The 144,179-nt window shown below is 42.4% G+C and overlaps 5 protein-coding genes across 7 annotated transcripts; 3 read left to right on the forward strand and 2 right to left on the reverse strand.

Annotated features, from left to right (window-relative positions):
- Nucleotides 1–2,441: 2,441 nt before the first annotated feature.
- Nucleotides 2,442–9,623, forward strand: lfng (LFNG O-fucosylpeptide 3-beta-N-acetylglucosaminyltransferase). Its single transcript, XM_014193069.3, has 7 exons — nt 2,442–3,006; nt 7,479–7,527; nt 7,828–7,930; nt 8,047–8,197; nt 8,327–8,578; nt 8,693–8,778; nt 8,924–9,623. The coding sequence occupies exons 1-7, from the start codon at nt 2,575–2,577 to the stop codon at nt 8,988–8,990; spliced, it is 1,140 nt and encodes a 379-aa protein (XP_014048544.2). The 5' UTR covers nt 2,442–2,574; the 3' UTR covers nt 8,991–9,623.
- Nucleotides 9,624–20,060: 10,437 nt separating this feature from the next.
- On the reverse strand, nt 20,061–85,699 carry ttyh3a (tweety family member 3a). 2 transcript variants are annotated; one of them, XM_014193068.3, is made up of 15 exons: nt 84,598–85,699; nt 67,654–67,823; nt 50,929–51,040; nt 50,466–50,686; nt 49,304–49,399; nt 45,156–45,228; nt 44,478–44,553; nt 39,368–39,423; nt 38,165–38,257; nt 37,161–37,253; nt 34,098–34,234; nt 31,926–32,102; nt 31,216–31,294; nt 30,634–30,738; nt 23,667–23,778 (listed from the first exon to the last, which is right to left on the reverse strand). In XM_014193068.3, the coding sequence occupies exons 1-14, from the start codon at nt 84,721–84,723 to the stop codon at nt 30,655–30,657; spliced, it is 1,593 nt and encodes a 530-aa protein (XP_014048543.3). In that variant the 5' UTR covers nt 84,724–85,699; the 3' UTR covers nt 23,667–23,778; nt 30,634–30,654. The 2 variants fall into 2 exon arrangements, with proteins under 2 accessions (XP_014048542.3, XP_014048543.3); XM_014193067.3 differs by lacking the exon at nt 30,634–30,738 and having other exon boundaries at nt 20,061–23,778; nt 84,598–85,697.
- A 1,189-nt stretch (nt 85,700–86,888) lies between these two features.
- On the forward strand, nt 86,889–101,996 carry LOC106601123 (sorting nexin-8). Its single transcript, XM_014193065.3, has 13 exons — nt 86,889–87,034; nt 90,843–90,970; nt 91,719–91,848; nt 94,858–95,048; nt 95,568–95,688; nt 97,325–97,461; nt 97,597–97,677; nt 97,882–98,042; nt 98,289–98,418; nt 98,520–98,588; nt 98,930–99,079; nt 99,594–99,743; nt 99,990–101,996. Exons 1-13 carry the CDS (start codon nt 87,013–87,015, stop codon nt 100,077–100,079), a joined length of 1,560 nt encoding a protein of 519 aa, XP_014048540.3. The 5' UTR covers nt 86,889–87,012; the 3' UTR covers nt 100,080–101,996.
- A 241-nt stretch (nt 101,997–102,237) lies between these two features.
- Nucleotides 102,238–104,741, reverse strand: nudt1 (nudix (nucleoside diphosphate linked moiety X)-type motif 1). 2 transcript variants are annotated; one of them, XM_045714266.2, is made up of 5 exons: nt 104,607–104,741; nt 103,885–104,033; nt 103,455–103,611; nt 103,039–103,184; nt 102,238–102,840 (listed from the first exon to the last, which is right to left on the reverse strand). In XM_045714266.2, the coding sequence occupies exons 3-5, from the start codon at nt 103,604–103,606 to the stop codon at nt 102,668–102,670; spliced, it is 471 nt and encodes a 156-aa protein (XP_045570222.1). In that variant the 5' UTR covers nt 103,607–103,611; nt 103,885–104,033; nt 104,607–104,741; the 3' UTR covers nt 102,238–102,667.
- Nucleotides 103,870–110,484, forward strand: LOC106601122 (rRNA methyltransferase 2, mitochondrial). The gene is given in 4 exon segments (XM_014193063.3): nt 103,870–103,875; nt 104,649–104,778; nt 104,781–104,861; nt 109,445–110,484. Coding segments are annotated over 4 exon segments (633 nt in total). The 3' UTR covers nt 109,861–110,484.
- The last annotated feature ends 33,695 nt before the right edge of the window (nt 110,485–144,179 follow it).

The raw sequence follows: 144,179 nt of genomic DNA on the forward strand, positions 1-144,179 counted from the left end.
ACAGAAATGCTTTACCTCCCCGTTGTGCATAGATCCTACAGTGAATGAGGAATATAAATAGCACCCTTCTAATCATAACCACCCCACTCAGCCCCCCCAGGCCCTCTCTATTCAGATCCCCAGAGATGTTCAGAGAGAGATCAAGGGCTATTGTGTTTATTGGTGGGTCTGTGGGCACTCTCTGGTGGAAGTGGAATACTCTTTACAAAGGGGATTTAATTTAATTGAAATTCAGCGGTAACATCGTTAGAAGGGCTCAGGATGGGATGGAATGGGGTACTGTATGGTGTGGTGGGGCCGTTTAAGGGGAAAAGAAGGTTTTATGTTTTTGTTGTTGCTGTTGCTGTCAGTGGAGGGAAGACAGGAGCAAAAAGGGGGATGGCTGGCATGAAGCTGGTATAGAGAAGGACGTTCACTTAGTACATTTCACCCGCCATTTTAACAACTGTCATTGTCCCAGGAGTCCAAGGAGCTGTCTGACCAAAAGCCTTTTTAGAGGTGGGACGAATCTCTTGCAGAACCAGGAGAAAGAGCCTGTTGATCCAAGAAGAATGAGGGCCAGAGAGACAACCCCCTCTCCCTGGTTTCTTATACTTGTTTTTTAGCTTCCTTATTGTGAGCAGTTTTAAAAGATGCACAAAAGGACTTGTCGGCAGGAACAATTTAAAGTGAAAGGATTACTTCTCAGAAACATTTTGTGATTTTTGTTTGATTAAAAGCCCACCTTTCAGTTTGTTTTATAGGGACATTTATGGAGAAAGGCTTACTGGTTCTTCTCCTCCATCTCACAGTGTGTTCTCTAACTGGTTCTTCTCCTCCATCTCACAGTGTGTTCTCTAACTGGTTCTTCTCCTCCATCTCACAGTGTGTTCTCTAACTGGTTCTTCTCCTCCATCTCACAGTGTGTTCTCTTTTAGCTCAACCAGTCCTTGTGATGTTGGGTAAAAAAGAGGACTAGAAGTATAAAGGTTGTATCCATACCAATTTACTCTGGTTTACTTAGCTCAACAATAGAAGTGGTGGGGTAGGGCTTTAGCTAGATGACGGCAAATAAGGATAGTCAGTGTTAGAATATTCTTAATATGGCTTTAAAGCTAACCCCTATAACCAAAAGATGATTTGACATGATTCACATGCTTTTTCACATCAAACAGTGTTTTAAATTTAGAAACATGAGATTATAATTCTCATCCAATAGTTTGCTTGGTCCATTGGCCATTCTCTGGTCTGAGACTGAGACTGGTGGGAATGAGTGTGGGTATTCAGACCTGTCACTGCCAGCTGCACGGCAGTCGGTCTGCTGGAACTCATGTCACGTCTAGGGGTCAGCCACCCCACTGGTTGAGAGACAGAATTTAAATAACAAGGGCTGAGGAATTGCCAACTGTTTAAAGCCCTTACAAGGTCCATGCAGAATAATTGCATTTGCTTGGCTGGTGAACAAGCTGTCCAAACTTGGCAGAATTTGAATAAGTTCACAAAGAATTTCAATGAGGAGTCCAACTTTTTATATCTGAGAGACATTTGTAAGACGTTGAACGTAGCCAAATGTTCCAGAATCCACCGGTTCTAAATGGAAGTTTCCAATGGTAGGCCTAATCAATCATTGTGAACTCATAATCCTGCTCTGTAACCAAACTAAAGAAATGCTTCATTCTCAAGGACGTATGTATAAGTAGCCTAAATATAATCAAGATTTATTCAATTAGGCACCATCTGTTGTAGATTGTGAGGCTCAGATGTTCTTTCCACAAACAGGCCAACTAAAGCCAGATAGGTTTGTTAATTATTCAAGCCTATTTGAAAAATGCTACTTTTCACCACCACCAGCTGCAGACAAGGTGCTAACTGAAAGCATTAACAATGTCCACCTGCTGCTTTCTTAGAGTAAATCTTTCACTCTTATCTGTAACTGCCATGGGACTTCCCTGATAAGGAAAACCATAGGATTTGATGCCATCCTTAATCTCCTCAAGCTAATATTACTTCTTTATTCAAATGTATATGTCGCATGCTCACACAGAAACATATTTGATGTTCTATTTACCAAATGACTATAAAGGCCTACTTATAGTAGATTCAAGAACAAGCAAAGTGCCTATAGAAAATTGCTGTCGGCTAAGCAGAATGTGAAAACTTTGGCGGGCAAGGAATTCAAAAGTAACAAGGGGCTTAAATAATTTATTTCACACACACGCAAACACACACACACACACACACACACACACACACACACACACACACACGCACGCACGCACGCACGCTCGCACGCACGCGCACACGCCTCATGTCGTGGGCGTGTCTACGATTTAGATCTGCCCGGGGGAGAGTCTTTTCTCAGCGTCCCCACAATATAGCACAGTGGCACATTACAGACCGCCCATGAGGCGTGGCTAGCTTGAAGGGCAGGTTATAAAGTTGGGCTAGGACAAAATTGCATTGTATTACAATAATGCAGACGCACGGGACGGCTGTTTAATTTTTTGTTCTATCTGGAGAGAATTACTATATGGACTTTCAATTTAGGTGATTCTCAGTATACAACTACATATTGTAGTTTTGACATATATCAACATGTCGAAAAGTTATGGTAAGAAAACGGTTATCTCTATAACCAGTGCAGGATTCACCTGCCTTATGTTGCTCTTGGTGGTCGCGCAGCATCAAAGAGTTCAGGTAGATGAGGTTCCAAACCAGAGAGAGATGGGGACGCGCTCACTCCAGAGCATGGACACCTTGGCTACGGACGGAGTGAAGGCTGTTCAGCAACCGGTCAACACGGAGGCGCAGGCAAAGAAAGGATTCTCTGCGTATTTTTCCAAGTTGACCCGGGGACGGAGAGAAGCAGACAAGCCTGCAGGGTCCGCTCAGTCAGCGACAGACGCGTCCCCCGCAGAGGACATCAGTGCAGATGACATCTTCATCGCTGTCAAGACCACAAAGAAGTTCCATCAGTCTCGACTAAATCTCCTTCTGGATACCTGGATCTCTAGAAACATGCAGCAGGTAAGCCAACAATACTACATTATTATCAGAAGAATATGGTTAATTTGAAATCGTTCATGGACATAGCCTAGAATAAAACAATCACATATTTCCACTAGGTTTCCTTTAGTAGGCTTAGGCTAGGCAATTTACCATAGGACAAAATGCTTTTACAAAAATAGGCAAAAAAAACTAATATTCTCCCATAAAATATGCTTCACAACAAGCCACCAATGAGAGTTAAGTGTTGCTGCTGACCAGCTCAAACATCTGTTCCACTCATGTCAGGTGAGATGGGTGATAACTGTTTGTTCCTGAACTGTCCATGTTACCCTCTTAATTATGCAGAGTTCTTTAGGCTCTGTCACTTTATTCTTCCTTGAGTGATGCCCCTGAGAACATGGGGAGCAGTTTCAAGCCTCTGCACCCCCCTCGTTTCCCCTCTTTTTCACCCCCTCTTTTGGGAGTCCCTGTGAATGCCCTGGTGCAATGTATGTCTCACAGCAGCAGCTCCAGTGCTGTCCCCTCTCCAGGGCTAACAAAGCGTCTTTCTGAAGGGGGAAGAAAAGCTTTCCCAGCCCCCTTGTCTCAGCCGCTCCATGGGAACGTGGGAGCTGAGTCTGGGTCAAGCAGCCAAGGGGATGCTTGGGACAAAGGGGTGCCTTTATAGGGAAGTTTGTGCTGGGAGCAACACGCTGAGTTTGAAAATGCAGCCCTGAGAACCAAGCTCTTTTAGGCTGGTGCACAAAGGCACTCACAGCCGTAGTCGAGAGGAAACAGAGGCTAGTCATAGTGATTTTATCCACTACCCAGAGTTGTCACGCATATTTCTCAAAAGTCAATTAAATTCTCCTCAGGCACAATCACACATTCTTTATCCACCTTCTTTTGAGAACTCTTCTTTCCATCCCAAGCCAAACCCCACTCTGTTTTGGGTGTTTTGAAGGTTAGTCATGGCAACACTGTCTCTCTTTGTATGCAGAGGAAGTGGGGTGAGAAAATTGAACTTTGAACACATAAGATGCATCACATGATCAAATACAGTAGCCCATTCAAAAAACTCCCTCAAGTCCCTCCATTCTATAATGGTCTGTGGTGCGTTTTCTACACCCAATACAGGGAAAGTCTAGATCTGACATCTGTCCAAGTTCTTAAACTAGCCCCCCCCCCCCCCCCCCCCCCACTCCAGGACAGGTTTATGCTCTGTAAGATGGGCTGTCAATAGAGTTTGGGGAGTAGCAGTTTACATGGCCATTGAGTGTGTTGTGCTTACTGTAGTGGTGGATGATGTAAGTTAACTCTTTCTCTCTCTCTGAGATGGGTTAACAGCAGGGTTTAATCAGGCAGCTGGTGGGAGCCAGTGCAGGCATAAAGAACAGCCTGGGCCCACAATACAAATGGGAGTTCCTGGAGGAAGGCTGACAGGTGGCCAGAAGTTAGAGAACAAAGGATGGTTCTAATGCCAGTCATAGGAATCAGGTCATTCCCAGCACATATGGACATCTGCACCCAGGCTATATGATACTGCTCAATTGATGAACACCTGTGGAGCTCAGCTGACTGAATCCAGTTGGTCATGTTTGTAGCTGGTATCTGAAGCTGGTAGAGATATCATGGCATTCTGCCAGCAGGTGAGGCCTAACTAGAACTGTTCACTGGGCAGATCAGAGCCCTGATTTGTATTTCCAGCACAGGATATACACCTTTTCTGTTTCCTTAAGCCAACGGACGTGCTATCAGATAATGTTTACATGTAAATAGAGGGTAGATCCAATCTGTGATTACCATGATAGAATTGTGGCTTACTGTGCCTGGCAGAATAATTTATCTGATTTAGTATTATGGTCAGAAGTGAGTTTTTTTTCTTACATCAAACGAAAGTAGTTATTGGTGGAAAAAATGATTTGGTTCAGAGAGTAGTTGGTGTAGTGAAAGGCCCAATTGTTTTTTGTGAGTCATAAGTTAGTGAGTAAGCAAAAGTACTGTGACATAATATGATAAATACTATGTTGTTTTTTTACAAGTTGTTATTATGCACGGGTTGTTCAAATAGTAGGCCCTTGTTTCCGGTGTTTCAGCAGATTTCCCCCCTGGAACAATGCAGCTTCCCTAGTGAGTGAGCCTCAAAACAATGAGAGAACAAACTGTGCAGCAACAGCATTCTCTGGCTTGTAGTACTCTGGGCTCTGCAGTACATAACTAGCTACAAAACACAGGTTGAAATCTAGCTCTAAACTACACATCAATGGGCATTATAAGGGTATTGACTTTGGTTGTGTCTGGACAGGACAGCTGGTAGCCTGGCACTGGCAGTGATGTCATAGTGGTTTGATATGCATTCCATTTTTTTATTTAAATTATACTAATTTGCCAGCACTCCCAAAACGAACGTCTGTACGTCTGGCAGTTTGGAAGAAGACTTGGCTCCATTGTTGAGTTAATCAAATAGCCCTTCACAGTATGAAGGAATGAGTCTGAATATCTAGCTGGTCAGAGTGGGAAAGTGTCATTGTGTGTCTGTAGGTGGCCTGTTCTCTGTCCTGTACTGTAGTCCACACTCCCGTGACTTTAGTGCTGTGCCAAAGCTAAAGGGAAGGGAGAACGTGACATGGTTGAGTGAGGGGGGTGGGGGGGTGCGGAGTAGGTGGTTGTTGATGGAGGGAGATGAGTGGAGGGGAGTGCAGTCCGTGCCCTTCCTTCCCGGAGATCTAGAGACAGCCAGCCAGGCACCATGCTCTGCTCAGACTGGGCTTTGCCCGGCCTTTCTTTTGCGGGGAGGAGTGCAGTCACGCCCCACAACACAGCCCTCATATCATTTGTGGTTCAGACAGTCATCATAAAAAAAATGTTTATTCTCCTCACGGGGCAGGACTTAATATTTATGAAACCATGGGTGTAAATGAATTAGTATTCCATTTGAGTGACTTCTTTAATGTTTCAGTTAAGACAAAAGCCATTTAGCCCTTTGGAGACTTTTCTTTAGTTAACTGCTGCAGCTGTATGCAAATACCAGCAAACATAGTTAGAATTTACCCAGTGGAGGCCCTTAACCAGCATGAAAACACCCAGCATTGTTCTATTGAAGAGGGACAGCGTATGGGGTGGTGAGAGAGGGGGGGAACGGGGGATGGGTAGGAGCTTGAAGTGGGGGTGAATGACCACACACAGATTTCGATTTACTAATCAGCAGTGAGACCCCCCCCCCCCCCCATCAGCCCCTCTCGACCCCTTTCTGTCAGTACCCAGGCCGCTCTGGCAGCTGCCTCAGTGATTAGGCTATCCATTCAGCGGGACTTAAAGCAAACAGCGCCAGCCTCTGATCCCTTTACCAGTGAAACCACCACCCTTCCTTAACCAAACACAGGCCCAGGGCCTTGCAGCATCCATCGCACAACATCTGCTCCCTGTTTGTTGGGCAAACCAATCAGATAAAGCTTTGGCACCGATGGCAGATAGTACTGAAGTGTAGAAATGGGAGGGGAGTTATTAGAAAAGTGAATGTCTTTGCCTTATCGCCCTCTGGCAGGAACTCAGCCAGCCCCACTGTTAAGATACAGATCTCAGATGGCTGTTGCTGCTCAACAGTCAGTGGCAGCAATCAATTAGTGGGAATGTGGGGTTGGTTCAGTTATAATAAACTGTTGGGAGGTCGCGAGAAAGGGTAGGAGGGAGTGGGGCTGAGTGGGCGCTGCTACCTGGTGTGTTGGGGCACGCGGCGGAGATAAGGCAGGTGCTGTCTCACAAGGGGGGAAGCGTAAACGGGCAACGGCAGACACACACAAACAGGCAACGGCAGACACAAACAGGCCATGGGGGCTCTTTCATCAGCCCTGTCTGACTGAGGAAGAGCTGCCTAGCACCTGCTAAGCCCTACCCACCATAAAACAACTCCTAATCCCTACCTGCTCTTTTAAGTGTGCCACTGAGGCTGCCTTTTGTTGTTAACTAATCACCAGCCTGCAGTATTCTAACCTTGACAGCTTTATTCTTTGGCTGCTAAGACCTTACTCTGTGTCACACAGGTGGTGCTGAAATTATCATTGGTGATGTCCCCATTGATATCTGTATGATGGCCATCGAATTTATATTTGTATTTCTAGACAACATGTTGGAGCTAGGGAGTGGGTACAGATCCAGAATGGAATTGGGTCTTAATGGTATTGGGGGTTAGGGGGGTGATGGTTGCCTCCCTCTTTGTTCTATGTCTGGGATACTTTTGGGGGGCCTGCACAGTTGCCATGGAGAGAGGGGAACCTTGCATAAGAGGCCTTTATTAGAGTGGGGCTTGTTTAACTCTGTGTTCTCCACATGCATAAACGACTGCTGATAGATGTTCATCACACTGAATTCAATGTGTAGTGAACAAGGACATCAGACACACTGTAGTTTGGACTCCAGTTGATTCTTGTGCCACCACTTGTTCTGTGAGGGGCTTTGATTTCATGGATTTCCACTCCCACAATGTGATCTGATGTATTTTCCCTCCTTTTCAGACATACATCTTCACAGATGGAGAAGATGAGGAGCTGAAGAAGAAAGTTGGTGAGTTTGGGATTTTTGTAGAAACATTTTAGTTCTCATTTTATATTTATCTTAACCTGAACAGTAGCTGGGATTAGTTCATCATTAAACGTCCAGATTTGATAGTGAGAAACCAAGCCCCTTTTTTAATCCCCATGGAATGTGTTGCTTTGAGCTCCTGGGGCATGTAGTCTTAGTGTCAGGTGGTGTTAAACTGTGTGGAAAAGGCTCTAACAGCACTATAGTTACAATTACTGGCATTAACTACCTAGTAAGGTACTAGTTTGTAACTCACAATCTCCTCCCTCATTGTTCCTACAGGGAGTCACGCCATCAACACCAACTGTTCAGCAGCACACAGCCGCCAAGCTCTATCCTGCAAGATGGCTGTGGAGTACGACAAGTTCATTGAGTCTGGGAAAAAGTAAGTGTCTATTTAAAGTGATGAATTTACCCAGGCTGTATATCATTCTAGACTTGATCGTGATTATTGTTCTAATTGAAATATTGTAACGCTTTAACAATGGTTTCCCCTCTTAGGTGGTTTTGTCACGTGGATGATGATAACTACGTTAACATGAGGACTCTAGTGAAGCTGCTGTCCCACTACCCCCACACCCAGGACATGTACATTGGCAAGCCCAGCCTGGACCGGCCCATCGAGGCCACAGAGAGGCTAGGAGACAAGATGGTAGGTGGACTTAGTCCTCCTGGCCTATGACAACTTTTCAATTGGATATTAAAGTTTGAGGTGCTTCAGAAGGGTTGCATAACAACAACCTAACATGCTCGCTGTCTCTTTTTTTAAATTTTCTTCCAGAGACCAGTAAACTTCTGGTTTGCTACTGGGGGAGCCGGCTTCTGTGTGAGTCGAGGCCTGGCTTTGAAGATGAGCCCATGGGCCAGTGGCGGCCATTTTATGAACACGGCAGAGAAGATTCGTCTGCCTGACGACTGCACCATCGGCTACATCATCGAGTCGGTGCTGGGGGTGCCTCTGACCCGCAGTAACTTTTTCCACTCCCATCTGGAGAACCTCCAACAGGTGTCCAGATCTGAACTTCACAAACAGGTGAGATGTGAACGTGTGTCCGTCCGTCGTTTCACTGTGAGAATAGAGTTTCAGCATTTATCAGAACTTATTGGGCAGTGTTGCTTATTTCTTTCCCGTATTTGCTTATTCCAGATCACATTGAGTTATGGAATGTTTGAGAACAAGAGGAACATCATCAATATGAAAGGGGCTTTCCCAGTGGAGGAAGACCCATCAAGGTGAGACATTACCCTCTGCATGACTACTAATACACATGGCGATCCTACTCTACTTGAACTATCTTGACTGTAAAGAGGGTATATCTATTTTTTCTCTGTTAATCTAACCTCCATGTCTCTCTCTCTCTCTCTCCTTGTGTTCCAGGTTTAAGTCTGTGCACTGTTTGCTGTACCCAGACACCCCTTGGTGCCCGCTTCAGGTTGCCTACTAGGTGACCGGCTCCTTTGGTATCCTCGTCCCCGCCGTGCCTCGGTATCTGAAAGGCTGGTGGGGACCCGTGTTTGGTATCGGACTGTGATGTCACTGTATTTTTGTTTCAGTGGCACACGGACTCCGATAGTTTTACTGGGCTGCTGTGCGGCCCGCCTTGGGACGTTTCCTTCCTGTGTGGTGTCTTGGCTTCCTCCCCTGGCATAGGGGCAGAGGAGCCAGGCAGGCACTTAGTGGGAAGGAGCTTTCAGCATTATGGCTTTGCAGGCAATCAGTGCGTTGTGTTTTAAATGTTGCTTGTAAATGTATTTGCAATTCTTATAGAATGTACTACTTATATATCCAAGCCTTTTGCCAGCTTTACATGATTAATTTGTTGAATTTCCGTTGAATTGTTTGCCTTATTGTTCAATTTCTTCTTGTTTCTTCTGGGTTTTGGAAGCCATTCAAGGCGATCCTTTTAGGTTCTATAGAAATAATCAGACGGTCAGAAGTTGTGAGATTGTGGAGGAAATGGTTTTCATTTCGGGATTTTTGGTTGTAGTTTATTTGTTTTGTTCATTTCAGAAGACTCCGGACAAAAACAATAATATGAAGATATTTTGGTGCTTTTTGTTAATGATTTGTCAGTGTTATTACTAATATGATTTGAGCTGGCAGAAGGCAGTTTTCCAAATGTGCCGTCAGGTTATAAAATCTGAGGTATATCAGGAATAAGCACTTTTTCCCTTATTGATAGTTTTAAATGAATGAATTGACAGAACTGACGTCCTTAGATATGTTTCACAGCTGTGTTAAAACCAACGGATGTAATGACATAAACCCCAAAATATCAATATCTCTAGATTTGATTGTATTTAATAACATTCCTTGCATTTGATAAAATCAGGGAAAATAATATATAGCAAAGATATTGATTTTTTTTATTTTTTATGTTACAATCAACTGTTGATTTGTTTGAAGATGTTCTTATTTAAAAAAATTGCACGGCTGGGTTTCAAATGAACTTTTGCTTGCTCTTGTGAAGTAGCTAAATTACCGCCAACTCTTCCACTGAGTTTATATTTACCTTTTAGATTACCATCAACACATGTAATACTCTCTGATACTTTTTTTGCACAAAATGGATCGATGGAGAGCCATGTACACTAGTCTAACTTATTCCTCAGTGAGTATGCGGGTTGGTTTTGTTTTGAGCTTTGCAAGAGCAACACCAGTGTTTACACATACAGAGGTGTTGTTCCTCTGTAAATGACCCATATTGGGTAGGATTGTATATGTTAATTATAAAGCAGTATTTGTGTACTGTGCCTTCTTGTTGAAATGCTAAATGTGTATATTGAGGATTAGAATGTAAATGATTTTGATGACCTGGACATGTTTTTTTATTGCTTGTTGTAACTGCGCTAAATGGCTGTTATTTATCCTCCAGTATCTGGATGGTTCTGTTTGCTTCTCAGGGATTATGATCAAATCCTGTTATTACCATAGGAACCACTGTGGTGCCTGAACATGACGCTTTGAAATAAAGTTGGATAACCGCTGAGAAACAGTCTTTGTTTCGTATTTTGGTTTTCTATTACATTCCATTCATAGCATGAGATTACAGATCTACTTCTACATAAAGGTTAGAATGGAATAAACCATCCTTGTGTTTTACAGATAGTGTGTGTGAACAAAATATCAGCTTATTCAATCACGTCCTTATTATTTAGAAGGGATGAAATAGGGTGTCATAACTTACCATGATTTTATATGTAACTGTCTGTTAGAGGGCACACCCAGGCATGACGATTTAAAAACTAATTGTGAACTCGGTCATCTCTCTCAACCATGCCAAAAAAATGGGCGAAATGGTAATGCCCAAATGCTTATGTACTCTGTCTAAAGCTCTGTGCTTGTCTCACTAAAGCATTTAGGCAAACAACCTCAGTCTGAATGTTGGCCGAGGCCCAGGGTGTAAATTATAATTCTAATTGGATGCACTTAAAAGCCACAACTCAGACTTTTATTTATTAGTCTACAACACTGGGTATGGGAAAGGACATTGTTGCAATCGAAAGGATTGCGAGGAAAATAAACAGAGAACCGCAGTTCTCCATGTGTCACAATCCTAATTCCACTGAAGTGATCAGATGTGACATTTGTGTGTGTCTGACAGATGGAGCCACTGCTTTTCTTCAGACATTAGAATTCTATGCAGAAGATGGAAGTCATTCATCATAGTGTGACACAGAGCCTTGGGAAAACAGTTTGGCAATGATGCATTGTGTATCCCATATTGTACCCCTCTTACTGTACATAAACAGTAGCCCTGCCTGATCTGAAAGATATTCGACCCAACAACGTCCATCACTCAACCAATGCAGTCTCACCTATAACATAGTGCAGAAAAGCTTCTCAGAAGTTTTCCTCCCTCTCGGTTTTGAAATGACTGACCACGGTAATGTTTCTGTAACCCTGTGAGTCAGACCAGACTTTAGAGCCAAAGCTATAGGAGATCACGTTACTCTTCAATTAAGGATTTGTTATTCATATAAAAATGTTGTTTTTCCTAAGTGAAAGATCAAACCGCTCTCGGTGCCGAAGAAGACATGTTATTATGAGGACACATCCGCGACTTACCACTTAATTGTACAAGAGTTTATATACTTTAGCCATTTTGATGCTGTTCACATGGGTCCAGTGCCAGTAAAGAACCCCTTACTTCCTCTGGGTTACAGTCAGGATACAGTTTTACCCAACCAATAGCCACTGGTTAAATGGATATGGTTACTTGAGTGATGGCTTTAACATGCCTGTGTCATATAATACATTTCACCCTCAGTTCAAACCTCCATAAAGATTGGGGGGTCAGTTATCATTTCATGTGTCACGAGAGAGAGAGAGGGAGAGAGAAAAGAGAGAGAGAGAAAAGAGAGAAAAGAGAGAGAGAGAAAAGAGAGAGAGAGAGAGAAAAGAGAGAGAAAAGAGAGAGAGAGAGAGAGAAAAGAGAGAGAGAGAGAGAGAGAGAGAGAGAGAGAGAGAGAGAGAGAGCGCGCGCGCTTGATGACAGATGTCTGTTTGAAACTGAGCTTCAGACACATTAATGGCCTGTAACTTTTCCCACTACATATCACCAAGCCAAGCTATGATTATGGCTTTGTGGTCTGGATGTTTTCTCTGGTAATTTGTCTCAAATGCTCAGCTTCACTGATGGGTCCTTTATCCCTTCACATGAAATGTTTTCTAAATGGACAAATGACTGTAAATGTAAAGTTGGTGTGTCAAAAGATGAAAATATGCTTTGAGAGATAGGACTTCCATTCAGTGGGACTGTAGCCTGAGTGTATGAGACAGACAACCTTAGACGTGTAGTTACAGACACAACAGCAGGTGACAGATGACAAACAGAAAGACATGGAACTGGTGAGAGGGTTATCAGAGAGCAACAACAGGATGCTACAGCCCTGTAACCTCATCTCTTCTGGTGACTAGACACAATGTTGAAACAGAACCGGGGGGTGTTGTGCCTCATCCTGTTATCACTGATAAAGATTTTAGGAACCAAACCAGCCCACTCTCCAAATTCCGTTTTTTAAATGATGAATTGTCTGCATTGTTGATAATGTTTCTCCACACACTGATGCCAGTCGATGCTCGATCTCCAGTCTCCCTTGTGTTAGCTTCTCCAGAATTGTGTCAGTCAAACTGTCTGCCCTCACCGTACTTGTGGCTTTAACCCTGGGCGTCTGATGTATCTAGTCTCTGTCTGTCTGCTCTGCCCCTCTTTTAATGATAGTTAGTTCTGAGAACTCCCATGTGGCAGTTGACATGAAATCATAAGTACTTTAAACACACATGGACTTAAGGTTTTATATTTGTTTTGACTGGTTCCCCTCCACTTCAGAAGCTACAGACTGTCTGAGTTCCGCCTTTTCCCAGACGGTCCATTTAATGGGTGCTTCCTGTCTAACAAAGCTCCCAACCTACTTGAGAATGCGTAGGCCAATAATAGAGCGAGTAGGATTCCAAACATTACAACTATAACTATACTGCTCAAAAAAATAAAGGGAACACTTAAACAACACATCCTAGATCTGAATGAAAGAAATAATCTTATTAAATACTTTTTTCTTTACATAGTTGAATGTGCTGACAACAAAATCACACATAAATAATCAATGGAAATCCAATTTATCAACCCATGGAGGTCTGGATTTTGAGTCACACTCAAAATTAAAGTGGAAAACCACACTACAGGCTGATCCAACTTTGATGTAATGTCTTTAAAACAAGTCAAAATGAGGCTCAGTAGTGTGTGTGGCCTCCACGTGCCTGTATGACCTCCCTACAATGCCTGGGCATGCTCCTGATGAGGTGGCGGATGGTCTCCTGAGGGATCTCCTCCCAGACCTGGACTAAAGCATCCGCCAACTCCTGGACAGTCTGTGGTGCAACGTGGCGTTGGTGGATGGAGCGAGGCATGATGTCCCAGATGTGCTCAATTGGATTCAGGTCTGGGGAACGGGCGGGCCAGTCCATAGCATCAATGCCTTCCTCTTGCAGGAACTACTGACACACTCCAGCCACATGAGGTCTAGCATTGTCTTGCATTAGGAGGAACCCAGGGCCAACCGCACCAGCATATGGTCTCACAAGGGGTCTGAGGATCTCATCTCGGTACCTAATGGCAGTCAGGCTACCTCTGGCGAGCACATGGAGGGCTGTGCGGCCCCCCAAAGAAATGCCACCCCACACCATGACTGACCCACCGCGAAACCGGTCATGCTGGGGATGTTGCAGGCAGCAGAACGTTCTCCACGGCGTCTCCAGACTGTCACGTCTGTCACGTGCTCAGTGTGAACCTGCTTTCATCTGTGAAGAGCACAGAGAACCAGTGGCGAATTTGCCAATCTTGGTGTTCTCTGGCAAATGCCAAACGTCCTGCACGGTGTTGGGCTGTAAGCACAACCCCCACCTGTGGACGTCGGGCCCTCATACCACCCTCATGGAGTCTGTTTCTGACCGTTTGAGCAGACATTTGTGGCCTACTGGAGGTCATTTTGCAGGGCTCTGGCAGTGCTTCTCCTGCTCCTCCTTGCACAAAGGCGGAGGTAGCGGTCCTGCTGCTGGGTTGTTGCCCTCCTACGGCCTCCTCCACGTCTCCTGATGTACTGGCCTGTCTCCTGGTAGCGCCTCCATGCTCTGGACACTACGCTGACAGACACAGCAAACCTTCTTGCCACAGCTCGCATTGATGTGCCATCCTGGATGAGCTGCACTACCTGAGCCACTTGTGTGGGTTGTAGACTCCGTCTCATGCTACCACTAGAGTGAAAGCACCGCCAGCATTCAAAAGTGACCAAAACATCAGCCAGGAAGCATAGGAACTGAGAAGTGGACTGTGGTCCCCACCTGCAGAACCACTCCTTTATTGGGGGTGTCTTGCTAATTGCCTATAATTTCCACCTGTTGTCTATTCCATTTGCACAACAGCATGTGAAATTTATTGTCAATCAGTGTTGCTTCCTAAGTGGACAGTTTGATTTCACAGAAGTGTGATTGACTTGGAGTTACATTGTGTTTAAGTGTTCCCTTTATTTTTTTGAGCAGTGTATATTTAAATCATGAAATCCCCCCCAAAAATGAACAATGTAAACACCAGAACAACTGGTGCATTGATAATGAAACATGAAAGCAAACCTGTTAAACACTCGAGGTAAGATAGATGCATTGTGACTCACTGACTCATTTGGTGGACACATTCAACAGTTAATCCAACTATCATTTTATCTACAGAGAAGTGTCAGAGATGGCTATAGATAGTGATGATCTGGAACTGTTTGTATCCTGCTGATAAGACACTAACACCTCGGAGATGCTATAGCCTCATAGGTGTGACATCTTGCACCTCCCTGCTTGCTGTTGGTTCAGATGTGTCAAAGTACACACAAAAAGTCTGTTTTATTAGGGAGGTCTGCCTTGTTTTCATTCATACCCACTGGGCACACACTGGTTGAGTCAATGCTGTTTCCACATCATTTCAATTATTTTTATTTATTTAATTTAACCTTTTTTTTTTTAACTAGGCAAGTCAGTTAAGAACAAATTTTTATTTATAATGACTGCCTACACTGGCTAAACCCGGACGACGCTGGGCCAATTGTGTGCCGCCCTACGGGACTCCCAATCACGGCCGGTTGTGATACAGCCTCGAAATTACATTGAACCAATGTGGAATAGATGTTGAATTGACGTCTGTACCCAGTGGGTATTATCTCCATTTATGTGTGAATTAATAAATGACTGCCTGACAATGGAATGGCCTTGGGCAGTGGGGCAATGGAGTAGGAAACTCCTACAGTGATGTTCATGGTGAATCCTGGCACAAGGCTAAAATCTGGCGAGGTATGGAAGGCGTCCAATGTTGGAACAACTGCCAGGAGACAAACATTCCACAGTGCGCCGGGGATTGCGGAGACGCTGGTGACTCGCACGCTGTCACCGTGGCTTTCCCCTGCAGATCACCCACCCAGCCAGTCTCCAATTAACAGCCCACGGTGTCTGTAGGATTAGGAGTGGCTGGAGTGGCAGGACGGTTCTGTATAGCCCCACTGGGAGGGAGCACTCACAGCAACTGGCTGAGGGCTTAATCCGCTTTCTCAACATGTACTCAAAAGCTGGGAAGGCTGTCTTTACCATAATCCAGGTATCACATATCTCTAGAAGTGAAGGCTCGCTTGAACTACAGAGTGGCAATTATTTTTGAAGACACTGTCCTTGAACAGACTATAGTGAAGATCCAGCCTTAGAAGAGTGCTGCAGACTCCTCCCAGACCAATCCATCTATATACCGTAGCCTCTTGAAAGGTCCATTGGGTAAGGTAATACATAAGGGACCTTCTGCAGTGTCCCACAGCAGGCGAAACAGTTCCTGTGTGTTCAGCCAATAGCTTGATCTCACCCATCCATTCCACACCGACTCGGAATGGCTGTGCCTGTAACTCATGATTATTGAGTTATTTGATCTGAGTGCTGGGCAATTAATTCCTGTTGGCACAAGCTGTAATTGAATTATCCATCAACAGTCTTATAGTGACAATGATAATGTACTCGAACACTTTCCATGACATTGTCCTAAATTGAATCATGTGAATGATCTGAAAACATCCACTTATTTCATCAAAGACATGAAAGGCTGTCCCGCCTGTTCCGCACTCATATATCATTGCTGCCCTAGGCCCAAAGTACTTTCCTACACTTAAAGAAACATACACTGAGTATATAAAACATTAGAAACATTTCCTCTTTCCATGACATAGACTGACCAGGTGAATCCAGGTGTAAGCTACAATCCCTTATTGATGTCACTTGTTAAATCCACTTCAATCAGTGTAGATGAAGGGGAGAAGACAGGTTAATGAAGGATTACGCCATTCATAGGGTGAATGGGCAAGACAAAAGATTTAAGTGCCTTTGAACAGGGTATGGTAGTAGGTGCCAGGCGCATCAGTTTGTGTCAAGAACTGCAACGCTGCTGGGTTTTTACCACGCTCAACAGTTTCCTGTGTGTATCATGAATAGTCCACCAACCAAAGGACATCCAGCCAACTTGACACAACTGTTGGAAGCATTGGAGTCAACATGGGCCAGCATCCCTGTGGAACGCTTGACACCTTCTAGAGTCCATTCACCGACGAATTGAGGCTGTTCTGAGGGCAAAGGGGAAGGGGTACAACTCAAGGTGTTCCTAATGTTTGGTATACTCTGTGTATAAGAAAGCTCCACTGTGAGGGAGAAACGCTAACTCTATTATACTTGGGGAACAAGGATTAGCTCATGAAGTCAGTACTGTATGCCCTGGGGTTTAATACTCTTCCCACTCCAGTGTTCTACAGTAATAACATTGGCACCTGCAGGGCTGTTGAGTGACGCTTGGGCCCACACCCTCTGCGTTAACATCATAACAGTAACAGCAGATATGCAAATATCCCCGTCAGCTCTTACACAAAGACATGCTGGATGTTGGGGAGATGAAGACTGACCATCTTTACCAGTTGAACACTAGGTTGGCATGCCTATAGTAATTTGAGCCCCATTACCACACATTCTGAAATGTACACAAGGAAGGAGGCCTGTTCTTACTGTATAACACCAAAGGGATCTTCAGCAGAGATATGCAGGAAAGATTGATTTGATAGTGGAGGCAACAAAATAGAAAACTTCCTTTACACATGTAGGGAAACAGTCCTAACTTAGGGACTCAAGCACACATTGAACTGAAGAAATCTGGTTTCTTGTGTAAGTGACTTAGGGGTGTGCGAGACACAAGCTTTTGCATGGAATGCAAATCCAGATGCAAATGAATTCTCTGGACAGATAGCAACTTCTCCAGGCCTCTGCCCCAGCAGACACTCAGAGATATATGACTCCAAGCTACGAGTGTTGACTGTAGCTTGATTACTGCCATGTATGCCTCATAGCCACCTGTCCGGAGATTTTCAGTTAAATACAGTATATTACAGCTATTGCATAATGCTGTTTATTCATAACCTATACCAAATCCAACTAATGCATCTGTGATCTAGGATTACTGTTATAGGTGTGCCACACTTCAAATGGGGCTCAGTTCAATCATTCCATTGCCGTATATATATATTAGGCCTAAGAGCCAACCAGCAAACAACCAGCAACAAGACAATCGTTACCACAGAGGAAGACCCGTTCTTTGTAGCGATATACAAGTCTCCCTGCCTTCTAACACAATAGCTCGTTCTGTAAATGCCATTTCCAGCCATTGTTGCTTCTACAGTAGGAATGTGGCCACATTCACGGCAAGTGTGGCAAACTAATGTGAAAATGTACCTTGTAAACCTGTTAAACCAGAGGTGGTGGAAAAACATTGGTTCAAGACATTAGTTTTGCCCAGGAGGCAAGACGGCCCTCAAAGCCTAGGAACGAAAAGGGATACGGTTTAGATCAATGTAAAAAGTAGGACAGTGAGAGGGAGGAGGGGATTTGCTTGAGAAGTTAACTACCCTGCACCAATACCAATGATTGCTTTTGAAATGACTGGTTTTCCACACAGCCATGGAATAAAAGGTTAGGGAGGGGATAACAGAGTAGCTCCAGCGATCCCTCATTCCCCCTCCTGGTGTGTGTGGGATGTGAGTAACACAGACCCCCCCCCCCAAGGATACAGCTGCCTCTCTCTTTTGAGTCCAGCCACAAAGGAGGGACAAGCAACCCGTCCTGTCTCCTTGACTCCCGGGCCCTCCCATGACTCCAACTACAATGTGCCTGGTAGGACGTCCTTCCAGTCAAAGATGCCCAGAGACCTGCATTCACTGCTCTTTGCCAGGCTCGGTCCCACAGGACAGTACTGTACATTGTGTTAAAAAAAGGGTAGATCAGAATACACAGACATGCTCTAGAATTAGACTTTTCTAATTCTAGAGCATGTCTGTGTAGAGGAAATTGACTTTTAGACTTTTCTAATTCTAGCTAAAATGGATAACAACTTAGAGGCATCTACACTAATAGGCTTCATCCGTCTGGTCTGTCATGCAGCTGCTCTGAGTCCTGGAGAGATAGCTGGGGTTAGAATCCTCCAGAGGAGAGTTAGCTGTGCTAGTGTAGGAGCATCTGGCTACGCGCCCAGGCCCGACTCAGGAAGTGTCTGCTGGGGGTCAGAAGGCCCTGGCACCATCTCGCCCCGCTATTCAGCCCTCCACCTCAATACATTAGCAATGCATTCCTCCAATCCAACAATGGGGAGTAATTCAATTTCCTCAAGAGTAAGACTGTGTGAAATGTCATTAGCGCGCTCCTTCTCGCTGAATACATTTCCGGTGCATTTGTGAAAAACTTGGCTGCCTCTTCAGGAGAAACAAGACTATTTAAACACCGTTCTGCTTTGTTTCTTTACTTCTCAGTCAAACTGAAACTTTGCGAAGCAGGGAAGGAAGGAGGTAGATGTGATTGCTATATATTCAGACAAGAATATTGAATTAGAAAACTTTTTTTTTTTAATTCAGAAAATATCGTAAGCATCATAAACCATTTACATGTAAGACGAAATAATATGATCTGATAGGCATCGTCTCCATGCATACTTAACGTATATCCTAAAGGGTTACCAAAAAGTTCACATCTGGTGTGAGATACTAAATGGACCTTCCAAACTGATGATAGTGCAGTGAGTGGCCAGAAGGAATAGACAGCTGCTGAGTTCATCTACTTCTCCAGCTGTTCACTTATCATCATCCTACGATCCAGGAAGAAGTGTTGACCAGTTTTCTTTGTTCATACTATGTTGGAAGAACACATGACAACCGATTTGATTTAAAAGGATTTGTTGGACATTTCTGTCATGTTTGTGAAATGAATGTATCGTAAAGGCTGAGTTCCTAACATTACATTTGTTGTAAAATGGGATGAACAAAATACTAGGATTAAAGTACTTTGGCTCATGATCTTTCAGGATCGAGGGACCATTCACTCCTCCATCCACGTTCCCATCCCTCCAACCCTCCTAGACTAGACAGGACGCCAGTCTTGGAGAGACAGCAGCTGCCTGACGTTCTGCCCTACAGGAAGGAGACAATGCTGGACGTCTGTCCTGTTTGACACTGGCCTCTCGCCTGCCGTCGGCCCAGTGAGGTTACACAGACAACACAGCCTTTCTCCTCCAGTCAACAGGACATCCAGGCCTATAGCCTTTCAATCTGCACATCACAGAAATACATTTGAGCTATATTACTGCCTGTAACAAAGCCTGATGTGTTGAATATCAAAATACTTGTATCAACAAACCACCATCACCTCAGAGTACTATGCGCAGATTTATTTACTGAGACACTGTGCAGTTCTGCTCTGACTAGTAGCACTAGGTAGCAATGTCAGCCAAGTGGAGCAAGAAATCTGTTATCTTTGTTCTACCATTGATAGCTGCACATAGGCTACATTATTTTACAGTGGAAGCCTAAATTAAAATCAAACTCTCGTATAAATCATGCATTTCTGTCCATTTGAAAACAGTTATGATCAACATTGTCTATTCTTCACTACATGTAAAGACAAGTCAGGGTTCTACAGGTAAGGTTGGTTTAATCTCAAAACACCGAGTTCAAGCTCAATAAAACCACAGGTTTAACATGTACAATATTTTAGTAATTGCTTTAAAATAATATAAAAACAATGAGTAAATCTACAGGGAAATGTTATCAAAACAAAGCAATGAAAGACAAATTATATCGTATTCACATAAAAGAAAAACATTTTCTGCTTGCAACATATCGTAATATATGCAATGAACACTAAAAAGAATCAATGGTAAATTACTTTTTTGTTTTTATGAAGCAAAAAGAGATATCACAATGACAAAGAAAATGTTAGTTTCACCAGCTCATTTAGCAAACATGTTTTAAAGGGATACTTCAGGATTTTGGTAATTAATGCCCTTTATCTACTTCCCCAGAGTCAGATGAACTTGTGGATAGCATTTTTATGTCTCTGCATGCAGTTTGAAGGAAGTTTCTAACTAGTGTTAGCGCATTTGCTAGTAGATACCATACACTTCCACTCATTCAGCTATCGCTAGTTAGCATTGGCTCGCAGATCTACCTCATACTGGATGCAGAGACGGTGGTCTATTAGTGCATCTGACTCTGGGGAAGTAAAGGGCTTAATAGCCAAAATCCTGAAGTATCCCTTTAAAGCCTGTATATTAGTCTAGCATTACAATATTAACAAAGAGAATATGACTACTCTAAAAACAGTAAAAATGCATCATTACTATCATAAATGGTCTTTCACACAGAGAATAAAAGAACAAGACATTTTCAGTTCAAAATGTAGGGCTCATTTTCCTCATTTGGTTGCTCAGGCAACCACAGTGCTATGAACTGTACAAACAGGCCTAAGTGAGACATTTAAAAAGATCATAGTAAAGGTAAGGTGTTGCGTTTGGTTATTGGCACAGTCTGAAGAAAGAACCACACCTCTCATATTGATTACAACGCAGAACGAAGAGGCGCCAAGAGAAGCGTCGGTAGCAACAATGTACAACAATATTTCACTCTACGTTTGAAGGGGCACCATGCTTTAGGAGTCCACAGGAAAGTAGGATGCTCTTGCTGAAAAGGTAAAAATGGTACAAATGAACCTGTGTCACTACAGCATTTCTTCAATTTACCCATTGTGAAACAACTCCTGCAGTTTCATTTTTTCTCTCCAAAATAGTTCTTTACGCCAAAACACATCTTTGTGACAATGAAATGCTGGTGCATTAGGATGTCCATTTTGCAGTTCTCTTGGCTGTTGTAACATGCATAATTGTACACTAGAATACATGTATTCTACCCCTCTTCAGAGGAAATACATACTAATTAATGTACACAGCCTCCAGATACGGGATGTAATGTGATGTTACAGTCTGTGACTATATCCATAGGGTTCAGCAGAGGAGAACATTGCGAGGCGGTCAGAGATCTGTTGGGAGGACAGGAGACTGGCAAGCAAAAACACCGACCACTGTACGCAGAGGAACACCAACACAAGATGCCTGGCTAATAGAAGAGCACTGCAAATTATATTTTAAACGAGTCTTATAATGGTGGAGGAAAACTCCTCTTTTGTTTTGTCTCTCAGCAATCAGGAACCAGTCCTCATATGTCTGTTGGAAAAAAAGCTTGCGCTTCCGTTAGTTTCGAAATGTTTCCTTTCCTCGTCTGAATAGTCTTCCGTTTGAGAAGAAAACCTTACCATAGAAGTGTGAACATTTTGTTAAGCATATTCTCAATTAACCAAACTCTTCAATGTAATGAGAATTACAGTTCTGATAACAGCTGTCTGTGGTATTGATGAGAGGACAGCGGGTCCCACCGTTCACAGCTGCTCTTCTTTAGTGAGCTTTATCCGTCTCTTCAGTTCACAACATCCAAGAGCAGACGCTGGAATCGAAAATAAACTTGTTTTTCACAGCAAAACTCTCCAGTTCAAAATCCATGTAGCTTCAGTCATTTTTCAGGAATAGTGGCATACTGTATCACTCCAATGAAAAATCTCCCTCGGGGGGGGGGGGACAACAGCCACAAACATGCAGGTCAGGACTAATGTAAGAGTTAAGAGGTCCCAGTCTTTTCCAGTCATAGACCTACTACTGTAAGACATTATGAAATAAGATAACTGGTCCCACTCACAGTGTGTTTGTACAGACAAATGCAATAACAAGCTGATGTCTATGTAGATAAGAAATCAGTAGTCTCTCAGGTTGTTAGACAGTAGTAATGATATGTCAATGTGATCTCGTCAGACACATGGATTGAGAGACCGGATAATACAACTGATGTCAATGCCCTTTCCTCGATCAGGCGTTCTACTGGTCGTGTTGCAAGTCCTCCAGGTAACAGGATTACACGAGGAACTGAGATGTTTCACTATTATGAAGAACACTCACACGGAACGCTTGAGAAACACTGGTCTTTGAGACATATCATTGCCATAGTATTGTTGAGGTACATCCAACCGTGGAGGAACTGTGCCTGGATCCCTACTCGCTATGACAGAGGCCTAGTTCTGTAAAAGTGTGTGAGGGAACAGTAGTTTCTAGGCCTTTCCACAGCTCTCTGTGTAAGGCATTATATATATATATATATAAATGAGAGAGAGAGAGAGAGAGAGAGGAGAGAGAGAGAGAGAGAGAGAGAGAGAGAACAGTACATAGCAACATATTGAACAAAATCACTATCAATAGTAATCAGTGCTAGCCTAGATATTCCCATAACGGTCTCAGTCCTCACCAAAGCAATGGCACTTTAGTTTCATTATCTAGTCAGGTGTTCTCTCCTTCACAGCACCATAACTAGTGCTTTCTGCAGTGGTTAACACGGTGACCATTTGATTGTGGATATCTCCTTCATACAATATCAAATACAGGGAGACCCCAAAAGTGGCAGACAAATAAAACCAAAAGATGTTGTTTGAGCAACATATCCTCACATAAGACATTATCACTCCGTTCAAGATGATATTTGGTGGACTGAGCAGACAGAGGAGAGGAAAAGAAGCAGAGATCGTTCATGAAGAGCTGGAGGCCAGTTGCCTCATTAGTCTGTATTGTCCCTGGGCCACGAGGATGGCCCAGCACTGAGGCGAGGCGGTGGTAGGGGGTAGCAGGGGAACAAGGGCCACCACTCAGTCAGTCCACTAGCAGCCCATGAAGCAGATGGCAGTGATCACACGATGCTGGAAATAACCTCCCACTGGCTCTCACCATGCACTGGCTAGCTGCTCTGCTGTGGCCCAGCCCAGACTGGCCATCTGGAAACATCATGAAAGGGCCTACGGAAAACGTTGTAATGACGACAGAACTATTTACATGATGCGTCTGCCTTGCGCGTTCCTTCCTTAGCTCTGCCATCAAGCACACTTCAAAAGACATATTGGGCTCAGATGTTTGAAGTTGCTGGGGGAGAGGGCTAGTAAGAGCGAAGAGGAAAGGAGATTGAGACTGTAGCCTGGATGATGATGGAGAAGACGTCACAGAGATGTTGAGGGGCATTGGAGAAGAGGTTCCAGAGGCTAGGTGGTTCCACACTGGTGTGTCTGTTGGTGGGTCACGCCCCCGGTGTTGTCTAGAGCTGTGCCGCTGGGTGATGTGGTGGGCGGTGTGGAGTGTGCTGTCGTGAGTGGTGTGCAGAGTCGTGTTCTTGGTGCTGTGATGGGTGCTGTGGAGGAACAGGGGTGGAGGTACTGGGACCCGGTCCGCTGTTGGCCAGGTACTTGGCCCTCATGCTGGAGGTGTACTGTTGAGAGAAAGAGACAAGTAGGCGTAACAAAACAGCATGGGATGACCCGTGTATTCACAGATAAAACATTTTTCATCCAATAGAGAACTATAAAAAAATTGAAAAGTCATGAAAGGGCCTCCGGAAAACATTGTAATGTAGACAGAAGTCTTTACATGTTGCCTCTGCCTTAGAAAATATCAAAGATACACCACTATGTTTGAAAGTGCAGGTCTTTGCCCTGACATCAAAAAAGCAATACTAATGTAACAAGCTGAGAACAGTTCACCTTAACAAATCAATAGAGAGGGTTTGGTTTTGAGGGCTGGAGAATGAACAAGCTCCACACATCACAGATGACAACACCAAGAGAGAAAACATTCAGGGTCCCCCATTCTGACGCTGCAAAACAGATGCAGCACTAGTGTCAAAAAAGAAACATGACCATTCATTTTAAATTGAGTAACTGTGCAGAGTCCATGCAGGATACAGCACCGGGGTTTTGCATTGTGGGAATGTCACCCTGGGAGTCATTTGGAGAGCCTATTGTGGACACCTAGGATCAGCAGTATGTTCTCAATATCTCAGGTTCCCCTACCCTCAGATTTGGCTCTGAACGGTCTGTGTGTGAGATCAGAAAAGTAACTGCCTGGTGCATAAAATCAAGCTTCAGTCTGTATTTTGGTTGGAAATGGCAATAATTAACTGCATGCTCAGTCTGTGATGGGAAGTAAACCTGAAATACAGATAATTTTGTCCCTTAACTGCCTTACCTGTATACCATTTGGAATTCTATCACAGAGATACAGCCTGGATTCGAACCAGGGTCTGTAGTGAAGCCTCTATCTATCTACAGTACCTACTTATAGTATCTAAAGTATCTATCTGCAGTATCTCCCTATAGTATCTACAGTATCTACCTATAGTATCTACCAATAGTATCTACCTACAGTATCTACGAGTAGTATCTATCTACCTAAAGTATCTATCTATAGTATCTTCAGTAACTACTTATAGAATATACTTATAGTATCCACAGTATCTACATATAGTATCTACAGTATATATATCTACTTATAGTATCCAAAGTATCTACGTATAGTATCTACATATAGTATCTACAGTATCTACATATAGTATCTACAGTATCTATCTGCAGTATCGACAGTATCTACTTATAGTATCTATCTGCAGTATCTAGAGTATCTATCCGCTGTATCAACAGCATCCATCTACCGTATCTACTTATAGTATCTACCGTATCTACTTATAGTATCTACCGTATCTACTTATAGTATCTACCGTATCTACTTATAGTATCTACCGTATCTACTTATAGTATCTACCGTATCTACTTATAGTATCTACCGTATCTACTTATAGTATCTATCTAAAGCATCTACTTATAGTATTTACAGTATCTACTTATATGTAGTATCTACAGTACTTATAGTAGCTATCTACTTATAGTATCTACAGTATCTACTTATAGTAACTACTTATAGCATCTACAGTATCTACTTATAGCAACTACAGTATCTACTTGCAGTATCTATCTACAGTATCTACTTATATGTAGTATCTACAGTACTTATAGTATCTACAGTATCTACCTACTTATAGTATCTACAGTATCTAATTATAGTAACTACTTATAGTAACTACAGTATCTACTTATAGTAACTACAGTACCCGCTTGCAGTATCCGCTTGCAGTATCTACAGTATCTACCCGCAGCATCTACAGTATCTACCCGCAGCATCTACAGTATCTACCTGCAGCATCTACAGTATCTACCTGCAGCATCTACAGCATCTACCTGCAGCATCTACCTGCAGCATCTACCTGCAGCATCTACAGCATCTACCTGCAGCATCTACCTGCAGCATCTACCTGCAGCATCTACCTACAGCATCTACCTACAGCATCTACCTGCAGCATCTACAGCATCTACCTGCAACATCTACAGCATCTACCTGCAGCATCTACAGCATCTACCTGCAGCATCTACAGCATCTACCTGCAGCATCTACAGCATCTACCTGCAGCATCTACAGCATCTACCTGCAGCATCTACAGCATCTACCTGCAGCATCTACAGTATCTACCTGCAGCATCTACCTGCAGCATCTACCTGCAGCATCTACAGCATCTACCTGCAGTATCTACCTGCAGCATCTACAGTATCTACCTGCAGCATCTACAGTATCTACCTGCAGCATCTACAGTATCTACCTGCAGCATCTACCTGCAGCATCTACAGTATCTACCTGCAGCATCTACCTGCAGCATCTACAGTATCTACCTGCAGCATCTACCTGCAGCATCTACAGTATCTACCTGCAGCATCTACCTGCAGCATCTACAGTATCTACCTGCAGCATCTACCTGCAGCATCTACAGTATCTACCTGCAGCATCTACCTGCAGCATCTACAGTATCTACCTGCAGCATCTACCTGCAGCATCTACAGTATCTACCTGCAGCATCTACAGTATCTACCTGCAGCATCTACCTGCAGCATCTACAGTATCTACCTGCAGCATCTACAGTATCTACCTGCAGCATCTACCTGCAGCATCTACAGTATCTACCTGCAGCATCTACCTGCAGCATCTACAGTATCTACCTGCAGCATCTACAGCATCTACCTGCAGCATCTACAGTATCTACCTGCAGAATCTACCTGCAGAATCTACAGTATTTACCTGCAGCATCTACAGTATCTACCTGCAGAATCTACAGTATCTACCTGCAGCATCTACAGTATCTACCTGCAGCATCTACAGTATCTACCTGCAGCATCTACCTGCAGAATCTACAGTATCTACCTGCAGCATCTACAGTATCTACCTGCAGCATCTACAGTATCTACCTGCAGCATCTACCTGCAGAATCTACAGTATCTACCTGCAGCATCTACAGTATCTACCTGCAGCATCTACAGTATCTACCTGCAGCATCTACCTGCAGCATCTACAGCATCTACCTGCAGCATCTACAGTATCTACCTGCAGCATCTACAGTGTCTACCTGCAGCATCTACAGTGTCTACCTGCAGCATCTACAGTGTCTACCTGCAGCATCTACAGTATCTACCTGCAGCATCTACAGTGTCTACCTGCAGCATCTACAGTATCTACCTGCAGCATCTACAGTGTCTACCTGCAGTATCTATCTAGTGTCCATCTGCAGTATCTACCTATAGTATCTATCTGCAGTATCTATAGTAAGTACAGTATCTACCTATAGTATCTGCAGTATCTATAGTATGTACAGTATCTACCTATAGTATCTACGGTATCTATCTAGAGTATCTACCTGCAGCATCTACCTGCAGTACCTATAGTATCTACAGTATCTACCTATAGTATCTATCTGTAGTATCGACAGTATCTACAGTTGAAGTCGGAAGTTTACATACACTTAGGTTGGAGTCATTAAAACTTGTTTTTCAACCACTCCACACATTTCTTGTTAACAAACTATAGTTTTGGCAAGTCGGTTAGGACATCTACTTTGTGCATGACACAATTCATTTTTCCAACAATTGTTTACAGACAGATTATTTGAAATATAATTCACTGTATCACAATTCCAATGGGTCAGAAGTTTACATACAGTAAGTTGATTGTGCCTTTAAACAGCTTGGAAAATTCCAGAAAATGATGTCATGGGAAAATCAAAATCAGCCAAGACCTCAGAAAAAAAATTGTAGACCTCCACAAGTCTGGTTCATCCTTGGGAGCAATTTCCAAATGCCTGAAGGTACCATGTTCATCTGTACAAACAATAGTACGCAAGTATAAACACCATGGGACCACGCAGCAGTCATACCACTCAGGAAGGAGACGCGTTCTGTCTCCTAGACATGAACGTACTTTGGTGCGAAAAGTGCAAATCAATCCCAGAACAACAGAAAATGACCTTGTGAAGATGCTGGAGGAAACCGGTACAAAAGTATCTATATCCACAGAAAAACGAGTCCTATATCAACATAACCTGAAAGGCCGCTCAGCAAGGAAGAAGCCACTGTTCCAAAACCGCCATAAAAAAGCCAGACTACGGTTTGCAACTGCACATGGGGACAAAGATGGTACTTTTTGGAGAAATGTCCTCTGGTCTGATGAAACAAAAATAGAACTGTTTGGCCATAATGACCATTGTTATGTTTGGAGGAAAAAGGGGGAGTCTTGCAAGCCGAAGAACACCATCCCAACCATGAAGCACGGGGGTGGCGGCATCATGTTGTGGGGGTGCTTTGCAACAGTAGCGTATAGTGCACTTCACAAAATAGATGGCATCATGAGGGAGGAAAATTATGTGGCTATATTGAAGCAACATCTCAAGACATCAGTCAGGAAGTTAAAGCTTTGTTGCAAATGGGTCTTCCAAATGGACAATGACCCCAAGCATACTTCCAAAGTTGTTGCAAAATGGCTTAAGGACAACAAAGTCAAGGTATTGGAGTGGACATCACAAAGCCCTGACCTTAATCTCATAGAACATTTGTTGGCAGAACTGAAAAAGCGTGTGCGAGCAAGGAGGCCTACAAACCTGACTCAGTTACACCAGCTCTGTCAGGAGGAATGGGCCAAAATTCACCCAACTTATTGTGGGAAGCTTGTGGAAGGCTACCCGAAACATTTGACCCAAGTTAAACAATTTAAAGGCAATGCTACCAAATACTAATTGAGTGTATGTAAACTTCTGACCCACTGGGAATGTGATGAAAGGAATAAAAGCTGGAATAAATTATTCTCTCTACTATTATTCTGACATTTCACATTCTTAAAATAAAGTGGTGATCCTAACTGACCTAAGACAGGGAATTTTTACTAGGATTAAATGTCAGGAATTGTGAAAAACTGAGTTTATAATGTATTTGGCTAAGGTGTATGTAAACTTCCGACTTCAACTGTATCTATCTACAATATCGACCGTATTTATCTACCGTATCTATGCATCTACCTACCGTATCTATGTACCTACCTATCTACCGTATGATACGACAGACAGATAGGGTAGGTAGGTAGATACGACAGACAGATAGGGTAGGTAGGTAGATACGACAGACAGATAGGGTAGGTAGGAAGATACGACAGACAGATAGGGTAGGTAGGTAGGTAGATACGACAGACAGATAGGGTAGGTAGGTAGATACGACAGACAGATAGGGTAGGTAGGTAGATACGACAGACAGATAGGGTAGGTAGGTAGATACGACAGACAGATAGGGTAGGTAGGTAGATACGACAGACAGATAGGGTAGGTAGGTAGATACGACAGACAGATAGGGTAGGTAGGTAGATACGACAGACAGATAGGGTAGGTAGGTAGATACGACAGACAGATAGGGTAGGTAGGTAGATACGACAGACAGATAGGGTAGGTAGGTAGATACGACAGACAGATAGGGTAGGTAGGTAGATACGACAGACAGATAGGGTAGGTCGATACGACAGACAGATAGGGTAGGTAGATACGACAGACAGATAGGGTAGGTAGATACGACAGACAGATAGGGTAGGTAGATACGATAGATAGATACGATAGATAGATACGTAGATACGAGGCAGACACGGTAGATTAGATACTGTATCCATCTACCGTATCTATCTACCTTATCCATCTATCGTATCTATCTACCTACCATATCCATTGTATCTACCTAATCAACAATATATATATATATTATATATATATATATATATACACACATCCATCCATCCATTTATCCAGTGTATATATAGTATGTTTCTACATGGGAAAGTAAGGGCTTATCATACTGAGATAATAAACCACACTGGAATTGGGTTGGGATGTCACATCTGTGTACATTACAATGTATTTATTGCAAAGGAAGGAGCAGACACAAAACCAGGTGCACTTGCAGTACATACTCTGTGAAAGGATGTGACAGGTTTACAGAACTAACAGGACTTATTCCACTTGCCTATAGCTCCTATATAATATACATGCCATTTAGCTTTTATCCAAAGTGACTTGCACCCGTGCACCCAGGATCATCAGCGTTGCCAGCGCCATGCTCGGCCAACTGGATATAACCAGACGTTATATCCTGCACACGGTTGTACTGAAAAGTGGCCTTGCCAGATCAACGTGACTTTCAATGGGAGCATCTTAGACTTAGAGGTAAAGTGAAGTGGAGATCATCCCACTCCACACTCAGGAGCCATTCTACCCTTTATAGTGTACATCTATGAGCTCTGAAGGCCAGGAGAGAGACTGAGACAGGTGGAACAACCTGACAATAGCAGAAAGATGTTCTGGCTCACAGAAGAACTCAAGACTTCCAAAATGAACCAGTACAAGTCCTGGACCAGGGGAATCTCCTGGCAACAAACTGGATAAAGTTGTTCTCCTCTACAGTAATTAACTCATTTTTTAACCCAGTCATTTTTCAAAACCGTCAATCCCTAAAGAAGTCCACTCAGATGTCATTCACAGTGTCCACTCCTTTCCAGACCCTCCCTGGTTCAGGTGGAAAGGGGAATGCAACAGTCTGAAGGGCTCGGCAGACTGCAACGCAGTTACGTGGATGTTGGTTTTTGTTGGACGTAGGCTTAAATGTTCATGAAAGAAAGGCCATGGTGGGGCCTGAAGGCAGGACAAGAACGTGACGTGTACCACCTAAAACAGCTGCAGTGCTGGGGGATAGGAAGGCATGCTGCCCAAGGCCACAGTCAGGGGACACGCGTTAGGTGAGGGGTCACACTAGCAAGACACAGGAGGGCAGTGGGGTGGCAGGTAACTCTGGTTACGGCATGGGTGGTTGGGGTGGGTAGACTTGGTTTGGGGGGGGGGGGGGAACACAGGCCAGTAAGTGAAGGTGGGGGGCATTGTCTGTACCTGTTAGCATAGCGGAGGAGGTTACCAAAACGATCTCTCACTCGCCGAGGGCTTTAACTGCCAGCTGTTGCGGCTGTAACTGTCCATGCCGGCAGTCAAATACAACTGTGTGGGTTTGCAGGAAAGAAAACAACAGCGACAAGACAGTATAGAGAAGATACACAGCGCAGAGCCTAGGCCCAAGCAGACACACTGACACCAAGGAGGGGCTCAGCCTCCAGGACAAGAGGGCAACCAGCCAGGGAGGACCAGGGACCACTGACAGAGGGATCCAGGTTGACTTACAACACACAACCTATGGAGACGTAGCTAGGATCGTCATGTTGACTCTCGCTCTTACTGTGAGCCAAACTCACTTGAATATGTCAAAATAAGAGGCAAAAACAATGCACTGACTGCACTGAGACATCATTTCCAAAGCCAGGCCCGGTTGGCAGACTTAACTTTAAAACAAGATCTCATCGGAAAGATCTTTCATTATCATCATCATCATTATCGTGTCCTACACAACGGCTGCCAAATGGCCCAGTCAGTGGAGGTGTTCGGTCCATCAGTGTTTAACGTAGACATTGGGACACTTACCGAGGGAGGAGGGGACTCTCTCTCTATCAGTGGGGTGTTCTCACACCGCGGGTTCTGGAAGGCATTGGCATTCTGGGTCCTGTGTAACAGAACAAACACACACTCCAAGGTTAAACACAGGCGGGGTTTGAACTACAGCTGCAGAACCTGCGCGCGCGCACACACGCACAGAAACAGGTGCACAAACACGTACATGACTTACTGACCCTCAAAATATACTTTCCATGCCACAGAAGCACGTACACCCACATATACAAATAGTTCATGATACCATGTCAACCCCTACAGGCACCACAGGCACAGAACCCCACAGTACATCCCAGGCTGTACTGTGCTGGACAATCCACCAAAACCAGAAGTACCACCAAATCCCCTCCCCCAGCCCCCATCCTAAGAGGTCCATTCATAAGGCTGTTGGCTTTGGGTTTCAAAGGGCCACAGCTGGAGAGCAACAGCTGCATCGCTCGTGGCCGCCAGAATGTGACCCTCTATGGGAGAGCAGAGCACCGCTCCTCTCGTTCTCAGCGGTGCCCTAAACGTTGGAGGCTGTGCTAGCACAGCCCTGGGTCACATGGTATCTCACATTCCTCACCACCACAGCCTGCTTTGAACCTTTCAACAGTGAGAAAGTGGAGGGGAAGTGCACCCACTGTTCCCCAGTGATTGTCTTTGAGACGAGTGTTCCATAGGACTGGTGTTACTGTACTCACATGTACTCCGTGACAGGGGCGTTGCTGACGGTGTGTGCTGCAGCAGGGATGCTGGTCTCGCTGCCGTAGCTGCTGCCACAGCTGTACAGGCTGGGCATGTGGACGCGGTACAGGTTGTCATGGTTCTGCAGTCTGCCTCCGTGGGCCATGGACTCCTCCTCGCTGTCCGCCTCGTTCCTATAGAGACAGACATTGCTGAATCACAATTCAGGAAGAAAACAGAAATTCCAATTCGACTTCCACATTTTCTCATAGAAAATCATTGAGGAAAAGGCAACAGAAAACATGTCATACCCTAAGAAGGATACAGCGCCCCCTGCTTGGACCAATTGAGATATTACATGTGACTAACACATTTCAGTTAATTACTATAGCTCCTGCCTTGGGCATCAGTGTCATTTTGTAAATGTCGGATCTCTATGGAAAGATGCATCATTTACCCAAGTTTAGTCAAAATCGGGCCAGCGCTGTCTGTGATAATGCATATGACGAACGTACAAACAGACAATCCACAGATCCACAGTCCCATTCTCAATTTCATCATGGGGGACAAAAATTGGAATGACAGTTATTTCCAAATTGAAATGGAATTGACTGGAACCCTGCAGAGTGACACATGGCCACAAGAGGGAGCCCCTCTCCCACTGATGGGGAGAGCAGCAGCAGCACACAGGCACAGTCACGTTTTGCATTCATCCACAGCCACGTTTCTATTCAATTTCTTCACTGCCCAAGGGGAGACGAAAGATGTGTTCCCTTTGAAACAGGGAAAGCAGCAAATCCCCACTGAGCTTAAGGAATAAAACCACGCTTCAGTAAGATAAACATATATTCAGTTTCCACACGAATATTACAGATTGATCTGCTACAATACGGATTGGTTCACTTTGCCATTTCTGTTCAAACATGAGCTGTGATCGTGACTACCGCAAGGGCACCCCTGAAAGCCCACATTGTCACACTTTCAAAAAACAAAAGACATTTCCTCCTGTAGCACAATGGTCAAGATATAAAACATGGTCAACAAAAGAAGACAAAAATAGCCCTTGTGGCGCTGCAGTGAATAGCGCTGCTGCTGCTGCTGATGATAATATGGTGGAGGTTGTCTCCCTCTAGTGTTCAACACGCCACCCACAGCTAATTAATGACATCATCCCATTCAGGGCAGCAGCACGCATTCACCCATAGTAACATTACAAAGACAGTATGTAGTGGGGAGACGGGGGATATAACTAATTTACAACATTACCGTGTTCATATATAAAACCTACCAATGGAGTGGCTTATGGCATTAAAAGCAGTAAAGCTTAATGGTGGGTTATTAAGAACTACATGCATCATTACAACAATGAGCTATTACTCAAACAACTGCATGTCACTTAGAAGATGTATTCCTATAAAAAACCCTTTGCTGTATAACAGGAACAGCGAGCTGAGATCAAACTGCAGGAGATAACATATTCACCAGTATCCTCAGATACTCTGCTAATTACAGAGTGGAGTTAAACTGGAGGCGTGGCCTGGGACAGATAACTCCCGTCTCTCTTACGAGGCATTATGATTAATCCTCCCCATCTGCTGCTGATAGGGTCGCCCAGCGGAGGGAAATCAGATGGATTTCATAAAGTACAACGTCAACCTCCAAAATTACACCACTCCACGCAATGGTTGCAATAGATTTAGGCAAAGCTTTGCACGATTAGGGAGAGGGGGATAACAGGAAGTGATATATTTCCTGGCCAGGTCCCATGGAACTCGCTGCCAGTGTTCCACACACTAGCAACAGAAGATTTAAAGCAGCTAACACATTTAGTCAGGGGTTTAGAAACTCATCAGAAAAAAAACCTATTAAATTCTATAATAGTATTGTCTCTGACTGTCTACAGGCAAATCATTATCATGAGTCATTTCAGTGTAATGTAAAAATGGGACTCCGAGGCTACAGTCCGTGGTTCAGGCAGAAGCTCTATTAACTCATGTATGAGTTCTATTGGAAGCAATTCTAAATGGTTTCTCAAACCCTGAAATACCTAAAACATTGTTTCTTTTCTGAACCATTTTCCCCATAGACATGGAGCACTAACATAGAAACAGAAATAGCATTGAGGTCCAATTGGACGGACTGTATGTGGTACTGGAGGATAGTGGTGTGTACGGTGGATGGGTTCTGACCTCTTGTTGTTCCAGGTGTGAGGTAGGCTGCAGACGATGGAGCTGAACATGAGAGCCGTGACGAAGGAGAAGAGCACCAGGTAGATCAGGCCCTCCAGTCCATCATAACACAACCCTGTTATAGCCTGGACATAGTCCTGGAACACAACAAAGCAACACAGTTAATAACACAACCCTGTTATAGCCTGGACATAGTCCTGGAACACAACACAGCAACACAGTTAATAACACAACCCTGTTATACCCTGGACATAGTCCTGGAACACAACACAGCAACACAGTTAATAACACAACCCTGTTATACCCTGGACATAGTCCTGGAACACAACACAGCAACACAGTTAATAACACAACCCTGTTATACCCTGGACATGGTCCTGGAACACAACACAGCAACACAGTTAATAACACAACCCTGTTATACCCTGGACATGGTCCTGGAACACAACACAGCAACACAGTTAATAACACAACCCTGTTATACCCTGGACATAGTCCTGGAACACAACACAGCAACACAGTTAATAACACAACCCTGTCATACCCTGGACATAGTCCTGGAACACAACACAGCAACACAGTTAATAACACAACCCTGTTATACCCTGGACATGGTCCTGGAACACAACACAGCAACACAGTTAATAACACAACCCTGTTATACCCTGGACATAGTCCTGGAACACAACACAGCAACACAGTTAATAACACAACCCTGTTATACCCTGGACATGGTCCTGGAACACAACACAGCAACACAGTTAATAACACAACCCTGTCATACCCTGGACATAGTCCTGGAACACAACACAGCAACACAGTTAATAACACAACCCTGTTATACCCTGGACATGGTCCTGGAACACAACACAGCAACACAGTTAATAACACAACCCTGTCATACCCTGGACATAGTCCTGGAACACAACACAGCAACACAGTTAATAACACAACCCTGTTATACCCTGGACATAGTCCTGGAACACAACACAGCAACACAGTTAATAACACAACCCTGTTATACCCTGGACATGGTCCTGGAACACAACACAGCAACACAGTTAATAACACAACCCTGTCATACCCTGGACATAGTCCTGGAACACAACACAGCAACACAGTTAATAACACAACCCTGTTATACCCTGGACATGGTCCTGGAACACAACACAGCAACAGACAAGTCATTTATAACATCATTTATGAGCACAGTATGCACAGGGTGGTACAGAGCATCAGTCTCTTCAATTATGTGATGGTGCATGATGTTAGATCACCAGTAGATGCCATCCATCCATCCATCCATCCATCCATAGTAGGCCTGTATGACAGGACATTGATGCAATTGTGCATGAGCAAATGTGAAGTTTTGCAATGTCTAGATACAATACCACTAACATGGTAACAGATCTGTCTGCACATAGTGTATTCCACTGTCTAGTAGGGCGATACTTAGGTGCCAATACGATATGTATTACGATTCTCACAATTGTAATATGTACTGCCATTCGATACTGTGACTTTATTGCGAGTCGATCATTCAAAAATACTGCTGCTGCAGAGGGACAAGACAGAGCCATGAGAAAACGAGATTCGATCAGTCGCGGAAATAAAAGTGCTGAAAACAAATGGGCTTCCTATTTAAAGCTATGAAGGACAAATACTGGCGTTTTGGTGCAGGTAAAGCCAAATAGCTCACAGATGATATTGCGATATTGTCAAAACTATGCGATATCTCTTCAAAATAATACCCCAATATGTAACTGCATGGATCTTTCCTCCCATCACTACTGTCTGGTTCGTTGTCATGTCATATACATGCATCTATGACAACTAGTGCACAGGCTAGAGATTCACATCGTCATAGAAACACAACTAACCTACCAAACAGAAGCTACATTTTGCCTGTCTGCTACACAGGGTTACTGTACACAGCGCCCTTATCTGACACACATGCCACACCAGCTGGGGGAGCGAGGTTAGCCATGACTATTTAATGATACAACGCGTGGAGGAGTGAAAGCAGGCCAAGACGGTGCTTTTCCAGCGCCTTGCTTCAGAGCCAAACAAATTACAGTCATTATCGAGAGGAAGTAGCTCGACAACATGTGCAATCCCCGGGAGCGCTATTCAACATGACAAAAGCAGAGGAAGTTGGGAATAATATTGTCCAGCTTTTAAAGAAAACATTTCATGACGGCCGCTTCTGCTTCCTGCATTTGCACTGAGAGACGTCTTGGTTGTTCCCTCTAGGTACAGTATGTTTACATGTGACGTAGTGGCAGGCACGTTACACCATCCTCCTGGGTCACGCTCAGCACAATGTTCAGAAAGAAATATACGATTCAGAACAAAAATCCCTCTCTGTAGAAGAACAAACCACGTCAGCTCTATTCACGTCATGACATTTCTATCTGCTACTGAAAGTGGCCCTGGTTTAGGCTGAATGTGAGCTCCTGGGCTACTGCTTGATTGGCTCAGGTTCTCCTGCCCTCTGCTGTGAGGGCTGTGAGTGGTGGGGATGAGAGTGGGAGTGACAGTAGGAACAGTGAGACCCAGGCAGGGTTCTGACAGTGTGACAGCGGGCACCGGCCACATAGGGGTTAACAGGGGAGGACGTGAAGAGCAGTCAGGTAGGGCTGCTACTACAGATCAGAGAGATATGCAGCCCAGCCCAGGGCGGCGGATGCACTGCAGGCAGAGAGGAGCAGGTCTGAATACAGGGTTGAACCAAGAGCAGTGGAGCAGAGTTGAGCTCAGCTAAGCGGAGCACAGACACACGTGCACAGGAGTGTGAACTGTGAACATGGTCCTCTCCATCACACACTGCGGGTCGCGCAACGACTCACTGGACCGTTTAGACACCGCTTGCGCACACATCTGCAAACATCATCGGACTGGACATGTACCGAATGTACCGTACATGCTAACAACCACATCCCAGAGAGGGATACGTACACATGTAGACCGTGACCACGCAACACAGAGAACATACGACATCCCCTGTGGAGTACGGATGTTAGCCATGGTCCCCCTGGTGTCCCAGGCAGGAAGGCAGCTCACCATGTGAAGGCTTCGGCAGTCCACCAGGGCAGTGAGCTGATGCAGGCCGATCTCTGTGGTGTTCAGCACCCCCTGGATCTGTTCTAGATTCCCCTGCAAGACACACACAAACACTTTAAAAAACAGGGCCAGGTCTACATTTAACACAGCAAATTAGGCCAGACCACTGTCTCAGTCAGCGTGTGTGTGTGTGTGTGTGTGTGTGAGAGATACTGGCAGTACTTAATTGTGGTGTCCTACTTAAACTAGTAAAGAAGGTTGGTATGACGTCAACAAAAGTAGAGAGTCCGCGAAACTTTGAGAAAACTCCCAAACCAGAACAGAGTCAGCAACCCTGACGCCTCGTGCAGACAGACTCCAGGGTTTTAATGGTGCGCACCACATTCCATTGAAATGAAGGTACTTCCTCCGAACCTCAAACTTAGGCTATAACGCAGTCTGTCTGCACGAGGTGTAATAACAAACCACGTCCTGATTCTCCTGTGGGCTGTAACGGCCGGCAGAGAACAGCGTCTGTCCAGAGGTCTATTTGAAATGACTATATGGGACATGAGTGTTGATGGAGTTCTACATCTCTGGAAGCCCAACAGAATGTGAAAGGTTCCCATGAACTCAGCATTTTGTCTCTTCACCGTGCCACTGAAGTATGCTCTGTGCACACAGTGGAAAGATCAGCGCTGGACAATACAACACAGGGCTGTACAGAGGAGGCCAGTGAAAGTAACAGGAGCACAACGCAAAGGTGACGTGTCAGCAGACTTTTGTGGCCTGGTGCACTCGTCTCCTCTCTCTCTCTGCCTCTTGGTCCTTTGGTTCCATTCAGTGGACTGTTCAACCCTTAGAATTGCTACAATAGTACAGCCGGTGTATCCAGACCAGGGGGAAGGCAGGGTGTGTTTGTGTGGCGTGACTGAGCCAGCAGGTATACAGTAGTATCAGTACACCGGCAGGTGGCGTTCGCAGCAGGATGTAAAGTGATGGATCTCAGGAGTCAGGACGCACACCTTGGTTTGGGGGTACTCTCTGGTGGCCGAGCGGAGCAGCTCAGACACGTCGTCCTGCATCTCCACTAAGGCTTTGTGGCTCCCGGACAACTTCTACAACACAAGAGGGAAACACAACCGCCTGCATCAGACATGGCATTGAGTACTGCACTACTTGTTCAATGTCGGCACATTGACACCTTGTACCTGTGAGATAAATTATATATCAACCCTTTTTCTTAGCAGATGTAGCTGTGATAGCTAGCCTGGGCTTGTGCTGCACTGAGAAGAGGGGAAGAAAATACTACCGTCCATTAAAAGCAAGTCACGGATAGGGTCTTACGGTAGGCTCTTCAAATATTTGACACTTGCAGTGGCCTTAGTGGCTGTTTCGCAGTTCTACATTTACACCTCCGGGAAAAGCTGACATTTGGCCTAAAAGATGAAAGGCACAGGGAGTTTGTGCACTCTGTTCTGTCTCTCCCAGCACGACCACTCCTCTCTAGGTGGACTGGTACAGAGTGTACGTCATAATATGCTTTTTGTGACCCAAAAACAGTCTTCTTTGAACAAAAAGCTTTTCTGGGAGATATGTTTGTCAGTAAACATCTACTGTACATCAATGTTTTGCGACACTTTAATTAGTCAATTAAAAGCTACAAAGTCTAAGTGAAAAGACGATATTTTCCCTCTGAAGTAGCTGTTGTTGACTAGTCTTACTCTTATTAAGATGATATGTTTTGGCCAGCAGGCAGAACATGTTCTAATGACGTCATTTCCACCAACTTCACCCGCTGGGTTAAAGCTGCTGCTTTTTAGGCCGAGGAGTTGGTGTGAAATGTTCATCTGAGACGGCAGTCCACAGATGAATCTATAAAGGCTGCACGTGATCATCATCGCCCTTCCTTTTCGTCCAATGGGATCATCTCATTCACACGCAGAGGTCATTCGGAGGTCATAGACGAGTGAGAAGATATGTGCGTACGTTATACTGTGTGCAAGGTAGCGAGACGCATTAGCTAGATGAGTCATCTCAGTAGATGAGATAAATTATAACCCGCATCAAAGTTACATGTTAGCCTGATTCACGCATATACTGTACACTGAAAAAGATATGAATACTAAACATGTTAGAAAACCAACATCCCTGCTGCCTGTGAGGCCTATATCAAAGCGCTTTGCTAAAATATAATGGCCAGTATAAGTCTGTTTGAAGTAGCCTACCTGTTGGAATGGGTTGGTTTGGCCCACTCTGCATGTCATGTAGTACTGCAAAATGTCTGTGGAAAAACACACACAACAGGCCTGGATCAGATGATGTGAGCAGTACCGCAGACAACCTCAGTCTAGTTAGTTTTGGTAGTACAGAGACACTACTATAAGGTGAATTGCATTACCACATTCTCACAGAGGACATCATGTTTTCTCCAACCATTTCCCCTGTGAAAGCAGGTCCTTTAGGAGCTGCAGTATGTGGGAGCTCTCATTCACCACCATGGTGACTTACTGGATACTATTTCAATTCCCTAACCTTGACATCCCATAGCCTTTATATGCCACTGCCTGAAGCAGTGCCCAGCCTACTGAATGTCAGCTGGGGACCCCATAACCTACAGCGATGTGGTATCATCTCAGGTCAGCTTCCCCAGAGAGAGACAGACAGAGATAAGGTTATCTTTGGGGCTGCTTTTCTGAAGAGGGTGAATAATGATCTTTGGGAGGGCCTGCAGAGTAATCAATGGCTACCGATTAGCTGGGGGCTCGTGAGGAGACTGGGGGCTCGTGAGGAGAGGAGACTGGGGGCTCGTGAGGAGAGGAGACTGGGGGCTCGTGAGGAGAGGAGACTGGGGTTGCGTCTCTAATTGGCACCCTACACCCTGGTCAATAGTAGTGCGTTATATAGGGAATAGGGTGCCATTTGGGGCAGAACCTGGGTCGATGGGGACAGTTCAGAGCTCCGTAAACAATGCTAATGGGTTAGCTAGCAGCACGGTCAGGTACACTGTGCCAGTAGGATTAACAGTATCCTGCTTTAGGGAACTCAATCTGGGACGGTGTGAGAAGGAGACATGTATTCTCACTCACACACTCATGCAATTTAATAAATAATGATATTTGGGAGTTCGTGACTCAAACAGAGCACAGGTTTGAATCAGAGTGGCTCTACTTCTGGTCCCCAGTATTACTCAGAGAATATCACCAGCACCACCAACATAACACATGGCATCCTATTTCTGATGTCACACTGGTCTGTGACGTTCACCGATTACCACACAGTCAAATGGGTTCCGGATATACCGCACTGCACCCACGCACGCACGCACCCACACACACAGAGTGGTAGAGAGAAGAGCAAGTCTGCTCTGGTTATGGATGGGCCAGTTCATTCTGCCGTAGCTACTCTAAACTGAGCTCCCTCCCTGTGAGTCTCATAAACAGTGTAATTATGGCACTGACAAGGGAAATGAACTGCTCATTCAATTATATCCTTGGATGGCCATATACAACAGGCTGAATAGAAGACCTCTCATTTACGGCTTGTCATAGCGTTTAAAGCAGCCAGTCAGAGACGACAGACTCATAACTTATCTTTGTGGGAGCTGCAATAATTTGGTTCAGGATTATACTCACACAATGGCGGTGATGTAAAAGAGAAAGAATGGCCGAAACATTAAGCAGAAAGCGGGAGAATAGAACAGTTTCTGTTGGGGCTAGGACAGGGCAGTAAAGATAGACATATTACAGCCAGCGAGGAACAATAACATGAATATTGGAAACAGAGCTGTTGAAATGATTCCCAGAGAGACCTCAATGCTGCAGAGTGAGTTTACCAGGGCAAAATAAACAGGAAATCGTGTGCAGTAATAAAACCAACTGCTTGTCCGGGGCGGCCACTTCCTTCTCCTGACGACAGGTATGAAATAAGGACAGAACGCAATAAAGGTAATGAAAAGGACGACCTTTTCAAAGGCTGCCTTTTGCAGATTGAGAACAACAACCTTAGGGGTGGAAGGCAAGGTCATTCTTAGGGGTCACAATCATGTACTGGACACCATGTTGAAGAGAGAGAGAGAGACTCTGAGTCATATCACCAATAGCGTAACAATTTAAAATCAAGTCTTGCAATGCCACATAAATGTTCAGCTCGCTTCTAAGTCTAAACCACCTTACATTCTTTTGAAATAATTTCCATTGCTGCTTTTAAAAACACACAGGCATGTTAACACGCAGGGAAAACAGAACACAGTAACAACCCTGAATGCCTGAGTCCAGCCTCAAGGCAGTGGGTGAAGATACTGTACTGAACAGAGATGAGATGACGCACATACAGTTGAAGTCGGAAGTTTACATACACCTTAGCCAAATACATTATAAATTCAGTTTTTCACAATTCCTGACATTTAATCCTAGTAAAAATTCCCTGTCTTAGGTCAGTTAGGATCACCACTTTATTTTAAGAATGTGAAATGTCAGAATAATAGTAGCGAGAATGATTTATTTCAGCTTTTATTTCTTTCATCACATTCCCAGTGGGTTAGAAGTTTACATACACTCAATTAGTATTTGGTAGCATTGCCTTTAAATTGTTTAACTTGGGTCAAACGTTTCGGGTAGCCTTCCACAAGCTTCCCACAATAAGTTGGGTGAATTTTGGCCCATTCCTCCTGACAGAGCTGGTGTAACTGAGTCAGGTTTGTATGCCTCCTTGCTCACACACGCTTTTTCAGTTCTGCCCACAAATTTTCTATGAGATTGAGGTCAGGGCTGTGTGATGGCCACTCCAATACCTTGACTTTGTTGTCCTTAAGCCATTTTGCAACAACTTTGGAAGTATGCTTGGGGTCATTGTCCATTTGGAAGACCCATTTGCAACAAAGCTTTAACTTCCTGACTGATGTCTTGAGATGCTGCTTCAATATAGCCACATAATTTTCCTCCCTCATGATGCCATCTATTTTGTGAAGTGCACCAGTCCCTCATGCAGCAAAGCACCCCCACAACATGATGCTGCCACCCCATGTGCTTCACGGTTGGGATGGTGTTCTTCAGCTTGCAAGCATCCTACTTTTTCCTCCAAACATAACGATGGTCATTATGGCCAAACAGTTCTATTTTTGTTTCATCAGACCAGAGGACATTTCTCCAAAAAGTACAATCTTTGTCCCCATGTGCAGTTGCAAACCGTAGTCTGGCTTTTTTCATGGCGGTATTGGAGCAGTGGCTTCTTCCTTGCTGAGCGGCCTTTCAGGTTATGTTGATATAGGACTCGTTTTCCTGTGGATATAGATACTTTTGTACCGGTTTCCTCCAGCATCTTCACAAGGTCCTTTGCTGTTGTTCTGGGATTGATTTGCACTTTTCGCTACAAAGTACGTTCATGTCTAGGAGACAGAACGCGTCTCCTTCCTGAGCGGTATGACGGCTGCGTGGTCCCATGGTGTTTATACTTGCGTACTATTGTTTGTACAGATGAACGTGGTACCTTCAGGCATTTGGAAATTGCTCCCAAGGAGGTCTTGGCTGATTTCTTTGGATTTTCCCATGATGTCAAGCAAAGAGAGGCTGAGTTTGAATTGACTCAAATTATGTCAATTAGCCTATCAGAAGCTTCTAAAGCCATGATACCGTTTTCTGGAATTTTCCAAGCTGTTTAAAAGGCACAGTCAACTTAGTTTATGTAAACTTCTGACCCACTGGAATTGTGATACATTGAATTATAAGTGAAATAATCTGCCTGTAAACAATTGTTGGAAAAATTACTTGTGTCATGCACAAAGTAGATGTCCTAACCGACTTGCCAAAACTATAGTTTGTTAACAAGAAATGTGTGGAGTGGTTGAAAAACAAGTTTTAATGACTCCGAAGTGTATGTAAACTTCCGACTACAACTGTAGGCCTTAACAACAGTTCCACTAGCCAGGATCTACAGTTAATGTCGGCTTTCTTTACTGGAGCTCCTCCTCTAGTGTTCCTATTGGGAGTAGGCAGAGAGGGCTTAACAACGACAGAGTAGAGAGCTCTATTCTCTGCAGCAATGACTTGACAACGGAGAGGGAAAGCTGGAGCGGCGATTTAGAAAGAGGATGACACTAACCGGGCACTCGTGATGGGGGGAAAACATTGTTAGTCGATACAGTTACATATCGTGGTATTTCTGACGATATATCATATAGTTTTGACAATATTGCAATAATAGTATTTTTACTTCATAGCTTATTTTGTGAAATATGGAGCCAATTTGTTTTCAGCACTTTTATTTCCATGACTGATCAAAACTTGTTTTCTCATGGCTCGCTTGTGAGAATCGGAAGGCACCTAAGTATCGTGATTATATCGTCCCTGGCAATTCCCAGCCCTACTGGTGACTGTGTCAAATGATGCAGTACTTTTCCACAGATACCGTCGACTGCAGTAGGAACAAACACACACACACCCACCCACTCTGCCTGCCTTCTTCACCATAACGTGTCTCTCCTCACCCCCCCTCCTCCACTGGTCTTATCTCAGTCACACACACACAGTACTTCACACACCCCTGGCTCCATCTCTCTCCTCATCATGGGACCAGATTGGCCAATTACGCCACAGGCCGCATTAGACACTGAAAATGCAGCGCAGCCCGTCACCCCTGGCTTGTCTGCCCGACCACAGATGCTCTATGGGTAATTTATTGAGTCCTATTACAGGTTTGAGGAGGTAGCTCATGCACCCCAGCCCAGGTCCATAAATCTGAAAGCAATACATTTCACCGCTGGCCAGAGAAAAGAAAAAGGTTTATTTCTCTCTCCCCAGGGTGGGATGGGGAATTGATTGAGCATCAAAGTGATTAGGCTTGTCTGGCACATATTAAAGCGCTTTAGGCATTTGTGTCGTTGCTCTGTCATTATTTCTGCATCATATCCCAGCGTGCATGTTACTGAAGAGAATGAATACAATCATTTGTCAGCTATCAAAAACATCCTCCAGATGAGTACCCGACGACAAAAGAAACACTCATTGTATCAAACAGTGTTAAAGCCACACTTTTCATTGGTGTTATGCATTTCCCCCTACAACGATTTTCTACAACTGGTGTAGTGTTCTGTCAAGTTGAAGAGAGAACGCAATTCATAGTCAGCAGACGGTTCTCCTCCAAAACAAACAGGATATGAAAGCTTACGTGACTGTGAGAAATCTAACAAAAACTTGCCTCTCAGCAATCTTGCACAAAACAACTTAGAAGTACAGTTAGACGTGAATCTCAGACAGCCGTGTCTGAACTTCACTTTATGATTGATCTCACAATAAACATGACAAATCTAAGACACTGACGATCCTCTTAATGAATCTATACCTTTATTGAGCACTCCATACTGTTCGGTCATTTGGGTGACAAACATGTCAGGAGCAACGCAGAAGTCACTGGAGGTCTGCAGAGAGGGAGTAAAACACATTCACACAGTGGGGAAAAACCAAACAGTCAGAAAGCACAACAGGACATTTCCCAACAACACAGTAGTTAGAATAATGAGAATGTTTAGTCTGTAGGATAATCAGTCTCACTGGAAGCTTCCATCAGGAGATAATAAAGATCACATGCACCATCGTATCACGAAAGGAAGACGAGGCGGGGTCATCTCTGATTCATATGCAGGGGAGGGAATTATCCATTTGAAATGGTGTGGGAGGGGGATTTGCATAAAGACAGATCCCACTGGGTCCTAAATATTTGATAAAAGGCATGCTGCGCACAATGAACGGCACACTGTACCAGCTATAAATTGTAGTAGCTAGTCTGCCTCGCAATTGTCCCTAGATAAACTTGGCAAGTGTTAACAAACCTAACTTCATGAATCATACTGATAAAAGTACCTTATGCCAAACATTCTATTTTGTTCAGTGTCAGCTGGCCCACTGCAGTGACTCAGGTAAAAGGTTTTACAGGTTCTAACTCCCACACTACTGGGACTGAGCTCTGGGTTCCAAGCCTCAACATAGAGATATAGAGCCATGTTCCCATGGAGACACTCACGGCAGACACAGCCAACTCCAGACCCAGAGAGGCCCAGCTGATGACCAGAGCCAGGATGCCCAGAAGACACACTCTGGGGAAGGAGAGAGAAAGAGAGAGAGAGGGAGGACAGAGGTTAGAACAGGACTGCCGCCCAGAAGAAATATCAGCCGCACAGAGACGCACGAGACTGAACTTCACTCAACTTTACTACAGATTCACCCCGTTAGTTTACACTATCAACGTTTCCCTCTACTGTGGGAATTGTGATCGAATCAACATAATATTGGTGCCTTTCAATGCAACATACCGGGAAAAAAAACGTCTGAGATTTTGTTATAGGCAGAGCGCATCGGAGGAGGATTCTATTGCATTGACAGGCACGAGTGACCGCGAGTAGATGCACTTGTTTTGCAATCAAAGTGGATAACCGCATGTATCCGCGTGCACATTTTAGGGCTGACCCCATTTAGTAGACTGGTTGATTGTTTGGTCGACCGAGATTTTTGTTTTTTTAATTATCATCATTGTTTACAAGACATCTGTCTAATTGGCACCTGTCTGAGTGGACTAATCCATTGTGGAGGCCGTGGGGATGGCACAGTCCATCAATAAGACGTGCTACTGAAATTGTATATGGTTATATTACATAAGAACAATGCTGCAACACTAATAAACATATTACTTTATAACAAATGAGCATACTCCTGCGTTGGATAGAGGTCGCTGTCCGTGGTTCTGAAATATCAGTACGCTGTTGAATTGGTGCTTTTCCTAAACCATGTTGCTATGTGCATAATAGCAAAGTAAAGCAGCATATGTGGGAGGCAGCAGCAGAGTTCGGAGACGAGAAAACAGCCCTTGCCTTAATTGTCTAAGAAAAGTGAGGAGAGAGGAAACGCCATCTTAATTAGGTCTGTAATCAATAGTCGTAAATGTTAAATGGGATTGGCTTTATAAATCACCGATATACATCTACAGAAATAAGACAGATCCTGCTTCTGTTGCCTGTTTGAGTGTTTGTTTAATAGCCTACTGATTCCGTGAGCACCAAGCCTCACGCAACCACAACAAGTCGGATAAACAATTTCACAAATTGGGCTGTTTTTAAATCTACCCTATGCTGTAATAAAGTCTTTACACATTCTTTTTGTTAGAACAGCCTCTCTGGTATTATTTATTTAGTGTTTACACGGTTCCAAATTGTCCGAAAAATTATATTTATAATAATAATTAAAATGAAAATAATAATAATAGCAACCCTCCTTTTTCTTGATCTCTTTGTTATTATTACTATTATGATCATCATTATAATAATAAGTAATGTCATTGTCATTAGTAGGCTTAGTATAGCAGTCTTGTATAACCACCATCAAGCTGTAGGTCTAAGAGTGCATCCTGTTTAGTCTTAATACAGTAACTCACTGAGGACTAGATTTCAATAGTTATATAGGCTACAGCACTGTATCAATCAATCATTCAGCTGTTCATGTCATCACACGAGTCATTAATGATTTGAAATGCAAATCAAGCATTTTAGTTAAATAAAATAAAGCACTCAGTGCTTGCTCCTTAACTTATTTTTATTGATCTCCAGTATTTTCCACAACTAGTGAAATTTATTCCACACATCTGACTTCCCCTTTACCTCCTGAGCAACCAGTAAACATTCCGGTTTCAAGTTTATTTGTCACGTCCTCTGCATCCCTTTTGCTGCCACATGTTACGGTGTTCAGAGTTTGTTACAACTAATTGATTGATGTAATTATGATATGCTATAGGTCAGGCCTTATTGGTCATGTGCATGCGATGCATACATGTGTCACGTTAAGAGCAAGGGTCAAGGGAATGTTTTTCCTAAACAAATGAGGGATTTAGATAACAGAATTTTTCAGTCAGAAATGGTTATAATTATGTTGCATCTTCAACAACACGGACAGATCGATGAACTCTGTTGATGTTATGTGGTGGTCGCTGCAGCAGGGAGAAGAGAGACAACGAGTGCTAGTCACGCAGTCATTCGCTGTCATTTCTTTAAAAACACAAGAGCAGCAAGTCTGAGCCCGGTCTGGCACAATCAAATCAACTGCGGTCGGACTCCCTCTAGTCATTTGTGTGTCTTAATTATTTCATCAAACAGTGTGCTTAAAGCATCAGACAAGCTCAGTGCATATCGTTGATTTGATTAAAACAAACGATGTGTCTATATATGAAAAATGCACTTTTAAAAATTCGGACCAATAGAGTGGTCGAAAGAACAGATGGCTCTTGGTCGACAAAGTTTATTATAATTTTTTCTCTTTGCTAGTTAGTGCGCTTTTAGCCCAATTATACTGTAGCACATTTTTGGTAAGCAATGGGGGAGTGATTTCTTCCTACAAGAGCACAAAGCTATTGATGAAAAAAAAAAACGATAGTTATATATCTGGATATAATTTTTGGGATATTTTGTATCGTTTTGACAATGTCGCAATATTATTTTTGCGCTAGTTGGCTGTACCTGCACAACTCCAGTACTTGTCCTTCATAGCTGCTTCTCAATCTTCTTTATAAATAGGGAGCCCATTAGTTTTATTTCCATGTCTGTTCAAAACTCATTTTCCATGGCTCTCCCTTGTGAGCAATATGTTCGGAACGCCAAATCGCAATAAAATAACAGTATCGAATCACTAATACATATAGAATCGTGAGAACCGCAATAAATATCATATTGGCAATATTGCATTGTGATGTCCTTGGCAATTCCCAGCCTTCACAAAATGTGTACATTTCTAGCAATCTTTGAAAAGCGAGTCAGGTAAAGATCTTTTTTTTATGGCTTCAAGGGGCAATGTTGTATTTTAAGACAGACTTGAATAAGCTAAGTAGGCAATATGCAGAGGGCAGAATACATTTTTGTCTGATCCTCTGAAATAATAATACCGTTATGGGAATAATAATGCATTTTATTTTGTAAAGTGGCCTCAACACAATACAACAACAGTTCCAGTCACCTCCTTGTCTGAAGAACAAGTGGCTAAACAGGTTAATGTCAAGCCCTGCATGTTTTCAAAAGTGTCATGGAATGTAGGCCTGTATCATAGAACAGTTATTTCAATAGTTATTTCCATGTTAAAATGTTATGGGATGCACTCTGGTAGAACGACATTATGATCAAATGGCCACAGCAGCCCACTTGGCCACAGCAGCCCACTTGGCCACTGTTAAAAAAAATAAAAAAATAAAACTGGGTACAGCCTCAGATCACACAGTAAACACACACTGGAAGTTGCACAGAATTTTCATAACGTTCAAGTTTGCTCCCAGCAGACAAATGTTCTCAACGCCGCAAAACAATTGAGGGAACATTGCCTTGGACTGGGAGTTGCTTAGCCTTAACACCAAACGATGGCTATTACACATTATGCCTGATCTAAATAAAATGCTGGAGGGTTTAATGTTGAGCTATGAAAAAGGAAACCTTGATTTCAACCCTAAACACCCACAGGGACTTGGGATAATGTTTCCCTCATCTCACAAGGAGAGTTGGGGTTAATTATGTTAGAGGAAGTACCCCTTCATTGGTCTCTGGGCAGGGCTTGAGGATGACCTGGGTCTGATTCACTGAGGATGCGTGAGATAAAAGGACATAGGAGGGATAGGAGAGGGGGACCTGGGGGAACCATAAAGCCCGACACTCTGGAACTGACTCACATGATAATGAGCCACCCAAACTGACCCCACTGTATCCACAGACACAGATCATTAAATGAAATAGAAGGGGGGGGACTGAAGAGGAGGACAGGCCATGCTGAGTCTGTGTCCTTGATGCCTTTTAAAAAGGATCTAACATACTTTCCAGCAGAGTTGTCAAGAGTTGAGACAGAGGAATCTTCTGAGAGATTAGTTTTAATGCACGTGCCAAATGGACTGTGACTGGCTGACACTTAATGAAGCGTGAATTCGTCTCACATCATCGCAATGACAAGGTTGTTCAGCGTACAGTCAAAAGTCATTTGCAACGGGCGAACAAAGTGATAATTGAGATAAAACTTGACAGGTTTGAGGCTTTCATTTTGTTTAAATAATTCATAATTAGCATGACAATTGCTATAAATATATGGCCTAGCAGAATATGGACCCCCTCCCCACAGTTCTTTTGGTTCACTCCCTCACATGGTAGGACTCACCCAATAAGTGTTCCCTTGGAGTTGCGAATGAGGCCAAACAGCACCAGCAGGCAGATGAGGATGTTGAAAAGCAGCAGTCCTAAGTATCCCAGCCACCTGAGGTGGAAAACAACAATAACAACAGTCACGAAACCAACACCCAACCACAAACACAACAGAACTATAGACCGACTGACTGAAGAAACCCCAACACAGTACAGCAAGAAGAAGAAGTTGTTATCTTTGAACACATCACATTAGTACTGCTAAAGAAATCAAAAGGATACAAACATGGGGATTGCTTGAAACATACATGAAACAAAAAGGAGATGCGATTTTGAAGTCCACGTCTCCTGCGAGATGCTGAGTGAGGAAGTGTTTGAGATGTCAAGAGGAAGTAGCAGGGAGGGTCGGCTGCAGAATCGGACTGATTTAAATGTAAAGGCCTTTCTACTGTTGACTGCAGTCATCTCTGTTAACTACTTTCACATTCATACAGATCCAACTGAACATCACTGACTGGCTGGCTGGACGGTCTCACCAGGAGACCAACTATCCAACTGTCAAATGTACTGAGGATATATGAACTATCTTACACTGCAGGGTCGTTAACACCAGTTACAGGAGGGAGGGAGGACTGTGCTGTGGGTTTTATCCAGTGTCTCCTCCCACTAAATGGTTCATTTGAAGGGTTTTCCCAGACAACTGAGGTCTGTTGTGGTTCATATTAGCCTTTTCTGAGTATCAACTGAGATGATTCTCTCTCCAAAAGGCCTAGCGGTAGAATTATGCAGCATGGCACCAGCATAAACATAAATCTATGAGGGATGATGTACTGATCACGTAAACTGCTAATCCTGTAGTGCAGGATTCCTCTGAGTGGAAGCTGTACATGTAGTTCTGTTCACACTCCATTAAACCCATGTTGCTGTGAGCTCCTGTATGTAAATGAGGCAGCAGCAAAAGTAGCTAATAATAAAAACTCCCTAATACCCAACTTGAAATACAAGCAATGTGTCATACACCATGACAGGAAAACAAACTCCAACTACATTCACCTACAATAGACAAACGATGCAGTAAAACAAACAAGCCTCAGTTCTGGTGATGGTTTTGGTGAACAATAGAAATTGTATGTCCTGAGATGTCATGTATTGAGTCTACCAGTCTGTCCATCTCTCACCTGTACCAGTCGTAGAGCTCGATGTTGACAGCCAGCTCCTCCAGGGAGATGTCTCTGTTTCCCCAGAAGGGGATCTCCACCATCTGCCTCACCAGCTCATCCAGCTGGCCCTGCACCTTCTGGATGATAGACAGATAGTCTGTGTGCTTGGCGTACTGGCCCTCCAGCTGCCCCAGACTGCCATCCACCGTCTGCTTCAGGGAGCCCGTGCTGTCTGATACCTAGGTAGTAGGCACAGGGAGGGACACCCAAGGTCACAAACAACCCACTCCTTATGGGGATAGACAAAATCAATAGTGTTTATTATATTATATCGTATCTATTTGGGGCTAGCAGGGGAATCGTTGCTCCTTATAGGTGATCAACAGTATGATAACTGTGAATGGTGGGCCCAGCCAATGTTATGGCTGTGACAGAGATTTTGCTGAGGTGTCATTGTTTCATTGGGAGTTCTGAGTATTACCAGTTTCTGCACTCCTGCCACCGTGCGGTTGGCGTGGCGCAGGGAGTACGTCAGCCTGTTCACTCCGTCACAGGTCTCGCCGTTCCCATAGAAACCAACAGCAATGCCGGCGCTGAAGGGGAGACAAAGGGGAGGAGAGGAAGTGGTTAGGAGGAGGAAGAGGGGTCGGCAGACAGACAGACGTAGGGGGTAGGCGGGTGAACCCTGCATCAACCCTGCCAGGGATAGATGCTCCTAAACAGGCAGCATTGAGCTCCAGCAGAAAGCCTATGCAGAGTCCATAGCAACCAAGAGGAATGGGTCAGCAATGCCCAGAGCACCACGCCAAAGCTGACAAAGGCTGCATTGACACAGGACATCAACCCTTGCCCATTCATGGAGGCCGGAGATTATAGGGGGAGCCGTCCTGGCTATGACAAAGACCTACTGCCTGCCAGCTAGTGCTAGACCAGTGGTTCCCAACCAGGAGTACCAGGAGCCCTAAGGGTACTTGGCCTATCCACAGGGGTACTTGAGAAGACTCATGAGACCATAGGCCTACTGGTAAAATGCACATGAGGGGGTACTTCAGGGGTACTCCAGGCAGAGCAAAATTCAGATGGTGGTACAGTAACCAAAAAAGGATATTGCCAACTCTAATGCATTTGATTCCACTTGGGAACCATTGCGCTAGAGTGGTTCCCAAGTGGAATCAAATGCATTAGGAGGTGGCAATATCCAACGCACGTATCATCTAATTATTTACACAAACATTCTGATTATTAGCTACCAATTAAAAGCTGATACCAGTAGGCCTTTAGAAGTCTGTGTTGTACTTTAGATTAGAATGCAATTGAATTTTGTTCAACAGTGAAACCCAAGAAACTCAGTAGGAACTGAAGACCTGGTGAGAGTGGGACTGTTGCTCAATACATGTGGGGGGTAATCAATTGAATCAACAACGAGAACGATATCAGGGGGTAGCTTTGTCTAAGGAGGAGTTGTCACTACTTTTAACCTCTTTCCCCTTTGGGAAACAAATACCTCACCACCAGGTGTCACTACAGCATCTCTCTCTCTCAATTCAATTTGCTTTAAATCGGCATGACGTAAAAATGTACATATTGCCAAAGCTTACTTTGGAGATTTACAATATTAACATAATTAAAATAATAAATATTCTCTCCTATTGTGAGCAGTTCAATAGGCTTCACAATCACTGCCTCCCTGTTGACAGAGAGACTGCCGAGCCAGACCAAACAATAGCCTATTGACCATATGGTCACTCTCAGCTGAACACATGCAAACTGGAGGAGCGTTCCATGTGTACAGCAGCTTGTTGAAGGACAGTCCATTTACAGTTCACACACACGTGACATCAGATGGAGGACAGGCTCCATACAGAGAGTCCTTCAGCGCTATAAACTAAAGCAAATAGGCCGATATCATGATGACATCATTATAAGGCAGTTGGAGAGACTGTACAAGCAAGATGGAAGGAGGTCCGAGGGCAGTGTATCAAAAGAGACATGCTGGTCAAACAGACTGGCTTATAACAGGATATTGCAGGATTGTATTGCAGGATTTCAAAGCTTCACTGCCATTATCCTACAGTATGTTTAAAGCAGTTACGTTCAGTTGAGGTTCTCAGACAGACGTCATCTTCCTAAGGCTATGGTTACATGGTTTCCTGCAGCCGTAGCAGAGTTCCCATCATTCCTGCAAGGCAGTACATCTGCCAGGATGATCTGTATAGGGTGTGGGTCTGGGGTAAAGGCCAAACAAATGGCTCCTCTGGCATTGATAATCATCTAGCTTGTTCAGCACCAATGGAGCCAAGACTAGGCCATTGCAGTAGTAGTAACCAAAACTTTGAACATTTCAAAAGAGATGTTTGAGTGTCATGTATTTAAGGCTGCAGCAATAACTAGGCTATATCAACAGAAACTAGGCTTACTCAACACAATGTCTCAGTTGAAGTAGAGAATCTTCAAGGACAGATGAGGAGAATATCTCTGAACAAAGAGTCAAACTGAATTCTACGATGCCGCCACAGCAACAGTGATATCACATTTTGATGTACCATCAATGACTTATGAAATTGCCATGGCAACCACTTTTCAGCAAAGTTAAAGCTGTACAATACGACAATTACCTCAGGGAGGGGAGAAAGAAGCAGAGTCAATCATTATAGACATAAGACAAGGTAAACTACTTCAGAACAAACCTGGAGTAAGACATTCAATCATCCCCTGCATTTGATCATATTACTCCAGTGCTAGCCTCCCTACACTGGCTTCCTGTTAAGGCAAGGGCTGATTTCAAGGTTTTACTGCTAACCTACAAAGCATTACATGGGCTTGCTCCTACCTATCTTTCCGATTTGGTCCTGCCGTACATACCTACACGTACGCTACGGTTACAAGACGCAGGCCTCCTTATTGTCCCTAGAATTTCTAAGCAAACGGCTGGAGGTAGGGCTTTCTCCTATAGAGCTCCATTTTTATGGAATGGTCTGCCTACCAATGTGAGAGACGCAGACTCGGTCTCAACCTTTAAGTCTTTACTGAAGACTTATCTCTTCAGTAGGTCCTATGATTAAGTATAGTCTGGCCCAGGAGTGTGAAGGTGAACGGAAAGGCTGGAGCAACGAACCGCCCTTGCTGTCTCTGCCTTGCCGGTTCCCCTCTTTCCACTGGGATTCTCTGCCTCTAACCCTTTTACAGGGGCTGAGTCACTGGCTTACTGGTGTTCTTCCATGCCGTCCATGGGAGGGGTGCGTCACTTGAGTGGGTTGAGTCACTGACGTGGTCTTCCTGTCTGGGTTGGCGCCCCCCCTTGGGTTGTGCCATGGCGGAGATCGTTGTGGGCTATACTCGGCCTTGTCTTAGGACGGTAAGTTGGTGGTTTGAGACATCCCTCTAGTGGTGTGGGGGCTGTGCTTTGGCAAAGTGGGTGGGGTTATATCCTGCCTGTTTGGCCCTGTCCGGGGGTATCATCGGATGGGGCCACAGTGTCTTCTGATCCCTCCTGTCTCAGCCTCCAGTATTTATGCTGCAGTAGTTTATGTGTCGGGGGGCTAGGGTCAGTCTGTTACATCTGGAGTATTTCTCTTGTCCTATCCGGTGTCCTGTGTGAATTTAAATATGCTCTTTCTAATTCTCTCTTTCTGTCTTTCTCTCGGAGGACCTGAGCCCTAGGACCATGCCTCAGGACTACCTGGTATGATGACTCCTTGCTGTCCCCAGTCCACCTGGCCGTGCTGCTGCTCCAGTTTCAACTGTTCTGCCTGCGGCTATGGAACCCTGACCTGTTCACCGGACGTGCTTGTTGCACCCTCGACAACTACTATGATTATTATTATTTGACCATGCTGGTCATTTATGAACATTTTAACATCTTGACCATGTTCTGTTATAATATCCACCCTGCACAGCCAGAAGAGGACTGGCCACCCCTCATAGCCTGGTTCCTCTCTAGGTTTCTTCCTAGGTTTTTGGCCTTTCTAGGGAGTTTTTCCTAGGGAGTTTTTCCTAGCCACCGTGCTTCTTTCACATGCTTTGCTTGCTGTTTGGGGTTTTAGGCTGGGTTTCTGTACAGCACTTTGAGATATCAGCTGATGTACGAAGGGCTATATAAAAATAAATTTGATTTGATAAAATCTATAGACAAAGTGTCAAAAGCGTTCCACAGGGATGCTGGCCCATGTTGATTCCAATGCTTCCCACAGTTGTGTCAAGTTGGCTGGACACAAACCGTTCTTGACACAAACCGGTGCGCCTGGCACCAAGTACCATAACTCGTTCAAAGGCACTTAAATCTTTTGTCTTGCCCATTCACCTTCAATGGCACACATACACAATCCACATCTCAATTGTCTCCAGGCTTAAAAATCCTTCTTTAACCTGTCTTCTCCCCTTCGTCTACACTGATTGAAGTGGATTTAATAAGTGACATCAATAAGGCATCATAGCTTTCACCTGGATAGTCTATGCTATGGAAAGTGCATGGGGTTCTTAATGTTTTGTACACTCAGTGTATACTGTGAAGACTAAGCTGATCTAGCCCTCCAACGCTGTCTAGACAACGTGTGAAAAAAAACAGACTTCAACGAACCACCCTACCAATAAGATTAATATAATATCAAATGTTCACCACCCCCCCATAAAACCAAGCAGTGAATTTGAAGCTCAGATCTTTCCATTTTTAAAAGCAGGTCTGTATAGGCTTAACCTGTTGGGTCTAGGGGGCAGCATTTGCACGTCTGGATAAAAAAAATGTACCCGATTTAATCTGGTTACTAATCCTACCCAGTAACTAGAATATGCATATACTTATTATATATGGATAGAAAACACTCTAAAGTTTCCAAAACTGTTTGAATGGTGTCTGTGAGTATAACAGAACTCATTTGGCAGGCAAAACCCTGAGACATTTTCTGACAGGAAGTGGATACCTGATGTGTTGTATTGACTTTAAACCTCTCCCATTGAAAAACACAGGGGTTTAGGAATATTTTGGCACTTCCTATTGCTTCCACTAGATGTCACCAGCCTTTACAAAGTGTTTTGAGTCTTCTGGAGGGAGATCTGACCGAACAAGAGCCATGGAACGGTGATGTCCCATTAGACACCTGGCGCGCTACTTCATGTTGGGTACCCTCGTTCCAATACGTTATAAAAGGCTATGCATTCGTCCACCTTGAATATTATTCATGTTCTGGTTAAAAAAGGCCCTAATGATTTATGCTATACAACGTTTGACATGTTTGAACGAACGGAAATATATTTTTTCCCCTCGTTCATGACGAGAAGTCCGGCTGGCTTACATCATGTGCTAACGAGACGGAGATTTTTGGACATAAATGATGAGCTTTTTTGAACAAAACTACATTCGTTATGGACCTGTGATACCTGGAAGTGACATCTGATGAAGAGAATCAAAGGTAATGGATTATTTACATAGTATTTTCGATTTTAGATCTCCCCAACATGACGTCTAGTCTGTATCGCAACGCGTATTTTTCTGGGCACAGTGCTCAGATTATTGCAAAGTGTGATTTCCCAGTAAGGTTATTTTTAAATCTGGCAAGTTGATTGCGTTCAAAAGATGTAAATCTATAATTCTTTAAATGACAATATAATATTTTACCAATGTTTTCTAATTTTAATTATTTAATTTGTGACGCTGACTTGACTGCCGGTTATTGGAGGGAAACGATTTCCTCAACATCAATGCCATAGTAAAACGCTGTTTTTGTATATAAATATGAACTTGATAGAACTAAAAATGCATGCATTGTCTAACATAATGTCCTAGGAGTGTCATCTGATGGAGATTGTAAAAGGTTAGTGTATCATTTTAGCTGGTTTTATGGTTTTGGTGACCCTGTCTTTGACTTGACAAAACATTACACACAACTCTTGTAAATGTACTGTCCTAACATACTCTAAATTTATGCTTTCGCCGTAAAACCTTTTTGAAATCGTAAAACGTGGTTAGATTAAGGAGATGTTTATCTTTCAAATGGTGTAACATAGTTGTATTTTTGAAAAATTTGAATTTTGACATTTATTTGGATTCAAATTTGCCGCTCTTGAAATGCACCTGCTGTTGATGGAGTGCACCACAGGTGGCACGCTAGCGTCCCACCTAGCCCCAAGAGGTTAACTCTTTGTGCCTGTGACATAACATCCCCAGTCCCTCGCCCCAGTCCTCTTTACACAAGAGCATCTGACGTCAGACGGGATTAAATCAAATGTCATGTTGACATGGGAAACAACTCCTGTTAAAATGGGAGCCAGTCCACTCCTCTTCACTTTGCATCCAATGAGTGGATGGGATTGGCCATTTCCTGAACTGCTGCTAGCTAGGGCAATCTCTTCCTCTCATACTCTGAAGGATGGAAAGGTGAGCTGGAGCTATGGGTTTGTGTTCAGGGCAAACAAAGCAAACTGTGGTGGAAACGTAGAACAGGAAACACAGCCAGAGTTTTAATACAACAACCACCACACAAGTTTGTTGGTTTAGTGTTCTCCTCGACCACCCTGATAGCTTAGGAGTTTGTAATGTTTCCTAGACACATCCGGTTTGTGTCGTTCATATTACACCCCCGTGCTGTTTCACAGAAATGTACAGAGCGTTGTTGTTTCTCTCACTGTAAGGTCAGTGATTCAGGACTGCCAAAGCAGCCAGACAACATGACTTAAGTGCTTCATGTTTAGGTGTTCAAAAAGAAAACGCCAGAAATGACATATGAGTTCCATCTCCCTGTCATCGACCAGCACAGTGAGTTAACAGCAGGCTGAAGACAAACCAGAGAGATGTTATCGCACACTCTATGTCAAGCCTAAAACCGGATTTACATGAAAGGCAGTTCTGCTTCCTGGGCTCTTCCTGGGATTTTAATTATGCAAGCAGCAACAACTCCTTTGATCTCGACAACCTCAAGTTTCGCAGCCAAAATGTAACAGAGTGACAGAGGATGGGCATGTGACTGCGAGGACTCCCTCAAATCATGAGCTTGTGCAAGACTTCAGTAACCAAAAAAATGCATCGAGATTCTCTCAAGTTTCATGACAGTTGGACCATAAACTTACACTGCCTGTCATTCACGTGGCATTAAACTGAATTGACATACCTGATGCGGCATTTTTACTCATTGCTCTAATCCCACTTTCCCCACGCTCTCACCACACACACACACACAACGACACAGACGATGACGACGACACACTGGGAGAGAGTAATTGTCATGCAGCCCACATGCTCATCAAGTCTCCATGCTTTTGTGAGCCGCTCTGCAGTGATTTCAGCTGAATCCAACAAGATGGCTCTGAACTGATCCAACTCAGGGGGAGTGAAAACATGACTCAGAGAAGCCCAGTGTTAAAATGGATGTGACAAAAACAGAAAGATTCCACAATTGAGTCAGCAAGAAGCTCATGCTTGGCTTTCACAAGCTCTCCCAAATAATTTAACTCTTTATTGGGGATATGGAAGCTTTTAATGTGTCTCTCTCTTGGGCGTCCTCCATTTGTAAGACATTTCTCAGTTTTCTGCATGCGTGGGAGTTCTTCGCTCTGCTCTCATGTTGTTCTTCCCTTTCTCACGACTCCTCTGAGACTGTATGCTTATACAAGTATCTGGCCTAACAGTCAAATCCCAGAGGATTACTTACATAGTATTATTCTATATATTTATTTATTTAACCTTTATTTAACTAGGCAAGTCAGTTAAGAACAAATTATTATTTACAATGATGGCCTCTCATCTATACATGAGACAACAGGCTTTGTTTCCAGGCAGATACGGAGTGGAATTTTGTTTTAGGCTGTGTTTTCACACCTCCACAATGCTGAACATAAACTGCACAAAGCAGATGGTTGGATTCTTAAAAAGGTGTCCTTGAACGCAGCGCAATACAGAAAACTGTCTTATTGCATTTATTAGGGTGGACCCATGAAGAGCCGATGCCTCTTTTTCCATGTGGTCAACAGGTGAACAGGGAAACATTGAAAAAGATCACGAGCAGAAGATATCGGCCCTTTTTAATGTCTGTCTGTCTGTCCTTCCTTCTCCTGTCACTTGCCATGAGGCCATTTTGCTCTGCGTTTGTGGCTGCTTTCCTATTTCCGCTTTGATCATCTATGTACGAGCTACAGACAGTGACTGTCCACAGTTTGCCGTCTGTGTGTCCATCTGTCCGTCCCTAAATGAGTAGAACGACTTCCATTTCAGCGCCTTGAGACTCCTGGCTGGGCCTCTGTGTAGACAACGATGCCATAATCTGAGAAGTGCTAAACAAATAGAGGAAACAGACTAAACTGTTTACTTGTTTGGGTGGCCTGGGGGCTGAACCCACAACACAAAGCTCATGTTTTCTAAATTACAGCTGAAGGAGCTGTTTCCTCATCCTCCCATATCTTTATTGGCAGATTATTAAACACACAATACAAAGTGCATGACAGTTAAGATTCTCTGTTACAAAACCACCCACTACTTTGGTTACTGTTTATCATTAATGGCAGACCGGATTTGTTTTCTCCCCCTCCAAAAGGGCTTCCATGCACACAGACTAGGGATGGGCATTTGAAATATTTTCCCTATTCGAATAATATATGAATATATATAGTATTTTTTTTAATCGTATATACGGATAGTCGAAATACATGTGTTTTTGTGTGAAACTTTTGTAAAACTCTGTTTGCTGCTGTAGCAGGGGGATGGGCAGGGGTCAGTGTGGGTGAGACCGCGCTGCCCTTCCTTGTCTACAAGTACAACAACTCCTAGCCCAGAGTGGAACCCAGGTCTAAGCTTATAACGTATACCCACCTTGAGAGTTATGTCCCACCCCGCTGTTGGCTTTTCATTTGAAGGGGTGGTGGTGGCATCAAACTATTTGATTGAACACTTTCTTGGGCACTGCTCGGCCATGCACACTGCAACCTTTCCATCAGAACCATCTACCGATTACGGATACAGTCCAACGCGGGACACGTGCTGCTATAACAGGTACAGTCATTGTACTAATCTCTCACGCTTCTCCTATGTAATGCCCTACAATGGAACATTAACTGTATACGTGACGGCGAGCTTCAGATTAAACAACAGTCTAACTTCCGTCATTTCTATTCCTTTATGCATTGATTAGAAATGTCCCCACTCACCTGCTAGGGTACATATCTAGCCTCTGACTGTAGTGCCGCTTTGATTGCCTCACAATAAACCAAATCAAACTTTGTCACATGCGCCGAATACAACAAGTGTAGACTTGACCGTGAATTGCTTACTTACAAGCCCTTAACCAACAGTGCAGTTTAAGACAAAGAAAATATTTACCAAGTAGACTAAAATAAAAAGTAACACAATAAGAATAACAAGGCTGTATACACCGGTACCGAGTCAGTGTGCAGGGGTACAGGCTAGTTGAGGTAATCTGTACATGTAGGTGGGGGCAAAGTGACTATGCATAGGTAACAAACAAACAGCGAGTAGCAGCAGTGTACATGGTGGGGGGGGGGGGGGGGGGGGGTCAATGTAAATAGTCCGGTGGCGATTTTATGAATTGTTCAGCAGTCTTATGGCTTGGGGGTAGAAGCTGTTGAGGAGCCTTTTGGTCCTAGACTTGGCGCTCCGGCACCGCTTGCCGTGCGGTAGCACAGAAAACAGTCTATAACTTGGGTGACTGGAGTCTGACAATTTTATGGGCTTTCCTCTGACACCGCCTATTATATAGGTCCTGGATGGCAGGAACCTTGGCCCCAGTGTTGTACTGGGCCGTTCGCTCTACCCTCTGTAGTGCCATACGGTCAGATGCCGAGCAGTTGCCATACCAGGCGGTGATGCAACCGGTCAGGATGCTCTCAATGGTGCAGCTGTAGAACCATTTGAGGATCTGGGGACCCATGCCAAATCTTTTCAGTCTCTTGAGGGGGAAAAGGTATTGTCGTGCCCTCTTCACAACTGTCTTGGTATGTTTGGACCATGATAGTTCGTTGGTGATGTGGACACCAAGCAAACTTAATGATGGTGTTGGAGTCGTGTTTGGCCACGCAGTCGTGGGTGAACAGGGAATACAGGAGGGGACTAAGTACACACTCCTGAGGGGCCCCAGTGTTAAGGATCAGCGTGGCAGACGTGTTGTGGCCTACTCTTACCACCTGGGGGGCGGCCCGTTAGGAAGTCCAGGATCCAGTTGCAGAGGGAGGTGTTTAGTTCCAGAGTCCTTAGCTTAGTGATGAGCTTTGTGGGCACTATGCTGTTGAACGCTGAGCTGTAGTCAATGAACAGCATTCTGACAAAGGTGTTCCTTTTGTCCAGGTGAAAGGGCAGTGTGGAGTGCGATTGAGATTTTGTCATGTGTGGATCTGTTGGTGCGGTAGGCAAATTGGAGTGGGTCTAGTGTGTCCGGGAGGATGTTGTTGATGTGAGCCATGACCAGCCTTTCAAAGCACTTTATGGCTACAGACGTGAGTCCCACGGGGCGGTAGTCATTTAGGCAGGTTACCTTCGCTTCCTTGCACACAGGGACTATGGTGGTTTGTTTGAAACATGTAGGTGTTACAGACTCAGTCAGGGAGAGGTTGAAAATGTCAGTGACACTTGACCCGCGCATGCTTTGAGTACATGTCCTGGTAATCCGTCTGGCCCAGCGGCTTTGTGAATGTTGACCTGTTTAAAGGTTTTGTTCACATCGCCTACCGATTTACACGCGTGAAATGTGTGAAGGCTACCAGTGTCTCTCTTTTTATGGGGCGCACATCATAAAAACTATATTAAAAAGTTTGTTGTTTTATTAAATGAAGAATGTCAAGGTATTTACTTGTATATAGTAATGTCACATTATGGATCATTTTAGTTCATTCAGACAAAGGCTTTTCAATGTTAAAATAGGCCTACACATTTTTGCAACAAAAAATGTACACTCACAAATAACCAAATACTAACGTCCGTTCGATTAACCGGGCCCCTCCCTTGCACAGACCACATGAATTACACAATAGCATTAAGCACAGAGAGTAGTCTTGCTCAATTCATGATACCTCCGCTGCTTATTATGGGTTGTGCTCCTTCCCAATGGGGAGAGACCCTCTCATAGCCTGTGAAAGGAGGGTAGGGCGAAGAGAGTTTGATGAATCTCTCCCCCTACAAGCATAGATGGGAGTCGATAAGACTCCCACAGCCGGGAAGAAATATTTTCAGCTGCCTGGGCTAGCAGAGACTTGCATCATGTGGATGGATTCGTTCTCACAGGAGGGCCAGGGCCAGAGAGGTGGGCAGAGAGACTCCAGAAGCTCCCTGTTAAGGCAGCAGCAGGTACAGACGGTCATTACTCACTGGGGGTTCAGGGAGGACAGATATCCATCATTCAGATTCAGCCAGAGATGCAATTACAGTTCAGGGAGAGGTACCATTCTCCATCTGGGTCACAGCGCCTTGAAACAGTTGGCTGGGAAGAGCCTATCCCACAGACGGATGGAGGGAGACTGAGAAGACTCCCTTTAAGGCTCCTCCGCTCTCTCCACTGGCTTCCAGTTGAAGCTCGCATCCGCTACAAGACCATGGTGATTGCCTACGGAGCTGTGAAGGGAACGGCACCTCCATACCTTCAGGCTCTGATCAGGCCCTACACCCAAACAAGGGCACTGCGTTCATCCACCTCTGGCCTGCTGGCCCCCCTACCTCTGAGGAAGCACAGTTCCCGCTCAGCCCAGTCAAAACTGTTCGCTGCTCTGGCACCCCAATGGTGGAACAAGCTCCCTCACGACGCCAGGACAGCGGAGTCAATCACCACCTTCCGGAGACACCTGAAACCCCACCTCTTTAAGGAATACCTAGGATAGGATAAAGTAATCCTTCTAACCCCCCCCCCCCCCTTAAAATATTTAGATGCACTATTGTAAAGTGGTTGTTCCACTGGATATCATAAGGTGAATGCACCATTTTGTAAGTCGCTCTGGATAAGAGCGTCTGCTAAATGACTTAAATGTAAATGTAAATGTAAGACCAACAACCTTTCATCAGTCAGAAATACTGGGCTGTGCCCCAGACACTACAGAGTGGCCATTCTGGCCAATAGTTTGTCTTAAGAGATCACTCACAAAGGGGCTGCATAATCGTAAAGGAAGGTTTTTCTAAGAATTCTAGGTCCATTATTTTGACAGACAGCACTGTTCATTCACTTATCTGTCACTGCCACTCAGAACATGACCCTTTGTGAGACATAGGGATTCCAAAGCTTGTCTGTGTGACTGTGGTGGACTCGCCTGTGGTTATTCCAGACAGCCGTGTAAATCATTGGTTGGGAGGGACTCCGGAAGGAAGGACTCAGAAACAGACAACAGTTTGGTCTGGTTTCCCACTATACTAGACACAGAGCTACTCTTTGATAGTGAAAGGGTATATCGTCCTTAGCATTTACCCCAATGTGATACTTTGCCATCCCACTGAAGTATACTGTACAAAAATATAAAAACAGGCAACATTTCAAAGATTTTACTTACTTACAGTTCATAGTCGGAAAACAGTCAATTGAAATAAATAACAAAGATTTCACATGACTGGGCAGGGGCGCAGTCGTGGGAGCCATGCTCAGCCAATCAGAATGAGTTTTTCCCCACAAAAGGGCTTTATTACAGACATAAATACTCCTCAGCACGGTACTGACAAATTCTATAAAACGTTGTTGGAGGCGGCTTATGGTAGAGAAATTAACATTCAATTCTCTGGCAACAGCACCGTTGGACATTCCTGCCAATTGCATGCTCCCTCAAAACTTGAGACTTCTGTGGCATTGTGTTGTGTGACAAAACTGCACACTTTAGAGTGGTCTTTTATTGTCCCCAGCACAAGGTGCACCTGTATAATGATCATGCTATTTAAATCAGCTTCTTGATATGGCAGAAGAAATGCTTACCAACAGGGATGCACACAAATTTGTGCACAATATTTGAGAGAAATAAGATTTTTGTGTGTATGGAAAATGTCTGGGATCTTGTATTTCAGCTCATGAAACATGGGACCAACATTTTACATGTTGTGTTTACATTTTGTCCAGTATAGCAGGCCATCTAGTGTGATTAGCTCTGCAATTTTTACACTTCTGCTGAACTTTTGGGGTAGCCTACTTCTAGAAAATACACCACCATTTTATTGTCATTCAAAGGGTTCTAACTCTAAACCACCAGAGTCCCGGAGCCAGCCCTCTGCCTGCCCGGAGCCAGCCCTCTGCCTGCCCGGAGCCAGCCCTCTGCCTGCCCGGAGCCAGCCCTCTGCCTGCCCGGAGCCAGCCCTCTGCCTGCCCGGAGCCAGCCCTCTGCCTGCCCGGAGCCAGCCCTCTGCCTGCCCGGAGCCAGCCCTCTGCCTGCCCGGAGCCAGCCCTCTGCCTGCCCGGAGCCAGCCCTCTGGGTCTTCTCCTGTGTCCCGAGTTGGCTTCTGAGAGAATGTTGCCATGGAAACTACGGTGGGCGCTCATTTGTCGCATGATTTCAGTTTGAATGTGGGAAATCCTTTGTTTTCCTAACCTTCTCATTACTTTCCAGTACATTGCTTGAGGACTACCTGCAGAGACGAGGCCTCACAAGCTCACGGCCATCATGTCTACCTCAGAGCATAGGGACGTTGGCATGGTGTTTGGTAAGGAACCAACATTTCACACAGAGACGCTGAAAACTGGCAAGATTCTATGGCAATTTTGACTGCAGTGCAGCGCAGCAACTTGCAAACACCAATGATGCAAACTAAAGCCTAAATATGGATGGCCATTAAAACAAGTTGTGGTTCAGTCTAGAGCCGTTCAACAGCTGACCTACCTAGTTAAATAAGGGGTTTAATAAAATAAATAACCGTTCAACAGCTGAGACCCATCACCTGACCACAAAAAATGCATTCTGTGTAACACTCTTCACTGTTCATAATCACACAGAAGATTACATGGCACAACAATGCCTCTCCAACGTCCTCATTCCACTTTTGCAGTGTTCTGTGGCATCAACTTACTCTCTAAATATAATCCATATGGCCTCATCTTCATAATAGCATCTCTCAGTCAGACAACAACCACTTCAACAGCTTTAAACAAATCAATACCACTCCCACTAGAATTAATCCACATACAGGTGAAGTCGGAAGTTTACATACACCTTAGCCAATACATTTAAACTCAGTTTTTCACAATTCCTGACATTTAATCCTAGTAATAATTCCCTGTCTTAGGTCAGTTAAGATCACCACTTTATTTTAAGTTTGTGAAATGTCAAAATAATAGTAGAAAGAATTATTTATTTCAGCTTTTACATTCCCAGTGGATCAGAAGTTTACATACACTCAATTAGTACTTGGTACCATTGCCTTTAAATTGTTTAACTTGGGACAAATGTTTCAAGTAGCCTTCCACAAGCTGACAAAGCTGGTGTAACAGTCAGGTTTGTAGGCGATCTTTGTCCCCATGTGCAGTTGCAAACCGTAGTCTGGCTTTTTTATGGAGGTTTTGGAACAGTGGCTTCTTCCTTGCTGAGCGGCCTTTCAGATTATGTCGATATATGACTCGTTTTACTGTGGATATAGATACTTTTGTACCCGTTTCCTCCAGCATCTTCACAAGGTCCTTTGCTGTTGTTCTGGGATTGATTTGCACTTTTCGCACCAAAGTACGTTCATCTCTAGGAGACAGAACACGTCTCCTTCCTGAGCGGTATGATGGCTGCATGGTCCCATGGTGTTTATACTTGCGTACTATTGTTTGTACAGATGAACGTGGTACCTTCAGGCGTTTGGAAATTGCTCCCAAGGATGAACCAGACTTGTGGAGATCTACAAATTTTTTTCTGAGGTCTTGGCTGATTTCTTTTGATTTTCCCATGATGTCAAGCAAAGAGGCACTGAGTTTGAAGGTGGGCCTTGAAATACATCCACAGGTACACCTCCAATTGACTCAAATGATGTCAATTAGCATATCAGAAGCTTCTAAAGCCATGACATCATTTTCTGGAATTTTCCAAGATGTTTAAAGGCACAGTCAACTTAGTGTATGTAAACTTCTGACCCACTGGAATTGTGATAGTGAATTATAAGTGAAATAATCTGTCTGTAAACAATTGTTGGAAAAATGACTTGTGTCATGCACAAAGTAGATGTCCTAACCGGCTTGCCAAAACTATAGTTTGTTAACAAGAAATTTGTGAAGTGGTTGAAAAATAAGTTAATGACCCCAACCTAAGTGTATGTAAACTTCCAACTTCAACTGTAAGTAGTTAGATAACCTAGACTAAGAAAGGAAAGCTAATAGCCTAGATACAAAAAAGTAGCAGTGACTGAGGACGATTTAAATTGAGGCAGACTGCAGAAAGTATCTAGTAGAGGGATTTGTGGTGTCAAGCCTTTTAACCCTGTGCACCTCACATTCTCTGCTTGAGCAGACGCTAGATTGTTTAAAAAATGCGAACACCAGACGAGGAAGGGGTTAACACCAAGCAGCAAGCGCCCAAGTAGCCTACCTTCCAATTGAGAGCTCCAATGAAGTAAGCGGAAGATTAGTTCTAAAAATACAACCATCTCACCACAGTAGTTAGACACTAAACCAGCAGCTTTCAGATGCTACACTCTACCAAACTTAAACACTACATCCCTTCCACTGCAGAGAAATTGTTTGCCTACACAAAAACAGAATCATTTCTCAACGGGATTAAGTTTACGGGTCAAAGTTTAGAAGAATTGTGGGGGTCCTGTCGGTCATCCCCAGACTACAGCATGCAACTCATGGTTTGTGAAGTCCAATGTCAAATGAAGGTCTGCTCTTGTATCAGTTCAGAAGGGGAGAGGTGTAAACAACAATAAAAGCGGCATCAGACAGTGTGTGTCAAATACCTCCTGTGTCCATTATGAGTTAGGAGACAGGTCACAGCTCTGCTCTCCTTAGAGCTCAGCCTCCGGCAGAGTAAACTATCCATAAATTCTAGGGGTGTAACGGTTCACCAAACCCACGGTTCGGTACGCATTTCGGTTTTGGAGTCACGTTTCAGTTTGGTTTCGGTACAGCGGGAAAATTAAATGCTATTCACAATGTTCAGCATTCACAATGTTCCTAGCATTGTCTGTTGTGACAGAATTGTTATGTTGGGCCTCTCAAGTTTCCACTATGATGCTGCGTTTCGAACTATGTGAGAGGTGGGAATTTGCCTGTTGGAGGGCCATTCAAGTGGATTTTTCCCAGTCGTATATATAAAATGTACCCTTCCCTCTTGCTTATGAACGCACCATGATAGTTGCTCGAGCACTTTTACGAGGGGCTGAAACCCCCCCATTCTCAACCACCGTGAATGGTCGCGGCTATAAACCGAAGACAGTAAAAAATAAAAAAAGTCTCCCAATCGCTCTTGGAATTTCTTTGGCCAGGTCAGAATCAGCTGCCAAAGAATGCATGAATGCAGAGGGGAGACGATGTTGTTGTTGCATAGGCTATTCTCCTAGAGCGGAACGACATACTGTTAAGCATTTATCCACAACTCTCTGTCCATCGGCGTTGTAATCTACTGGGAAGCCAAAATGTTCCCAAACTGGAGATTTAAACGATGAATGAAGATCCTCCAATTCTGGTTAAATCAATCCCACCACTCGCCATCATACAAAATTAACTTCTGAGCCTCACAAAAGTACAGTTTGATATTAAAATGTTGATAAAAATGTACGCAAAGGCTCTAGCTGTTTTAACAGAATAGCCTGAAATGTACTCAAGAGACATAGGTCTCGTGTTTTTATTTTGGGCTGTAAATATCTTTTATGTATTCATTCGGGTTCACAGTATGGACCGAACCGAGGTCCCTGTACCGAATGGTTCGGTACGAATACACGTACCGTTAAACCCCTAACAAATTCCCTCCGGCAGACTAGGCATGAGGTCTTAAAGCCAGACATGTATGACACCATGGGAGGTGATCACTCACCTCAGAGGAAGACTGTTGGCAATGTGTTAGATAACAAAGGCATCAAAGAGGAGATTAAAAAGGCACAAACTGCTCCATCATGCATGGAACACGCGTATTTATGTCTGTGCACTACAGGGCCAATCGAGGAGGTTAAGGGGTGATGGCGAACATTGCTTATCCTTGCATTGTCGTCTGCAGTCCCAGGCTTTACATGTTAAAATTAGAGATGGCCCACCTCATTACAGCTAGGCCTGTATTTTGGGCAGTGAACCAATGGTCTGTTGAGTGATCAGAGCCTTACGTCTTTCCACGTGGGACTCACCTGCAGACGAGCGTGGCGATGATGACACACCAGGCGGTGCAGCAGCAGTCGGCGTTGGGCTGCTCCTCGCTCTTCTTCCGCCGGCAGCACAGCCAGAAGGAGTAGAAGAGCAGGAAGAGGAGGTCCAGGGCCAGGCAGGCTAGAGCCACGCCTCCCAGCAGCAGGATGGACTGAGGGGGGAACAAGAGGACGATGAGACGTCATCTCACACACATAATGAATAATAGCAACGGAAAGCTTTGTGGTTATTACACACACACACACACACACACACACACACACACACACACACACACACACACACACACACACACACACACACACACACACACACACACGCTGGGGAAAGCTTTCAGAGAGATTTTGTAGAGATACAGGATCCATTTTGTGGTCCTAGAACAATATTGTCTAATTTAGACAAATGCATTTTTTTTTACTGCTGCCCGTTGGAATGATATTGGGGGAAAGGGGATAGTTGCACAACAATGCATTCAACCGAAATGTTTCTTCCGCATTTAACGCAACCCCTCTGAATCAGAGAGGTGTGCGGGGGCTGCCTTAATCGGCGTCCATGTCATCAGCCACCGGGGAGCAGTTGTTGTTGGGGGTTAACTGCCTTGCTCAAGGGCAGAAGGGCGGATTTTTCCACAACGCCGGCTCGGGGCTTCAAACCAGCAACCTTTTGGTTACTGGCCCAACGCTCTAACCGCTAGGCTATCTTGCACATCCAGTCTGCAAGGAATGAGAAGCTACTAAAGGAGATATACACTCTGACCACCCAGAGGAATCACATGGTAATGAGATGGTCTCTCTGATTATTAGCTATGCCCTTTGGCTCGTCATAGCTCATTTACACCAGATCACATGTAATTAAGGCTTATCTTCATAACTTTGAGAATAACGTAGAAGGCAAAGGAGAAAAACCTCAAGCCTCATTAAAACCCCCCATCATGAACAAGCACAAACACACCACCATAAAAGACGCATACTCTGATAAAGCCTACTGAAACACATAGAAACCTTAGAATCTTAGTCTCTAACGTCATAACATATGAATAATCTGTGTGTTTCCCTGGCCTCATTTTGAAGTTTCACTTAAAGCCAGTTCTCATAATACAGGGGAAGGCCACAATTATTTCAAATCAAGCCCAAATTTCATAGAGGATATATCCATTACGATGAATCATAAAAACAGAAGCTACTGTAAAGCATATTATGCTCCCAATCTGTCTGCTGTACAGTACCTTCAGTCTTATGATTCATCGTAATGGATATATCCTGTATGAAATTTGGGCTTGATATCAAATAACTTGATTTTTGTGGACCCAGTGAACTCCTGTTTCCATGTGAGCACTTCAAAATGACTGGAATCTTTGGACGCTCACAAGCTGCCATCTTTCCCTTTCAATGCGTGCAAAGTATGTCTCACCTACTCTGTGTGGGCATACAGAACGGGGTGCTGGAGAGAGCATTGTGTTGGCTCAGGCCAGACCAGAGAGCTTGTGACTTTATAGGAAGTGGGGAAAAGAGAGTCAGGGTTCGTGTGAGGCGACTTCTCCAGCAGAGGGAAAATAGAAGAATGACTGTCACTCCACTCCAGACAAAGTCTTGAGTGACCAGGGCCCTGGGGTGACTGAGGGGAAGGCCACTGTTTGGGTTTCGCACCGCTCAATCGCTCTTTACTGCTGTCAGATGTACATTTGCAGTGATTTGCCCATTGCAATACTGTATATGATTAAAATGCCCAGATAGCAGTGGTAATTATTTGGCTTCACTACCTCATGGATATCAAGTTGAGAACAAATGTGCATAGGAAATGGTCTTTTAGGTGATTGTTCTTCTCCACCTTTTCCTGTTGTTGTAACGCCTTAAATGAGAATGAATCCAGTATTACCGCACGTTCCCTCAACAACAGCTGCTCTGAGCTCCTTTGAGATAGGAAATGATTTCCAAAATGCAAGACAGCCCAGCTCCTTTGAGCAAATGCTAAATAAGGATCTAATTTTAGGCGCTGCCTGGGCTTCAGTCTTCTGCTCATGCGTGCGGACAGTGAAAAGCGAACAAAAAAACAAAGCATTCTCCCTAAAATGGAACAGTAGATAAAGGGAAATGAAGGCTCCGAAGTAAATCCATTAAGACTTCTTGACTTCAATGATATTTAGATGCATTTACTTATCGAGCCCATCTCAGGCAATAAGGGATTAATTCTTGCACAGGAAAAACAAAATAGACTTTATACTGCGAACTGTTTGCCAAGTAAAGATTGTAATTATTTGTTTTCTAAACAATCTTTAAATGAAAAAGGATATATGCAGAAGTTGGTAACTATCTGTTTTTATAAACTGGGTGGTTTGAGCCCTGAATGCTGATTGGCTGATAGCTGATTGACAGGCACTCCACGTTGTGTCGTGCCAAGAACTGGCATTAGCCGTGGTATATTGGCCATATACCACCCCCTGTGCCTTGTTGCTTAAATGAACAAATTCTTTTGGATGGTGTTAAATGAGTGTCGGGTTACTGTTTATTATCTATCCGGAAGCCTAGTCACTTTACCCATACGTATATGTACATATCTACCTCAATTGCATCGTACCCCTACACATTCATCCCGTGTATACGGCCAAGTTTTTCTATAAATCTCTTTTTTTCTTTCTCTGCATTGTTGGCAAGGACCTGTATGTAAGCATTTCACTGTTGTTTCCGAAGCATGTGACAAATAAAGTTAGATTTGATCAGTGTAATCAACTGGGCAGAGCTAGTTATGAGCTTTATAAAGCATGAATCAATCATTAAGACATGATTTGGAGTGTGCTATAGTGGCAAATGAATCTCTCTCACATAGCCTCATTTCAGAATAGGGAAAAGAGAACAAGGGACTATGTGGAAACTGCCAACTGGTTTAAAAGGCAAAAGTGAACGGGAAACAGAAAGCTGCAACTGAGCAGGAATGCAGCTAAAACAAGCCAAGCTGGGAGCATGGCCCGTATCAATTAAGATATGACTGCTCCCCTGGTTTAGCCTAATGTTGAAAGAATAGCAAGAGTTTGTCTTCTCTATTGGCAGTGTAGCCTTCTCAACTTGGAGTGTAAAATCATATCAGCAAGACAATGTATGTAGGAGTAGGACACTTTATTCACCTACAGGTAATGTGGATGAAAATGATAAGAAAGTGGGTTCAATACTGATGTAAAGTCCTGGCTGGGCTGCAAGGTAGATGTGATATGGTCTGGGATCAGATCTTACGATATAGAGCTTTGATGTGAAAAGGCACCCATCTGCTGAACCTTGGAAGTCTTAGGGTGAATGTGAGTGAGTGAGTGATTTATTTTCCCTTTTGTACTTTTACCATTTGTACATCATTACAACACTGTATATATAAATAGTATGACATTTGTAATGTCTTTATTCTTTTGGAACTTCGGTGAGTGTAATGTTTACTGTTCATTTTAATTGTTTATTTCACTTTTGTATATTATCTACTTCACTTGCTATGGCAATGTTAACATATGTTTCCTATGCCAATGAAACCCCTTGAACTGAATTGAGAGAGAAAAAGAAAGAAAAGAGAAAGAAAGAGGTGAAGAGTAATGAAAAGGCATGTCAGTGAGTGAACTAACAAACTGAATAGCTTAAGTGAACCAGTTTAGGCTAAATATGATCAAACAGAACCAGCATAACACCTATTATCAAATGCATCTCACGGCCTGATGACATGTTAAGTACTGTGCTAGAGAAACGGGTCTATTGCTGAGTACTCTAGGTCCAGCACCAGTCCCATACTTCAGCCTGCAGCACACAGGGAGAGGGCAGGCACTTCATATGTAGTTCACACAGGCCTCTCGCTCGTGTTTGTATTCCTGTGGGGGAATACAGGTTGGGAGTTCATTGAATTTACACAGATTACGATCCAGACAGTTTCTCTTCCCCTAGTAGTCGGATATATTAAACAGGAAGATACCAGCACTGGTTCTTTAAACAGATGCATTTTTCAGTAAGATCAGCCTAATGGGCTGCCCCTGGGCTCTTGGTGAATAGAGGCCTCTCCATTGAAGCGCTTTATTGAGACGGTTTCCACACCCGGAAGAAACAAAATCTGAAGTCAAATTACAGTATCTCACTGAGCGCCATCTCCTGGGCAGCCATCTTGTTACCTAGTGATATTATACCACTACTTCATGGATACACTGCGCAAACATTTTCAAATACTACATATGCTGAAATGCAAGTACAGAAAATTCATACAGTGAGTGGTTAAATAAATGGAAAATAGTCAATGTCACTGTCTGACTAAGTGAAGTTCAAAGGGGCTGGAGAGGAGCCGTACCATCCTGTGAACAGGATGCTGGCATTGTTTCAACCCCTTCTCATCTTCCCAGCTTCTGATCCAAGACGATGGGAATTCAATGCTGACTAATAATGACCTTCAATTTAAGTGTCATTCTATACCTTTTAGTCATGATTTCTTTCATTTTCACTCCCCATTGTCAAGAAAAGGAAATAGTCCTTGTTTTATGTTGCGATTCAAATTTCAGGAATGGGAGTTCCGTTTTACACATACCGGTAGTCAAAAGAGCAAATCGTGGTCCATATGTGTTCAATTAAAGGGCACTTAAGCATGGCTTTGAATTAGACACATTGCCATGAAAGAATAGTAGACCCAAATCACAAGACAAGAAGGGAAGAGAGAAAGTAACATGTGCAGACTTAACTGTCCACTTTGTCCTTTACAATCAGGTTTCACTTCCAGGTCAAATTCCCCACATCCAAAATGAACTGCTTGATGAACATATGCAGATGGATGCAGTGACAAACAGCCCGTTTCCTGTAACAGCTAGGAGTCTTGTGTCACACCAGGTGAACAAGCTGACATAACAGATTATCATCCTGTTGCCCTTTTCCACTTCCTGTACATCAAGGCACATCATTAGATGACATTATGTAAAGACAAAGTAAATGGATAAATACAATTTCATTTTTGGCTAATGTGCAAACACTCCACCACACCAGGTACATAAAAATCGGTTCTCTCGTACATCTATCTCACTGTGCTATTGGCAGTGTGGATGTCAACATACTTGCCCTAACCAAAGAAACCTACTTTAAAAAAAAAAGGCATTTCTGGCCAAATATGGCCTAAATCTATATATTTTCCCACTCCTCAGGCTAGCCTGGCCTCTCTCCTGGTTCTCTGACCCAGGTAGGAGTCTGAAACCATGCTGGCCCTGTCTACTCTCCTCACCCCAGTCTGCCCACACCCAAACAAACCCAGCTCCAGTCCCATCCATCACAATGGCAATAGACTTGCCTCTCTTCTTCCACCTCGCAAAACCTTGGCTCTGGTCCACAACTTACAAAAGCTGCCTCTTGACAACCCACCACTATGCTGGCCTTCTAACGTGAAGGAATTTGTCAGACAGCCATCTTCATTCGTTTCTCACTATTGCCAAAACGTTTCTATCTATAAAGCACCAATTAAGAAAAGTGGATGACTGTCTGTCATCATTAAGACATTGGATATCAGAATAAAAGGTGTGATTACTGACAACATGCTCTTGAATACAAGGTGGGTGTCATTTCAATCGTAGAAATATAATTAATAGAATGGCCCTATCCCTTCAGACCACTGCAACACCTTTGACATTTTAAGTGAATTGTAATTTTAACTTCTAATTAGTGCCACAAAGATGGCCGTCGGTCCACCCAATGTGCAATGTCAACTTAAATGATCATGCCAATTGTAGTATTTATATTATTTCCTACGGAGGGAGGGTGTGTGTGTGTGTATATATATACACACATATACATACACTTAGGTCGGAGTCATTAAAACTCGTTTTTCAACCACTCCACACATTTCTTATTAACAAACTATAGTTTTGGCAAGTCGGTTAGGACATCTACTTTGTGCATGACACAAGTCATTTTTCCAACAATTGTTTACAGACAGATTATTTCACTTATAATTCACTGTATCACCATTTCAGTGGGTCAGAAGTTTACATACACTAAGTTGACTGTGCCTTTAAACAGCTTGGAAAATTCCAGAAAAGGATGTCATTGCTTTAGAAGTTTCTGATAGGCTAATTGACATCATTTGAGTCAATTGGAGGTGTACCTGTGGATGTATTTCAAGGCCTACCTTCAAACTCAATGCCTTGTTGCTTGACATCATGGGAAAATCAAAAGAAATCAGCCAAGATCTTAGAAAAGAAATTGTAGACCTCCACAAGTCTGGTTCATCCTTGGGAGCAATTTCCAAATGCCTGAAGGTACTACGTTCATCTGTACAAACAATAGTACGCAAGTATGAACACCATAGGACCACGCAGCTGTCATACCACTCAGGAAGAAGATGCCTTCTGTCTCCTAGAGATGAACATACCTTGGTGCGAAAAGTGCAACTCAATCCCAGAACAACAGCAAAGGACCTTGTGAAGATGCTGGAGGAAACAGGTAAAAAAAAGTATCTATATCCACAGTAAAACAAGTCCTATATTGACATAACCTGAAAGGCCGCTCTGCAAGGAAGAAGCCACTGCTCTAAAACCACCATAAAAAAGCCAGACTACGGTTTGCAACTGCACATGGGGACAAAGATTGTACTTTTTGGAGAAATGTCCTCTGGTCTGATGAAACAAAAATAGAACTGTTTGGCCATAATGACCATTGTTATGTTTGGAGGAGAAAGGGGGATGCTTGCAAGCCGAAGAACACCATCCCAACCGTGAAGCACGGGGGTGGCAGCATCATGTTGTGGGGGTGCTTTGCTGCAGGAGGGACTGGTGCACTTCACTAAATAGATGGCATCATGAGGGAGGAAAACTATGTGGATATATTGAAGCAACATCTCAAGACATCAGTCAGGAAGTTAAAGCTTGGTCGCAAATGGGTCTTCCAAATGGACAATGACCCCAAGCATACTTCCAAAGTTGTGGAAAAATGGCTTAAGGACAACAAAGTCAAGGTATTGGAGTGGCCATCACAAAGCCCTGACCTCAATCCTATAGAGAATGTGTGGGCAGAACTGAAAAAGCGTGTGCGAGCAAGGAGGCCTACAAACCTGACTCAGTTACACCAGCTCTGTCAGGAGGAATGGGCCAAAATTCACCCAACTTATTGTGGGAAGCTTGTGTAAGGCTACCCGAAACATTTGACACAAGTTAAACAATTTAAAGGTAATGGTACCAAATACTAATTGAGTGTATGTAAACTTCTGACCCACTGGGAATGTGATGAAAGAAATAAAAGCTGAAATAAATAATTCTCTACTATTATTCTGACATTTCACATTCTTAAAATAAAGTGGTGATCCTAACTGACCTAAGACAGGGAATCTTTACTAGGATTAAATGCCAGGAATTGTATTTGGCTAAGATGTATGTAAACTTCCGACTTCAACCGTATATATATATATATATCAGAGAATGTTTACTTGAATGGATATATATATATATATATATATCAGAGAATGTTTACTTGAATGGATATATATATATATCTCCATTCAAGTAAACATTCTCTGATGTGTGGACCTCCAGTGAGCTTTGTGGTAACATTTGAAAGTCAAAAATGTAAATTATATTCCTATTAGTACATTTATCAACCAAAACATTACACCCACGCTGTATTCAACAAAGATAGGAGATTTTGTAGATAATTGACTTCAGGTAAAAAAAAAAAAAAGACAGAATTGTAAAAAAAAGAAGAAAAGAGGAAAAATTATACAGTTTAACAATACAGTTTGTAAAACTTTTAAATTCTATCTCAAACATTTATCTTTCCTAGTGATGAAGACATGTCTCATGGTATGGTGGGGTATGCAAAATAAGTCAACGTTGAGCACCTTAATCTCTTGAAGGTTTTGGCATTCAGGTCCAAAAAGTCACTTTCTGAGCACTTCTACAATGGGCAAATGTGTATGGTAGGTTGCGTTCAAATCAAAAGGGGTGTTGTCAGAAAGTGATTGAATTCAAATGGATTTACCCGTTACAGTTGTATGCCTTGTTGCTATTACCTTGCTGCTTGAACCAGAAAGAGCTCTACAGGTGCAGAAATTAGGTAAGGATACTGATGGTCATATACTGTATGTTTCAATCGTGTTTACAGTAGTCAGGTGTGAGGTATGGCATATGTAGGTATAGATAAGAGTTGGGTTGGAGAGTAGAAGATGGGTAGAATATTTTTAGGAATCGTCAAGACTGTCGAGAGAGGGAGAGGGATGTTGGAGGGGATAAGCCCTTAGTCACCAGGGACGGCAAGAACGTCAGCATCAATAATCTGTCCGACTGTCTAATTATTTCCTGACATACTTGGCCCAAGACAAAAGCTGTCCCATAACCCTGAAAGACCTTTGAAGACTGAAAGCACATTATAGCCTAGTGAAGAGTGTGCTGGACAGCACAGTTACTGTCTGTAACATCCAGTGGTGTAAAGCACATAAATAAAAATACTTTAAAAGCACTACTTAAGTCGTTTCTGGGGATATCTGTACTTTACATGTAAAGCTAATTTCTAAAAAATGTAGTGCACATCCCTGTTAGTGAGCATTTCTCCTTTGCCAAGATACCCCCCTCTGACACCCAGGTGGCAACACGCGACTTGGATGTCGGCGCACCACCTCAAGCTCAACCTTGACAAGACAGAGGTGCTGTTCCACCCGGGGAAGGCCTGCCTGCTTCAAGACCTCTCCATTAGAGGTCGACCGATTATGGTTTTTCAACTCCAATACCGATGCCGATTATTGGAGGCCCAAAAAAGCCGATACCGATTAGTCGGTCGATTATTATTATGACTTACATACATACATACATACATACATACATACATACATACATACATACATACATACATACATACATACATACATACATACATACATACATACATACATACATACAGCTCTGAAGTGACAACAATACTGATGAGTCTGCTTAGGAGACAAATACTCTCAACTGTTTGAATAAAAAAATTGAGTTTAAGTTACCTGTGATGAATGCTGAAAACTGTAATTTCTATATGCAGGAAATCCTATTTTAATAATGGGCATGGTAAGAATTGACTACCAAAGTGCGAGTCATAATTCCCATGACACCTAGCAAAATCTGAAAAGCGGTTCCTTCATTTATTCCATAGGATATTTTTAGATTACCTTAACCTGTTGGGGATAGGGGGCAGTATTTGCACGGCCGGATAAAAATTTGGTAAGTGGTTGATCTGAGAACAATGAGACTGGCGCGCATGTGCACGTGAAGAGTCCATTTTACTTTTTCAGTCTTTGAACGGAAACAACGACTCCCGGTCGGAATATTAGCGCTATTTTACAAGAGAAAAATCGCATAAAAATGGATTTTAAACAGCGTTTGACATGCTTCGAAGTACGGTAATAGAATATTTTGAATTTTTTTGTCACGATATGCGCCGGCGCGTCACCCTTCGGATAGTGTCTTGAACGCACGAACAAAACGCCGCTATTTGGATATAACTATGGATTATTTGGAACCAAACCAACATTTGTGGTTGAAGTAGAAGTCCTGGGAGTGCATTCTGACGAAGAACAGCAATGGCAATCCAATTTTTCTTATAGTAAATCTGAGTTTGGTGAGTACCAAACTTGGTGGGTGTCAAAATAGCTAGCCTGTGATGGCCGGGCTATCTACTCAGAATATTGCAAAATGTGCTTTCACCGAAAAGCTATTTTAAAATCTGACACCGCGATTGCATAAAGGAGTTCTGTATCTATAATTCTTAAAATAATAGTTTTTTTGTGAACGTTAATCGTGAGTAATTTAGTAAATTCACCGGAAGTTTTCTGTGGGTATGCTAGTTCTGAACAAAACATGCTAATGTAAAAAGCTGGTTTTTGATATAAATATGAACTTGATTGAACAAAACATGCATGTATTGTATAACATAATGTCCTATGAGTGTCATCTGATGAAGATCATCAAAGGTTAGTGCTGCATTTAGCTGTGGTTTTGGTGACATATATGCTAGCTTGAAAAATTGGTGTGTGATTATTTCTGGCTGGGTACTCTCCTGACATAATCTAATGTTTTGCTTTCGTTGTAAAGAGTCTTGTCTTTAAAATGGTGTAAAATAGTCATATGTTTGAAGTTTTTGCATTTTTGAGGTATTTGTAATTCGCACCACTCTATACCATTGGATATTGGTGAGGCGTTCCGCTAGCAGCACATCTGTCCCTAACAGGTTTAACTAGGAAAATTGTGTCACTTCTCTTGCAACAGAGTCAGGGTATATGGAGCAGTTTGGGCCGCCTGGCTCGTTGTGAACTGAGGGGAAGACTATTTCTTCCTAACAAAGACAGCCAACTTCGCCAAACGGGGGATGATTTAACATTTACATTTTACATTTTAGTCATTTTAGCAGACGCTCTTATCCAGAGCGACTTACAGTAGTGAATGCATACATTTCATACATTTTTTTCTCCGTACTGGTCCCCCGTGGGAATCGAACCCACAACCCTGGCGTTGCAAACACCATGCTCTACTAACTGAGCCACACGGCACATTTGCGAAAAAAGCACAATCGTTGCACGACTGTACCTAATCATAAACATCAATGCCTTTCTTAAAATCAATACACAGAAGTATATATTTTTTAACCTGCATATTTAGCTAAAAGAAATCCAGGTTAGCAGGCAATATTAACCAGGTGAAATTGTGTCACTTCTCTTGCGTTCATTGCACGCAGAGTCAGGGTATATGCAACAGTTTGGGCCGCCAGGCTCGTTGCGAACTAATTTGCCAGAATTTTACGTAATTATGACATAACATTGAAGGTTGTGCAATATAACAGGAATATTTAGACTTATGGATGCTAGATAATATATGGAACGGTTCCGTATTTCACTGAAAGAATAAACGTTTTGTTTTCGAGATGATAGGTCATTAATATGGTCGAATCCGGAAACTAAGACTCGTATTTCTGTGTGTTTATTATATTATCATTAAGTCTATGATTTGATAGAGCAGTCTGACTGAGCGGTGGTAGGCACCAGCAGGCTCATAAGCATTCATTCAAACAGCACTTCCGTGCGTTTTGCCAGCAGCTCTTCGCAATGCTTCAAGCATTGCGCTGTTCATGACTTCAAGCCTATCAACTCCCGAGATTTGACTGGTGTAACCGATGTGAAATGGATAGCTAGTTAGCGGGGTGCGCGCTAATAGCGTTTCAAACGTCACTCGCTCTGAGACTTGGAGTAGTTGTTCCCCTTGCTCTGCATGGGTAACGCTGCTTCGAGGGTGGCTGTTGTCGATGTGTTCCTGGTTCGAGCCCAGGTAAGAGCGAGGAGAGGGACGGAAGCTATACTGTTACACTGGCAATACTAAAGTGCCTATAAGAACATCCAATAGTCAAAGGTATATGAAATACAAATCGTAGAGAGAGAAATAGTCCTATAATTCCTATAATAACTACAACCTAAAACTTCTTACCTGGGAATATTGAAGACGCATGTTAAAAGGAACCACCAGCTTTCATATGTTCTCATGTTCTGAGCAAGGAACTTAAACGTTAGCTTTCTTACATGGCACATATTGCACTTTTACTTTCTTCTCCAAAACTTTGTTTTTGCATTATTTAAACATGTTTCATTATTTATTTGAGGCTAAATTGATTTTATTGATGTATTATATTAAGTTAAAATAAGTGTTCATTCAGTATTGTTGTAATTGTCATTATTACAAAGAAATAAATCAAATAAATGTATAATATATATAATAAAAATAGGCCGATTAAATCGGTACCGGCTTTTTCGGGTCCTCCAATAATCGGTATCGGCGTTGAAAAATCATAAAATCGGTCGACCTCTAACTGTGAGGAACTGCTATAAATTTGAATGGACATAAAAAATGTATTAAAAGAAATGCACTTCGTTGAGGTGAAGAAAAACTGAGAAGCCCAGCTGGGCACTTTCCTACATTTTACATTTGCGAGAAGCAAGCCAGGTACTTCTATGCGTGCTCCGTCAAAATTAACAGGACAGAGAAACCAGATGCTCATTGCTCATATGGAGCATGTCAATTATGTTATGAAATAAACCAAAAGTTGTTTCTCACAAGCGTACGAGATTTTGAACTGTGCAAACAACTTTTCCACTCCGAGAATGAGAGCGGTAAATTAATTATTACGGTAAATTGCCTGTTTTACAAACGGTAGGTTACACAGACATTCATAAAAGTGTATTGCAGGCCGACACAGTATAGCCTAGGCTACTATTCTACTTTGCGGGGATAGGAGAGTGGCATTTTTTTTGGTTCCGCCTAGGGCGGCATATCGGCCAGGACTGGGGCTGACCACCGTTGATTAGTCTATAAAATAAGAAAATATTCCATATCAAACTATACCATGCCAAATTGGAGGATTGGTGCATTCATTGTCCATTTGACACAACATTAGGCACATGTCGTAGGGACCAGATGTTGGAGCAGCCTTAAGGGCAGTCAGTAGCAGGCAGCAGGATCAAGTGCAAAATAGTGTCCAGTGAAACAGTGAAAGGTAATTCCCGGTGAATGACAAAACCCAATTAAAATGTACATAACCTACTAAAAGGTATTTACAAAATGAACAGACTCAAAATACAGGGTTGAATATGAATCAAAAACCTAAACCTCCCTACCCTGCCAAACCAACTATATCAGGTTGGGGTATACAAGACTATGGACAGCCTCCCCATACAGCTCACATAGCAGAGCTACAACATAACTGAAGCTCACAGGTGAAACAGGTACCTTTATACCTATGGCCCCTCCCTATGAACCGTACCATTAACCCAAATATGGCATATTAAATCATGTAACACACACTTCTTTAAACCTACATTAACATATTCTGTCTAAATAATATGCGGGAATAATTTCCATTAATGAATACACAATTCCTAACAATAGTTCTGCAGGCCAACAGGAGGCAAAACATATTACTTATGGAACCGCGCTCCCATTATGCACGGAGAAAACCGAGACGCGCATAACTTCAAAACACAGGACACATTACAATATGGAAATAAACAAACATTGCATCCACTGGGAGGATTGCAAAATGGTAAATTACTGCAGTTAAATATGAAACTGAAATGAGACAATGCAACTCGACCAAACATTTCCTCGACACATTAACCTCACAGTAAATACCATGACACTGGCAAAAGAGGAAGCAACAGTATATACATTTAGAAGAAATTAATTACTAGATATATGTGGAAACATGAACACCCTAAACAATTTATAAGGGGAAATAAATGATGCTCGTTGGTGACGAGAGCTACTAAATCAGCTTCCTCCGAGACAGAACAACCTGTCAAATGAGGAAGGAATAGTCAGACACATCCAAACTTTTTTTTAAAGATCGATTTATATAATTACTAGCAAGCAATGAAAACATGTATTGTGTAAAAGACATGATCAAACATGATTTTTACTAGTGCCATAGCCTATAGTGAACTACACCCCCGAAGCATCTAGCAATTAGCTTCTCCAGCACATAAGGACATTTAGACAAACATGTATACTGAACACAAATATAAATGCAACAATTTAAGATTTTACTGAATTACAGGACATATAAAGAAATCAGTCAATTGAAATAAATTCATTATTCATTAGGCGCTAATCTATGGATTTCACATGACTGGGAATACAGTTCTCCATTGGTCAGATACCCTTTATAAAAAAGCTAGGGGTGTGGATCAGAAAACCAGTCAGTACCTGGTGTGACCACCATTTACCTCATGCAGCGGGACACATCTCCTTTCGCACAGAGTTGATCAGGCTGTTGATTGTGACCTGTGGAATGCTGTCCCACTCCTCTTCAACGACTGTTGCCATTGAAGTTTCTGGATATTGGCGGGAACTGGAACACGATGTCGTACACGTCGATCCAGAGCATAGCAATGGGTGACATGTCTGGTGAGTATGCAGGCCATAGAAGAACTGGGGACATTTTCAGCTTTCAGGAATTGCGTATAGATCCTTTCGATATGGGGCTGTGCATTATCATGCTGAAACATGAGGTGATGGCAGCAGATGAATGGCACGACAACGGGCCTCAGGATCCCGTCAAGGTGCACCTGTGTAATGATCATGCTGTTTAATCAGCTTCTTGATATGCCACACCTGTCAGGTCGATGGATGATCTTGGCAAAGGAGAAATGCTCACTAACAGGGATGTAAACCAAATTTGTGGACAGAATGAGAGAAATAAGCTTTTGTGCATATGAAAAATTTAACAGGTTCCCCTTGTGGTTGGGAAAATAAAAGGCCACTAAAATGTGCAGTTTTGTCACACAACACAATGCCACACGTCTCAAGTTTTGAGAGAGGGTGCAATTGGCATGCTGACTACAGTAATGTCCACCACAGCTGTTGACAGAGAATTTAATGTTTATTTCTCTACCATAAGCTACTTCCAACATTGTTTTAGAGAATTTGGAAGGTACATGCAACCGGCTTCACAACCGCACGTCCACCGGCCTCACAACCGCAGACCACGTGTAACCACGCCAGCCCAGGACCTCCACATCCAGCTTCTTCACCTGCGGGATCATCTGAGACCAGCCACCCAGACAGCTGATGAAACTGAGGAGTGTTTCTGTCTTTAATAAAAAAGTCCCTTTGTGGGGAAAAACTCATTCTGATTGATTGGCCACCCACAGCTGTGCCGCTGCCTAGTCATGTGAAATCCATAGATTAGGGCCAAATTAACATATTTCAATTGACTGATTTTCTTATATGAACTGTAACTCAGTAAAAATTGACATTTGCGTTTATATTGTTGTTCAGTATAGATTTTCCAAATCTGGTATAAGCAGGTCCAACTCCGTGCAAGCAAAGGCACTTGCCGTCAGAGGTATACCACCAGTTCCCAGAGGTCCTGAGTCCCATCTCAGCTGCTGGTTGAATATCTGCCTGAGCCCCTGCCTGCTCCGTCTCACCCTCTCCTTTCTCTGTCATCCTCAATCTGTTGAAGATCTTCGTCTGTGTATGCCGGCTCAAATAAATAAGGCTTGCCTGCAAATTCGAACATTTCCTCCTCATATTCTCTAGTCAGACATGTTGGTAGCATAGTAAAAAACATTAGCGAGCAGCAGCTAGCTAGCAGCCCTGCGTTTACAGTGGACACGTTGTTGTGGACTGGCTAGTGTGTTTATTAAACACGTCCCCCCTAACTTATAGGCAGAAGCGAGAGGAACAAGGAAGTAAACGCATGCACACCAATATGTGCACGCTAGAAATTATCGCTTGAGTTAAAAAATACATTATAAAGTTGTGGATAAAGTTCAGTATGACAAAATGTAATGTGTACAACATCTAAAGACCTGCATCAGGATACTGAGAGCTTTGCCGTTTGTAAAAGGACGTATTTGGAGCATCAGTTCATGTTTTCTGGATGCCTTGTAACTCCAGAATAAGGCTCAGGAAGTCAATTGTTGGTGGGATAAGTTTCTCAAAATCAAGTGAAATTGCAAATAAAACTGTCTGGAACCTTCTATAACATGCCATTTACATCAAAAATACAGATTATGGTCCTAAATAGTGAAATTCTTCTTTAAGATGAATGTTTTAACTTTAAGTCACTCTGGATAAGAGCATCTGCTAAGTGACTAAAACGTAAAATCGGGCAGCCAGATGACCTTGGGGGGTCACAACCTCAGGTCAAAGGTCATACATCAAGGCTCTGTCTCCTGAGGAACAGAGTTACAGTATGACAAGAATGCAGAAAAGAATGCAAATAATGCCTAACAGACTAATCATCAGCTAACACATGGCACATTACAGACATGACTGAGTCTCATTCACACTGACATGGCCCACAGCCTGCTTTGGTTAGGACAGAGTTATCTCAAGAAATTTGAGAAATAACTTTGTAGGTTGAGGATAGTACATTCAATTCCTTCAGCATGACTTAATCTGGGGTTATCTTGAGATGTGTAGGCTGGATGAAGTGTTCGGTCAGCAGGCCCATGGCCCAGTATTACGTCTGATAACTGACAGGTTATCTTGGTCCTAGAAGCTGTGAATGAGCAGCTCTGGCAATCTCCCTTTCCCTTCTCCCTGAGCACTCAACTGACAGTCACACTCAGTGCCAGAAAATACAGCCCTCTTTTTAGAGCCTGTTGTGACAACTGTCGTTGTGATACCCACAGCAGCTGACAGGGAAGGGGAAGCCATCTGTTAATCTCATCCTCCTCCATACACTTTGGAAGCAGACAAGCTCATTTTGGAAATCCCCATCTCCTGTGATTAGCTAATTTAAAATGTCCAAAGTTTCTGTTTGCAGTTGCACAGGCCAAAGCCATAACGGCCACACCGTAAATGGGCATTATGCTCCCCCTCACACACACTTAATTAGGAGAACGGGAAAACATGCCTAGATGAATAGCTATGATTATGCTGCAATTTATGAAATATGGGATCCCTGTTATGACTCGGTTTAAAGACCACTGTCTTTAATCCATCTCCACCCATCCCTGGAATCCATACATGTCATGTCTTGTCAGAAGGTAACAGTGGCTGTTTCTGCAATGGGAAGTCAACATGACAACAGTTTGAGAAATATAGCCTGCAAGAGTAGTTGTTAGTCACCCCTCCAGTCTCAGTAGGGACTGGGTCTATGTGCTGTACCATGCCTAGGGAACCACGGTTAATAAGGAGTCTTGAATACTCTTGCAAAGGCTCTGCGCCAAACAAGTTTAATAGGCATTGTCAGTGCACCGGGGTATAACACTGCATTGGTCTGTGCTGATGCCTGCCCCATTTGTTCAACTCCCCAAAATCCTCTATCAATTGCATCATCCCAGAATATTATCATACATCAAACAGCAACCCACTGGCAACTGCTTTGTTTACAAACGTATAACGTTTGACAGACATTTATTGCTTCTGATTCACAAGACACAGTTCGAGTAAGTGCATGTCATAAAGTTACCTGTTGATATGACGAGTCCTCCGGGCGAAAATCACTGCTTGTCTGTTCGAATTGAAGGTTGAAATGAGGGAGTCGGTGTAGCAGGTTGACCCACCACGGCGGTGAGTAGTTGACAACCGCTGCCATGGTATGAGAGCTGTGGACTCTTTAGGGAAACTGATCTGCGTGGTCAGTCAAAAATGAAATAATGGACTGAGCCCGCGTCATAAAGTTATTGTTAGCAAGCGGTCCAGTAAAACCAGAGATCCCTATGTCCGAATGCAGCACGTCAGACCTAATGCATTGTGGTCCAACGCTTAAACTGTACCTGAGATATCGGTTGTCACTTCTTCCCAACGGTACTAACAAACGGGTAGCTAACTATATCCATTGTCCTATAACACTCCCATGTTCACTTCTGTCATGTGTAATACTAAACTGTGCCAAACAAGCTGAAGGAGGAATAATAGGCTACCCAGTCAACTAACGTTAACGTCACGAACACCCCCACGAAGTTGACAGTTCATCCACCTTGTTGTAGTTGCCTGTCTGTCTGGTTAACTACTGTACAGATGACGTAACGTTATTTGGCTAAATGGATAGCTTCCCAACTCAACATGCAAGTAACCTTAGCTAGCTAGCCGGCTAACTATTGTTGTTGAGCAATTGTACAGAACGCATCCATTTCATTCAAATACTTTCGTAAGTTAAAAAGCGTAGCTAAAACATTTGATTGATTCTCAATAATTCCTTCTGGGTTATAATTTGACTGTCCTTTCCTCATTATCAGTCATAGCCAGTTGATTGTTCCTCGTGTTCCAATTTGTAAAGCTAGCAGCAGGCTAGTTGGCTTGCTAACTAGCTTAACGGATATATCCGTGCTCCGTCCGTGGTTGCTCCAGTTCCATTTGCGCCCTTTGTCTTTTCTTCAATTTTCCTAAATGCTTTGATGGCGACCAAGTCTTTTACTGTATTGCAAAGTAGTTTAAAGTCGACAATTCCTGTTCATTCGCTAAAGATAAACAACAATCCGGTGAACTGTTCGGGAGACTACGACACTGCAACCTCCACACCATCCGATGCAGATTGCAGTCCCGCTCGCACCCACAACCGCACTCCTCACGCAGCGCCGCTGTCTCGTGCAAATGATTTGTGTGTAGTGGCCTCTGGTGGCGAGATGGTGGAGCTGCACACACCCAGGCATATTTTCAGTAAGAGCGAGTTGTCGAGTCGACCTGCTGAGTGAAGGGATAAATGAACAAACTATTGGGCTCTATCCAGGAAATCATTGACACACACACACTGTACAATAACAACATTTTTGTCATTATGAATTTAGGGTCCTGCTAATTACTTGACTGTTTTTTTTCTCTCCTTCGGGCTCTATTGGAGGAGACAAATCACCCTTCAAACTTTTAGACCGTCTGAACCCATTGAACGACCAACAAGTAAAAATAGCTTACAATGTAATCATATACACATTTGTATATCAATATACAATACATAGATTTGGTGCACTGGTCCTCAAAGAGATGTTCTTTGATTTATTTGGCTAGATTTGTTTTCAAATCAAGTTATGGTTAGGCAGAGGTGGAAAAAGTACTTGATTGTCATACTTGAGTAAAAGTAAAGCTACCTTAATAACCCAGTAAAATACTACTTGAGTAAAAGTACAAAGTAAAAGTAAATGCTATCTATAGATCAAATTCCTTTTATTTAGCAAACCAGAGGCACAATATCCTTTTTTTATTCGTTTTTTTGACAGCCAGCGGCACACTCCAACACTTAGACATAATTTACAAGGGAAGCATTTATGTTTAGTGAGTCCACCAGATCAGAGGCAGTAGGGATGACCAGGGACTTTCTCTTGATAAGTGTGTGAATTTGACCTTTTTCCTGTACTGCTAAGCATTCAAATTTTAACTACTACTTTTGGATGTCAGGGAAAATGTATTGAGTAAAAAGTACACTATTCTCTTTAGGAATATAGTGAAGTAAAAGTAGTCAACAATATAAATAGTACAGTAAAGTACAGATACCCCAAAAAACTACTTAAGTAGTACTTTAAAGTATTTTTACTTAATTAAGTACTTTACACCACTGCGGTTAGGCTATGTCGGTTTCCAAAGTTGGACTGAGAGTGGGAATGCAATTATATTCGAGGGCTGAGGCATATTTGAGGTTTTTCAAGCCTTTGTGGGGGAGGGCCCATATACCATAACACTTGTTCACCTATGCTCCTATGTTCTGGATTCCTAATATCCAGTTTGCAGTAATCCAGGTCTTGTCTAGTGCCTACAATAATGCTGCATAAAGTCTGAAATCTGGCAAAAATCCAAAGTTCACTACAACTTTAAGAAATAGGAAATTCTTCGGGGGGGTTTTCTTCAGGAAATCACATGGAGGTGCTGTCGTGCTCACATGACAATCTGAACTATGGCAGGCGAGCTCAATGAAGGTAATTTGCTAAATACATGTTATGTTCCACATCTTTATGTTGGATTTAAGAATGTGTTTTCGACTTTTTGTAAACGTTCTACGTGGCGACAGGCGAAATAATGTTTTTTTTTTGGGGGGGGGAGGTTATGTTTGTTCATTGAATTCAGACTAAAAGAGAACGCGGTGTGAAGTGTTCAGAGCTAAATAGTGCAGCCTACGATTCGTGATGTAACTATAAAACCTGTCAACTTAAGATAAACAGTAATATAGTAGGTTTACTGCGAATTGTAAAATGCAGGCTACTCATCTGAGCATTAGATTACAAGTTTAGCAAGGGTGTTTAGTTTATTAGGATCCCCATTAACTACTGCACATGCAGCAACTACTCTTCCTGGGGTCCACATAAAACTTTCAAATACATACAAGTACAGAACAGTAATAGACAAGAACATAAGATAGGTGTAATTAAGGGTGATTTGACAGATAACTAGTTTTTTTATACAGGCTGCTGTACTGTTGCATTGGACTGCTCGTTGTCATGTTCTCACCTGTTATGGATGTTACATGTCCCATAGAATTACAATCTAGATTATATTTCTATGACCTGTCCAACTCACGTATTCAACGTTCCATAGCATAGGACTAGCCTGGTTGTCTTCTGTTTAGCTATTATAGTCCACTACTTGCCTCTCCTGTCATTTGCCTGAGACTTTAAGCACTCTTCATATGAACATTCTATCATTCAGATTTTATCCTGATTCGATAACCCTCACAGCTATCACCCAATCACAATATTTATGCAAGTTAGACTGAAAGAAAAACATGAATTTAATTCATACATTTGATTAGAAACATTCTAACATTGGGTATTCTGACGTAATACATGCCATTGTAAACATAACGTTGGGTGTGGGGAGAGCAGAGGATTCCCGTTTTGGATTTTGTTTTTACCAGCCTCTTGGCAAATGACAGGAGTGGAAAGTTAGTTGGTACCCAGACTACCATAGGAAAGTTGTCGATAGTTTATTTGACATTTTTTTTCATTATGAAAATTACATATAATGGAAATGAGGGATACAAAGTTGAAAGCAGGTGGTTCCTGAGTTAATTAAGCAATTAACATCCTATCATGCTTAGGGTCGTATAAAAATGCTGGGCAGGCCATTATTTTGGCTACCATGACTATGCTATCGATTACAAAGCCCCGATCCCACAGGGCACGATTGGCCACTGAATGGTTGATGAGCATGAAAACGATGTAAACCGTATGCCATGGTTGTCTCAGTCACCAGATCTCATCCCAATTGAACACTTATGGGAGATTCTGGAGTGGTGCCTTAGACAGTGTTTTGTATTCAGGACATAAAATTTGTTTCTTTGCCACATTTTTTGCAGTTGTACTTTAGTGCGTTATTGCAAACAGGATGGATGTTTTTGAATATTTTATTCTGTACAGGCTTCCTTCTTTTAACTCTCATTTAGGTTAGTGTTGTGGAGTAACTACATTGTTGTTGATCCATCCTCAGTTTTGTCCTATCACAGACATTAAACTCAGAAACTGTTTTAAAATCACCATTGGCCTCATTGTGAAATCCCTGAGCAGTTTCCTTCCTCCCTGGCAACTGAGTTAGGAAGGACGCCTGTATCTTTGTAGTGACTGGGTGTATTGACACCATCCAAAGTGTAATTAATAACTTCACCATGCTCAAAGGGATATTCAATGTCTGCTTTTTTTTTTACTCATCTACCAATAGGTGCCCTTCTTTGAGAAACATTGGAAAATCTCCCTGGTCTTTGTGGTGGAATCTGTGTTTGAAATTAAGTGCTCGACTGAGGGACCTTACAGAGTGTGTGGGGTACAGAGATGAGGTAGTTATTCAAAACTCATGTTAAACACTATTATTGCACACAGAATAAGTCCATGCAACATATTATGTGACTTGATAAGCAACTCTTTACTCCTGAACCTATTTAGGCTTGCAGTAACAGGGGTTGAATGCTTATTCACTCAAGACATTTCAGCTTTTCATTTTTAATTAGTAAACATTTCTAAAAACAAAATTACAATTTGACGTTATGGGGTAGTGTGTGTGTGTGTGGACCAGTAACACAAAATCTCAATTGAATACATTTTAAATTAAGGCTGTAACACAACAAAATGCACTGTAGATCCAAGTTGGCTAGACTTTAAATATAAAGATTATCTGGCTACTCACTAGCAGGTGGGCTTGTGCTTGAGATTGTTTATGAGATCTGTGTTAAAGATGCACTATGCAGAAATCACTCAGCCATTTCCTGGTTACTAAAATTTGACTAGTTTGCCTAATTTCAGTTTGTGACAAAACAAGCAAATACAGTGTAGAGCATCATTGTACCATCTAAACCACTGTGAAATATATTTTCCATAAGAAAAATATTGTATTTTCAGCTGTTTGAAGCTGATGTACAGAACCCGAAAGTAAAAGACGCAAAAACAAAACTTAAGTACAGGAAGCATAGAAATGGCGCAAATAAAACAGATCTACCGCTTCTTAGACTTGCTTTCAATGAATGACAGATCTATAACTCACATTTCTATGTGAATATGCTGGGTCCCCAAAAAGTTGCATTTTACACCTTTATTTTTCTATAATGCCTGTTACCAGAAGTTGGTCATTATTAGTGGATGTGCATGGCTCTGGTAAAAATTATAACAAAAAGGGCATTTTCGTAGACTGATTTGAAAGCCAGATCAGTGATTTTGCAAAAATGCAGGTTAATCTATTATTTGATCAAATAATTATATTATTAGTGGCTCCTATGTTGAAGGCTTATTTTTTTAGCTGAGGTTTAATTTTATAAGCCCTGAATTCAGCCCTACCTGCACCTTAGAGACTGCTGCCCTGTGTATAGTCATTGAACGCTGGCCACTTTAATTATGTTTACATACTGTTTTACCCACTTCATATGTATATACTGTATTCTAGTCAAGGCTCATCTTATTTAACTACTGCTGTACTCACCTTTTCTATTCATATACTGTCCATATCTTCACACCATTATATGCATATACACTGAGTATAATAAACATTAGGAATACCTTCTGGCCCATGTTGATGCTGGCCCATTTTGACTCCAATGCTTCCCACAGTTGTGTCAAGTTGACTGGATGTCCTTTGGGTGGTGGACCATTCTTGATACACATGGAAACTGTTGAGCGTGAAAAACCCAGCAGCGTTGCAGTTCTTGACACAAACCGGTGTGCCTGACACCTACTACCATACCCTGTTCAAAGGCACTTAAATATTTTGTCTTGCCCATTCACCCTCTGAATGGCACACATTCACAATCCATGTCTGAAGGCTTAAAAATCCTTCTTTAACTTGTCTCCTCTCCTTCATCTACACTGGTTGAAGTGGATTTACCACGTGACATCAATAAGGGATCATAGCTTTCACATGGATTCACCTGTTCTTAATGTTTTGTACACTGTGTAAAATGTATGTATATATATATATATATATATATATATATATATATATATATATATATATATATATATATATCCAGACTCTGACATTGCTCATTCTGATATTTCTTTATTTCTTTTGGAGTGTGTGTGTTTCTGTATTGTTATATATTACTGCACTATTGGAGCTATAAACAAGCATTTCGTTGCACCTGCGATAACATTTGCAAAATATGTGCACGTGACCAATACATTTGATTTTGTTTAGGTTAAATGAAATCGATTTTGCCATGATGTTTATCCACAAATCATGCAATTAATAGAAATGTCTTCATCCACATAAATCCATGCCTAATGGTTTGTGCACCTCCTCTGTCAGGATCAGTCCCTCCATACTACAGGGAGGTGTATGAGGCCATCCGGAGTAAGATAGATGAACGAGTGCAGGTGGAGGTCTTCCAGAGGTTGCTCAGCAGAACAGATCTTCCCAGTGCTGTGCAGGGCCAGGTGAACACAACTTTTTCTTTAGTTGTTGTCACATCTATGATTTAGAATGCCCGCCAAATGTGGAAAGGGAGTTCTGGCTGTTTGTGTTTTTTTTTAAAATGTTGTTATGAAACAGAAGCACAGACTGGTTTGTAATGTATTAGACCTATGGGTTTTCTATCCTCTTCCCTTCTTGGAACTCCAAGAAAAGTGAACAAGAAATTCTGCAGAATAGGAAGTAGACACTAAACAGAAAATACTTGAAAAACATCTAGCGCTCTTTGATACAAACCATTCAACTCTATTCAAAGACCCTCTCAAGCCTATATTTGTTTTACCACTAAGTACTAAGGGGGTAATTACAATACTAGTTCCAACACCAGTTATTAGAAAGGGAGGTTTCTGCTAACTATCTCCTTGCTGCCATTTAATTAGTGGTATTTGCTTCAGTAAAGCTTACTGAAAAGTGATGGTATTTGCTTCAGTAAAGCTTACTGAAAAGTGATGGTATTTGAGGGGATGGCGTTTAAAAGTTGTGTTATTCAAGAGCACATGGGACGTGAAAAATACAACGTGTTAACCATTATCCATGGAAACGCTTCATAGATGTATTTCAGCTGAGACCACATGGTTCAGTTTGATGTTTCTTACTGTATGAAATCATTACTAAAGTGTTTTCTGCATTTTCTTGTCAACCACTGCTGAATTTAGACCTTGGATTGAGCAATGACCTGTTAAGAGAGTCCTGTAATGTCCTTGTCTTTTTCAGATTGCTGAGCATGTTGACTACACTGATGGATTCTTAAGCAAGTTGTCCCTATATAAAGCACTGGCGTTGATTGCGCTTGCTCAGCAAGGAAAGCAACCAAGCCCGAAACTTTTAGAGAACTGCATACAAGGTAAGCCTTTGAACTAGTTGTTTTCAAGGGAGGACACAGCAGTAAATGTGTAGCTTAATGAGTAGCTTGACTGTTTAGTATCTAAGGTCAAAAACCTTTGTGACCCCTATGAACAGCTTGTGAGAGAAAGTTCAGTTCACTATATGTTTCTTGTGTGAAGTTGAATATGCATGTGACAAGCTAAAGTACACATTGCATTTGCACACAAAACAAGCAAGTGTGCTGTGCTAAAAAGCTGGTCCTAGTTTTATCATAGTGTGTCGTATTTGTTGGCCGGTTTCCTCTAACCTCTGGGCATTGCGTCCGGGAATACACCAGCTCCCTTCCCATGTCTCTGTAAAAGACCTTTCCCTGCCCTTTTTTATTCCTCTGGAACAGCTCTGTGAAAATCATAATGAAAGTTACAGGAAGACCTCTTCCCTCTCTCTTAAGTACACTTGTATTTCTTGATTGTATGAATCAATTTACTTTCACATTCTGCGGCTAGGTTTTTGTGAAGAAAAGCATGACTGTTACAGTGTACAGTACCATTAAGTTGGAGAGGAGTCATCGTCTTTGGTTTTTCAGAGGTAGCCATTACTCCGAACACAGCCCTGAGTTAGAGCTCTGTTCCAAAGCTCATACGATTATTTAGGGCCCTCTTGTGTTATTTCAAGTCCTGCCAATATGGCAGCTGACTACTTTCTGTGAAACTGATGTCACGTTTTCTCTGCTGAGCTATGGTAGAGCTGGTTTCCAGGTTGTTGTAGGAGGACTATTAACTCTGCTCATATCTCTGTGGAATGTCAAGGAGGGTTAAATTCAGGATCGCATGAATCACACCATCATAATTGTTTGAAAGACCTAAGAGACATTTGAGTTTAGGGAGAGTCATGTGTGCTTTCTAATGGTGTCAAGTCTAGTTTCCTCAATATTACCTAAGGTGTACCGCAGGCGTTGGTATTGGGACCTGTGCTCTTTACTATTTATATATAGTGCCGTGAAAAAGTATTTTCCCCCTTTCTAATTGTCTCTACTTTTGCATATTTCTGATACTGAATGTTATCAGATCTTCAACCAAAACCTAATATTAGATAAAGGGAACCTGAGTGAACAAATAACACAATTACATACTTATTCCATTTATTTAATAAATAAAGTTATGCAACACCCAATGCATCTGTGTGAAAAAGTAGTTGCCCCCTTACACTCAATAACTGGTTGTGCCACCTTTAGCTGCATGGCTCCAACCAAACACTTCCTGTAGTTGTTTATCAGTCTCACGTCAATGTGGAGGAATTTTGGACCACTCTTTCATGAAGAACTGTTGTAACTCAGCGACATTTGTGGGTTTTCAAGCATGAACTGCTTGTTTCAAGTCCTGCCACAACATCTCAATTGGGATGAGGTCTGGACTTTGACTAGGCCATTCCAAAACTTCAAATGTATTGCTTTTTAGCCATGTAGACTTGATTGTGTATTTTGGATCATTGTCTTGACGCATTACCCAACTGCGCTTCAGCTCCAGCTCACAGACGGATGGCCTAACATTCTCCTGTAGAATTATCTGATACAGAGCAGAATTCATGGTTCCTTCTAATGAGGTGATGTCGTACAGGTCCTGATGCAGCAAAGCATCCCCAAACCATCACACTACCACCACCATGCTTGACTCTTGGTATGAGGTTCCTACTGTGGAATGCAGTGTTTAGTTTTCGTCAGGCATAATGGGACCCATGTGTCCAAAAAGTTATACTTTTGAATCAATCATAGAACATTCTTCCAAGAGTCTTGATGATTATCCAGGTGTTTCCAGGTGCTTTTTGGCAAACTTGGATGACATAGGGTCGCATTATGCCTGACGAAAACCAAACACTGCATTCCACAGTAAGAACCTCATGACAACGGTCAAGCATGGTGGTGGTAGTGTGATGGTTTGGGGATGCTTTGCTGCCTCAGGCGATGTGAGATACTGATCAACAACAACAGGAAGCATTTGGTTGCAGTCATTGCAGCTAAAGGTGGCACAACTAGTTATTGAATGTAAGGGGCAATTCATTTTTCACACAGGGGAATTGGGTGTTGCATAACTGTGTGAATTAAATAAATAAAATAAGTATAACTTTTTTTGTTATTTCTAAACTCGGGTTCCCTTTATCTAATATTAGGTTTTGGTTGAAGATCTGATAACATTCAGTATCAAAAATATGCCCAAAATTTCGAAAATCTGAAAGGGGGCAAATACTTTTACCAGACTGCAGCAAGCCACTACTCTTAAACCGTTGGATGCCGTCTACCGTAGCGCGCTTCACTGACAGTTTTAATACTCATCGCTGCATCATGTATCAGAAGGTTGGCTGGACCTCACTACAATCCTGTAGATCAATTTATTACTCCTTTCTTGTTTACAAAGCTCTGCTCCACAAGATTCCAACATACCTCACTTCCCTGTTGAAATATTTCAATATGAGATACCAATCCCGTTCGGAGGTTTTCTTAACTCTTGAGGTACCGGTTGTCTCCACAAAGTTTGGTAAATTCGCCTTTACTTTTAACGCACCAGTTATGGAATACCTTACAAACAATTTCCACCTGGATTCCCTGGTGCCGATAGGGCAGTTTAAAACTGTTGCTAAATGAGTTCACGGAAGTGTGTCCTCAGGGCACCATTGCAAATGAGACACTGGTCTCAATTGGGCTCCCTTGATTAAATAAAAGTAATCAAAAAAATGTGAATGGGAGAATTCAAGTGTCTGAAGGATCAGAGGGCAACTAAGGGAGGTGAAATGTCAAATGTACACTGGAACATGCTTGCTTTTCCCACACAACATGGATGTGTGTAGGAACATTGGTCTCAATTACTCATGTTTGATTTGACAGATTTTTTTATATTCAAACTTGCACTACAGGAAATCATAAATGATGTCTATTAGTTCAATAGAGCTGGATGTGTACACGCATAGATGTTCTGATTGCCTTCTAGAGAAATGAGTAGATGAGAGCATTGTTTACTCATGCTTGATTTGACAGAGTTCCCTAAGCCCCAACTTGGTGAGTTCAAGGACCTCCAGACTCTGAGGATGCAGCCAACTCAGGAGAGCCCCCTCACGGTGTCCCAGACCCTGGGCAAGCTGCTTGCCAGGGATACAGTCCAGGTGGAGCTAATTCCTGAAAAGAAGGGTCTGTTCCTCAAACATGTGGAGTACCAGATCACCAGCCAGGTGAAGGCTGCATTTAATTACGTATGAGTGTAACATAAATGGGCTTTGTTAGAAGAACAGTCAAGGAAATTATTCATAGAAAAGGTCAAGCACATACTTTACCATGTATTTACCTTTTTACTTCAAATAGGTCACAATTGTGCATTATGAGCAACATATTTTTTTTTAGGAATTTTGAACTCAAAAAAGCCTGTAATTCCATCTGGCTATGTTCCTGGCTCCTCAATTATTTCTTCATTATTGGCTTGGTGAAACGAATGGCTTTAATGCTTGTTGGTAATGGTCCATCTAAAAATGAATGTATACATACAGTACATTGCATTGTTTACACTGGATGCCTAAGCTGAACAGAGATGGTGTTGTTTCTGTGCAGTGAACATTCACAAACAGTATGAACTAAAGCCAACCCTTGACAAACACATCCATTGTCAATATATTTGTTGAATTCACAACCCAAAGCATTATGTTATTTTGCACATCTCGGTTATTCACAGATAATATTTGTTTTAACTTTTTCAGCATTTTAAGATATCTGTTTACCGGCGGTACAGTGATTTTGACGTCTTCCACGAGCTCTTGCTGCAGAGGTTTGCCTACAGAATGGTGCCTGCGCTGCCGCCTAAGAGAATGCTGAAAGGAGGTATATAGAGGATGTCAGTCAGATCGTTTGATTATTAGGAGGAGAGTGAGGCTTTGATCTGTAAATAATAGTGTTCCACTCTGCATCGGAGCTGGGGTCCCGCTGCTCCAAAGGAACTCCAATTCTATTAATCCAACTTCACCCGTGTTCCCACAGCAGACATGAACTCTGTCTTTATATTACCATTATTAGATACAAATGTTATTACTTTATTCAGGGTTGGGCAGATAACTTGAAAAATATAATCCGTTACTGATTACATTTACATGATAAATAATCCTTTGGATTGCTCCAAATAAGTAACCTAATCCGATTACATTTGGATTACTTTTGCATTACTTTCACTTCTAACATATTTGAAAACGTTTAAAACTGTTAATTTAATATAGTATTTTTTTCATTTAGTAACATTATTATTTCCAAATGGGGTGAGAGCCTAAAGGTCCTATAATTCATGTTATATTCTATGTGTAAGAGCAAAGTCACAGGGCTCCATACTAACATTTTCACTTGTTGGCACCAGCCCATGATTTGGTTGCACCACAATTGCTGTGGGGTCACGCAATAGAAAAAAATGGTTGCCTTATTGTCTTATAAAGTAATTCAGGTTTTTTTTTATTCAGTGGTGTACTAGACTACTAACACGGTATGACTCAAGAAATGCATGGTTTATTCTAACATGTTCAAGTACAACTGCATGATTCCAGCTGTTTTGATTTGCAACCTAAACCGGTGATTGTCATGGATTTGGGGTTTGGCAACTAGGCAGTTGTTGTTATTTTACTATGAAAATAGGGTTACAGAATTTTTATATTGTTTTGTTCAATAGATATTCATTTGTCTACATCTTTTTGGGCACTAATTTATATTTTGAGGCTAATTTATTTGGGACTAATTCACCAGCTGAGGAAGTGGTTAGCTAAATCGCTAACTCAAAATATAGCATATTACTGATAGTTAGCCGTGAAATGTATATCTAACAGTACATTTAATATATATGCCTATACACCCACCTTGAATGCCCGACGTGAGTGCCCTTTGTTGAATATTAAATACAATTCAGACCAGAAAGCTTAGACCCTTTTCTCTTAAACAGTAACAACATTGGTTGCATTCAATAGTTTTTTTCCCATGATTAGGCCTACATTTTGAAATATTGTGCAATCAGAAAGCATTTCACAAAGGAAAGAGAGTTTGAAACTGCACTGCTTCAAAGCAGCAAGCAGGAACTCTGTAGTCCAGATGATTTGCATTGACCAGTGAGCCAGGTGTAAATGTTTTGGAAGCCTTACCAATTCATTCAACCACATAAGAAGCCATCCACCCTTGATGGGCGATCAGCAGAATAGAATCTCTGAGAGCATGTGAGAAGTGCTGATGGTGCGCTAAATGACAGCAATGATGAAAAAGTTTTATCAAGATGAAGTATAGATAGATGAAGTAATCCCGAAAGTAATTAGCTGTTTTTAAGAATGTAAGTAATCCGATTACACTTTTTTTAAAGTAATCCAGGTTGATTAGTTACTTCAAGAGCCAACCCTGACTGTATTACATAAAACGGTATGATCTCTTCTGTTTTACGGAAGCAGAACAACTGAATATGCTGGCTCTTTAACTGACCTCTGTCTGTCTACAGTCCTGGCCTCCATGTCTGAGAGGGACTTTATAGAGGGAAGGCGGCGTGCTCTGGGCCGGTTCATCAACCTAGTGGCACGACACCCCTTCTTCTCCGAGGACGAACTGGTCAAGACCTTTCTCACCTTCAACGGCTCGGTACGTCTCTGCTACTGAAAAGACCACCTCGCTTCATCTCTGCTAGTTGTCTATGCCAAGATCGCCTTGTTCTTTGGCTTGCCATGGATAATGACCGTACTGCTCACACAACTTTACTCTCTCTCTTACTCTCAGGACGTTCAAGTGAAAATGCGTGACGCTTGCAAGAAAATGGGAGATGAATTCATGACTAATACAATGGCAAGTCTGGCAAAGGTTTGTATTGTTTATATTATGAAATAGTGCATGAAATGACTGTTTGATATCCTACAGCACAGGAAAAAAAATGTATGAAATATATGCATTCACTACTGTAAGTCGCTCTGGATAAGAGCGTCTGCTAAATGACTAAAATGTAAATGTAAATGTAAATGTCTACTGAGATGCAGCAGTGTGAGTCTTGGTACATCTGTGCTGTAGGAATATCTCCCAGCTGATATCCAGGCCCAGTTTTCATCAAGCAGAGAACTGATCAGGAATATCCACAACAGCTTTCACAAGCTGCGGGACCGGGCAGAAAAGATGGCTGAGCGCTCCAAGGAAAATGCCACTGATTTGCTAATGTTTGGAAGGGAGCTCAGGTACAGAACTCAGCATTTAAGGGCATAAAGTTCTCTTTCTCTATCGCCCCTCTCTACAGAAGTGTTTTGGCCCAAGGAAACGTATTATGCTAGCTGCTCCACCCATACAACAGTTTTGGGGAAGAATATGTTGGCAATTGTAAAGGATTTGTTTTCTTTTCCTTTTCAGGGTTTTCACTTCAAATCGTTTTTGTCAGCCAAGACACCGTACTGGTCCAGCTTCTCTAGTTATGCTTTCTGTTGCAGTACACTGGGCTCCGATGGTTCACCCATTCCCTCTCTGGCCTCATCCCAAAGCACCTGGGGCATTCTCCGTCAGTCTCTGAAAGGCCTTTCCGTGGAGTTTGCTCTGCTAGCCGACAAAGGTGCTCAGCAGGTACAATCCAGCTCACTGTATACGTACCACCTGCTCTACTGTGCTATTGCCAAACTCTACCTGCGTGCAAAACATAATCATTTATTCATTGATATCTTAAGGGGAGGAGAGAAGAGGACGATGTTGTGGAAAAACTGAATCTATTCTTGGATTTGCTGCAATCATACAGAGTGAGTTTGAGAAATGTAAAAAATGCAGTTACTGAAGAACTATGTGTCATGTTAACGCATGTTACCAGTGTTATTACAAATGTACTACACAGGTATAGCAGCAACTTCATTTAAGAGCGTTAACAATACATCTCTGACCTGTGGGGCTCAGTTGGTAGAGCATGGTGCTTGCAACGCCAGGGTTGTGGGTTCGATTCCCACGGGGGACCAGTACGAAGAAGTATGCACTCACTACTTACTGTAAGCTGGACAAGAGTGTCTGCTAAATGACTATATAATGTAAAAAGAAATTGTAGTTATTTCTTACCCAGTGTGTGTGTGTGTGTTGTTGTGTCCCATAGGATCTGTGTGAGCGGCATGAGAAGGGAGTATTGCACGAGCACCAGAGAGCGCTGCAGAAGTACGGTATGATGAAGAGGCAGATGATGAGTGCCACAGTGCAGCCCAAAGAGCAGGTGTCAGTGGAGCAACTGGAGTCTCGCATTGTGCAGGTTCTCTTTCTCATTCATTCTACCTCCTTCTCTTCCCCGCTCTCTCTCACTCACTCACCCAGTGTGCTTGAAAGCGCTCTTCCTTCCTCATTTACTCAGTGTTGTCACATGTCAAATCAACACTGTTGACATTATTTAATCTTCATTATCCTGACATCACAGGCCAACCCACCCTCCCTCGGAGAGACTGTGTCCTCTCTGACATTGAGAGGAAGGAGGGAATAGCATTTTCCTATATGCCATCATTGTGGAGTTGATTGATACCCTGGTATAAGGATTGATGTCCTTGTATATCCTACCACATTTCTCATACTAAACCATTTTAGGACGATATTGCATTTGACATTTGGGCATTTCAGCCTTTAGAATGGATCTCATATGTCATGTTTTTCAACACTGACTTCTACAGACAAGGCCATGACAGCATAGTCTTATGATCAATGAGGTTGTTCCTCTTGATAACCATCATATGGTTGTGGTTTGTGAAGTAATGGTTTGTATCCTCCCCCAACAGCAGGAGAACGCCATTCAGACCATGGAACTGCGGAACTACTTCTCCCTGTTCTGCCTTCACCAGGAGACTCAGCTCATCTTCACATACCTGCCCATCACCTCTCACATCCTGGGAGCCTTCGTCAACTCACAGGTCCAAGGTCACCAAGAGGTGAGACTCACCTGGAAATATACAGTGTTAGGCATGGATTTCTAAGGATTGAGTTGAAGTAGTGGAGCACACAGTTCATAGGTTTGTGTGTGTGTGTGTGTGTGTGTGTGTGTGTGTGTGTGTGTGTGTGTGTGTGTGTGTTGATTCTAATCTTTAACAGATACACAATTATAAGATGATCGTCTTGGAATTTTGGTCAGAGGATGCTTTCACTATAACAGACTACTTTGTTTGTTCGATAACTAGATGGGTGCAGTGTGGAATGATCTCCAGCAGAAGCTTGGGTGTCTCTTCGGTGTCGATGAAATGCAATCCCCTCCTCTTACAACCAAGTAGACGCCCATGTCCCCTTCTCTCTCAACAAGCAATGAATATGCTGCTTTGCAAGCCAAGATACAGTCAGTCTCAGAAGGGACTGATGGTGAACTGTTTTCATAAAACCTTGAAAAACACTACAAACTGTGCCTTAAGTATCAATCAGTGGCGAGTAAATGTAGTTTGTGGGACAGTTTATCCACCTTTTGCGGAAAAATGCATTGAAGTATAGGGAGCGCTACTTTTTTCTCTGCTACCTGGCGATCAGTTTACCCACTTTTTTTTTTTTACCACTACATCACTGATTTCAATGAATGGATGTGGTCTGCAGCTCAAGATATATTATACTGTACGTGCATCCTCACTAGGGATGTCACAGAGGTTGATCAGTCAAAGGAGCTCATTGGGAAGTGGAAGAGTGCTTTGAAGAATGTGTACTGCTGCCTTGCTGTATGAGAAGAGGAAAATATTGATTTCATAATTGATGTATAGGGAACATTTTGTTGAAAAGCTGGACCTTTCTGTTATTTTGTAGCTCACTGCCTTTACCATATGAGGGACTTCTTACCTACACTTCTTGGAGGATCATTCGCCTGCGTTGAGGTATAATGTAGTGTCTTATTGCAGGCAGACAAATGTAAGAATACACTAATTAAGCTGATTGAAGATGTTGCCACACAGGGAAGATACGTTTCCTTACCGCAGCCAGGTGGTGGCAATATAACCTTTGTGTTAAAAATGACTAGCGTAAATATTTAAGATGTTTTAGAAAGATTCTAATCAGGGCACAGCCTCATTTCTGATAATGACAGGCAAACCAATATATATTAAAGTAAATGTAGTAGCAGCATGCTATTCAATGGTTTGTTGTGAAGTACAACATAAGTATTAATCATCCGACTGACCACACTTGTACAACTGGGCTTGCTAGCTTGTTGTTGTCTTGATATTCATGCAAAGGACTTCAGATTCCTTGCTTCAATTGAATCTTAGTTGCAATACTGTGAAAAGCTACTTCAGTTTCTACGCCTGAGCTGAGCAAGCTATCAAGAGGAAGAAGTTTGATCAAATGTAAATAATTTATGATTTATGGCTGATATAACACTCCACCTGACCAATGGTGAACATACCAAAGAAACATGCTACAATGCCACACAGTCATTAGTGCAATTATGAAGTAATTATCCTGTAATATTTTATTTCAGGTAGAAATTAAATGTGCTCTGTGTTAATGCTTCTGACATGTTTGTAATGTTTCAGTTTCAATTAAGCTGCAGTGGTGGTTCAGTGTTTACTTAATGTAGATTTGAAGAAAACTAGATTTAATATTTTTCTGTGTATGTAATATTCAAGAATATTCTCTGATTTATATTTTTCAAGAATATACCCAATGATTTATTGTCCTCTTATTCAACAGTATACATTGATTCCATGTCTAAAGCATAAGATTATGTTGGTAAAGTTTCTCATTATTTGATCTGATGAAGAATTCCATTTTTCACTCACAATTTTGAAAGTTTACGTAACCTGTTCTTGCAAAATTCACCCTCTTCTTGCAGGATGTGCAAATTGCATGTGTTTTACATGTAATTAAAGTACATAAATGAGGCTGTGTAACAAAATGTTGTCTCCCAATTAGAACTGAGTAATATTAGAGAGCTCCGGGGCAATACCTTTTGTTATGCAATGCATTCTTTTTTGTCTTCTCTGTGGAACTGTTAATTGGTTCCTCACAAGTTCTTATTATTGTGTCAACATAAGATATTGTCATAACCTTATTTTTTTTGGCAAGTCTTAAATAATAAGAGGAACAAATGCTTTATATGATCTTTGAGAAAGAAAATTGGAACTAGGTGAAGGATGTAGATACAGGACCGTTTAACTATTGTACAGTTTTATGTTGAATCTCACTTAATGTTCAATAAAAAGTATCAGATACCCGTCTCATTATTATTTGGCTCCTGAGTGGCGCAGCGGTCTAAGGCACTGCATCTCAGTGCACGAGGCGTCACTATAGTACCTGGTTCGAATCCCGGCTGTATTACATCCGGCCATGATTGGGAGTCCCATAGGGCGACGCACATTTGGCCCAGCGTTGTCCGGGTCTAGCTGGAGTAGGCCGTCATTGTAAATAAGAATTTATTCTTAACTGACTTGCCTAGTTAAATAAAAAAATTACCCTGATACAACATTTTATTAAACAGGATGTTGAACAATCAAAATCATTGTCATTCCAGTTTACCATACCACCTGTTTGATAAAGTAACAGAAAAGTTGCATTCTTTACTAAAGAGCACACTGCATTCACACATACTTTAAAAATGTAATATAAACACAATAGTGGAATGGGATACGTATGTCAGCAACATTTACACATCCAGTATTCAGTTTTGGCTCAGTGGGAAGTATTACTGATTCACAGGCATATGGTCACTGGCAACAAAGTGTTTGTAAATTTACAAAGACCTGGTGATTTCTTGGCACTGAATATGAACAATGGTAGCTGGAATCAGTAGGAATTCTGCAGTATTTCTCCAGGGATGTTTCAGGTAGACATGTGAGAATGCTCTTTGATACAGTATGAATGAGTCAGAGACAAGTAGTCTGTCTTAAAGCTTTTCGACCTCCTCCAACTTGTGATCGATGATCAAGTCATGACCCTGAAATTTGAAGTAGCCCAAGAACTTCTTCTTTTGAAGCATCAGTGGAAACCACAGAATATCGTCAACCCACATTTGACTGAAGGGTATCTTGTCCGAGTCGAACCACTGCGGCCGCATCTCTATAAGAGAAAAGGTATAAGTTTGTGAACTTCGTCAGACATCAGTCTAAAATGTCCATAAAAAGGCACGTAGTATAGGGTCAACAGTTTTTTTACCAGGAAAACTATGGGGTCTATGATTATAGCCTATTGGGCTATGAGTTTATCCTGGTCACAAACCTGGCCCTAAATAGAATGCATGAGATTGAGAATGAATACCATCTGACTCTGTTGGCTCCCCGTTGTAGTTGTCAGCTCGGAAAACATGGACATCAAGCAGCTCTGTTTCTCCGATGAATTCAAATTTGATATTTCCAATCTTATCAAGTGCATCCACTGTGAGGCCACTTTCTTCCTGCAGTTCTCTGGAAAAAAAAAAAAAAAAAAAAAGTAGAGAGAAAGTAGCAGGAAAGTGTGTCGCTTTCAGACCAGAGTAGGAACAAACTAGATAGTAGGCCTCAGGCAATAATCAGACCATGCCTACTGTAACATCGCAATATCACATTTATGGGGGTATGTAGTATCAGATGCTGCCCAGTGCTGGAATCTGTTAACATGATTTTACATGCAAATTGTTAAACCAAACAGTAGGGAAACCTTTCAAGACATCTACCGAGGACTGCAACCAATCTCACCGCCTGGCAGCCTCTTCAATAGTCTCCCCAGGTTGGACTTTGCCACCAAACCCATTCCACTTCCCTGCGCCGAACCCTCTCTTCTTCATGCCCAGCAGCACCCGTCCAGGCTGTACCACCAGCACCAGGGTCAGCAGCTTGTTGGTAAACATTGTACCTGTAATATACATAATCAATGTGTAATAATCAGTAGACCACAATCCATGGATGACCTCACTCTCTTGGTTGCATCGAAGCTACAGTATCTCTAGAGATGATACATTGTAGATTATTGAGAAACATTCTGTAAAGTTATTTTCTGCCAAAACACTATTGTAAGAGTTCTGGTATAAAAGACATCACAGCGGTGCACAGCAGCAAACTTAAACAAGTAGCCTTTTATTGCATTCTTCAAGTAGACTAGAAGTAAAACTCCATGCAAGTAACTTGCCTTAATAGCAACTTTTAGGTTGTCAATCTAGTCCTTTAAATGGTTTTCGTAGATTAGAGTTATCCAGAATAAATAACGAATTTCTCCAATCCCGCGTTGACAGTGGCAAGGCCTGCCATGTGATCGTATTCAATGTGTCGGGCACTGACCTGTAGCATTCGACATGGATAAAAACAATATAGGATAAAGTTAGTAATTTTAGTTAAAGATCTGTGAAAATGTGTTACTCTCAAATACTGTCGACTGGAAACAGAAGTATAATGCCACATCATATCAAAACAATTCCATAGCTGGTGATATCAGTTGCTGTAGTATTACGGTAACATCTTTAATTACGCATCCTCATATAATTTAACACGTTTGAAAACAAAATAATTGCCACCCGTTATAACTTCTCCAAAATATGTAGATCTGCGCAGATTATGTGCATCATTGACGTTCTCGGACACATTAAATAGCTGCGTTCAATTTAGCTCGCGCGGCGCGCCGGGTTGGCGGATCACGCATGATTTTAATGTCGCCCTGCGGGGCTACCGGGAGCGCTAAATCGCGGAGTCGGCTGTCTTTGACTAAATCGAGCGTGTCCAACAATCTCATGTGATCAGGAAGTGCAACTACAAAATCGAACGAAATGCTGTTTGCCAGCAGCATTAGCACATCGTTGCCATTACATTTAGCTAAATAATGTGGTACTCAGTGTTACAAAAATCACATCTACATACTTCTGTACATCTCCTAAAAAAAGTCTGCGCATAATCTGAAAGGAAAGAGTACTGCCGATCAGCGTTCGGCAGTTTAATGACCCCTTTGTGAAGTCTGCCCATGTGCACAACTACCGGTGTAGAAGCGCCTTCAAACTGCTGGAGATTGATGACAAATACAAACTTTTAAAACCCGATTCAACGTAATAGATTGTGGTGCTGCACCGGGTGCTTGGAGCCAGATAGCTGTTCACAGGGTCAACTCAACTGGGGCTAGTGAGTCTATAATTTACCCAACTGGCAGATTAACACATGACATGCTGTTATAATTAACCTACCAGCCAGGCCAAATATATATTTTCCTGCGTCTGATATTGTTCTGACTGCCATGTTTATTTGTATTTATTTATCTAACCTTAATTTTATCAGGGAGTCATACTGAGACCAAGGTCTCTTTTACAGATGAGCCCTGAATTACATAAACTACAGAAAATACGCACAATAGAAATACAAAAAATACAAGCAGAAAGAACACATTCATCAGTAATACGGTCCTCAATCAGCCTTCTGAATTGCCCTAGAGGCACCAAAACATCACATTTAAGATCATTTTGAAGATTGTTCCACGAATAAGGTACAAGAAGGGTAAATCAGCTTTTAGTTAACTTTGAGTTAATTTCCAGAGTTAACCATCCCTGAGACCGGGTGTGGTAACTCCTATGTCTAAAGTTTAGTTAAGATGTTAGGTACAGTGGGACTTTTTGTAAAAGGGCTTTATAAATGAAAACATAGCAATGTGACATCAAAGAGGGCCAACCAACTTTTTGGTAGAGAATGCAGTGATGAGTACTACAATTGTCGCCCGTTATAAAGCGTAGTACGCTATGTTAAACGGTATCTAATGGCTTTAATGAAGTGGGAGCTGCGTTCATGTAGATGATGTCGCCATAGTCTAGGAACAATTGGAACGTCAACTGAAGAATCTGCTTTCTACTATTTAGCGAGAGGCAGGTCCTATTTCTATAGAAGAAGCCCATTATATTTCTATAGAAGAAGCCCATTATATTTCTATATAGAAGAAGCCCATTATATTTCTATAGAAGAAACCCATTATATTTCTATAGAAGAAGCCCATTATATTTCTATAGAAGAAGCCCATTATATTTCTATAGAAGAAGTCCATTATATTTCTATAGATGAAGCCCATTATATTTCTATAGAAGAAGCCCATTATATTTCTATAGAAAACGCTTCTTACTAACTCATCAACATGCTTTTTAAAGACAGTTTTCATCTATCCCTGTAAGCAGGGACACGATCAATATGAACACCATCCAAAGGACGTATGCTTAAATCATCAGTTATTTTTATGCGCTCTAGAGAACAACATGTACTTAGTTTTACCTGCATTCAGTAGGCTACTAATTTCAGGTCAAGGTTTTTCTGCAATACAATGAAGGCAGACTGTAGTTCAGATAGATAGAGCCTGGTCATCTGTGGGGGCAATAGGATACACAACAGTATCATCGGTGTACAAGTGCAGGTAAAATATTTTTTTACAGACAAGTCGATATTGTTAATGTAAACAGTAAAAAGTACATGACCCAGAATCGACCCCTATGGTACACCTTTCGTAATATCCAGGAAACCTGATTTAACACCATCAGTAGATACACATTGAGTTCTATCTGTCAAGTCATTTTTAAACCAGTTACATTCAACCTGGTCTAGACCAATTGAGGAAAGCCTCTGAATTTCCAGTGAATTATCAACACTATTCGAAGGTCATTGAAGAGGGCTGCTCAATTTTGCCTTTTATCCATAAAGATAACCACATCATTTACAACTACGGATGCAGCAGAGATAGTGCTACGACCTGGTCTAAAACCCAACTGATGTACATTTCAAAGATAAGAAAGTTCTTTGCTGAGAATTAATCAAGGATTCTAATATTTTAGCGAGGCAAGAAAGTTTAGAAATAGGCTGATAATTATTTAGCTCACAAGGGTCAACACCTTGGTGAAGGGGGAGTACATGTGCTGCCTTCCAAACCTTGGGGATAGTACCAGATATAATCGTCAGGTTAAACATATGGGTTAATGATTCAGCTTTCAGGGGGGCAGAGAGCTGCAGCAAAAATGGATCAAGCATATCAGCCCAATCTTAAGCAAGGCATCTAGCACATCACAGATAGTACATTTTTAAAATGAAAACAAAGATTCACTAGGGGTGCGTTTGTAAATTCACTCTGGATTGGTAGGTAAATGCCAGCAACAAATAAGTGTGTATTCTGGTTTATGGGCACATCTACAACCAGGAGCTAACATTTATGGGGAATATAAATATTTAAAGATTGGGACACCATGAAATTAGATTTGACATATATGACCACTCCTCCCCCTTTCTGTCGAATCTAAATACATTATAATATTTTACTTCAATGTCTTTATCAGATACAGAACCATTTAACCATGTTTCCTAGAGAACCAGAACGTCAGGACACGAGTCCTGCACCCAAATGTCAATTGTGTCCATTTTTTAAATCATACTTTGCACATTTAGGTGCGTCAGCCCAAGACCCTTGGGATTTAAAGTCAGAGGGCGTATTCTGCTCAGTCACATAAGAGCTAACAGGAATAGGGTCATCTGCAGCTATTTGCTGAGTGAGCTGAGACTTTGCCAAGGTTTCTGGCCAACCCACGTGAGAGCAGAGTAGACAGTATTTGACAGACCTCCCCCAAGTCGTTGGATACAGTGGCTGGGGCGGGAACTGGGAGAGCAGTGTTGGCAGAGCTCAGTCCACCCTGATGAAGCTCCTGCCAAAGGAGGTGGCTGCCAATGCTCTATTCTGGGTGTGCACAGGAGGCCTTGGTGTGGCTCCTGTTGCAGGGCTGGAGCTGCTATGGGGGGCAGGAGTGTCCCAGGCCTGTCCTGGGGATGGAAGTAGGGAGTGTAACCAAAACTAGCCCGGGAGGGAGGTTGTGGGGGAATTGAGGAGGGTGGTATGGAGGACAGTATGGCTGATTATGTGAATGATACATGGTGTGGACTGCATCATGTGGTGCACTACCTTCAACAGTGTTTTGCTAGACTGTAGGGCAGTGGTCGGTGCAGTGTAGAGCTGAGTTACATTTTTACATTTACATTTTAGTCATTTAGCAGACGCTCTTATCCAGAGCGACTTACAGTAGTGAATGCATACATTTCATACATTTTTTTTCTCCGTACTGGTCCCCCGTCGTAATCGAACCCACAACCCTGGCGTTGCAAACACCATGCTCCACCAACTGAGCCACACGGGACCAGTTGAGGTGGGCCTGGTCTGGTACCATGGGAGGGTGATGGTGGTGTGGAGGGCAGTGTGGCCGGCGACGCTCCAAACTCTGCATGGGGCCTCTGACTGTGTACGGCTTGGGCATAGCTCAGTGTATCTGTATGCAGTTCCTTGGAGAGAAGTGGTAGAGGGTGGTGTGTGGGGGGGGGGAGTGTTGCTGACTGTTCTCCGATCTCTGTGTGGCGCCACCAGATGCAGGCCTAAAGGAGCGTCTGATTTGTCTCAGGTAGTTGCTGCCTGTTCTGTTGCTCATGTTAGGTGGACTGGCCACCCAGAGCAACATCCTTTAATGTCCTGGCAAGAGAGGCTGGCATTTACCCTCTGGATGGTGGCAGGGTGGAAATCTCTCCTCTGGAGCAGGGCAGATATTACTATGTTTGCGAAGGGGAAGATGGTGGATGTCCTTTCTATCACTCCCCTTAGTGATGTGGCCACTCGCTCCTATTGGACACACAGGTCATTGGTCCCTGTGTGAATGATGATATGACTGGGGGAGACAAGCTGGGCCACAGTCAAGATCTCGAAAGCTCTCTCTGTTGTGGGGCACCATAACTTTGACACATTTTTATTTTGGAAGAGTTTATTCTCTAATATAAACTTTCCATTTGAGTCCATCATTAATATAATGTCTGGTTTTTCGTCAGGTCTATGGAGGATGGCAGGAGTGATTGGAGAATTACAGGCTGTGAGTTGGGGATGGAGTGGTCAGTTGGGTCAGTGCATTGGTTGGTTGGTTGGGTTGGTTGGTGGGTTCTGATTCAGCTGTTCTGGTTTTTGTGGGACTCTTTGTAGAGTGGATGGTTGTGGCTGAGAAATGTCTGCCTTAGCTCATGTAGCTCCTTCTGCAGATCGTGCATGTGGCTAGTGTTGACTGTGCTGGACAGTTCCTCTCCAAGTCTACACACTTCCATCCTGAGAGCCTGGTTTTCCTCCTCAACATTATTCATTGCACACTGTGGCTCCCAAACTTCATCCCTATGCTGAAGCACCAGGCTGATCTCCTCCTCTAGAAGATGCTGTGGTACAGCAGGTGTCACATGTGAGAGAGGCATGCTCAGGGCTGTGTCTGCTGCAGGCGAGGGAGGAAGAGCGACACTGGGGACTACATACTAGGGCACAGAGGGAGTGGAGGCTGTTGTAGGTAGTGACAGTGGAGAGGTTTTAAGTTCAGGTACAAGAGGTTTTATTTGGTCGAAGTAGTGGACAAATTGATCCAAACTGGCCTCTGAACTTTGAACCGTCTCAGTGCCGTTATAATAAATATGAATGTTACTTTTGGGGGTGGAATCAATATACAGTTGCCTCATTGTTCTGTTTTTTGACATTTTAAGTTCATTGTTGGTCTTGTGGAGAGCTCTGTGCCAAGCATTATGATAATCTGTAGAACATCAGTGTGCCATCAGTGAAATTAATTGTCAAGGCTTGACAGTGTTATCCAATGTCCTTTTACCACAAGAAGCTGTGAAAATGAGTTATGACCGCAGTTCTACACTTCATGACCTCTTGCATGTTTTGTTACTTCCAGATGGAGAATCCCCCCGTGGCACTGTGGTTGGAATTGACCTTCTGCATATAGCACCTCTAGATGGAGCTCACTTCCTGTCCAATCATGACATCACTGACCCAGTCACACTTGCCAAGCTGCTTGAACTTCTCCCTGGTGCCCAGCCTCATGTCATCATGAGTGATATGGCACCCAATGCCAGTGGTTTCAAGGAGATGGACCATGAAAAACTCATCACAATGTCATTGATTGACTTGGCTGAGAAGGTGTTGCAGACTGGTGGCTCTCTGATTTGTAAGTATTGGGACGGGGCATTGGCGCACCAGCTTCAGCAGAAGCTTTCAGCTGTGTTCCGTGACGTCAGGACAGTCAACCCAAAAGCCAGCCGAAAGGAGACGTCAGTTGTTTTTCCTTGCCCGGTCGTACAGAAAAAATAAAATAGTCTGGCTGTATATTTTCATGCGTGTTGTAAGCTTTGTTCACTTGCAATGTAAGGCTTTAGGTGCTCCAGCACTTGAGTAGCCCCTCTATTTTTCCTTCCTGAATGTACTTTTTGTAAAAATCTATAGTGTTTTATGATATCTTTACCCAACTCGTTAAAATCGATGGATATTCTACAATGATTTACATTATTCAACATCTACAATTCTTGAAACCTTCCCTAAAATATTTTTAACAGACTTTGTAAGTACAAGTCACATCCATACCACATCTGTAAATCCAACAAGAAATTTGGATCAAGCATGCATTATTCATTTCTCAATTGAGCTGAAATATTTAGCCTACCAGAAGATGGCGCCGTTGAGGTATCAATCTGTGCATTTGAAGGCCAATAATTTCTCCGTATGGGCTGTTTTCATCTTTACCTACAGACAAGGTGGTATCAACATCTATGGGCCAGAATGTATTGTATGTATCAAGCCCTTATCATCAGAGCCACCGTGTTCCTCAAGTAAATTTCTGTGCACGTCAGAACTATTATTTTTTCCTTTGTCAGGCATGTTTGAAGTATTACAAAGTACATTTGGTATTTGTTTGATAATAAATATTCCAGTTTGCCATTTGTAATGCTTATAATCTGTTTTGCCAGCCATGTAGTAACATGTAATCATTCTCTCATTTAGGGCTTATAAAGGGAAAACGGGCTGGATGAAAGAGCCATGGACAGCATGACTAATGAAAAGGCTGATGCCACTGAAGCCGTGTATTATAAATAGTGTTGGTCTTCGCTCTCAGAGAGCGGGGATGTGCTCTTCAATACAGCATCAGGCTGGCATTTGAATGCTCTGCTTGAAATGATGTGATTTAGAATAATTTTTGCCAAGTGGACTGCCACTGATTGAGATTTCCATCAGGGGGCGGCAGGTAGCCTAGCGGTTAGAGCGTTGGACTAGTAACTGAAAGGTTGCAAGGTCGAATCCCCAAGCTGACAAGGTACAAATCTGTCATTCTGAACAAGGCAGTTAACCCACTGTTCCTAGGCCGTCATTGAAAATAAGAATTTGTTCTTAACTGGCTTGCCTAGTTAAATAAATAAAATATACAGAGCTAAATACCCTGGGATGAAGGCCCACGGTAGTGTTGATTTGGCACTTTTTACTTTGCCTGTTTTTCTCTCTTGTCACTGACTACTTCCTGTAATTATATGGCTCTCAGGGTTTGAAAGTACCCTGCTGATTTTACTAGGAACAAAGAAACAAATGTATCAGAACTGTGCAATGGACTGAGAATACAATTACATGTGATGGGGACAGGAGAAACAGATACAAATGTCCCTTAAAATAGAGAATATGATGAAAAGAACCTCACCATAAAGATGCACATGGAAGGTTTCATATATTTGATACCATACATTGGTGGAGGGGCCCTGTCTCCATGATGCTATTATAAACCTTCATACAATTAGCCAGTGAGCTGTGACTTTCAAGCCATGAATACCTCCCTGTTATCTCCTCAGTTATATGTGATCAGCAGCTAGATTGTAAAGGGTTCATTGTTGGCGCATTGGGTTCCACATGACTTGTGTTACACAGCACATAGAATGAATAGTAATGTAGACATCAGAGCCTGCACAAAATGATTAGGTACGTGCACGACAAATCAACTTCGTTTTAAACATTGTCTTCATGGTATCGACCACTGAACTCAACCTTGAACTATGTTTTTCAAATGCCTTGACTTTTCACAAATCATTGATGACCAAAGACACAAATGTCCAGTTAAATGCCTTAGAACAGACTGAATGAGCAAGGCATTTCTATTCAACCTCACTGCCATAAATGAGACTAGCACTGACTATACAAGTTCCACCATAGATTAGTTTGGAGCCAGTCACCTTTACCATCAAGCATTGTGTGTAGGTAGGAGGGGACATAATAGATTACGTAGTACACTGTGTGAGCTGATATGCTGTCCAGATTTCTTTCCACCTCCGTTGTAACCTCAAGTTCGATTTGTTATTGCTGCTGACACAGAGGTCATTGTAGTACGATTAACCACAACACGTGTGAAGGTTTCACCTGCTCCAGCAGGAAAGTGTGCAAGGAACTTCTGAAGTAAACTAGACATGTTTAGAGGCGAAAGGTTAAAGGCCTAACACAATCATAAATAAATACATTGTTTTGGCATTCCATGTTCCAATATTGGTGCATTGCCTTGGTAAGAAGATCCAGATCTTCCTCATAGTCTCCGTGTAGTTTAGGCTACCTTGTGTAGTCATTTGCTTTTCCATTCTTGTCTTTGAAAAGTCCTCAATTTCCAGCTTCAGGGACATGTTGTGTTTCACCAGTTTCTGTAATGTAGTGTAAATCCACAATACAGGTGGTTGTGAAGTGCCTGGAGTTTTACCAGAGCCCTGATAGACCGCTTTACCTGCTGCTCATAGCGATGGGTTTAGTATACCAACTATAAGGCATTAATGGGGAATGATTTAAAAATCATAAATAAGGCATGAGGGGGTGTGGTATATGGCCAGTATACCATGGCTAAGAGCTGTTCTTGATAAAAGCTGGACAGTTTTATCTCAATCTCTTCATTCAAAGACTCAATCATGGACACTCTTCCTGACAGTTGTGGCTGCTTTGTGTGATGTAATGTTGTCTCTACCTTCTTGCCCTTTGTGCTGTTGTCTGTGCCCAATAATGTTGGTACAATGTTTTGTGCTGCTACCATGTTGTGTTGCTACCACGTTGTTATGTTGTGTTGCTACCATGCTGTGTTGTCATGTTGTTGCTGCCTTGCTATGTTGTTGTCTTAGGTCTCTATGTAGTGTTGTGGTGTCTCTTGTCGTGATGTTTTGTCCTATATTTTTTATTTTTAATCCCAGCCCCTGTCCCCGCAGGAGGCCTTTTGATAGGCCGTCATTGTAAATAAGAATTTGTTCTTAACTGAATTGCCTAGTTAAATAAAAACATTTATAAAATTATGCACGATGCATCGCGGTGTGTCTGGACACAACCCTTAGCCGTGGTATATTGGCCATATACCACAAACCCCCGAGGTGCCTTATTGCTATTATGAACTGGTTACCAATGTAATTAGAGCAGTAAAAATACATGTTTTGTCATACCCGGGGTATACGGTCTGATATACAGTTGAAGTCGGAGGTTTACATACGCTTATGTCGGACTCATTAAAACTCGTTTTTCAACCACTCCACAAATTTCTTGTTAACAAACTATAGTTTTGGCAAGTCTGTTAGGACATCTACTTTGTGCATGACACAAGTAATTTTTCCAACAATTGTTTACAGACAGATGATTTCACTTATAATTCACTGTATCACAATTCCAGTGGGTCAGAAGTTTACATACACTAAGTTGACTGTGCCTTTAAACAGCTTGGAAAATTCCAGGAAATGATGTCATGGCTTTAGAAGCTTCTGATAGGCTAATTGACATCATTTGAGCCAAGTGGAGGTGTACCTGTGGATGTATTTCAAGGCCTACCTTCAAACTCAGTGCCTCTTTGCTTGACATCATGGGAAAATCAAAAGAAATCAGCCAAGACCTCAGAAAACAAATTGTATACCTCCACAAGTCTGGTTCATCCTTGGGAGCAATTTCCAAATGCCTGAAGGTACCACGTTCATCTGTAGAAACAATAGTACGCAAGTATAAACACCATGGGACCATGCAGCCATCACACCGCTCAGGAAGGAGACACGTTCTGTCTTGCTGCTGGAGGGACTGGTGCACTTCACAAAATAGATGGCATCATGAGGGAGGAAAATGATGTGGATATATTGAAGCAACATCTCAAGATGTCATTCAGGAAGTTAAAGCTTGGTTGCAAATGGGTCTTTCAAATGGACATTGACCCCAAGCATACTTCCAAAGTTGTGGCAAAATGGCTTAAGGACAACAAAGTCAAGGTATTGGAGTGGCCATCACACAGCCCTGATCTCAATCCTATAGAAAATGTGTGGGCAGAACTGAAAAAGTATGTGCGAGCAAAGAGGCCTACAAACCTGACTCAGTTACACCAGCTTTGTCAGGAGGAATGGGCGAAAATTCACCCATCTTGTTATGGGAAGCTTGTGGAAGGCTATCCGTAACGTTTGACCCAAGTTAAACAATTTAAAGGCAATGCTACCAAATACTAATTGAGTGTATGTAAACTTCTGACCCACTGGGAATGTGATAAAATAAATAAAAGCTGAAATAAATCATTCTCTCTACTATTATTCTGACATTTCACATTCTTAAAATAAAGTGGTGATCCTAACTGACCTAAGACAGGGGATTTTTACGAGGATTAAATGTCAGGAATTGCGAAAAACTGAGTTGAAGTGTATTTGGCTAAGGTGTATGTAAACATCCGACTTCAACTGTACCACAGCTGTCAGCCAATCAGCATTCAGAGCTCAAAGCTCCCAGTTTATAAATGGGCATTTTGCTATCTTTACAAACCCTGATGTGAAGATAGTCCTACTATTCAACAGATACACGACACGACTTCTGATGCCAGCATTTGTGTTCAGCCATCCCCAAGTATAATATCTACCAACTGCTTTTCAGAATTATACAGCCTTTACAAGTTACAAAAGCATGAGACATGTATTGTATGGGTCACAACAAAAGATAACCTCTTAAAGTCATTATTTTCAAATTGATTTTTCAAGTAGACATTTGACCGTACCTTTCAATTGGGGTTTTTCATACTAAATTGTTGAAACAAAACATCATTCTTTTAGCATAGTGCCTAACAGTGTTTTAACATTTATACTGAATAAAAACTCTCAACCGTTTCATTTTATTTAATTAATCAACTGCTCTCAGGCTTAGGCTGAATATACTCTACATGAATAAATGCCCTTCAAATTACCACTGAGTTAATATCCTTGTTGAAATCTGATTAAAATCTAAAATTGAGTTTTTAGAAGTCTGATTATCCCATGAAATCGAATTTTTAAACCTAATTATGACTTGATTTGCATGTATTTATGGCACCAATGAAATAGATAGTTCATGTTAATGTATTAATTAAATCTGCTTATTTGGTATCCTTTAGGCAACCTGTCATTTTCTTTAGGAAAGATGACTGAGTATACTTTGTTGAACACATTTCTGGCCATGCTGAAATTACGTTAATAAAGAAGAAACCTTCTTTAATCCCAATTGTTTGTCCGTTGATGGAGAAAAATGTGAAAAGCTGGCCCATTTTGTTTTCTGCTCATTACTTGTTGATCGTCCACTTCGTTTGGAATTCAGACCACATTTTAATATTATTCCCTAAACACTGTGCTGCTGACACATATTTAGATGCAATCCTACAATCCCTTTGCACTTGTTACTGCTGTTGCTGAAAGGGCCAGGCATAATGCCTTGCGGGTTAATTTACCTTTGTGGAGACAGCTGGTGGCTTGTATGTAAATAGTAGCCAATTAAGCTAAAAAAATAAAAAGAATCATTTTAGAGGGACTATAAATTCCTTCAAATTCAATTATGGAAATGAGATCACCTCTTTAATCATCTGGTTTGCGAACAAACTTCTACTGCTTTAGAGGAACTGTTTGAAGTTAACTTTCTAATGTGTTTCCTTTCTTTCAGGCAGCACTAGGGATTTCAATACACTTTATCATGGATTGTGGTGGAAATGTATTCCCACAGGAATTGTTTATAGATGTAGCTACCTGGCTCCATCAGCAATGAGTTAATTTGCTTTTATGCTAAAAGCCTGTATCCTGGAGATTAAGGAGCCTCTCTTTTACTGGTTAAATTCAGGAAGTGGCTTGGGCCTGAATGTAAAGTGATGTTGTATGAAGTCATTTGAGTTCAGAGTTGGATGACACATGAGAAATTGATGCTTGTCAAGTTAGGATTCGGTCTTCAGAGAAGGACTAACAAAGTTTCCAACCGAGCATTTTATGCAGATCCTGACACTTGGCAATTATTTATTAATGGATTACCTTTGCTTAACAAAATGTGAAACTTGTGATGTGAAAACAGTAAAAACAAAAGTACATTTCCAGGAAACAGTATGTATTTTCTAGTCACCTCATCTTACTTTGACACTGCAGAAAAACACTAACTTTGGAGCATTGATTCACAGTGCTCACATCTGTATGACATGAAATAAAGCGTAAGATCACGTGACTGCATTAGAACAACACAGTTGTCTCAATAATCAGTTCACTGCATCAGGATGCTGCATTCACTTCTTGGAAGAAGAAATGGATGAAGTTAAACTATATCTACCAACACACACCCCCTAGCTTGTTGAATAGACTTTTAGGCCATTATCCACTTATCCAATTTTATAAGCAAACACAAATTATGGTTGACTGGCCAAGCATTCATAACTACACTGACAGTTAAATTAACTTGAAATTGACATTTTACACATTTAGCAGATCCTCTTATCAGATGCTCTTATCCAGAAATCTCTTGATGTATGTTTGTCTTTCGTTGTGTTATCAATAACACTTACAGTTCATAGTTTTGATGGTTCAGCTACACCAATTGGCACAGAGACACTGAGAGACTTGTCTGCAAACATATAGGTGCAGGCCCTCCTGAAGGATGTGGGAGGGTACAATGAGGCATGCAATTGAATAATGATGCCGGTTCAGGCATTAGGTTGCCAATATACAACAGTATGTGCTTAAGTAGCTCTCTCTACACTATGAAGTCTTGAAATCAGGCAAAAGGCTTCAGACGGGTGTCCAAACTTCACTTTTCAATTCAACATTTCTCTTTCTAGCATAAATGTTCACAATTATACCCGTCCGGGAGTACTCAAGGGTTGGCTCTCCTCATCAGCAGATCAATTGAATTCCATCTTGGAGAGAGGGAGGAGATAGACGGAGGGCAGTTTCTCCATTAATTCAGGTAGTATCTGAAACCCCATATATGTTCTTACTGTATAAAGTACCTATACGCCACATGGACTTCCATACAGTCTCCATTAGAAGTTTCTCTTTTAATTGCATGACAGTTTGACAGAGCTATTAGGATCCTTTGCCATGGACCAATTATTCCTTTCATTTAATTAACTTGTCAAGGGACAGGTGTGTAACTGGTTTCTGGGGTTGCAGGGCTGGATCGCAGGCTGGTGGACAGTGTAAATGAGAAGTTACTGCCGGAATGGAGCGTGTGGTGAGACAGATGGTGCAAGGGTTGGTTCTGGGGCATCTTGCTTCGTTACCTGTCAGACAGGGGAAATTATTTGGATCCCACTACAAGGAAAACATGGGAGGTGTTGATGATTTATTCACAAAAACAGACCAAGTACATTTATTATCTGCACTTTCTAACTACAAATTAGCCCATGACGTCATTTGAACATGATATAGAATGGACCTCTCAGGGCAAGCACTAAAATATTGGAACAAATATATTTATTCTAACCCTGACTGATTTGTAAGTGTACAGTTGAAAATATTCCTGTTTAAAATTCACTGATGATGGTTAACCTCTCTGGTATCATTGGGACGCTAGCGTCCCACCTCAACAACAGCCAGTGAAATTGCAGGGCGCCAAATTCAAATAACAGAAATCCCATAATTCCTCAAACATACAAGTATTATACACCATTTTAAAGATACACTTCTTGTTAATCCAACCACAGTGTCCGATTTCAAAAAGGCTTTACGGCGAAAGCACACCATGCGATTATGTTAGGACAGCGCCTAGCCACAAGAAACCATACAGACATTTTCCAGCCAAGGAGAGGACTCACAAAAGTCAGAAATAGCAATTAAATGAATCACTAACCTTTGATGATCTTCATCTGGTGGCACTCCCAGGACTCCATGTTACACAATAAATGTTAATTTTGTTCAATAAAGTCCCTCTTTATGTCCAAAAACCTCAGTTTAAATTGGCGCGTTATGTTCATTTACATTTACATTTAAGTCATTTAGCAGACGCTCTTATCCAGAGCAACTTACAAATTGGTGCATTCACCTTATGATATCCAGTGGAACAACCACTTTACAATAGTGCATCTAAATCTTTTAAGGGGGGGGGGGGGTTAGAAGGATTACTTTATCCTATCCTAGGTATTCCTTAAAGAGGTGGGGTTTCAGGTGTCTCCGGAAGGTGGTGATTGACTCCGCTGTCCTGGCGTCGTGAGGGAGCTTGTTCCACCATTGGGGTGCCAGAGCAGCGAACAGTTTTGACTGGGCTGAGCGGGAACTGTGCTTCCTCAGAGGTAGGGGGGCCAGCAGGCCAGAGGTGGATGAACGCAGTGCCCTTGTTTGGGTGTAGGGCCTGATCAGAGCCTGAAGGTATGGAGGTGCCGTTCCCTTCACAGCTCCGTAGGCAATCACCATGGTCTTGTAGCGGATGCGAGCTTCAACTGGAAGCCAGTGGAGAGAGCGGAGGAGCGGGGTGATGTGAGAGAATTTGGGAAGGTTGAACACCAGACGGGCTGCGGCGTTCTGGATGAGTTGTGGGGGTTTAATGGCACAGGCAGGGAGCACAGCCAACAGCGAGTTGCAGTAATCCAGACGGGAGATGACAAGTGCCTGGATTAGGACCTGCGCCGCTTCCTGAGTGAGGCAGGGTCGTACTCTGCGAATGTTGTAGAGCATGAACCTACAGGATCGGGTCACCGCCTTGATGTTAGTGGAGAACGACAGGGTGTTGTCCAGGATCACGCCAAGGTTCTTAGCACTCTGGGAGGAGGACACAAGGGAGTTGTCAACCGTGATGGCGAGATCATGGAACGGGCAGTCCTTCCCCGGGAGGAAGAGCAGCTCCGTCTTGCCGAGGTTCAGCTTGAGCTGGTGATCCGTCATCCACACTGATATGTCTGACAGACATGCAGAGATGCGATTCGCCGCCTGGTTATCAGAAGGGGGAAAGGAGAAGATTAATTGTGTGTCGTCTGCATAGCAATGATAGTAGAGACCATGTGAGGATATGACAGAGCCAAGTGACTTGGTGTATAGCGAGAATAGGAGAGGGCCTAGAACAGAGCCCTGGGGGACACCAGTGGTGAGAGCGCATGGTGCGGAGACAGATTCTCGCCACGCCACCTGGTAGGAGCGACCTGTCAGGTAGGACGCAATCCAAGCGTGGGCCGCGCCGGAGATGCCCAACTCGGAGAGGGTGGAGAGGAGGATCTGATGGTTCACAGTATCAAAGGCAGCAGATAGGTCTAGAAGGATGAGAGCAGAGGAGAGAGAGTTAGCTTTAGCAGTGCGGAGAGCCTCCGTGACACAGAGAAGAGCAGTCTCAGTTGAATGCCCAGTCTTGAAACCTGACTGATTAGGATCAAGAAGGTCATTCTGAGAGAGATAGCAGGAGAGCTGGCCAAGGACGGCACGCTCAAGAGTTTTGGAGAGAAAAGAAAGAAGGGATACTGGTCTGTAGTTGTTGACATCGGAGGGATCGAGTGTAGGTTTTTTCAGAAGGGGTGCAACTCTCGCTCTCTTGAAGACGGAAGGGACGTAGCCAGCGGTCAAGGATGAGTTGATGAGCGAGGTGAGGAAGGGGAGAAGGTCTCCGGAAATGGTCTGGAGAAGAGAGGAGGGGATAGGGTCAAGTGGGCAGGTTGTTGGGCGGCCGGCCGTCACAAGACGCGAGATTTCATCTGGAGAGAGAGGGGAGAAAGAGGTCAAAGCACAGGGTAGGGCAGTATGAGCAGGACCAGCGGTGTCGTTTGACTTAGCAAACGAGGATCGGATATCGTCAACCTTCTTTTCAAAATGGTTGACGAAGTCATCCGCAGAGAGGGAGGAGGGGGGGGGAGGGGGAGGAGGATTCAGGAGGGAGGAGAAGGTAGCAAAGAGCTTCCTAGGGTTAGAGGCAGATGCTTGGAATTTAGAGTGGTAGAAAGTGGCTTTAGCAGCAGAGACAGAAGAGGAGAATGTAGAGAGGAGGGAGTGAAAGGATGCCAGGTCCGCAGGGAGGCAAGTTTTCCTCCATTTCCGCTCGGCTGCCCGGAGCCCTGTTCTGTGAGCTCGTAGTGAGTCGTCGAGCCACGGAGCAGGAGGGGAGGACCGAGCCGGCCTGGAGGTTAGGGGACAGAGAAAATCAAAGGATGCAGAAAGGGAGGAGAGGAGGATTGAGGAGGCAGAATCAGGAGATAGGTTGGAGAAGGTTTGAGCAGAGGGAAGAGATGATAGGATGGAAGAGGAGAGAGTAGCGGGAGAGAGAGAGCGACGGTTGGGACGGCGCAATACCATCCGAGTAGGGGCAGAGTGAGAAGTGTTGGATGAGAGCAAGAGGGAAAAGGATACAAGGTAGTGGTCGGAGATTTGGAGGGGAGTTGCAATGAGATTAGTGGAAGAACAGCATCTAGTAAAGATGAGGTCAAGCGTATTGCCTGCCTTGTGAGTAGGGGGGAAGGTGAGAGGGTGAGGTCAAAAGAGGAGAGGAGTGGAAAGAAGGAGGCAGAGAGGAATGAGTCAAAGGTAGACGTGGGGAGGTTAAAGTCACCCAGAACTGTGAGAGGTGAGCCATCCTCAGGAAAGGAACTTATCAAGGCGTCAAGCTCATTGATGAACTCTCCAAGGGAACCTGGAGGGCGATAAATGATAAGGATGTTAAGCTTGAAAGGGCTGGTAACTGTGACAGCATGGAATTCAAATGAGGAGATAGACAGATGGGTCAGGGGAGAAAGAGAGAATGTCCACTTGGGAGAGATGAGGATTCCAGTGCCACCACCCCGCTGGCTCGATGCTCTAGGGGTATGCGAGAACACGTGGGCAGACGAAGAGAGAGCAGTAGGAGTAGCAGTGTTATCTGTGGTAATCCATGTTTCCGTCAGCGCCAGGAAGTCTAGGGACTGGAGGGTAGCATAGGCTGAGATGAACTCAGCCTTGTTGGCTGCAGACCGGCAGTTCCAGAGGCTGCCGGAGACCTGGAACTCCACGTTCAGTAATGCATTGTTTCAAATAACATCCGGTGATATTGCAGAGAGCCAAATCAAATTACAGAAATACTCATCATAAACATTGATGAAAGATACAAGTGTTATACATAAGATTAAAGATAAACTTCTTGTTAATCCAGCCGCTGTGTTAGATTTCAAAAAGGCTTTACGGCGAAAGCACACCAATGCGATTATGTTAGGACAGCGCCTAGCCACAAAACACCATACAGACATTTTCCAGCCAAGGAGAGGACTCACAAAAGTCAGAAATAGTGATTAAATTAATCACTTACCTTTGATGATCTTCATCTGGTGGCACTCCCAGGACTCCATGATCACCAATAAATGTTCGTTTTGTTCGATAATGTCCCTCTTTACGTCCAAAAACCTCCGTTTTGTTGGTGCGTTTAGTTCAGTAATCCAAAGGCACAAAGCGCGTTCTCAACATCCAGACGAAAAGTCACAAAAGTACAATAAAAGTTCGTAGAAACATGTCAAACGATGTTTAAAATCAATCCTCAGGTTGTTTTTGTCATAAATAATCAATAATATTTCAACCGGACAAAAGCTTCGTCAATAGAAAAGGAGAAACAAGAAACATGTAGAAGAAACATGTAGAAGAAGCCATAGAGATCGTGAACTGGGTCCTAAGTCTTTGTATGGTGGATAGGCTTTCAATGGAAAAACAGCCTTTCAAAATAATAGTACTTCCTGGATGGATTTTCCTCAGGTTTTCACCTGCCATATCAGTTCTGTTATACTCACAGACATTATTTTAACAGTTTTGAAAGCTTTAGAGTGTTTTCTACCAATTATATGCATATCCTAGCTTCTGGGCCTGAGTAGCAGGCAGTTTAATTTGGGCACGCTTTTCATCCAAAATTCCGAATGCTGCCCCCTACTCTAGTGAAGTTAAGGGAACTTGTTTTTTCCCCAAAGAATATTATTGACAAATCACTGAAGCGTACAAATGTTCATCCCCTTCATACCTTCATGCCAAGTCTTAATTGCTATAAATGATCCCTGCATATCAAATCCAAACCTTTGAAGACAAATTCCCTCACTTTGCATCTCTGGTTATAGCTGGATGCCCTCCTGGATTACTTTGGAACTCACAGTGTAAACTAGGGAATATTTTGGACTACATGTAGTCATTCATCTCTCTAAGGATGCTGAAGGCAGAGTTTGACACAACAGTACAGTAAGTTCCACTATATAGCCCGAATCAGTATAGAGAGGTGTATGTTGTAACAGCCTCCCTTGTGTTTATGGAGGGGTGTTGGTTGCTAAACTGTTCTGACTGGCTGTCTGGAGAACCATAGAGCTCCCACGGTGCTCTGCTGGTCATTCCTGTTGACTCACCATTGGTGATATTTCTCAGGCTAGCAGCAGGAGACAAGACTTTTTGGAAAGACATCTAACATTTCTCTCAGAATGGAAAGCAGCAGGAGGTCTACAAATGAAGGGGGAAAACGACTCTTCTTGCTGTTACACAAGAGCTTTGAATTATACATGTGACCTGTTTTAAATGACACTTTGGTCTTGTTTAGCTGTGATTTTTTAAAGATTTGCATTTCTGAGGTACAGCACTTCACTTGAATCAAATTTGAATTTAAACATGGAATGACCGATTGTTCTTCAGAATCAGAATGTGTCAGAATGTGCCAACACCATAAGATATGCAGTACCAGTTTGTCATCACAAACTGCATATGGCTCAATATGAATAAGTAAAAAAACAAGTTGCACATCGCTACTTTATTCACCCGATGTTTAACCAAATGGAGCATTTAATTAAGCTTAATCTGTCTTTTGCATTGCCTCTGCCAAGGATATTTTGATACCCCCTTTTCATCTTTGCAAATGTAACTGCAAATGACTTCATAATCTTGATGTATATTTGCCGTTAAAAAAAATAAAACATGCAGAGAAATTCAATTTCAAACCCGTTTTATCCTCGGGAAAATAATCAACTGGTGTTTAATAAGATATTCTGAAAGTGTTTATATACAGAGTGGCATAAACATGATTTGCTCAGGGATGTTTCTTGTTTTGTCTAATTGCCACAGGAACTTACAAAAAAAGGCATTCGGTTTGGCTTTGAAGTTCACTTGCTAACAATCTAATGCATGATCTTACTGTTTATGAAATCTTTGAAAACTTTTTCATCCCATAAAATACATATATCTGCTCCACAGCATCCAGCACCATACTGCAGCATCCAGCACCATATATTTTCAAATGAATTTGTTTATCGCTGCCAATCATATAGTGAGAAGAGGGGGTTTAAAATGACAGGATAAACAGAATTTACACTGACTGTCTTTTCATCTTTTCAATGGAAGTTGGCTAATTAGCTAGGCCTTTCCATTCCAGCCATGCAGAGTTCATAGCTTTGAAGATAGTTGACATCGAATTGTTACCTCGTGGCACTAGGAGTATAGAAATCTAGAGGCCACTGTAGGTGTATCATGTAATTGATGCCCTCAAAGCAACTCTTTCATTTAGACAGCTCTGATGAGTGTTCAATACAACATCTATTTGACGAGGGACTATCTGGATAGGGTGGTTTGGGGGAATCGAACATAAAAAAAAGTGTTTGACTTTTTTTTAGCAAAACAAGTTGAGTAGACAAATGACTGTTTCCTTTTATCCTACATTAGAGAGAATGCTGCATGCATTCACTCAGGAAAGGTTGTCTGAGATGGCACATTCTTCCATTAGGATTAAGATGAACTATTATTCTCAGCTCAAACGTTAAGAATAATTACTAATTACATTGAACTTTGAAGTTTAAGAGGTAATCGATTGTCAAGAGAAATGAAGGGGCTGCCAAACACTCAGAAATGCCAGGAATGAGCTGGATGAGAATCAAACCAGAGTCTCTCACTCAAGGGAATCACCCTGAAGCCTTTACTGAGGAATCCAGATATCCCTCCTAAAGGCACAATCTGTTATTTCAACAGGTTGGTCCTGCTGGTATATATATCATTAAGTTGCCATTGAACAGTGGGGAATCTTACAGATTGTGCCTTTAAATCACAGCTTAACAGAACACCGTTGGTGATAGTCAATGACAACTGGTAAGTCAAATGAGCTTGCCTTTGTGTCGCACATGAGAGTTATAAAGTTGTGAACATTATTTACATTCAGGGCATTAACCATATTGCTGCATTATTTATAAGGCAAGTCATTCATTAATGCGTATGGATATGAACCTATGGATGATATAGAGTGATGTAAATCTGAGGTATAACGAACAAAAGGACAATATAGGAATACGGTGAAATCATATTACACAGGCTCCGATGCCTGCCGCATGTGGCAGGGGCTAAAGCTAATACTGGTTACAAACGAAGACCCTACTGTGATCTGCCCAACGATGCCTCTCTACCAGACGAACACGGTGCATGTTATGCATGCTTTGACAACGACAACATCGTGCTGGGTGTGAGGGCCGTCACCGACCCAGAGGATTGGGTGATCTCGCTCTCAGAGGCCGATGTGTGAAAGGTTTTTAATCAGGTCAACAGCCGCAAGGCCGAGGGGCCGACGATACTCCAGGGTGTGATCTCAGAGCATGCGCAGAACAGCTGGCGGGAATATTCACGGTCATTTTCAACCTCTCCTTGTCCCAGACTGTAATCCCCACATGTTTAAAGATGATCGCCATCATTCCCGTGCCCAAGAACTCTAAGGCTTCATGCTACAATGACTACTGCCCTGTAGCACTCACTTCTGTAATCATGAAGTGCTTTGAGAGGCTGGTTATGGCACACATTAACTCCACCATCACAAACACACTAGACCCACTCCAATTTGCATCCTGCCCCAACAGATCCATAGATGACGCAATCTCAATTGCTCTCCACACTGCCCTCACCCACCTGGATAAGAGGAATACCTATGTGAGAATGCTGTTCATTGACTACAGCTCAGCGTTCAACACCATTGTCCACTCCAAGCTCATTACCAAGCTTAGGATTTAGGGTCTGAACACCTCCCTCTGCAACTGGATCCTAGACTTCCTGACGGGCCTACCCCAGATGGTGAGGGTAGGCAACATCACCTCCACCACACTGACTCGCAACTCAGGGGCCCTACAGGGCTGTGTGCTTAGTCAGTCCCCCCTGTGCTGCCTGTTCACCTAGGACTGATTGGCCACGCAAGACTCCAACACCATCATCAAGTTTGCAGATGACACAACGGTGGTAGGCCTGATCACTGGAGATGATGAGTCAGCCTATAGGGAGGAGGTCAGTGACCTGGCAGTGTGGTGCCAGAACAACAACCTCTCCCTCAATGTCAGTAAGACCAATTAGCTGATCGTGGACTACATCGTGGAGCAGGTTGAGAGCTTCAATTCCTCGGTGTCCAAATCACTAGACTTAAAATGGTCCAAACGTGCCCGCAGTCATGAAGAAGGTGCAACAGCGCCTGTTCCTCCTCAGGAGGTTGGAAAAGTTTGGCTTAGGCCCTCAAATTCTCAATAAGTTCTACAGCTGTACCTTTGATAGTATTTGTCTGCAACACTGCCTGATATGGCAATAGCACCGCCCTCGATTGCACGGCACTACAGAGGGTGGTGCAGACAGCCCAGTACATCACGGGGGCCGTGCTCCCTGCCATCCAGGACAATTATTTCATATTCCACATTTAGGGGGGCCACAAGTCTTTAACGATTTCCTTAAAGACTCTAACCACCAAGCCATAGACTATTCTCTATGCTTCCGCACGGCAAGCGGTACCGGTGCATCAAGTCTGACACCAACAGGCTCCTGAACAGCTTCTATCCCCAAGCAGTAAGACTGATAAATAGCTAACAAAATAGCTACACAGACTATCTGAGTTAACCTTGTATCCTTATTGACCTTTTACTTTTGCACTGTCTCTATTTTGCTATCGGTCTTTTTTTACATCCGTTATTAGACAGAAAATGCAAATAAATTGTTGAATGATTATGAACATGGTCTTTTGCCTGCTAATGCCTGCACTGCAGTGAAGAAAACGATATGACAACAATAACGTCTAATGTAACTGGCCCCTCTAACAGTACAACTGGCCCCAGCTTGGCCCCCCCAGTTGAAATGGTCTAGAACCGCCACTGATTGGAACTGACCCTGTATGCTTATTTACTTACTTATTGTGTTCTTCACATTTCTTCTTATTTCTCGTGTTTTTTTTTCTAGTATTACATTGTTATTGATTATTGCGTTTTGGGGTTCGCAAGAAAGGCATTTCACTGTACTTGTCCATGTGACATTAAAACTTGAAAGTAATGTTCTTAGTTATGTCACTATTTGTCTGAGTCAAGGGAGCACAATTGGTATGTATGTTCTTATGCCAGAAAGCCATCGCTTTGTTTTCCTCCATTGTGAGAAGTGTCATTAGGTAGACTTTTTGATTAGACAAAGGTTTTGGCTCCAGCGACTGACATTGAGATCGCTCCGTACTTCACTCCATCTGGAAGGATGATCAAAGACAATCTGTTGTTCGGACTTCAATTAGACCCCACAGACTTGTTACACTCTATGCTGTGCAATGCACACTGCTAACTGGTGGCGAGACTAAAAAGCTAAACTGTAATTCTACTGCTGTGAAACAACAAGTGTAAGCCTCTACAGGCAATGAGTACCGCTGGGAATGGTGTTTGATATTTCCCCTTCATTAAAGAGAAGTTTGTTGAGTCCTCGAGGGGGGAAAAAGCTGCCAATACTTTCCACACAATAAATGGTTTCCACAAGCTGCCTCAAACTCTGGTGAAAAGCTCCCTAACTCTTTGGAACCAGCACCATGTCTATCAAAGACACATGTGATGATGAAAGTGGGCTTGGAGAATCTCTCGTTTCAGCAGTATTCTCAAAGACTTTGGGTTCTGAGATAGCTCAGTTTTTTTTGTGTGTGTTTTTTTTATGTTGTCCTCATGTCCCAAAAGCCTTTGTGATTGATTCTAAGCTTTTACAGCTGAATTGAATGGTATTCCCTTAATGAATCTTAGCTAAAGGAAAAACATTTATCAAAAATACTTGACAGAAATAAATAATTGTTAATGCATTATTTTTAATGAAATAAGCCAGTTATTATTTTGGTCTATTCTTTTTAAGTTCCATTTACTTTAATGTGCAAGGTATCTCTACGATAGCTTGTTTCAATTCATATCCTGCCCTTCTCGGAACTTAATTATCTACTATATACTCTCTATCTTGACACAATTATCCAAATGATGTGGCAAAGTTAGATAACAAAAACTGTGTAATGTACATAATTTGAACAGTTCTGGCTCAAAGATATGGCATGTCAATGTATTTCAAATTCACCTATTGAGGTGAATTCACTTAACTGGACTTTGCATATTGTACTCTTGAGAGTCTTCACAAAATGGTCTCCAAATTATGCAAAGAACACAACCATTCTTCTCTATTCTTATTCTATTCTTGCATTTGCTGGCTGCAGCAGTTTGTGGTTCCTCCTTTACCAGCCAGGGGTGCCATGGTAACAACAGCTGAGCTGACAGTCAGATGACTTGGGAAAAGCTTGCACCTTCTAATGTAAAAGACCCAGGCTCTACTGGCCAAGTCGTCATAATACATTCAGTTCCACAGAATATATGCCTGTTAATTATACAAGACCATCTTCATTGAATAAAAAATGATTTGCATGGTTAAGATGGCAAACACACAACGTTAGGAGCAAAGCAACATTAAACACATAAGAACGTTATGTGAGCATCAATGTCTAGAGGCCTCAACACATCTCCAATGAAACAACAGCAAGAGAGAGGGGGCCGGGAAACAGTTTTTGATACAAGCAAAGTATGTCGAATTTATAATTTAAGTGTTGTGTTTTTAAGATGAATGCTGAATAGATATAGACTTATAGTGTCGTTATGTAGATGGGTTTACAGTGGCTTTTTCTCACCCAGCCACACACTATACCCCATAATGAAAAAGTGAAAAACAAAATGTTTTAAAGAATTTTCAAATCTACCGTTCAAAAGTTTGAGGTCACTTAGAAATGTCCTTGTTTTTGAAAGAAAAACACATTTTGTGTCCATTAAAATAACATCAAATTGATCAGAAATACAGTGTAGACATAGTTAATGTTGTAAATGACTATTGTAGCTGGAAACGGCTGGTTTTTAATGGGATATCTACATAGGCGTACAGAGGCCCATTGTCAGCAACCATCACTCCTGTATTCCAATGGCACGTTGTGTTAGCTAATCCAAGTTTATAATTTTAAAAGGCTAACTGATCATTAGAAAACCCTTTTGCAATTATGTTAGCTGAAAACTGTTGTTCTGATTAAAGAAGCAATAAAACTGTCCTTCTGGAGCATCAGCATTTGTGGGTTCGATTACAGGCTCAAAATGGCTAGAAACAAAGACCTTTCTTCTGAAACTTGTCAGTTTATTCTTGTTCTGAGAAATGAAGGCTATTCTATGCGAGAAATTGCCAAGAAACTGAAGATCTCGTACAACGCTGTGTACTACTCCCTTCACAGAACAGCACAAACTGGCTCTAAACAGAATAGAAAGAGGAGTGGAAGGCCCACACTCTTAATGTACTTGTCCTCTTGCACAACTGAGCAAGAGGACAAGTACATTAAGAGTGTCTAGTTTGAGAAACAGACGCCTCACAAGTCCTCAACTGGCAGCTTCATTAAATAGTACCCACAAAACACCAGTTTCAACGTCAACAGTGAAGCGGCGACTCCGGGATGCTGGCCTTCTATGCAGAGCTGCAAAGAAAAAGCCATATCTCAGACTGGCCAATAAAAACAAAAGATTAAGATGGGCAAAAGAACACAGACACTGGACAGAGGAACTTAGGTTAACAGCATCCCGGAGTCGCCTCTTCACTGTTGACGTTGAGACTGGTGTTTGCGGGTACAATTTAATGAAGCTTCCAGTTGAGGACTTGTGAGACGTCTGTTTCTCAAACTAGACTACTTGTCCTTATTGCAAACATGATGAATATTTTTAATCTGCACAGGCTTCCTTCTTTTCACTCTGTAATTTAGGTTAGTATTGTCTAAGTCCAAAGGGCTCCTTAACAGCTTCTACCCCCAAGCCATAAGACTGTGAACAATAAATAAAATGGCCACCCGGACTATTTACATTGATCCCCCCCAGTGACTATCTATGCATAGTCATTTTACCCCAACCTACATATACAAACTACCTTGACTAACCTGTACCCCTGCACATTGACTCGGTACCGGTACCCCTGAATATACAGTTGAAGTCGTAAGTTTACATACACCTTAGCCAAATACATTTAAACTCAGTTTTTCACATTTCCTGAAATTTAATCCTAGTATAAATTCCCTGTTTTAGGTCAGTTAAGATCACCACTTTATTTTAAGAATGTGAAATGTCAGAATAATAGTAGAGAGAATGATTTATTTCAGCTTTTATTTCTTTCATCACATTCCCAGTGGGTCAGAAGTTTACATACACTCAATTAGTATTTGGTAGCATTGCCTTTAAATGGTTAAACTTGGGTCAAACGTTTCAGGTAGCCTTCCACAAGCGTCCAACAATAAGTTGGGTGAATTTTGGCCCGTTCCTCCTGACAGAGCTGGTGTAACTGAGTCAAGTTAGTAGGCCTCCTTGCTCACACACACTGTTTCAGTTCTGCCCACAAATTTTCTATAGGATTGAGGTCAGGGCTTTGTGATGGCCACTCCAATACCTTGACTTTGTTGTCCTTAAGCCATTTTGCCACAACTTTGTAAGTATGCTTGGTGTCATTGTCCATTTGGAAGACTAATTTGCGACCAAGCTTTAACTTCCTGACTGATGTCTTGGGCTGTTGCTTCAATATATCCACATCATTTTTCTTCCTCATGATGCCATCTATATTGTGAAGTGCACCAGTCCCTCCTGCAGCAAAGCACCCCCACAACATGATGCTGCCACCCCCGTGCTTCACGGTTGGGATGGTGTTCTTCAGCTTGCAAGCGTCCCCCTTTTTCCTCCAAACATAATGATGGTCATTATGGCCAAACAGTTATATTTTTGTTTCAACAGACCAGAGGACATTTTTCTAAAAAGTACAATCTTTGTCCCCATGTGCAGCTGCAAACCGTAGTCTAGCTTTTTTATGGTGGTTTTGGAGCAGTGGCTTCTTCCTTGCTGAGCTGCCTTTCAGGTTATGTCGATATAGGACTTGTTTTACTGTGGCTATAGATACTTTTGTACCAGTTTCCTCCAGCATCTTCACAAGGTCCTTTGCTGTTGTTCTGGGATTGGTTTACAGTTTTCGCACCAAAGTACGTTCATCTCTAGGAGACAGAACGCGTCTCCTTCCTGAGCGGTATGACGGCTGCGTGGTCCCATTATACTTGTGTACTATTGTTTGTACAGATGAACATGGTACCTTCAAGGGTTTGGAAATTGCTCCCAAGGATGAACCAGAGTTGTGATGGTCTACAATTCTTTTTCTGAGGTCTTGGCTGATTTCTTTTGATTTTCCCATGATGTCAAGCAAAGAGACACTGAGTTTGAATTGACTCAAATGATGTAAATTAGCCTATCAGAAACTTCTAAAGCCATGACATCATTTTCCGGAATTTCCCAAGCTGTTTAAAGGCACAGTCAACTTAGTGTATGTAAACTTCTCACCCACTGGAATTGTGATACAGTGAATTATAAGTTAAATAACCTGTCTGTAAACAATTGTTGGAAAAATTACTTGTGTCATGCACAAAGTAGATGTCCTAACCGACTTGCCAAAACTATAGTTTGTTAACAAGAAATGTGTGGAGTGGTTGAAAAACTAGTTTTAATGACACCAACCTAAGTTTATGTAAACTTCCGACTTCAACTGTAGCCTCGTTATTGTTATCTTACTGTGTTACTTTTTATTTCATATTTTACTTTAGTTTATTTAGTAAATATTTTCTTAACTCTATTTCTTGAACTGCATTGTTGGTCAAGGGCTTGTAAGTAAGCACTTCACGGTAAGGTCTACAGCTGTTTTATTTGGCACATGTGTGTGTAACTGTTTTAAAGTCACCATTGGCCTCATCATGAAATCCCTGAGCGGTTTCCTTCCTCTGCGGCAACTGTGTTAGGAACGACACCTGTATCTTTGTAGTGACTGGGTGGATTAATACACACCATCCAAAGTGTAATTAATAACTTCACCATGCTCAAAGGCATATTCAATGTCTGCTTTTTTTAAGCCGTCTACTAATATGTCCACTTTGAGAGGCATTGGAAAACCTCCCTGGTCTTTGTGGTTGAATCTGTGTTTGAAATTCACTGCTTGACTGAGGGACCTTACAGATAATTGTATGTGTGGGGTACAGAGATGAGGTAGTCATTAAACAATCATGTTAAACAGTTATTGCACAAACAGTGAGTCCATGCAACTTATTGTGTGACTTATTTAGACTTGCCATAACAAAGGGGTTGAATATTTATTGACTCAAGACATTTTCAGCTTTTCATTTTAAATTAATTTGTAAAAATGTGTACAAACATAATTCCACTTTGAGATTATGGGGTATTGTGTGTAGGCCAGTGACACAAAATCCCAATTTAATCAATTTTAAATTCAGGCAGTAACACAACAAAATGTGGAAAAAGTAAATGGGTATGAATACTTTCTGAAGGCACTGTAGCTATCAGAGGACTAGTCATGGCATTTGATGTAGTTTCTGACACGGCACAGGGAGTTTTGTAGAGATGAATAATGCATGCTGTTGTCTCTTGATAGGCCGAGCTTGACAAGAGTTGAGCAAGTAATTCAAAGGCTCTCTCCCTGTCGATGCAGGAAAGTTAAAGATAATTAGTCTGGCATAAACGTGATAAAGTTTAACAAGGAGACAGGAATTCTCATTGAAAAATCAAAAATATTCCATAAGAGACAATATTGACACATCTTGCTTTTTCACCAGGCCTAGACTTTGAAGTGGTTCAGTCTGCAAGGCCAGGGGATCAATAAAGTGGGTACCCATGTCAAAGGTAGCTATTTTAAGGATGAGAATGTCTCAAAGTAATTACTCTATTTTGCTCCAGAGGATCCTCCCTTGTATCGACAATGAGTCATTAGGTTTGCCGCTGTAAAGAGAAGATTGAAGGTCTATTAGGTTCTCTACTTTGGAATCTGCTGCATTTTTCTGTTACACGTTCTGAGTAAGGATACATTTTGCTTCATACTTTCATTGGCTCTATTATTGTAGTTACCCTTGAAACTGCCATTGTAATGCAGTTGTCGTGAATCGTCTGGCCCAACAACATCAGGCATTATGAGTTCAAGAAGAATAACAAATGCTTAAAACTTTTTGCATTTAATTGTTTCATATTTTTATGAGATTTGTTTCTTGAAAATGCCTACAATACATTTCTGATGGGCATTATGTAGCTATAACTGATGCCATTGCAAAAGTGATACTGTAAAAAGGAAGCTTTTTAGTACACAACTGGCAAAGCCACAAAGAGCCAGCCTGCAGTGCAGTCTGAATCTGGGGTCGAGGGCAAGCCGCAGAGAGATGATCCAAATGAAGTGAGTTAATCAAAGTGCCAAGTTGCAGACATAATGTCCATATTATCGATGTTCCATAAATAAGCAGCATATATTTCACATTTTGACAGGGCACCCCTGTTGTCACAGGGTAGTTTCCACTATTAGGCTATGGTGTTATTGTTTAAGGAGTAGTTCACTATTTTACACCTTGATGTTAGATGGTTCCTCACCCTGAAAGTAGTCTATGTATAAAGTATGCACCAGGAAGCAAGTGAGTTTAATAATGAAAGGATACACAAGAACAAACATAAGAAGTGTTCTGAACTTGAGAGAGAACAATACCAACTAATGACAACTGAGGGCTTAATAATGGGGGAGTAATCAAGGAGAAAATTATTAGGTGTGCATAGTGATGGGTGCATAGTGAGTTGCCAGGACCGGTGGTTAGTAGACCGGAGGGAGGGAGCAGGAGTAACTGTAATCCATGGTTCAGTTTTCTTTATACAGCCATTACAAACTTGAGCTAACTTTAGCCAGCATTAACTAATAATCAGTGGAAGTGATGGGAGGCTTGTGAGCATGTTGTTGTTTGTTTATGGCCAAATCAACTTTAATTAAGTAACATCAAACCAAATATGGAGTTGATTTCAGGTGATTTGAGCATTATTTTTCTAAACATGCTCATATACCCCCATCACTTCCATAGATTTTTAGCGGTGGCTAAAGTGAACTGAAATTTGTAATGGCTGTTTAAAGATAACTGAACCATGGATGACAGTTTCTCCTGGTCCATAGACTACTTTCAGGGTAAGGAACCATCTAACATAAAATTGTAAAAGAGTGAACTAGTCCTTTAACAGGCGCTGGTAATTGGTTGTTAATTTTTTCTCTCTTAGTAGAAAATTATTGTAGCTAAAGCTCAAGATCGAATGGGCAACGAGACTAAGACAAATTAAGAACTGTATATGTCCTTCAGTAACATCTTGATTAGCTATATTGGCTCTACACTGTACAGAACTGGACTCTGTTTGTTTGAGCTGAATTATGTAGCTGGACTCAAGGGTCTGTTTTACATGACAACATGGAGGCAATTATATTCCTTTTGCTTTAGGTTATTGGTTTGACTTTAAACCGCCTATTATTGATATCTAAGGGATCAGGAGAGAGCCAAAGCAATTTATCGTGATCTATTAATACATTGTGGAGGGGAGAAAAGTAGGTTTCCTCAAATGATAACCGCTGGGCCTTTGTCCATATTAGACTTCAGTTATGAATATACATTTTATACAATCAAAAATAAAAAGCCAAAATTGTGAGTTATTGACTAATATTTAATTTTCTTATCAGGCACAACACCTGCTCTGTTAGGTAGATATACATAGGGAATAATTGATGGTGTTGCTTATTTACCATGACATACATCTGTGTCAGTTGGTATGTGCTTCCATATACAGTAGAGTATGTGCTTGTCGTACTGTACATTATTAATTATGTCAATAGGCTGAGTTTCTGTCATGCCTACTCCCGTTCCATCTTTCTGGCGCTCGACGTCGCCGGTCTACTAACCACTGGTCCTGGCAACCCACATTACGCACACCTGGCAACCATCATTATGCACACCTGTTCCCCATCGTTATGCACACCTGGACTTCATCATTACCTTGATGACTTCCCCTTTATTTAGCCCTCAGTTTTCCATCAGTATTGCTTTTGTTCACGTTCAGTACGCGTCTCCTGGTTTGTTTATCTGCTTATACTCATGATTAAACTCACCTGACTCCTCGCATATACGTTACAGTTTCCTTATTATCTAGTTTTAGCAACAAGCCAGGCATTGGGCATTTCTCTGTGTGTGTCTTCTAAGACAGTGTACTGCTCTTCCTTCTTGTCAGGGTGTCGGCATTATTCCAAGTCATTCAAGATTTATTCCAGGCAAAGATCTTAGTTCAGACTTATTGATTTATGCTTACACAGAGGCCTTGGCTTTCTCAGACAAGAAGCACAGCAAATCTGTCTGCAAGGCATGGCTGCATCAGTGTTTATTGAAACCATGATTCTACATATTCATCCAAACATGGCCCATCCGGCTGAGGGTGGTTTCTCATTCTGGTCTCTAGAACCAGATAGTTGCAAAATCTATTCCAAATTCCCGCTTGCTGTATCAAAAATGCACCAATGGTACTCGGTTGTCAGCTAGTGACACACACACACACACACACACACACACACACACATGCACACAGACCCAAGATATGGATTTTTGTGACACAATGATCCTCTTTGTGCTCTTTATTGTACTGTGCACATTTGTTTAGTTACACAGAAACATTGCAATTGCAAGTCATCTACAGAACCGAAATGAAATGTCAGTGTTAATCAGTATAATCTTGGGTAATGATGGAGATACATTTGTAGAATAGCTGGTGCTGAATGTGAATTTAACATCCAATAACTGACACCGAGATTGAGTCAAATGCACTTCCAAAGCATTGAGAGTTATCCTGTGTTTTCTGCATTTGTTTTTAAATGCCCTGTCAGGGATGATATTATGAGGGTAGTTTGATGGATGTTTTGTTGTGATTCCGTGGCAGAAAATGAAGTGGCATTATCCATGACAAAATTGAAATGAGCTCAAGTCTATATTGTCGCACAGGATGTGCAATCACAGTGGAAATTGATGATTAACGAATCATCAGGATGCTGGTTGAAAATAGACAGCCAAACAAACAAATCCCTTCTGGTTGGATGACTTGCATATAGCTGGATATAGCTACTTTTCTATACTCTGTGAAATGGCTGAAAACCATATTGTGGCTGATATCCTGATTTGCATTTAAACATGCATAAAGGATATTTCACTTTGCGAATTGTAAGCTGTACTTCTCCATTGTTGTTTCTGAGAACTGGGGAAAAGAAGAGTATGCAGTAAATGTGAGAAGTGTTTGCTAGCCTTCACATTGAATTTGGTCAGATGCAGCATGTGGCATGGGGGTTCATTTTCACTTCCTTCACTCAATCTGGACACATTTCCCTTCAGTCAATATGTATCCATCTGATTTTCCTGAGGATGAAGTGATGTTTGACTGTGTGAATTGCATGCGCTTCGAAGCACACTCGCTTTGTTTTTCTGTAACTGTAGGCCTGTACGTAAATGCCTAAGGGTGTGTGAAAAAAGAAATATCAATATTCTTGAAACAATTGTCAATATCTGATTTTGAACATAATGCGTGAATGAATGTGATGTCAGATTTGAGAGTAAACAATGAGTGAATAATGTTCTGTTTCTGAATATAAATACAGCAGGTTGTTTATAATGAATGCCTGCATCACTCTGTATGTATCATCCAGGAACTACATCTCAGGCTCCACAGCCATGCACTTTGTTTGGGCTCAGAGGACCAAGTGGGCCAACAAGCACTGCACTCTTCACCCTGTGAAAGTAGAGGTTGTGGTCACCTTTGTCCTAAAATAAAGTACACAGACACTACCACAGTAGCTGACCTAAAAACACATACTTATTACAGCGATGGCACAAAAGAGAGTGCTTGAAATAAACAATGGCCTGCAGGCACTGATGATGATGATGTTTAGTCTGTAGAATGCAAAAAGGAAATTCAAAAATGGTTTTATTTTATTTTAATGAACGTGCCACCAACCATGCTTCCTCAAACCAAATGACACTTGGTGTAACGGCCGTCGTTGAAGAGAGTAGACCAAGGCGCAGCGTGGTTAGTGCTCATCATGAATTTATTAAAGATAAAACACTTTAAACAAAAAAACAAGAAACCGACAGCCAAACAGTTCTGTCAGGTGCAAAACACTAAACAGAAATGAACTACCCACAAACCCCAAAGGAAAACAGGCTGCCTAAGTATGATTCCAAATCAGCGACAACGATGTACAGCTGTCCCCGATTGAGAGCCCTACCAGGCCAAAACAAAGAAATACAAAGCATAGAAAAAAGGACATAGAATGCCCACCCAAATCACACCCTGTGGGCATGACAGTACCCCCCCCCCCCCCCCCCCCCCAAAGGTGCGGACTCCGGCCGCAAAACCTGAACCTATAGGGGAGGGTCTGGGTGGGCATTTCTCCGCGGTGGCGGCTCTGGAGCTCCGGACTGTGGGCCGTCTCTCTCGGTTCCGGACTGTGGGCCGTCTCTCTACGGGGCACTGTCGCCGGAAGCTCTGGACGGGGCACTGTCACCGGACGCTCTGGACGAGGCACTGTCGCTGGACGCTCTGGACGGGGCACTGTCGCCGGACGCTCTGGATGGGGCACTGTCGCCGGATGCTCTGGACGGGGCACTGTCGCCGGACGCTCTGGACGGGGCACTGTTGCCGGAAGCTCTGGACGGGGACTGCGCACTGAAGGCCTGATGCGTGGGGCTGGCTTAGGAAGCGCCAGACTAGGGACACGCACCACTGGGCTAGTGTGAGGAGCAAGAGCAGGACAAGCTGGACTGGGCTGACGCACTGAAGGCCTGGTGCATGGGGCTGGTAGTGGAGGTACCAGACTGGAGACACGCACCCCAAGGCTAGTGCGAGGAGCGGGAACAGGACGTACTAGACTGGGCTGACGCACTGGAAGCCTAGTGCGTGGTGCTGGCTTTGGAGGCGCCAGACTGAAGACACGCACCTCAGGGCTAGTGCGGGGAGCAGGATACACTGGACCGTAGAGGCGCACTGGCGGTCTCGAGCACAGGACTGGCACCGCCCGTACTGTCTGGGTGCCCACTTCCCCCCGGCAAATGCAGGACGCTGGCACCGAGCACACCGGCCTGTGGATACTCGGTCTCGACGCCATGCGCATCACCCCATAGCACGGGGCCTGACCAGTACCACGCCGCCTCTGGTAAGCACGGGGAGTTGGCTTAGGGCTCAACCCTGGCCTTGCCAAACTACCCGTGTGCCCCCCAACATTTTTTGGGGGGGGGCTGCCTCTCAGGTTCCCATAGCTCCCTTCGCTTGTCCTCCCAGAGTTGACGTTCCAACTGCCATGTCCATCCTTCCCCCCGATGCTCCAAACCACGCTGCTTGGTCTTCTGTTGGTGGGTAGTTCTGTAACGGCTGTCGTTGAAGAGAGTAGACCAAGGCGCAGTGTGGTTAGTGCTCATCATGAATTTATTAAAGATAGAACACTTTAACCTCTCTGGGCTAGGCGGGACGAATTCGTCCCACCTACGTAACAGCCAGTTGAATCCTGTGGCGCGATTTTCAAAACCTTTGAAATGCTATTACTTCAATTTCTCAAACATATGACTATTTTACAGCTATTTAAAGACAAGACTCTCGTTAACCTCTCTGGGCTAGGCGGGACGAATTCGTCCCACCTACGTAACAGCCAGTTGAATCCTGTGGCGCGATTTTCAAAACCTTTGAAATGCTATTACTTAAATTTCTCAAACATATGACTATTTTACAACTATTTAAAGACAAGACTCTCGTTAATCTAACCACACTGTCCGATTTCAAAAAGGCTTTACAACGAAAGCAAAACATTAGATTATGTCAGCAGAGTACCCAGCCAGAAATAATCAGACACCCATTTTTCAAGCTAGCATATAATGTCACAAAAACCCAGAAGACAGCTAAATGCAGCACTAACCTTTGATGATATTCATCAGATGACACACCTAGGACATTATGTTATACAATACATGCATGTTTTGTTCAATCAAGTTCATATTTATATCAAAAAACAGCTTTTTACATTAGCATGTGACGTTCAGAACTAGCAACTTCCGGGGAATTTACAAACAATTTACTAAATTACTCACGATAAACATTCACAAAAAGCATAACAATTATTTTAAGAATGATAGATATATTACTCCTCTATGCACTCGATATGTCCGATTTTAAAATAGCTTTTCGGATGAAGCACATTTTGCAATATTCTGAGTAGATAGCCCGGCATCACAGGGCTAGCTATTTAGACACCCACCAAGTTTAGCCTTCACCAAAATCACATTTACTATTAGAAAAGTTTGATTACCCTTCCTGTTCTTCGTCAGAATGCACTCCCAGGACTTCTACTTCAATAACAAATGTAGGTTTGGTCCAGAATAATCCATAGTTATGTTCCAACAGCGACGTTTTGTTCGTGCGTTCTAGACACTATCCCAATGGTAAATAACGGTCGTGCGCACGACGCATTTCGTGACGAAAGATTTCTAAATATTTCATTACCGTACTTCAAAGCATGTCAACCGCTTTTTAAAATCAATTTTTAAGCCATTGTTCTCGTAAAAAAGCAATAATATTCCGACCGGGAATCTGCAATTAGGTAAACAGCCGAAGGAAAATATATCACTGGGTCGAATCGGGCACGCGCCTAATTCCATTGTCCTCTGATGGGCCACTTGCAAAGGCGATTATGTGTTTCAGCCTGAGGCTGCCTCGTCATCGTTCAGGTTTTTCCCGGGCTCTGAGAGCCTATTGGAGCCGTAGGAAATGTCACGTTACAGCTAAGATCCTGACTCTTCAATAAACAGAAGCAAGAACAACAACACCTTGTCAGACAGGCCACTTCCTGCATGAAACCTTCTCAGGTTTTTGCCTGCCAAATGAGTTCTTTTATACTCACAGACACTATTTAAACAGTTTTAGAAACTTTAGGGTGTTTTCTATCCAAAGCCAGTAATTATATGCATATTCTAGTTGCTGGGCAGGAGTAGTAACCAGATTAAATCGGGTACATTTTTTATCCGGATGTGAAAATACTGCCCCCTAGCCCAAAGAAGTTAAACAAAAAAACAAGAAACCGACACCCAAACAGTTCTGTCAGGTGCAAAACACTAAACAGAAATGAACTACCCACAAACCCCAAAGGAAAACAGGCTGCCTAAGTATGACTCCCAATCGGCGACAACGATGTACACCTGTCCCTGATTGAGAGCCATACCAGGCCAAAACAAAGAAATACAAAGCATAGAAAAAAGGACATAGAATGCCCACCCAAATCACACCCTGACCAAACCTAAATAGAGACATAAGAAAGGCTCTCTCAGGTCAGGGCGTGACACTTGGGCAGATTTACAGGCACTCTTTATTGCCCGTTGCTAAATTCTAATTATGTCTAACAGTCAACGACACTAGTGTCATCTAGGAACTACGGGGCTTTCACAGTCAGTAATTAGGAGAGAAGCATTTATACACACCTTCACCTCTAACGGAACCCTATGATTAAATATAAATATGGCTTTGAGAAAGTCTATGTCCTGGGTACTTTCAAATGCAACAAACAACAGTCTTTAGAGTGCCAGTGTTAAAAAATATGAAGAAATAACAGCAGCCAGTGTCTCTATCAACAACAGCTAACTACAAACTCAATGTTGCCAAGGTAGTATATATATGGTGCAATCTTGAACATCCTGCTATTGTTCTCATTAAGCCTAGGAGCTGGTTATTGCAGACTCCACACCACTGATACGAAGGGAGAACAAGTTGCCCATGTTTACAATTTGTACTCGGCTTTCTGTGTTGTATGAATCATGCCCAAATCATTGTTGAAATGTGCAGGTTGCTGTGACTAGCTTGTATGCTGGATGTACCAACCAGACTTGGGGAACAGATTGGCGAGCAGGTCTAAAGCGGATTAGAGTTAATTACAGGGACGTTCCTGCTTGTCATATCCTTGAATCCTCTCACTATTTCCATACTAATGCTGAGGCATTGACTGAGAGGGTGCTGAGGGTAATACAGTACCTCCAATGGATCGCAGTTATAGTCGAATGTGAAACGTGGAACTGTATTCAAATACATTTGTTATATTCTCATTTACTACAGTATGTGAAATTGCATACTTATTGTAAAACTGTTCTAATTTAGTGTTGCAGCATAACATGATGAGTTGGCTTGCAGCAGTATTTGTTTCTTATTTTTTCGAGAGTTGGATTGAGAACCACAGGTTTAAAGTTTATCATACACATTTTGAGTTTTGACACACCTTCACTTTTCACTTAAGGAGTAAATACAGAGTTAATAATTCCACATAACAAACTGCCCTTTCCTCATAACAAGGCCTGAATGGGACTTGGCTCACTGTTTACTTTAATTGTCAACCAATTTCACAGATTTAATTTCATCATTTTTCAGACTCCACTCCTCTGGTGCTTTCGGGTTTAATTTCCCTGCAATGAAACCCTGTTATTAAAGTCCAATTGGCTCCAAATGAAAGACAAAAATAAAAAACAATGTGATCCATTGGACACTCAATACACTCCTGCCAATGCCATCTCGTTCCCTGTGCTTGCTTTCTGGGTGTTAATTGGATACTGTTGTTCATGTTGGCATGGATATAGGAATTCACCGCCAAAGGGAGCTAGTATTAGTAATCATATAGTCTGATACACCTCAGCTTTTCTGGCTTTGTTTATTCTCAGTGGAGGAACACTGCACACATTAGCTAGCTTAATCCACAAAAGCGCCTCCTATTTACTTGCATGAATTGAAATGATGACTGACTTATCACACAGTCTTCAAGGTAGAGCCATTCTTTGTTTGACACACAACACTGTGACTAATAGATCCAAGAGTGCAGTATGACGCATACATACTGTACATTTGCTGAAGAAAAAAACTTCCTGGGGGATTTGTTCCCTTAATTGCCAGCCAATTAATGAGCTGACCGAAACAATGTGTCCTGCAGCAGTTTACGCTGCTTTTGTTCCTAAATTAGGACCACATTCATTTATGTCTCAACTCAAATGTAACATGTCCTTTGGAAGATAAACATTTTCCCTAAAGTTTATAGCTGATGGCACATTGTTGCCTGTTTTCTTATGGTGTGATGTAACCCGTAATAAATGACATATTGTTTATGAGATATTGCATCAGACAGGGACAGATTCTTCTTTTCAGATAAAGAGGAATGCAGACATAAGATTACAAAAGTGAAAGAATGGCGTTCCTAGAACATTATGATAAATGTTTGTTATATTGTCCACTTTATGAAGGAACACTAAATACTGTCTGTTCCAGATGCTCTGCCATTGTTTTAAGAGGATGTGGTCACGTGGTTTTAAAATGAAAAACACCAATCTTAATGAAAATGTCTCACCTCTACAGTATATTTTGGTCATAAGCTGTAGTTTTCATCTTCATCATTTCCCCCATTACTTTGGCTGTGCAAGCTACTCCTCCTCTGAGATAAGAATATATCCAAGTTCCTCTTTGAGAGTAGTTGGAGACACTTTGACCTCAATTTTAAAGTCTATATTCCTTTATGCTTTAGGATATTACACAGAATAAACTAGACCACTGGTGGCCTGACATTTAGGTTACTGGGGAACTTTCTCATCTAACATTTGACTGTCTATTCTAAGATGAATTAATGTCTTGGGGGGTGGGGGTGGGGGGTGGGGGTGGGGGGGGGGGTGGGGGGGGGTACACAGAGAGAAACAAAACATATTTAATAAATAACTGTCTGAATAATTGTGAGGATAAAATCTGTGAGGTTTTGTCAGTGTAGTATTCTTGTCCCTTTACCAAAGCCTAGTTCTCCCTGTGGCTGGTAAGAGCAAAAGGGCTGCATTCCCCGCTGGGAACAATCCATCTCTCGGTCTAGGTGATGAAACAGTACTTTCCCATCCAAGACAATCACAGTTGTGCACTGAGGTGCAAGGCAATTGAAAGTGACATGGCAAACTTGAAAACGATTATGATTCAGTTGTCAGGTTTGACATCATCTAATATTATACAGTGTCTATTATGCCAGCCCCTTATGTCATGTAGACTAACATGAACCAAATCCAAAATGTTAATTGTGAATACTTTAGTTGAGACTGAGCATCGATGAAGATGACCAACCAATAAAATAGTAAAGAGCTTTGTATGCACCTGTGCTACCTTCTAAAAAGACAAACCAAAAAGTGTCAAAAAAGGTGAAATGAGGAGTTTGCACTGAACTACAATATACCAAAGCTATTAATAATTTAAACTGGGTCTCTACCCTTTGAATATGGTGACCTATTCTTTAACGAAATGAAAAACAAGTTCAATAAAGGTCACATTCACAAATAGGGGGTGGAAAATAGTCAGGCATATATACATCTCTTCTATATTCATCATGCTTACTGCACCCTTTGATTTTTCTATTCAGTATATGCATGCACACAGGCATATATTCAGTCGGATATTTCCCATTTCAAAATGAAGTTAAGCATTACTGCATCAAATTATATCAATGTTACCATTTTGACCTTCGGTCTAATTTTTCATATGTTATTTCTCAGAATTTTGCAGCTATAGTTTCAATGCATTATGCATGACTTTTAATAGGCACAGCTCATGCAGAACATTCATATTTGACGTTTGAGGTTGCTTTGATTGACACTTCCCCAGGGAACATAAGAAAATCTGAAAAACTCACTATGAGAGAGATGGTTTATAAAAATGCACTTTTCCAGCTATTGCAGTTTTTTTAACATCTACTAAACCATTTACAAGTACTCATGTGCGTCTTAGCCAAAACACTTAATTTTACGAAGGGTATTATGTTGCACTGCCATATTTCCTTTCAAGTCACAAGATATTTTGACATTGTTGGATTCATTTCAATAACTTTATTTTCACTAATGTAAGTATGAATGAACTATTATTGAAGATTGTCGTGTTCTAAGGTTGCCTGTCATTTAGTTGAAATATGGTTTCCTTCAATGTTTTACAAACGTCTACTTGTTATTTTTTGACAAAAGAAATAGCACATATGTTCTGGCCACAGACATCTTAATCCTGGTTATTTGATGCCAACACTAACAGAATCCATTTATGTTTATAATTGATCTTGAAGTCCAATATTAGCAGCAAATTGATATTTTCTAAGATCCCTCTGAGTATCTACTCAATTAACGACAAAGCTTAAAGGCCCAGTTCAGTCAAAAACGTGATTTCCTGTATTTTATATACATTTGCACACTATTAGGTTGGAATAATAATGTGAAACTTATGATAATGCTCTTTTTGGTGTGAGAGCTGTTTGGAAAGACCGCCTGAAATTTCAGCCTGTTTTGGTGGGATGGGGTTTAGGTAAATTATTGCTTGATAAATTGCTATTTTTGTTTATTTTTGACCATTTCAATAGAAAGTAATCACATTAAAGTACGTAATCGTTACCCAGAAATTATTTGATATTGAGATGAAAACAGCTGCTTTGGACCTTTAATAACATGAGACAAATCTTAATTATTTGTCAGGATTTCAAGGTGAATCTCAAGTTGTATTTTCTGTATATTGGCTGTGAAGCTCAGTTGTATACGTGTTTGTTCCAATAAGACTCCTATTAATTAGTTAGGAAAAGCTAAGTCAGGTAAGTCTTTTTCTCTAAATGTGATTAATATCTGGCAACAAAAAGCATTTAGCAACATACCTGTAAACTTATATGTGATTGGAATTTTGTGTATATTGAGAAGGTATTGACATCTTTTTTTTACAGCATGAGTGAAAATGAAGAGTTGCAATGCAAAACCACACAAAGGTCATACTTCATAAAACACATTTAAGTCACGTGACTTGACATTCTACCGTGCTACATCTGGCATAGAATCTACCATGAGGATGCCTCGTCACACAATTTATAACTGATGTCACATGCCTGGCAAAGCTGCCCGGTGACTGACAGAGCTAACAGAGAGAGCCACTGGTCAATACTGTGAAAGTACTGCTCTCCAGGCTATCTGCTGGGCTTGTCTGCGGTGTAATCCCTCTGTCAGTGGAAGTCTATCCATTGAATTGCATATATTATATTTGTGCTCCACTGCCGCCAGTGTGCACAGGGCTTAAGGGTTCTTACTCGCACTACCATTTATATCTTCTGACAACCACCCACCACTGGCACAGCCCACATCTTTCCCATGCCTCTTCCTACGTGGTGTGGCTTCCATTCCAATCAGATGGGCTTATGCTAATACACCTCAGAAGCAACCAGACACCACTGACTTCTGTTTGTATATAT

This window comes from Salmo salar, chromosome 03 (genome assembly GCF_965601325.2).
Source record: "Salmo salar chromosome 03, fSalSal1, whole genome shotgun sequence".
NCBI lineage: Eukaryota > Metazoa > Chordata > Actinopteri > Salmoniformes > Salmonidae > Salmo > Salmo salar.

Coding starts and splice junctions, on each gene's coding strand:
- lfng (XM_014193069.3), top strand. CDS start 2,575: ATGTCGAAAAGTTATGGTAAGAAAACGGTTATCTCTATAACCAGTGCA. Junction 8,579..8,692: donor GATCTGAACTTCACAAACAG/GTGAGATGTGAA, acceptor TGCTTATTCCAG/ATCACATTGAGTTATGGAAT. Junction 8,779..8,923: donor GTGGAGGAAGACCCATCAAG/GTGAGACATTAC, acceptor CTTGTGTTCCAG/GTTTAAGTCTGTGCACTGTT.
- ttyh3a (XM_014193067.3), bottom strand. CDS start 84,723: ATGGCAGCGGTTGTCAACTACTCACCGCCGTGGTGGGTCAACCTGCTA. Junction 51,041..67,653: donor ATCGCCACGCTCGTCTGCAG/GTGAGTCCCACG, acceptor TCTCCCCTTCAG/CGCCGGCATTGCTGTTGGTT. Junction 32,103..34,097: donor CACACCTGGAACAACAAGAG/GTCAGAACCCAT, acceptor CTGTCTCTATAG/GAACGAGGCGGACAGCGAGG.
- LOC106601123 (XM_014193065.3), top strand. CDS start 87,013: ATGGCAGGCGAGCTCAATGAAG. Junction 98,043..98,288: donor ATGTTTGGAAGGGAGCTCAG/GTACAGAACTCA, acceptor TTTCTGTTGCAG/TACACTGGGCTCCGATGGTT. Junction 98,589..98,929: donor ATTTGCTGCAATCATACAGA/GTGAGTTTGAGA, acceptor TGTGTCCCATAG/GATCTGTGTGAGCGGCATGA.
- nudt1 (XM_045714266.2), bottom strand. CDS start 103,606: ATGTTTACCAACAAGCTGCTGACCCTGGTGCTGGTGGTACAGCCTGGA. Junction 103,185..103,454: donor ATTGAAGAGGCTGCCAGGCG/GTGAGATTGGTT, acceptor TTTTTTTTCCAG/AGAACTGCAGGAAGAAAGTG. Junction 102,841..103,038: donor GGAGCCAACAGAGTCAGATG/GTATTCATTCTC, acceptor TTTCTCTTATAG/AGATGCGGCCGCAGTGGTTC.